The following is a 130,049-nucleotide window of genomic DNA, read 5'->3' as shown; positions in this document are numbered from 1 at the left end:
AGGTATCCATAAAGTTCATCAATTTAAAGATGGATTTTTTACATAAAACTTTCTATGTACTACAGCTTTAGATACGCCACGCCTCCCACGTGGTTTAACTTTCGATGCACCCTGTACTTTGAGAACCAGCCATACTTTCAACCTGGCCCACTTACTCCTAATCCATCTAAGCAGGATGGTTAATCTAATCCGCTTCAGCATGATAGTTAATCTAATCAATCTAAGGATAGTAGTTAATCTAATCCATCTAATCGTGATAGTTAATCTAATCCAACCAAGCACGATAGTTAATCTAATCCATCTAAGTATGCTAGTTAATCTAATCCAAGCCATTTTATACCCTTTAACCTCAATAATTGACCATTCCAACATCGCCCCAAAAATTAGTACTGCATAACACCAAAATATGGTCTGAAGACTACCATCTAAAGCAATCTTATTAACGGGACCTATCTTTTCTCTCTTTTGTATCATATTATGAACCATTCGTGTGATATTTTCTCTCTTTTGAGTCACCCCATGTGTCCACATCTCTAATAATGTTACAATCCCGGCATCATTTAGCTTACGAAATATTTCATGTATGCTCGATTTATATTGTAATCCAATACTCCATCCTGAATCATCTCTAAGAATTGATTCATTCGACTTAAAGAATTTGATCCATGGATAATATTTCTCAAAATATTTCATTTCCCATAGAATATCTTGATCCTTGCTAATCAATACGGTCCTCCCACATTGCACTAGGTCGTACTCTATGTCAATTGCACCCCGAATAACTTGTTTCCCTGGAAATAGATCCGCAATGGTGTAATGTGGAATATGTAAAGGATCCAACAAGTCTATAAGAGATATTTTCTTCCTCATTGTCTCATTAATCTTTCCATAAATATTGATCTGGCTTAATGCAACCGTGATTGTCTGTAAATTATTTTTCTTAATTATCTCATAGAAGTCATTGCTAACTAAGCTGTCGATGGATGTACCATACCCAATTGAATATGGAAATAGAATAAAATCATTATCCTCATCAAAGCTACGGATACTGGAATTCTTAATTCTGCCCAACATTACGCTCACATCCATAGAAACGTTTCTCATAAATATAAAGGTTGGAAAAGTTGGGTCCAGCTCCTTAGTTCTGTACGATATTAATACCCCGTTATGGTCTTCAATGTTATTATAATAATTGGATGTGTTATTAAATCTGGCTACGTAACATTTAATATCATTCCAGGTACACCCTGCCATAGATAATTGTTCAAACCGCGTAACCGATTTGTCCTCCAAAGGGGCAGAAATTGATTTGATATTGACTCCTACATAACTATTTGTTAATACAATTAGTAGCAACATCCAGACCCCAAATAAAACACGGAATTTCAGATTTCCCACTAGCTGACGTGGCAAATTGGTCGGTTTCTCAAAAACGGTTGAAACCATGAGAAACGGGGAAAATAAAGCTGCACTCAAATAACTCCAACCAAGATTAAACCTCAAAATTGTAGCGATAAGCAATACAACCGTGCCAAATATTAGTACGAAGACGATCCATACCTTGGGCTGGAATGATTTCAGTAAGATTGCAAATGAAAACTCGTTTCGAGAATAGCACGTCATGAATGCATATCCCTGAGTAAGTGTGGCAATGAATAATTTTGGATAATTAAGGCCCTTACGAGATCCATCAAGGAATATATAATCTGTCCACGTCTTTTTCCCATTACCTCGATTTCGTCTTCCCAGACCTTTGCTGTCATAGATGACGGCCTCTCCGTATGTAAAATTCCCGAGGCACATTAAACTAAAGAACAATGTGGCTCTACCTGTCATTTTCTTTTCCCTTATCAAATGAAATGGACCCTTGGCATAATTCAAGCATGATTCTTTTTTCCCATAAAAACCGTCAAGATTAAAGTAACCCTTTCTATCGGAATAAAGAGCTAAGTCGGTTGGCTCAACGAGTAGTTGAACGAAATTGAGATGACTGCGTAAAAGTAGAATTGTATTTTCTTCACGTACCCGTAACACCCTGCTTCGCTCACACTCTATACAAATTGTAAGCCACACCAATTCATATTTCTCCTGCTGTGTTTTACTTTTAAATGTACTTAGAATGATACAATATTGAAATGGACTATTGCTTTCTGGAATATATGTGTCGAGCAAGAAATTAAAATCTATTTGTATTCGGATAAATAGAATGTTTCCGAGGTTAATCCTACTACTGGATTTATCAGCTGACCACCATGATGAAACATTTCCCCCACATATGAAGTGGTCCAAGGTGCCAATTTGAAAGTCGCTAAGAAACCTAAGATGATGCCTTTTTCGGGTTGAATCCAAATCAAAGTCTGTCCTTCGTGTGATGACGATTGCGATGATACATAGGATCCGAGACTTTTGGGGTTGGCTTAGAAATCCTTTACCATATTTGACTAATGGGTACTTGAAGGCTGTACGTCGACTTGACGATGTATTCAATCGAGGGGGATGAACGATGTAGTACCCGTTCTTGGCTTCAATTTGTGGAGAAAAGTGCTCCACGTGAAGGCTGTAGTGCATCAGAATAAGGTGACAGTCCTCATCCAAGTGTTGCAGGAGGATTGTGGTATTTAAATTAAATTCTGAAGTGCAGAATATAGAATCCAGATGAGATAAGAAGATTAAAATTAATGGTGTTTTAAGCATTTTCTGAAATTTGTATTTACTTTTCTGCTCAATAATTGCGTAGTGAGACGCTCAACTGTTATTGCTACGATATTTTATATATTGTTAGACAAAAGTTTAAAATATTCCAGGTTAATCAATACATCGATCTGCCCTACAATCATTACTTAGATTTTAAGAAAACTCTAAATAAAATAAGCCACTAACAAACTGATATAAAAATGTAGCGGAAGTAGATACTGCATCTTACTGCGAGTTAGTTTTTACATGGACGTTTGGTCTTAAAACTTTAAACCTCCTGCATTTGCGTAAATCACGATACCAAAATCGGGGTGATTTAGGAGTTAGATTGATCGCAATTTTTTGACATCCAATCAATCCAACTCCGATCCTACCCATCCACAAACTTTCAAATCCAATCCATCCAAACCCGATTCGCCTTAAACGTTCAGATCGGATCCAATCCAATTAACCGCAAATTATATACTCTCCATTCGCACACAGTTGAACTTTTACAGAAATCGAGAATTCTGAGAAAGTACGGCACTGTCAGTCTCAAGGTCCCCTCTCAGCATGATTTGAGGGAATTTGGGACTGAGAGTGCCGTAGTTTCTCAGAATTCTCGATTTCTATAAAAGTTCAACTGTGTGCGAATGGAGAGTAGATTCGATCTATCCAAATTTAGTTGGGGCGGACCCAACATAAACGATCCAAAAAAATAAACATCGCGCTCGCCTTGCTGGTTTATTTTGTAAAAAAGTAATGTTTCCTTTTTTTACACCCATAGCTTATAACAGCGTCTAAAAAACAAACCATAATGTTCGAGATAAATATCTATGGGTATCACTTGTAATAATACTGTGCTTAAACGTTAAGTGTCGTGATCTTTCTTTTGAAAACGAAAGGTTAAAAGATCACAGGGTGGTTTAAATGTTAGGTTACTATGGAAAATTTTTCAATAGGAAAAATTTGCAAATCTCAATTAGTTACCGAAATTGTGTCTCTGAAATTCAATATTTTAGGAATTTTGTCATCAGAGTCCCATAAGTTTTGGAAAAATTAATGAAAATCTCAATCCCAAATCCCAAGATTGCTTGACAATTTGTCATAATTCATGTAATCATTACTAAAGTTGTCAAGCAATCTTCCCCAAATCCGTAACTAATGGAAATTTACGAATTTTTCCAATTGAAAAATTGTCCATTGTAACCTACATTTAAACCACCCTGTACATACGAGCAGACACACATACGGACAGACAATTGGTCTCCATAAAGTAGCTTGGGCTCGTTAATAAAATATCCTTTCTCTGTGAGGGATTGAATAAATAAATTATGTAAGCTAGCGTGACTTACATCCGCACTACGCGACAGACAATTCTTGCTTACACATCGTGTTTGTATGTATGTTTAGTACATACAGCAAATGAATAAATAATAGAATTCGATAACGCTAACGGTGTCGCTCCTATTTTCGTAAGACCATAACCATATATGGTCATGGTCAAAACTACATATTGATAACTATTTGTGTAGATTTACATAGAGGGTGTTCCGGAAGTAATGCAACTTTGGTAAAATGCATATATCCATGGATATCAATTTGCCCCAAATTCGAAATAGGGTGAATATTGTAGTCCACACATTTATCTAGTAGAATCCGAAAACCGGAAGTCGATATCTCTTACCGTTCCAAAATGAGGTAAAAAACCAGCGAGCAACTAGCAAAAGCTCTCTGCCACTACCTCGAAAAACTAGTTACGCGCTCCTAGAAATTGAGCTGTAGCTACTTTAAAAATCAACTAATTCAAAAATCGAAAATTTGCCATATACTACTGAGCTACAAAAAACTGCTATTCACAGAAAAATATCTCGTCGGCCCATTCGTGTGGCAGCCCCCAAAGTGGCAAGACTCGTACAAATATAAATTTACAATACCGGAGCGAAATTCGCCTAAGTATTTGAAGTTGTGACCTAACACCATACACTATTATGAAGCTTAGAAGTTGGACATCAAATCCTAGAAGGTTCTATTAGCTAATAAATACAGTGAAGAGTAAAATAAAAGTAGCAAGCAAGATGGCAGAAAAAGCACTTAACCTGAAGTAATCAAAATTAATCAAAATTGGCCGTCCTGCACAACACGAGTTACTGCGTAGATTATCAAAATGCTTCTATTTTCACATAGTACAACTCTCCTGCTTTCAAGAAAACCATATATGCAAAACTGGAAAATAAATCTACGCCAAAGTATCCCGTTCCGCTTATAAACGGATCAAATGCAATTAACATGGGAGAGGTGAACAACGTTCCCAAATTTGCCAAACACAAGACCTGTTGAGCAATTTTAGTGTTTATCCAAGAAAGAATATTGTAATCGAGGAATTTCAGTCAAAAATTTAAACATATTTCACCACGTGTGGTCAAAAATCTCAAAAAAAGTAACCAAAAACAGTGGCGAAGCACTAATGGGGAGTGCGCGACAAAAGCTTCTACAAATTGGGAGGAAGCAGATGTATGGACCATTCAAAGCAAAAAGTAATTTGCTTTAACCTTTGTCCCTTTCTGACCAAAATTTCGCCTAAATAAATTGATTGGTTTAGTTTTTATGTGCATTAGACCAAAGTTGCGTTACTTCCGGAACACCCTCTAAATAATTAAATACGTATATGTTTCAGGATTTTTCATAGCGCAAAGTTTAAACGAAATTATGCATCATGGAATCCGTAGTCTGCACAAATCACGACAAAAATTCACGGTAAAAATGAAATCCAATTCTACCTAGAGGGAACACTATGAGTAATAATAAATTGCCATGGTATGAAATGTCGGTAGTATTTTTTTTACCACAGCGTTGAGATTGGCTCAGCTCCCAATTTCAAATGCAAATCCGGCTCTGCTGGCGGATTTGCATATGTATGTATGTCTATGCAACCCATAGGGGATAAATTATTACGTAAGTGGTAGAATTTCTCATAATAGTGGCATCATAAAATCAGTAATAGTGTAACACTTGCCTCCACCAGACATATGGATACAAAGGATACAAATCTATTCTGTTTAGATCATTACGATATTTCAAAAATTTTCAGGCGTCGTTTACATCCAGCTAGATGAAAACCATTAAAGAATTAGAATCTTTTGTCAACGCTCTCGCAATTATGAACTAGATAATTAGAATATCAGGTATATGTAAAAATAGCAAACTTTGCACAAAGAAAACATTCAAAATCTGTTCAGTTCTTTAAAGGGAGACTTGTCGAGAAACCACTTATTTTAATAGAATGAAGCTCCGACTTTTCAAAGTGGTTTTACATATTTGGCCTAGGTACTACATATTCAATTAATTAACAATTAATTCTCCCAAAATTCTCTAAACTATTTGAGTGTTTCGTTCGGGTTGATGTATACATATTTAGCTCGTATTAGGAATTTGCATTTCTAACATTTCGTACACCTGCAAGAAATAATGCCGATAAAAGCAATTAGATTTATCGGAATACATGATTACATACTTTGATGCAGATATATTTACTCCGAGCTTTCGTTACAATACTTGTATCATCCTTTATGGAAAATTTTAGAAATCCTAAATGGATTTCTAAATAGTTTGTTCACTTTCAGAATTTTTTTCTCCCCAATTTTGATGGTTTAATTTAATGATTATTTTTCATCGTAAAAATATGTATAAATATGTAGACAAAACGAAATATCTTCTAGTTTTTAAACAACTAATTTTAAAAGTATAATTATAAAATATTAGATTAAAATGAATCGTGAAAAGGTAATTTCTCGCGGAAGGCTACATATTCTCATTTTTATAAATCATTGATTACAGGTAACAATGCTTCCACAAAAGTTATACCAATGTTTCCATTAGTGTTTTATTTTAATTTTTTTTTACTGGTAACAAATTTTCGTACCTAGTGACCGCGGAGGGACATCTGGTGGTGGTGACATTAACATTTTGCATAAGTGTATATTTCGTATGAGAGTGATTTCTGTTTAAAAAAGTTACGCAATTTGGCCCTTATGCAAAACTAAATTAGGCAAAGATTTATCTGGCCTAAATTTAGAAAATTTACTGAACCTCGTCAAGATTTTCCATACCTTTCTCGCAACTGTAGGATAGGGGAGTGAGGGGATTATGATAGGGAAATCAAGTCACCGTTGAGACAGTCCCCACGCCTCCGCGGCCACTTTTTGTACGTAACATTGAATATGAACATATGTAGGAAGTATTAAAGGTTAGCATATTTATATGTATGTATTTGTATGTACATTGATAACCTTGAATATCCACAAATTTAAACGTGACATATAGATACATAATTTCCAGTAAAGCTTATCGGTTTAATTTGCATATTATTATATTCATAAATCTTCTCAATTTAGAGAGATATAAACCTGTCCATACATGCTTAAGTTTACAAAGTTTCTGCAATTACAAAACGTCCCATTGTCCCAACAGTATTTAACTGAACAAAGGTTTCCTCAGCTCTTGAACGTTTACCCACTTGACGACGACAAAATCAATAAAGATTGACCATAACCGACTTAATTTGTATAGCAAATCGCACGTATATAATCCTAAATTTTAGACGAATCGAGTGCAAGATAAATATTTGGATCGGTTAATGCAGATATTTTTAAACAGATCGTTGGCAGGTGGTGTTTTGTAGATACCAAAAATTGACAGAAATTTCATAAATTTAAATACATAACCAGACTGTTTTGGTTGTTGGTTGTCATTCAGAAGTAGAAAACATTCTCAAATTTTAGGAATTATGTCAATTTCTGACAATTTATCGACCTGTAACAACCCAACGAGCCATAGCCCATTTACGACTCTGAGGTTTATGTGGGTTATCATGGTCTTATCGAAAATATGCATTATAGTCGGCATCGTATCCTACACGATGGCACGGAGGCGAGTGGAGCAAAGGTAACCCAAATCTTGGCAAGGTTCAAGAAAGTTATTAAAATTAGATCCTTGTGCACTTTGCATAATGCACCTTTGCATAATGACCATATTGCATAATTTTTATTGAATAAAAAGCCTTCTCATATCAAATCTACTTATGTATACACAGTTGGACCTTGCATAGTTGACAATTATGTATAATGGCATTTAATAAATACTAATTAAGTAAACAAGTAGTAGGTAGGTTTATTCAAGATTGATATAGCGCAAGCTTTTACAATCATCATCGTTCATTCATTACATACAAACATTCAAAAATAAATATGTATGTAGCAGTATGGGTGTAGAGGAAAAACCGGAGATGGTTTCGGAAAACCTCTACATGTATTGGGAAGTTGGCCCAATACACCATTCGGCCCAATACTACTGGACACCAGGCAGGATAATGCATGGCAGGGATACATAGGCGGATTCCGTGGGGTTTTGGTGATATCCAAATGAGGGTGGTGCCTGCATGCGGAAGTAGACAGTTGAAGGTTGTTGGGCGGGGGCTGTCCACGGACCGCAGGATCTTGCCCACGTCCCCCATGGAAGCCGTAGCCGGGGCCGACGACACCCCCACTTGCCCCTTCACCCATCACAACACAATCAGGTCATGGGACCCCCGTAGACCTGACTATGCCGCTCTCCGTCATGCACGACCCCCCCCACTTTTCAAACAACCACTCCCCACGGTCACCACCCCGATATGCCAAACAAAAACCTACCTGGGGGAGTCCCTCCAAGGCGTAGATCCTTCTGTGCACTGGGTCCTGCGAATCCATCTTCGCCTGATGGCTCAGCTTGTCGTTGCTGGGACGGGTGTGGCAGGGGGTGTCACTAGGCACGCAGGTGGGGGGTGTGAGTGGACGAGGCTCACGTGGCGAAAAGCCTTCAGGACACACTTTACTTGCCCTGGCACACCCGCGACCCAGATGGAAGAGGATCCAGATGCAGAGCGAGAGAGAGATACGTGGTGCACGGAGGAAGCCAAAGAGGAGACTCCAAATACTAATTAAGTATGTAGCAGAAATTATGTAAAGTGACGTAAGGTTCATAAAGGTATTTAAATGGAGAAGTTGTTCACTAAGGAAACTCATGTGCAACTTTGTAAAGTAAAATATGCAAAATAATAATTGTACAGATTTTTACTAAACGTAGCGACTCCCTTGATCTGACCAAGTGAAAAAATAGCATTTAGAAATGTGCATAAAAGTTTGGAAATTTATAGAATTGACAGAATTTTTACAAGTTACGAAATGATTCTCAAGAATTGATTTCATAAACATATTTAATTGAGAACCCCTAAGAAAAATATCAATACACAATGATTTCCTTACTAAAATGAAAATTTTTTTCAAATTTGATATTTAGCTGGAGTCGATCTGCGGAAGAAACCAGTCGGAGAAAAAGAAGGATGAGAATGAGACGCACAAATCATCCTTAAATTAAACACATATCTTACATAAGTCGTAAATAATTAAGTTCATTCGCTAAATCATACCTGTTTAAATTTTATTCCTTCAACCAAAATTCATTCACTTCGAAAATCAATTTGAATTATTCCTTCATTCATTCATTCGTCCCATGTATTTAACATAGGGCAAAAAATGAATGAATAAAAAACCCACTCGTTCATTTTTAAATGTTGAATTATTCATTCACTCAATGAATTATTCATTCACTCAATGAATTATTCATTCATTCTTCATTTCATAGTAATTTAATGAACGTGAACAGGTATGCCTTAAATGTTTAGTCGCAAACTGCATATCCATGAGCAACATATGTGTACAATGCATTTCGCATTATGAAATTTATGGACGGCCCCTCGGAATTCCTTTCGTACTAAATTCCACCCGGATTGGTATTGCCTTATTTCCGAATGATAAATCATTCATTACCAGTGGTAATTTAATTATCACAACATCACTTCACCGTATTTCTGCATAGTTTTTAACGTGCCGATAGACATATTTACATATACTATGTAAATGTGCTCCTGCCAGTAATATGTAGCTTTGTACGGGTTTAAGGGTAAAAGGTGTACAAATTAAAACTAAAAATCCACACATACCACATAAGTAACTACCCGATCAAATCTTCATACATGATTGCTAACTCATGAAATCTTGTCATGAGGTTAAACACGTGTCGACACACTGGCATAGTTATATACCAACGACATGCAATTTTTAAAATGGGTAGACCAATTGACCCGACTTGTAACCCGTTCACATCAAAACTGCCCTGTTTTAGGTAAGTGAGAATATTCCAACCTGCATAAATTAACCTCACCCAGAAACTGCACGGCCTGATTAAACTTGCTCTGAAAAATGGTGGACCTCGGGACGGACGAAGAAACCAGTTTAGAGCTCAAACACTCTTAGAAATGCAGTTTTAAATACATACATATTTACACTTTGGAAATGTCTTATAATCAGCCAGCTATTCCATTCTCTGTTTTAAACTTGCATTATTCTGAATTAGTTTATGATGATTTTTACCGGCGGAGATACTACCACAGTAATAATTTATCACTGAAGGGCAACAAATGCATACATCTACATAAGCTAAATCCTGCTCTGTCTCTAATGAAGGTAATAAAAATATTACCGCCTCCGGACGCAATTTCTCGCCCTCTGAACACAACTTGGCACTATATTGTTACCACATGGTAAAATACCTCTGCTGGTAATAATCGTTTGTATCACAAAATTATTTAGAAATGTATCCACCTAGTTTTAAAATTATACGAGACAGTATAGCTTTTCTACCGGCATGGTAAAAAACATAAAAATATCGATTAATGTATCGCTACAGGGTACTAATTATCGGTTCCACTTTGGTAGAGCCTGTATGAATTATACCGATTGATATAATTCTGCTACTGAATTTTTAAGAGTGTATGCGTACGTGCTACGACAGTTTAAAAGTACAGGCTTCACGTACTTTTCGATAATTGTTATTTTCGTCTCCTGCCGTCGAGTCGTTTACTTCAAATTTAAAAATAGATAGATATTTACAAATTATTCACTGGAATGTCACAATTAAAAACAGTAAGAAAATGTTTAACTGGTACATCAATTCATTTTTCCAAAAATTTGTAATTAGAGAATTATTTTATTTACTTGCCAAATTTTTACATAGGTCATTCTGCTAACCTGCATCTCACCAAATTTTGTACACCCATTTCTACTAGAAAATTACAAAAATCTTCTCGTCACAAAAGAAAATGTGGAAGAAGTAATCAAAATTTTTCTTTAAACTTATTGACACATCATCAAATTAAATCAACACATTTTTGAGCATTTCTCCCTCAAGGAATTTATTTTTAAAATTTTGGACGGCAAATTTGTAGTTGAATAATAAAATTGCTTTGTGTTTTTGACGCCAATTTGTATGTATTCCTATTTTTCTGACGGGTCCTTAAAAAACTTGAGATCTTCTCCATCAAAAAGGGTCAAAATCTAGGTTTACATTTTTTTAAATGGCAACAACCTTTTCTATAGATTAATGTTCAAAAAACATATAATTTTACAAATTACAAAAATTTTACAAATTTGAGAAATTTGTAGAGAAGGCCGCTGGGAATTAAAAAAATGCACCCCAAATTTTAACGCTTTTTGACTGAGGAGATATAAAGTTTAGGAAACCGTCAGAAAAATTGGAACTCGTCGGACCCGGTTGAAAAATTCACCGTTATTCCATTAATAAGTATACTGACTACAAATTCGTCGTCCAGAACTTTAAAATAATTTCCTAGAGGGAGAAATGATTTAAATGGTTGATTTTTGTGATCGATTCTTGTGTAAATGGTTTCTTAAACAGTAAAACTGTTTCTTTAATCCCAATTTCCGGAAGCAGAAAAAACCACAACCAGTACAAGAAATATCACCTTTAAATCTTACCTCTGTATTTGGAGGATCCACCCGGAAGTCAAGGCAAATGCCATTTATCGTTTATGGCGGATGGTAATTTACATGTTACATACTTCCCTTCAAAATTCGCCTCACAAAAAAAATGTGGCTGATATGTAAATCCTACTATGTATCTAAATAATTTGGGGACAAATCGTCACTAGCAGAGGTGCAATAGTGTTTTATTTTTTGGTAATGATTTGCCACCAACGGGAAATAATCACGTACCAAACACACGTGACGTCGTTGTATAAAAATTCAATATTTTCATGTAAAAAGTTGTATATTCAGAGAATTTTTTTAAGTCACGAGAAATATGTATATTAGGTCAGAGTTTTTGCCTTATTTCCCATTGGGGACAAAACGTCGCAGTAATCATTACCTAAAAATATAGGACACTTTAAGTACCTCCACAGGGGACGATTTGTTGCACAACTACTGATGTTTAGAGTGTAGTGTTTCTCCTGGTGAGTCATTGATTAATTTACAAGTGACCCATCTCTTTTACAGCTCACCATACGCCGGTGTAGGTCATGGCGAGCGAGGTAAGCTCATTATTACCATGCCGGCAGGATGGGAACGTGCATATACTACTTTGTCAGAGAGAAACAATTTCTTATGCCACCCACCCACCCTCCTCTTCCTACTTATACTTCCCCAGGGAAAATGAGATTCTAAAGGAAGAACTGTAGTAACTTGGGCGGTGAAGCCGCATTGAGAGACACGAGAGCCGGTAATATTCGTCTAATTTTATTTTGTCCAGCCTCTTTTTCCACCACCGTCACCACTTTGCTTCAGTTTTATCAATTTCCATCCCAGCCAGACAGGTCAGGCGTGTTAATAAATTAAATGGAAAATAATTTTGGCATTCTAATAAAGAATATTAACAATGCGATGGTGTGAAGTGTAACCCTCCGAACTGGCTGAAATTTTGAAATTAGGTGGTCCGAGTCAATACAACTAACGTTTCTTCAGCCAGTTTGTGCGATGGTTAGAGTTACTCAAAATATTTGAGGTCAAAGTTGAAAAAACGGCCGACTTTTTTCAGGCTGAGTGAGAAAACTCCACTTCTATTCTCTTCCGCTCGCTTTGATTTTCACTCCGAAAAATAACTCATTTCAACATTTTAAATTTCATTTATTATAGAAAAATGTTAATTATTCATTGCACATGTGACCATATGATTATTTTCATAAAAATCCACAAAACAATACGATAAACTGCACCAGCTGCATCTGATGAATGTTGGATTGCCACAATTCAGGGTGCAACTAATATTTTTTTCTCTAAAACAAACTTCGCTTACATTTTTAAACCCGGGCTTTTCGTCATCACCCCATAATCCGCTGGAGTACCAACAATATCGAATCATTGGAACAAACACAGGAGCACTTAAAATATAATGAGCCAAAGAGTTTAATTTTAAAGCACCGTTACGCGAATTTAATTTAGACGCTTCTCCTGTTTCGTTTAAAGCTTCATAAAAGTAAAATTTTTAAAAAGTCGGCCGTTTTTTCAACTTTGACCTCAAATATTTTGAGTAACTCTAACCATCGCACAAACTGGCTGAAGAAACGTTAGTTGTATTGACTTGGACCACCTAATTTCAAAATTTCAGCCAATTCGGAGGGTTACACTTCACACCATCGCATTGTTAATATTCTTTATTAGAATGCCAAAATTATTTTCCATTTAATTTATTAACACGCCTGACCTGTCTGGCTGGGATGGAAATTGATAAAACTGAGCTTCCGGATTTTTATGTTTTGTTTTAGCACACCTTGGATATTTACAACAGGTTATTTTCAGTGTCCTTGGTGGTGGTGACCCCCACGGCTGGGTCACTTCATTTGAAGGCAGGGACACGTGGAGGCTGGAAAATATTAACCCAATGTATTTAATGTCTTAATTCAAAAAAAAATTGCTCAAGTAATGTTTACAGTACGTGTGCAGGTGTATTATATAATTTAATGTGCAAATAGATATGTGTACTTACCATGTACTGCCGAGGGGTACACTGTTTAATTGCAAGTAACTTTTTTAAATAATTAATTGAAGAAATTTAAGCTGGCTAAAAATCGACCGGACTGGAACTGTATTTTTCTTTGCCACGCAAAGGAAACCATGTGGTGGTGATTGAATTGCATCAGCTTTTTCTCATGCTGAAACTGCACACAGTTATTTGGCCGATCTGTTATAGCCGCCCATTTGCAGGAAGAACAAAATAATATTAAGCTCCGCTGGTTGGCTGCTGAGCTCTTCCATAAGCTTCACTCAAATACATTGCATGAGTCGTTCCTCTTCCCCTAGTTTATTTCATATTCCATGATACTTCCCCCTTTTCCTACTAACAAGGGAAGGTCCCCGACTGCTTATCGAGTTAAGCATTCTCATTATATACATTTAATGCCCTATCTAATACTAGTGACCCAATCTAATAAAATTTTCGTGTAAAAATCACTTTTGGTCATGATATGACGATTTTTGTAACGCATGAAATCACACTTTTCCATGCAACTCGTCTCCGCCACTAGGCTACCGACCGCTCGCCTTCTTAACCCTTTACACCATTTCTCTCCATCTTACAACTAGATTATTTATATTTTAAATTGCATAATTGCTACATACTTACCTTCAAAATTTTTTTTGGCAATATTAATTTTGACGATTAATGTGATTATGATTTTCAATGAAGCGTATTAAATCCAGCTCACTGACATGAAACATGGAAAGTCGGGCACTATTAAATCTATGAATAACAAAATCTTCAATCTCCTTAAATTTATTTGCAACAGTGTTCTTTTTATTTACATATTCACGCATTCTTAAAATTGTAGAGTGATATAAAACTTTTGTATAACGCCGTTTCGTCTGGTCTAGCTTACGTTTCTTTGCCTTGTCATAAAATGATAAAATGTTCACCATTTCCTGATAAGTGAACTTAACGTTGTCAATGACGCATTCCTGCCACTCTGTGGAACTTACTGGGAAAGTTCTTCGGAATTTTCTTCATCCTTACTAATCTCGTTGTCACTATTTTCGTCAACACTTAAAGTTTCACTAATATTGTTGGATACGTCTGTAAATGTTGATTTCTTCACCTTCAAAATCGTACTCTAGGCATGTGGTAGTTTCCAAATCCACTAATTTGTCACTGACCATATCGTCAATTATATGGATAACCTTTTTAGCAATCTCCATTTTATTTGGGAAGTCCACCGCGTCACCACATTCCCCATACCTGTCTTTTGCTAACCGAAGCACTGTCTCACAAATGCTAATTATTTTTGCCATTATTGTTCAATTGCCAAAATTATTAACAATAAATCCCCTATTTATTAAACAACATTATTTCTAAAAGCAAATTAAATATTGCAATTCATATTAATGACAAGCGAGCACGAGTCAGCTGGAAACCGCTCTCAGCCGGCTGAGTGATGGTGACGAGTTGCATGGGTAAAGTGTGATTTCATGCGTCACAAAAATCATCATATCATGACCAAAAGTGATTTTTACACGAAAATTTTAGTAGATTGGGTCACTAGTATTAGATAGTGCATTAATTGTATATAGTGAGAACCCTTAACTCGATAAGCAGTCGGGGACCTTCCCTTGTAAGCTGAATACAAGTTAAGACAGACGACCCGAAGCAATGTACCCACCGTTTTGATAACGTAATATATGGACGTTCCCTAATTACTCCGGGCTGAAATTTGATTTAATACAAGTTTCCCATATATGAATCAGAGGTCAACGCCGCTGCCGCCGTGAAAATCCATTCGCGCGCCGGCTCAAATAAGCCCTATTCTAAAGGCCTATTCTTCCACCGATTTACACATATGTATTTCATTATGATGTAATTTTTTAAACGTATTGAAATCTAAGTTATTTAACGTACTGAGCGGTTTTTAGAAATTAATTATTTTTAATTTCAAAATTTAAATACTAGTTTTTGAAATTTTGACCTAGACAAGAAATAAGTATGGCATTGTTCCGATTATTACCATGTTTCAGATGCTTTCTACTTGCATGCCAAGCAATGTATATTTTCGCGCCCCCGCCGACTAAACCGCCGGCGTTGACCTCTGACACGAATTATTGAATTATTCAGTTCAAAAATCTCTAAATTTCTTTGAAAAACTCTAATCCAATGGCCAAATTTTCCTGAAAAACTGTTCTTCAATTTTCCTCAGCCGGGTCCGGAATTGACAGCGGCACGTTGCACTTCACCATAGTTTTGGAGAACTTGTCCCGCTGTAACGGAGATGGTGAATGCACCTCCGTGTGTAAAAATCAGGCCAAGAATCCGGCCGCCATCGTGAACGCGAGGTGCGTCAAGTTCGTCGGAAATTTTAACAGGTTTTGCTGCTGTTATACAAGTAATACGAATGCCTGTTGCAAATATGGCAGTTCCGGATTGGACTGTAATTACTGATTTTAGGAAACTTTTTATTTTTTATTTTATTTTTTATGTTTTCGAAATATGTATCTGCACCCTCCCTACTTGAAATCTGTTTCCTAAATAAATAAATTATCTTGATTTATGTATACATATTTTTAAGCTCTATGAATGGGAACGTCCATATATTATGTCGTCAAGAAGTTCCCGGATTGTCATGCTAAGCTTATCTGGAGTAAGATAAGCCACCCAAAACGACCCCATTTTTTGATTACGTAATATATTAACGTTCCCATATTAAATTCGAAGCAAATTCCACCATTTCCTAATATCTGACAGGTTTTCTACATTTCTTGCATTTAATTACATACACATTTCACTCGAAGGAACAATGCAAGAAATTTTCATCACCTGTGTTACAGCTCACCTTTTGAGCCACACTCTAGAAAATCCGGTCACGATTATAAAAGACCGTCCATAAATTACGTAACGCAAAAATCGAGATTTTCTTCACCCACCTCCCCCATTTACCATGTGTCCCATATGCACAATATCATAGCAGCCTTAGAACACCGTTTTCCCTCGCACGTCACATAATTTATGAATGGCCCCTTGATTTTATGCATCACTAAAAACAGTTCATCCTATCCTGGATAAATCATAAATCAACTAAAATTACGGATACTGGGTCAGAAGGGAAATGTGAGGAATCATGAAAGCCGTGGAGTTTTTGGCATGTACTTATTTTTTGCATGTACAAAGACACGCGAGCATGCCACGTGTCGCGGGAGATAAATCAGCTGAATTCTCACACATTTATAAAATTCCAAAATACTACAATTAACACAAACAAATAATGATAAAAACAAAATTGTTGCAAATTTGTTTTAAATCAAGTTGTAAAATATTAAATCTCTTAATTGTTTAATTAGCTACCAAGTTTTTTGCAAAGTTAGGATTTTAAAGAATTTAATGTTTAAATTTTAAACATTGTGATTACAAATTTAATAATTGATTTCAAATTGGTAACCATGCCAACCCCACGGCCGGTTTGTCTATTTTGTCGAACTGGTGATTGTAATTCCTCCTCCTCGTTGGATTTATTTCCTAAATTTTTAACTTATCTCGCCACGATTAATATTCCTGTGGAAAATTCCGAAAATTTCTGCCGTGAAAATTTCCATTGTTGTCAGAAATGTGGCTCCCTTTTGGAAATGATTGCCCACCACGTGCACCAACTGGGACAAAATTTGCTCACCATTTATCGCGTAACGTTGCAAAATTTAAACCAAAATTGTGACGACGACGACGAAATTCTGGAAAATTGGAGGACGCAAAGTGTTTCTCGTGAGAATAAATAAAGTAAATTTTCAACTATTTAAATTAACTAAAAGAACTACCAAATTTTTTCAGAATTCAATACTTCCATCTCTTTGGGAAAAGATTTTCTAAAAAATCTTAACCAGGAAGGACAGATTTTACGTGAGTTTTTCATTTATTTATTTATTTACTTATTAATTACTACATCCCCTAATGTTTACCTTCTCATTTATCTATGTACTTCAACTTAAACTAATTCGTAACTTAAAATTCCTAAAAATAACCAAAGATTTACATACTTATTTACTCTTAGCCGAAATTGAGTCGGATTCGGAAACAGAAATGGACCAGGCACCTTTCAAAATTGAAATAGACAGCGACGAATTCGACATGGAAATAAAACCTGAAATTGATCAAGATCAGGATCCTCTAAGTTATTATGAAGATAACCATTCGCCCCCCGAGGAGGACGACGATATTCCCCCAGAAGAAGATGACGAATCCTATTTAAACGACATTCTCGAACTCGCCGACGACGCCGACGAGCCTCCAGTTCCATCCAAACGGGGGAAAAAGGTAGGAAAAAAATTATGTGCAAATTTTAAATTAAAATTTTCCGTACTGCCGATTCATCACAAATTGTACGAAATTTTCAAATGACACGATCCCCCAATGGGCACGTTTGGCAAGGATATTTGCATCCAAGGAGGAGAAATGGCCAAGTTAAATCTACCCTTTCCAAATTTTTTGCTGCGCCTTGTCTCCTCTTCGGATGCGAATATCTGTGTCAAACGTGATCCTGTTATTTTTAATTACATATTTTTTAATTTATTAACTGTTTTAACTGTTCTCTTCACAAATTTAGGGTTCATCTCGCAAGCGGAAAAGTATCATAAAACCAGAAGTCAAGTTGCCCGACAAGTCTTCAATCCCAGGAAAACCAACCGGTTTAAAAACTACCAATTTTTTAAATCATATTTCTGATTTTAAACCGAATTTGTTCTAATAATTCTTCCAATTTTTTTAAACTCAGCTCCACTCTCTGCTTATGTGGCCCTATTTTTATCCCACGACAAACGCACCTGTGCCCCCTGTGACGTCTCCTTTCCCACCCAGACTGCCCTTAAGGACCACATTTCCGCCGTGCACCTCAACGGGGCGCGACGAGTCTGCGCCGTTTGCATGCTCGGATTTCTAGAAGGTCGAAATTACCAGTACCACATTCGAAAATGTAACGCGACCCCGGCCCGCGCAACGTCGGAAATACTGATCGCCGACGTGAAGGGGATCATTTTAGGGGCAATATTACCGAAATCGTGGGTCAAGATGGGAATAAAGTCTTTCAGTGTGGGGGTTGCAATGTGAAACGGACGACCAGGAGCGATCTCGCGGTCCACATTCGCGTCAGGCATACGGGTACGTATTTATGTAAATACAGTGGAATTATTTGTGCGTGTCACCTCATTTGCATAAATCTCAGTTTGCCCGTTTTCCGCGATAAGCGGTTTCCATGCCGAATAAAGTCTGGTTGATTGGTCAAAATATGCAAATAAGGTACCAGAACTGGAACAATCCAGAAATTAGGGATTGGTAATCCGGATTGGGATTAGTCAATCCCTAATCCAAGCTTTGAAAGTAATCCACAACCCCGAAACTAAAGGTTTAATGCCACCTTAATTACTGTTTTAGACGAGCCCTTCAAGTGCAACAATATCCAGTGTGGATACGCCTTCGCGTCGCAGGCCGATTTGGACGACCACATCCGCAAGTACGCCCATCAGACCAGGCACGCTTGTGACTTCTGCACAAGCGTGCTGTATTCATCCAGCGCGTTGAACGACCACGTGCTCAAGGTTCATGAAAAGGTTACCCGCTACACGTGCGCGCGCTGCGAGAAGGGGTTTTACCGACGGTGCGAGGCAACCCGGCATGAGAAGCGTTGTCGAAGGGGGATAAAGGAAGGGGAAAATCATAACGGGTTAACGTGAAGTTTCAAAAACTAAACCCCAAGAATTTTACTTTATCTAAAACATTAGTCGGGGACAAACAAATATTTTATTTAAACAAATTATTTTTTTATACTTCTCAAGTTTTGTCAATGAGGATGAAAAGTGGAAAACATTTTTTATTAAGATATTCAAATAAAAAACATGTATATTTAAAAAAATCGAAGCTCAAAATTTTGCATGAAACCAGAAGAAAAATAAACATTATCGTCACAAATATACAACAATACATCAAAATTTCTGCCACCTACAAAAAGAACATTGTCACAATTTGTGTATCAAAATCAAAATGCGCAACAACGTATTAACATTTTGTACCAAACTCCACAAAATATATGCAAATTCAAAAATAATCGTCACAGTGGTGTATCAAATTGAATACAAATGTATGCAACTGGGTAAAATCTTTTCTCTTTTTTATCAAAATTCAGAATATTCATCCCAACTTTGGAATTGATTACGAAATCCTGACAAGATTTAGATAGCAAAATTATGTTTGTACCTCGAGCATAAACCAAACAAACAAAGAAGTGACTCTTCTCATTTGCATATTTAGGTATAATCACCAGTCTCAAACCAAAGATGATACTGACGAGTTTGCTTGCTCTTGAACTGTTCACTAAATACACATCTTATCACGTCCTCCCTAAAGTTTGGACTTGAATCGCGTGATGGCTTATCCAACAAACTATTTCAGAAAGGAGGTCTCCCCACGTATGCTCACAGATTTGGACCAAACTAGCGTCAATCGATCACAAATTTAATGAATATGAAATTTGCGGAAGAGATGATATGTAGCTGATGATATGTACGTTTGGTCGAGATACATATTTGCATCTTAAGAGAAGAAAATGTGAAGTAAATTTGTAAAGAGTAAAATTCCAACAGATGGGTTTTTCAACGTATGCTTTCCGAAGAGGAGGCAACCTGCAGCTCATTTTCTCCTCTTTGGATGCAAATATCTCCATTGGGGATCCTGTTTTTTGTGCCCATTTCATATCAACTCAATTTGTGTACTATTGACATTAATTTGCTCCTTGAAATTAGAAAGTCCTACGAAAATTGAGTTGATTGCGTAGTTTTGAATGAGTGAAAGCGCTACTTCCACCGTTCTGCGGGCACCTTTTAGTGGGTGTGGCGGGCGCAAATGTGGCCATGGAATCAAACCACTTCAGGGTTCTTGTTCATTCAAGGGACATTACATCATATCCAAAGGGCATCGAGATCAGTAGATTGATAGTACACAAAACCATAGATGCGCGTTTGAGCTAGACACTGACACTTTGTCCACTGACACTCGGACAAAATCAGTGACACTGACACTGTGTCCACTGACACTCGGCCACAGTGGCTGACACTGACACTGGACGGCACCGAGTGTCCGCCACTGAGTGTCCGCGCATCTATGCACAAAACTCCACTCCTTAGTTTGAAATTGGCAAACGACATTATCTGCCAATGCACAGGTTTGGTGGAGATATTTGCTTGCAAAGATGGAAAAATGCGCAGTAGATTGGGAAATTTTCAAGGCTTTTGGCACGTTTTCCCCTCTTAGATGCAAATATTTTTGCCAAACCTAAGCATTGGCAGATATGTAGTGCCAGTTAGAAAATTTCAACCTAATTATATTTGTGGGTGATTGACACCAGTTTTGTCCAAATCGGAGAGCATTCGCTGGGACAGCTCCGTTGTAAGTAGTCAACTTTAACCACCCTTTTATTTATAACGATTCGAGGCAACCATGGCATTATATATGCATCCCAAGACATAACTTGTCCATTGATTACGAAATCCTGACAAGATTGGGATTGCAAAATTATATTTGTACCTCAAACATAAACCAAATAAACCGTCGTAAACGGATATAATTAAACAGCTACAGACTCATTTCACCCAACCACTCCCACGACAAAGCGGGAAAGCTCAATTTCACTGTAGTTCATCTATATATTAAATTTTTGTAAAAATCTCATTTTCCCCGACCACGCCCCTGGGTGCGAGGGGGTGTGACAAAATTCGGGAGTACTTAATTTCTCTCTATTTCACCCATAGCTTTAATTTCAGTAAAAATCTCATTTTGCCCCGCCCACACCCCTTGGCACAAAGGGGGGTGGTCCACTTGCCCCCAAAAGTTGATCTGATCCTCCCCCTGGGGTGATATCAATGATGTCCAAAACCAATTTCGATTCGTTCGTCTGTTATCCTGCTCACAGACGGACGGACAGACAGACAGACGGACAAAGTCTTCGCACAGAGTGCCTGAATCTACTTAATGAACAAAGAAGTGGTACTGTTCTCAATGAGAACGTCTCATTTACATATTTAGGTATAATCACCAGTCTTAAGTCAAAGATGATGACGAGTTTCCCTGCTCTTGAACCATTACCTACCCAAATCCAATCCATCTTATCACGTTTGCTCTAAATTTTAGACCTGAATTGCGTGCTGGCTTACACAACAATGGAGGTCTTCCAGCGTATGCTTTCCGATTTTAAGCAAATTATTCCCAATCGACAGGGTTTCGATTGGTAAAAACCAAATTGACCAGGGCAGCGGGAAAAAGTGGGAAAAAGGCATTTTTACCACCCACCCAAAATGGGTGGGAAATGGGAAACATGGAAGAAATTGGAAAAACTCTGGTTTTGGGGCAATCCGAAACAACTTCTTTAAAACTTAAAATTTTCAAAATTTGAATTCATATTCGTATTCTCCATCAAATTCCGAGAAAATTAGTTGGTAATACGGTTCAATTCGAACAATCTCTAAAATTAACATGATCAAAAGTGCCCGTATTACATATCAAAATTTTCAGAAATTCGTGGAGATCACGAATATGAAGTCCAATTCCGGAAATATTGATTATTAAAGAAGTAGCTTTCCCCATAACTAAATACATGGGCAGCCATATTTCCCATTTTGGACGGTAAAAACCGTTTTTCCCGGTTTTTACCACTTTTTCCCACCTGCCGTGGTAAAAAATCGTTTTTTACGGGTAAAACGAAACCCTGCCAATCGATCACGAATTTTCTAATCGATCACGAATTTTAAAACGACACGGTCTCCCTCTGGGCACGTTTCGCAGAGATATTTCGAAAAGCAGAAAACGAGTAGCAAATTCGGAAAATGTAAAGTGTGTGAATTATTTGGAAGCGTTTTGTCCTCTTCAGATGCAAATATCTGGGCGATACTGTCTTATTTTTCGCAAATTTCATATCAATTCAATTTGTGTACGATTGACACTAATTTGCTCAAAATCTTGGGGCACACGCTAGGAGACCTTAATTTTGATTTGGCTTATAAATCTTATCCTTAGTCGCAGAATGATGTCTCTGCCTCCTTGCTCTTGAACTATTCACCACACATTATAGGGAACGTGCATATATTACGTCATCCTTTTGTTTGGAATGGTGGTTTAAGTCGTCCTATCTTTCCCATGTTAAAATTCCCTATCCTCCAATGTTTAGGTTGAGTGGGTAGGTGCTGAAATCGAGAATTTTTGGTGCCGTAATATATGGATGGTCTCATATTTAAAAAACATTATTGCCGTAAACTTTGGACTTGAATCGCGTGATCGGTTACTCTCCCAGCGTGTGCTGTCCCATGTTTAGCAAATTAATGTAAATCGATCGCAAATTTAATAAGCACGAAATTTGCGAAAGACACGATCTCCATTGGCCACGTTTTGCCGAGATATTTGCATCCGAAGAGGAGAAAATGTCCTGCAAACTTGCGTTTTCTCCTCTTCGGAAGTAAATATTTCGGCCAAATGGGCGCCCATTGTGAGATTTGGTTCTTTCGCAAACTTGTTTCTCTTCTTTAAATTTGCGATCGATTTCCATTAATTTGCGCAAAATCCGAGAGCATACGCGGGAAGACCTCTGTTATGATGTGACAAATATTATGCTTAGACATGTTATCACAGAATTATGTCTCTCTCTCTCTGCCTCTATAATCAATCTTAAAGGGTGGCCCAAATGTATCTCCCGAGGAATTTTTTCGCAAAAGTTTAAGGTAAAATCGGCTGTAATTTCTGAACCAGCAAATGTTTTATTTTGAAAATTTTACCATACGTAGTCCAATATGGAAGGTCGATCGTGACTATCATAGAATTCAGATAAAAATTTCGGTTGCGGAGCAATAAAAAATAAATCAAAATTTGGAGAAATTGTGACATAGCGGGCACAGTGGGCCAGATTTAAAAAATTGTGGCCAAAAATATATAGAAGCCGAATTTGAAGAAACTAGAACTAGATTTTGGTGTGCAACAATAACCTAAGGCATATATTATATGAGGAAATTTTTAATAGTCACATGCCACACCCCCAGTGGGTGTGGCCCTCTGCGACTTTTCGATTTCAACGAAACCATGTCATGTGACATATCATTTTTCTCAGCTCAACGAGGGGACCTCGACAGAATCATTATAATTTTGACACCACACCCCCAGTGGGTGTGGCTCTAAGCAAATTGTCGATTTTAACGAAACCATGTAGTGTGATATGTCATTCTTTTCAGCTTGATTAGAGGTATCGACGGAATACCTAAAATTTAGAAAACCACACCCCCAATGGGTGTGGTTCCCAGAAAATTGTCGATTTTAATAAAACCATGCCATGTGTTATATCATTCTTATCAGCTCAACAAGGATGTTTCGACGGAATACTAAAAATCAGCGACTTTTCAATTTTGACTAAACCACGTAATGTCATGTAATAAATCATTTCTCTTAACTAAACGAGGGGATTTCGACAAAATAATTTGAATTGCATTACGTAAATTAAGAAAAACCCACTTTCAAACTTTGTAATTTTTTACAATTTCTTGCTGCATTTTTCAAAATTTTGAAATGGCATACAAAGCCTTAAACTTTTACAAATGTATTTTTCTAATCTTTTTTTGTAATTTTTGGGAAAAAATGGTTTTGTTCTTTCATTTTTGATATAGCGTTAAAATTATATAACATAAAAGTTTTTGACAAATTTTAATTTGGGCTGAAAATGCCCTCTAAACCCCTACAACCGAAAACGCGAGCCTTCATGGAAACGCAAAAATACGGGTAGTGCTATTTCGGTGTGGGAGAAATTTAAAATCGGAGAAAACAACTTTAACTCGCTGAATTCCGCACCCACTGGGGGCGTGGTTTCAAAATTCTAATTATTCTGTGGATATCTACTCGTATAGCTGAGAAAATTGATATATCACATGATATTGTTCTCGTTAAAATTGAGAATTTTCTTAGAGCCACACCCACTGGGGGTGTGGTGACAAAATTTTAATCATTCCATCGAGATCCCCTCATCGAGCTGAGAAAAATGACATATCACATGGTTTCGTTAAAATCTAAAAGTTGCCGAGGACCACACCCACTGGGGGTATGGTTTCTAAACTTTAATGAATCTGTTGAGATTCCCTCGCCGAGCTGAGAAAAATGATATATAACATGAAATGGTTCCTTTAAAATCGAAAAGTCGTCGAGGGCCACACCCACTGGGGGCCTGGCATGTGACGATTTGAACATTGCTAGTAGTGGCCAGGCTGTCGAGGTATTTTTTCGACATGCACGTCGATTTTTATTGTTTGAAATTTTGCGGTATTCGTTAATTTGATTCTACAAGTTGCTTGACCTTGTGACCTTAATTTGGAGGGGGTGTGGTCGAATTAAAAAAAGCTGAAAATATGTTTCGCCCATTGACCTAGGGTTTCCAAAACAGTCGCCACTTTGAAAATCGGTCAACAATTGGAAAAGTAATCCGAATTTCAACTTTCAATGTTGTTAAGCATGACAAGATCGGCCATCAAGCCTTTCAGCAAGAAATGTCTTTCATTTTGATTCCCCTACCAGAGGGTGTGGTTTTCACACCCAAAATACGTTCCTGCTACCACCTCAGTTTGCTGAGAAAGTCCAATGAGTGAGTATACTTAAAGCATACTTGAGTAAAGGCAATTCAACTTAAATTTGATTTTTTTTAACTTTAATGACTAAAAGTGGGTGTGGTAGGAATAAAGCTTGATGGTCGCAGACGGTCGCAGCAATTAGTATTCCACAAAAGTTTCATTTGATTTGATTCATGCATTCATTTTCTGCAGGTCAAAATAAACTGACACTTTCAATAAGGGGACAGTTAATATTACGTCATCAATTTAGTGGGTGGGTAGTTTAGGTCTTTTTATCTTTTCCATGTTAAAATTTCCTAACCCTTATATTTTCGTTGAGTGGGTGGATGCTAAAATATAAAACTTTTGATGACATAATGTATGGATGGTCCCAAAGACCCTTGTTTATGTTTAGCAGTGATCAAATCACACACCTTAAAGGGTTAATACTAAAAAACTGATGTTCCCCATGCAATCCGTGGGATTTAAAAGTTTGCGTTTTTTTCAGCGTGGCCTATACTACACCTGCGAGCACATTCCCACGGAAGGGGATCGGTGTGACCCCTCAGGATATGCATACGGCACTTGCCCATGTGCCCCAGGTACAGATTGTCCTCCCCCTCGTAATGGATTACTATTTGACCTTTCCCGTCGGTGCCAACGTGTTTAGAATTTGATTTATTTTATTACACATTTTATTGAAATCTTTAACTACTTAAAGATGATTTTAATAAATTGATTGTGACCTACATATAGTGGAATTTATTTGTGCCAGGCACCTCACCTAATTTGCATATTTTTAAGCATTCGCCAAAGCCATCCCGCATTGCCGAACATGGGCATTGCAAGATTTATGCAAATGATGTGACCTTCCTGAGTTAGAGGATAGTATATACATATGTAATCGTTATATTTTCTATTAATAATAATTATGCGGCTAATCATATACGTAATATTACAGGTTTATGTACACGCTAAATAAAAATAAGTAAAATGTACTCATCGTTAAAATTAAACTGCAAAATTTGTCCAACGGGAGGATAAATTTTGCACCATGTTTGGAAATTTTCGCTTTTCGTTATTTCATCCTCTTTTGTTGCTCAATGTTGAATAAATTTTATTTATTTTTACTTAAAGTGTAAATATGTAAAAAAAAATAGTTTATTTATGCATCATGTTATACGCACATTTCGTAGATAACTAAGCAATTTATATAATTTTGGTTTAACTCCTTTCGTACTACTGATTTTTTTAACAAAATTTCCCTTCGGTACGATGATTTAATAATTAACAACCAATTAAAGTTTTAACCACTTTTCAATATTTTTTTTTTTAAAAACAGGATAAATCCATTTTTTAATATTAGTCCGTATATGGAAAATTCCAAAATTTGGGAAGAAAAATATCGAGAAAATCCACTTTTTACCATCGAGTTTTCCACAAAATATGTACATACATATCAAAGAACAACTCTTTGGTTATGGAAATTTTAGTGTAAGTAAATATACATGTGTATATATATCGTCATCAACAAAAAATAAAATATGGACATTTTCTTTAAGCAAATGTTTATACTGCGCTGTGTATGTAAAATAAAATACTATAAAAAACAAGTCAGCCAATCTGAAAAAAAAATTTTGATTTTTTAGACCTAATAAATCCATAAAGCTTTTAGTATTTAGTATTTCCAAAATATACATATTGATATTTCATACTTCAAAAATAATCAAAGTATTTTAAAGATACAAATGTATACATATTTACATTTTGGGCTCGGGTGTATATTAGTATTTTGCATCTGGAAGAAATTAATTTTGATAATTCCCTATAAGAATTATGAAAATTATGAAATTTTTGTGTTCATGAAAAAATTCATGCCAAACATGCATTTTCATGAACAAAGAAGAGCAAGCATGCCACGTGCCGCGGGACATAAATTTCTCTCTCCCAAAATAATAAAAACAACAAACCGACACAAAAATACTTGTTTAAACAAGTATTTATTATGATAAATATAAAAATATAAAATATAAAAGGAGTAATAAATAATGACAAGGTTAAAAAAACGAAAATTGTTCCAAATTTCATTCCGACAAGTGATCTCTCTCACCCAAAAGTGTTTAATTATTAAGAAAGTTGCCAAGTTTTAGTAAAGTTACATATGTAAATTAAAAACTGATACAAAATTCAAAAATAATAACCATGTCAACCCCTCGACGACTGGTTTGTCTATTTTGTCGAACTGGTTGTAATTCCTCTTCTTCCGACTTATTTCCTCAATTTTTAACTTATCTCGCCACGATTAATATTCCCGTGGAAAAAAACTTGCTGGATGAAAATTTCTGCCGAGAAAATTTCCATTGTTGTCAGAAATGTGGCTCCCTTTTGGAAACAATTGCCCACCACGTGCACCAACTGGGACAAGATTTGCTTACAATTTATCGCGTAACGTTGCAAAATATTAATCAAAGTTCGGACGATAATGACGATATTTTCGAAATTTGGAGGAGGCAAAGCGTTTCTCGTGAGAATTAGTTAATTAATTACGAAGTAATTATTTAAATTTTAAAAACGTACTATACTTTTTTCAGAATTTAATACTTCCATCTCCTTGTGGAAAGATTTAATCGTACAAGATAACCACGAAACAGGATACAATATTTTACGTAAGTTTTGCAATTTCTTCACAATTTAATTCTTTATCAAGTACTTACTTGCATATTAGATAATTTAAAAGATACAGATTTACTTACGTACAGTAAAAATAGTATAATTTGCATTTTAATTTAGCCGAAATTGCAGAAAATTTAGAGCAGGAAACACCTTTCAAATTTGAACAAGATTGCGATGACAATGTCGACCTAGAGATAAAGATTGAACCCGACCAAGAAATCCGAGATACGGTGGGGATTTCGCAAAATCTGGATTGTCCAGGTGACCCCCGCGATGACGCTATTCCCCCAGAGGAAGAGGATAAATCGTACTTAAATGATATTCTCGAACTCGCCGAGGACGCCGATGATCCTCTAGTTCCGTCTCCATGCAAACGGGAAAAGAAGGTATGTAGGGGGCGTCCATAAATTACGTAGTGCAAAATCGCGATAGACCCACCTTTAACATAGGCACGATATCATTTGAGCCTTACACCCACCCCCTCTCGCGTTACGTAATTTATTGACGGTCTTGTCGAAAATTTAATGGCAATTCTGTATTCCAAATGTTTAGTAACAATGGAACCTTTTTTACAAGCTACGCCGCGATTGGGCAGCGGTTTATGTTAATAAATCCAGCCAAAAATTAGGAGTCCCGTGGAATAAACGCGGGAGAAACTTTACGCAAAAATTTAACTTTGCCGCAGATATTTTTATTCAAAGGGAGCATTCAACGGCAAGATAAGTGTCATGTGACTTGTAATTTTTGGCTGAATTTTTTAATATAGCTCGTTAAACAATTTCGATGTAGCTTGAAAAAAGGTTCCATTGTACTGGGCCGTACATAAATTACGTAAAGAAAAAGTCGCGATTTTCTAGACCCCTCCGCCTCTAACATCATGTTAGTAACATGTGTAACATTGGCAATTGGAGCCTTAGACCCCCTCCCCTCTGGCGTTACGTAATTTATGAACGGTCCCTAACAGTTCTCTTCACAAATTCAGGCCTCATCCCATATACGCCAAAGCTCCTCCTCCAAAAGACTGGAAACCTTTAAAATAATAAAGTTGGAGGACAATGCCGATTCGATCCCAGAAGAACAACCCGGTTTGACAAACAACTATTATTTTTATCATTAATTCATACATTTCACGTCAGTCTTCGTAAACCGCATAAACTTCACCTTTGAAAACCGATGGGTTTTATAATAATTTGTAACTCCGTACGTTTTTTGTAATTTCGTAGGCAAAAGTTTTTTTTAATGCTCCCAAGTTTAGTAAAAAGTTCGTAAGTTAACACGGTTACAAAGGCTGGCATGAAGTGCCTCATTGTAAAATCCGGAAACAAATTTTTACAAAATTTGCATTTTAAATTGTGTGTACCAGTTTATAGAACTATTATTTTACAATATTTCCGAATTTTACAAAAAGGGAAAATCCATATATTATATTACGTCATCATTTTAAAGGGTGAGTGGTTTTGAACTTCATATCTTTCCCATATTCAAATTACCTATCCCTTACTGTGCAAATACTTGGGTGGGTGGGTGATATATAAATCGCGAATTTTTGATGACGTAATATATGAATGGCCCCAAAGTTCTAGTTAAATTTCCACATTAACTTATCCTGAAATTTTCCCATTTTTGTGCAAAACCTAGCTCTGACCTCGATTTATGCCCGAGACGATGGGCGTCAGACTAAAAAGTGCGACTTGTGCGACCTCACTTTCCGCTTGGAGTCCTCCCTCGCCGACCGCAAGGCCGCGGTTCACCACAACGGGGCCCGCCACGTCTGCACCGTCTGCAAGCTGGGGTTTCTGGAAATACATAATTACAAGTATCACGCGCGAAAGTGCGACAAACCGCGCACGACCTCGAGTTCTGCGGAGATCGAGATTGCCGACGAGCTTGGGACCATTTTGGGCGTCGCGGTAAACCAAATCGTGGATCAAGATGGCAACGAAATGTTCCAGTGTGGTCGTTGCAACGCGAAACGATTCACAAGGGCCCATTTGATTACTCACGTGCGCGTAAAGCATACAGGTACACGATCCACGGTGGTGCAATTTCGGGGCGGTATGGACAAAGGAAGGGTGTGCAATCCCGGGCAGGGTTTTGGGGTAGAAAATTTCAGCAATTTCTAAACACAGGGCGGTTTGAATGTTATGCTGCAATTGATAATTTGTCAATGCGAAAAATTCGTAAATCTACAATAGTTACTGAAACTTTGTCTCTGAAATTCGATATTTTAAGAATTTTCTCATACATAAGTGTTCAATCAGTTTTACAATAACCATAAAAATGTCAATCCAAAATAAGGCAACTAATGTGCAATGGAAATTTTTCTTTTGAAAAAATTTTCGATTGAAGCGTGACATTTAAAAAACCGTGTACTTAGCAAAAATCGGGACGAATTCAACCAGCACTCTTTAATACTAAATCTCAAACTTTAAGAGCGGTTACTGCTCAAATGGGTCATTATTTTAGTATAAATTTGCATATTCCTCTTTCCCAATATTTTAGACGAGTCCTTCAAATGCAAAAATCCCAGTTGTGGATACGCCTTCGCCTCGCAGGCCGAGCTGGACGACCACATCCTGGCGAAAGGCCACCAGACGAGGCACGCGTGCTCGTTGTGCGCAGTCATGACATCCACAGCGGGGCTTTTGAAAGCCCACGTGCTCTCGGTGCACCAAAATGTTGTTCGCTTCACCTGCTTGCGCTGTGAGCACGGGTTTTATTCCCGTCATAACTGGACGACCCATGAGGCCCGTTGTCAAGCCGAGGTTAGGAAGAAGAGGAAACCGAGATAGAAATCAAATGTTCACGGTGGATTAAAATCCACAGAGATGGAAGTTCATGTAGAGGGATTTACTCGGAAAAGACTTTGATTTTGACAAAATTTTGAAGTTCAAAATAACTGAATTGTTAAAAAAAAACTTTTTACCAAGAAAAAATTTTTGTCAAGCGTGCATAGAAAGAAAACTCTTCTTCGCTAGTAAAAAAGGTACAAAGTTTTCAACTTTGACCTCACATGCTTTGGAAAATTTTAAGCATAACGTAAATTTTCACAAGAAACTGGGTGTTACACTTTACATCATCGCATTGTTAATAACGAATTCAGCATCAACATTTACTGCTCAAAAGGGGTACACTATTTTTTAAAGTGTGTTTGGTATTAGCGGACATTATCGGTCAAACATATTAATCTTATTTTTTTAAATTAGGATTTAACTGTTTTTCTTAATTTGTCATATTTAATTTAAAAAATACATTCCCTCAAATTTAATTTAAAATCTCGATAAAATCGCTAACTTTGGTCTCAAATGTACATTTTGTATTTTACTTTGTATTTTCGACGATTCAAGAAAAATTGTATTTTTACAATTTTTTATTTAAGGCTTGGTTTGAGTATTTTTATTTTCAAAATTAAGTGTCTATTTTTCCAACCTCTGTTGATTACAGGGAAAATTCTATCTATTAAGTTGCCTGGAATCTCAAAGTATTATTAGTATTATTAATCATTATGTATTAGTATTATACTTGTAGTTTTAATATCTAAACGCAGAACCATATCGAATATCAATATCCTCCAACTTGTCCACCTCGCTCTCGTCGATGTGTACAATACATCTAAACTGATCTATGCGATACCTGTCACAAAGTAACATCCAATACAACTGCCCATCCATGAAAGCCATACATGTGTCCATATATTTCTTCAAGTCTTCAAGAGATGGATGGCAATTATACTTCATGTACAATTGGGGACGATACTTTTGAAAATCGAGGCAAATAGTGTTCGCATCATCTTCCACGGACTTGAAGCATTTAGCAAAATCACCGCCATATTCACCATTAAGAGACCGGATGCATATGGCGTTAAACCGTTCTCCAACAAGAAGCTCCTTTCTCACTGAGTAGAGATCATTTGCAAATATGACATGATCAGATATCATTTTCCTCATCTTTATGAAGAGTGAATCGTCACGAATATCTTTGGGAACTTTGACCTAAAAATCAAAAATAATTTTAGCAAAAGAAAATAAATTTCCACCATTTGAAAATTATGATACTCATAAATGATTTACTGACTTTGTGAAGATAGGTGACCATCTCGATGCATGTGTCCCGCCAGAAAATTGACGAATGTCGAGATACTCCTCGATTGTGATTTTCGTCCCGGTGAAGCTTTTCCTTTTCAGGTGAGCTTCTGCTGTGAGGCTAGTCGTTACACCTGATAGCAACTAATTAAATTTTCAACCAGTTTCAAATTTTTGAGGTTTTTATTAATAAACGCGAAAAATCCTCATTTTAACATTAGTCCATATACGGAAAATTCCAAAATTTAAGGGCAAAATATCGAAAAAGACAGTTTTTATACAGCAACTTTTCCACTAAATAAACTCTTAAAAACCCGGTAATAAAATATTAATATCGTGTATTACCGCTGGTGTGGTAATATTACGTATTACTATCAGCGGTAGCCGTTATGTCTCAATTCCTCCACCACCGCTGTAAGGCAGGATTTATATAGTGTCGTGCCGGCATTAGGTAGTAAAGATTGTGTTGCTGCCATGCGGTAATAGTGCGGCTACCAGCACGGTAGAGTCATAGATGGTAATAAAATTTCTTAGAGCCTACCAATGAAATGCTCCTCGTTTATAGAAATTTTGGTATCAAGGTAATTTATTCAATAGACACAATTGTGTATTTCGTCGTCTAAAGGTTAATCTACCGGTTTTTTCGAGTTCTATCAAAATTGTATACTCCTCCACAGTTACCAAAACACTTTTAAAACGTAGTCCCAGAAATTAAGGCAATTTTTGCAGGTACTGTCCCCCTATGCCGGGAGTATTATAAACAATCGCCGAGTTACATTAACCTAACTGCACAAGGTGTTCCAAATATTTAATACCAGTTTGTTTAATTATGACGTACAAATCGTTCAATTTCCCAAATTCCAGACACAAAATTGAAATTCTTGCGTCAAAATGAGGTAAACTGGTATTAAATATTTCGACAACCTTTGGCGGTTCGGCTAATGTAATTCGGCGATTGACTACAAGACTCCCAGCAAGTGGGACAGTGGTCAAATCGCACACCTTTATTAACGGATTAATGATTTAAAAAAAACTGGAATGCACCATGAAATCATAAGGACTAAAAATTTGTGTTTTTTTAGTTTCTACTCAAGACTTGCAGCAAGATGCGCTTGGAAGGGGAGCGCTGTGTCACCGTCTTAACAAATACAATTCTAAGCACTTGTCCGTGTGCTCCAGGTTTGGAGTGTGTCAACCCATCACGTGGGTTAGGCCGCTGTCAAAATGTAACTACCACAACTGCTTGACTCGATTGGATTAATTACACAATTGTTGAACCTTTAACTAGTTAAAAACATGATTTTAATAAATTGATTGTTGAGTTTTACGTATGTACATATTTCCAGAATCGCTACATTTTTCTATTCATAATTAGTTGGTTATTTTTTACCAACTATGCAACTCATAAATATGTACATACCTGATCTAATATTTTTGCGTATACCGGACATTAACGACTGGTTATAGCATGCTCTTGCCCGCTCTATCAGTCAATTCAGTCTCTCGCTCAATATTTCTCCGTATGTTTACAACATGCATAATTTTTTGCACAGCTTTTTTACCTTGTCATTCTTATACCGAGATTAAACGTGCACTCAAAAATGTGAAATTTGTTGAATTACAACTAGTGATAGTTGCGCAACAAGGGAACAAGGCCCTTTAAAGGATTGATATGTTACTTTTATTTATATTAATGAATTAATCTCGAGAGAAACAAAATTTTGATGGAAATTGATATTCGGCATTTAATAATCCAATTCCCGGGTGAAAAATTTAGGGGATTTTATGCATAAATTTTGCTGGATTCTAAATAAATATGTATGGAATTGGCTGTATTTTATGCAAACAAATTTATCCTGAAACAATTTGTGCACAAAATATGCAGAATTATGCATAATTGCGCAAAACCTTTCTGCAGAATATACCTTTCAGAAGTTTTATGCAGAATCGTTCATACTTTTTCTCCACAAACCATTGTTCCGGGCAGTTGTGTCGAATTATGTCAAATTCGACATAATTCTTCGACATAATTCTAACGTTCGTCGCATTTCCCAGGGCGACAAAGCTTACTTCATTTTTCTCTTTGTCATATTTTGTATCAAATTTGCGAAATGTTTTCCTCAAAATCGAGCAAATCGTATAAAGTCAAATCTTTTCTGCAACCAAAATCACTTCCTCCTCCGGATGTTCCGTCTAATTTTTTTACAATTTCTTCGAGGTGGCCGGAATTTTTGCAGAAATGTGGGAAAATACGAATCACATCACGACTCCATTTGGAGCAGTGAATTCGCAATGTCGAGTGTTTTGCAAAATGAAACCAATTATGTATTAAAATATAAAAAATTCAGAAATGTACATATCAAAATCTTGTATCATAATGCAAAAAAATAAACAAAACTTAATATAACTTTTGCACACGAGTCGCAAATTGTGTCCATTAATTCTTCCTCCACAAAAGTGGCATTTACTGATACGAAGGAACCACGCAGTTGCATACATTGCTTGAAGGGAACATCCATATATTACGTGGTACAAAAACGACAATTCGTAAACCAGGCACCCATCTTATGCCTAACATACGCGACCCAAATCCACCCACCCACTTTTTCGGTGACGTAATATGTTGACATTCCCTGCATATTTAAGTAAATCATCTTAACCATACAGAATGGATGGAGTTTGTACACCAAAACCTAACCAAGAAATAGTACTCCTTCCATTTACGTTGGTATGTAGGTATAATCACAAGTCACAAGGGGATCGTCCATATGTTACGGCATCAAAAAAGGTGGACTTTGGGTCGCCTATCTTACCCGTGTTAAGTTTAACATCATTTGGCTGATATTGAACTGGGGTGTGGGTCGGGTGATATAAAAATTGGCGTTGTTTTGATACCGTAATATATGGACATTCCCAAGTCTAAAGACGACGATCATGACGCGTTTGATTGATCCCACGCGTTGAACTCTTTACACCGTGTGCATATTTTTGCACTCGGTTTGCAAATTTGGACCGATCTTTAGACTAAAATCGCGTGATGGCTGATCCAACCAGACCAGCCAACAATGGGCACGCCAGGATTGTTTCGTCCGGATTGTTTTGCAACGTATAATTTGAATATCAAAATTATGCGTAGATTTTACTTCAACATTTTGCCTGCGTGTGCGAAAACCACCGAATTTTAACCTTCAAATAAATAATGACGCACCCAAAAAAGCGGAATCGATGCATACAGACTTTCATAATTCCGGAAAGGTGGAAAAAAGAAATGTTCTTTCTCGTTCATCTTCAAAAAGACACGGGATCATTTAATGAACCACTATCAGATAGTGGTTCATTGGGGACTAAATATTTGTCGAGTGGAATGAAGTAATAATTTTGAGGGTCAAAACCCTCAAAATCTCCCCCCATACCCAGGTTGGAGAGAAATATTTGGGTTTGAAGCGTAGAAAATGGCCATAGATAAATTTTGAAATTTTGAAATTTCCAAATTTACTCTTTATTAGGGCGCAAATATTGCAGCCAAACCTATTTATCTAGCAAACTGTACCTGTGGGGCCGTCCATAAATTACGTAACGCAACAATCACGATTTTCTAAACGCTCCCCCCTCTTTCGTTAAGTAATCTTTGTGCGACCCATTTAGAAAATTTCAAACCGATTAAATTTGGGTATCGAAATTTGATATCGAAACACTATTTTTGTCACAATATTCCGGCATATGAACCTTGGCACACCTCCATTCTTACAATTAGTGGATTTCGTTGAATTGTACACACAAGTAAAAATCTGGAAGCAACAGGCCTCACGGTGACACTGTAAGTTGTTGTGATAAATGCGAGTGAGCCATGTTGAAATGGAATAATACGCCTCGAGTGGGGGTCGCCCATAAATTGTGCACACTAAAGAATCCTGATTTTTCACGTCATACTCACGGTATCCATGTAACCGACCCATACAATTATTCGCCTTTCCGAAGTACCCACATAATTTATTGATCACCCCTAATGTTGCAATAAATTATAGAAGATATTAAATTACGAGATCAAGTCATTGAACTCTCGTTAAGAGCCAATCTCCATAAAATCGTTAAATTTGGTTTCAAATGCTCAGTGTTCTGCAGACGGTCGGGAAGCAAATACTTAAATTATTTCAATCAGGCGATAAATCCAAAACTTGTAACTTTTATAAAAATTTTGAACATTATTAAAAACAATGTTTCCAATTTCTAAATTAAAATCACTTCTAAAAAATTTACATTCAATAAACTACCCTAAACCTACAGTTGGGTCTGGATTTTTTTAGGATAGTTTGCTTAATTTATAATTTTTAGAAGTGAATTTCCTTTCGAAAAGGGAGCATTATTTTTACACTCTAAATAATTTGGAGACAAAAATCGTCACCCGCAAAGTAGCTTGAGCATTGCTATTATCTTAATGCTAAATTGTTTAAATAAGAGTATTGTTTTTTTAAGAGTGACGTTACTTGTAACTTTTCTACTTACTTATTTCCCGTCGGTGACGAAGCGTCAGTTTAATTATTACCAAGAAATAGAGCACTTTGGTAGCTCCGCGGGGGACGATTTTTTGTCTCCAAATTATTTAGAGTGTAAGAGTGCATATTTAGATCCGAGAAATTAAAATCCAGCCAAATCGTTTCGAGATGAAGACGATAATTGCCTTGGTTTCCGTGGTTTTGGTGCTCATTGTGCCGGGAATGTCGCAGATCTGCTCTAACGATTCAGACTGCTAACCTGAGCAATGCTGCCAGACTAGATCCGTAGAAATGGTAATATTTCCTGACTTCTAAGAAATGACAAATTATTTGTTCCTACATATACTTAATTAAATTCGTAAATAAATTTCACATAAATCTAAAACTTTAAATGTATCTAAAATCTTAATACTTGATTTTCAAACGTTCGTAAATATCGTCCAATCTTCTCAGTGGCGGGGCTAGTAGTGGGCACAAGTGGGCCCGTGCCCACGTGAAATTTTGTGCCCCTTTACACTAGATATTATTGAACTTTTTTCAAACCATAATGAGATAATCGTGGTGGACAAAAAAAGTAAACCTTGTTGGTCTTCGCTCACACGCTGCATTTACTTATCTGAGAATGCTGATCTGGAAGATTAGAACTATTTGATAAGATTTTATATAAATATTTTCCGTCTCAATCACTTTAATAATTTCATTTCAAACATTTGTAGGACGTCGTATTTGAAAAAATTTTACAAGTTTTGCAATGCATACAAAACTTCAAAATTTTGTTACAATTTTTAAAATATTTAAATTGTTAGAAATTTAAAACCAAATCAAAAATTCTAAAATTATGATTTTCAAGATCAGCCTAAGAATAATTGGAATGTAAATTTTTGAAAATTTACTGAGGTCTACCCAGTATCTACTATATGTATTAGCAAGGGATCTGAAAAATGGAATCTGCCTAACTGGTCCTCGCGTTCAGTATACCACTGTTTTTTCGAATCTTCTAGACGAAGGATTCATTAATATTTCTGAGTAACACTCATGCTAGTCGTGGTGGGGTGGCGCGAAATTTTACAAATTTGAATGTTTTATTTTTCAGACGACAACAACTTTTGAAATTCTAAACGGATTTTCAACATTTTTAAACGTATCGAAATCATGGTAAGGAATTGAACTTTCGCATGTCAAATTTCTCAAACAAGGGACTTTATAATTTTTTTGAAAAATTTCGTACTTCTCATATAAGAGAAGATTTTGGACGTTTTCTTAAAATATTGAATTTTGTGGTAATTTTAAGCCCAAGATTTTTTAAATCGCACGAAAACGGTGAAAGTTATGGAGATCTGAAATTACAGAGGGTGGTCCAAGAAGCTGTATAAATATTCCATAATTTTCCTAGCCAGCAGGCGGAACTTTATGGGTTTGAAACTTGCTGGATGTGATGGTCCTTGTTAGTATCTTTAAGAATATATCGCTTTTTATCCGATAAAAAAACTTCCAGGGACTTTTCTGTGGTGTTTTTCTTGCACTCATTATTTTAAGCGTTCCAAAGTACGTGAAAATTTGTAAATCCTCCAATGTAAAATTTATCATTCCACGACGAAACATCCGAAATAATCCAATCGATCAACGTCTGATGACCACCCAGGTATGTCTTGAGTTTTTATGACTGCAGAACCAAAATTATCGTCGTCCGTTTTTGCGTACTGGTGAGATTTCTCCGCAATAAGCGAAAAAAAGTTTGCTTTCTCTCAATGCGTCGACCAACGGAAGACATTTTTGCCATAATATCTCCCAAATCAATTTTGATTACTCTCTGTATAGTTGATTTATACTAATCCAACAGCTAGACCCTGCAGCATTAAAATTCGGGATCTACGTAGTGGGTTAAGTTGGCCGACCGAATTTTTAGCTTTTTCGGGCGTTCAGCAATGGGTAGTTTCTAAGTGGTGAGAATTATGTTACACTCTTGGATTGACCTGGAACATGTCTACTAGGCATAATTCTATAAATTAATTGCCAATTCGTTCGATGACAACATGACTTCAGCTCTTTTTGTAACGCTTCCCGTGGGAAATCGACTGGAAAAGCCTTTCACTCGTACCTATCCTTCCCCTGATCACCGTGAGGGTACTTTTCAAATTAGGTCTACAAAAAAATTCACAACACTATTTTCTGAGTTGCTCTCCACGATTTGGGCTTCAAATTGGAATTTTATTATCCCGGCTTTGAAATGGGGTGGTTTAAACTTTTATACAGCTTCTTGGACCACCCTGTATTAGAAAATCAAGATGTTTGAGTCTGGTGCCTCTCCACTGCCCCGAACATGAGTTTTGCACGGAAATATTAACGAATCCTACTACTTTTTGTAATCTGGCCGAACATTAGTCGAGCCTTTACTGAACCGTACCCGCACCAGGGCCGCCAGGGAATTCGTTCGGAATTTTCAAAAACTCCTGTTTTCGGACTATTTATCCGTTTCCGTCGGGACCCAAATTCAGATTTGAATTATTTATTGTTACTACTTCCTTGATACTTGAACAAATTTGGTAGATGTCAGAAAGTTACATTATCATATTCAATTGTAATCTCTGCTTTTTAGAGGGTTTCAATACTTTCGAAAATTTTCTGTCCATTTCGGCAATTTCTGGGAGTATTTTTGGGTTGATGGAATGAAACAATGTGACATTTAAACAAATTTAATAATTTAAAAAATGTAAAAATTTAATACTGATCGAACCTCAAAAGTTCCACGAACACCAAGTCCTCGTCAGTTAAAAAATCTGCTTCCAAAAACTTTAAGACTTCATGTCAGCTCGAAATTTTTTAAATTAAAAAAGCTTTAATTTTTTAAGACTTAAGCCTTGGAAAAATGGATTTTTAAAAATTATGTCCTCAGTGACACTCTGAGCTAATATGCTATTTTTGAAATCGGATTAAAACAAGAAAATTAACAGCATTTTGAAAAAAATTCACTTGGCTGAAAAATTTAGTTAACAACTCCGCCATTGGCGAAAATATTTACGTGCATTTAAGAAGCTGCAAAAAATTGGTCCGCCTACTTCTAAGCGTGAAATAATCTAAATTAGTCAAAATCGGGAATAAACATCTAACACCTTCTCATTTTGAGAAGAACGTACAATAATTGGCGCGTATATTTATACGAACATCTAAATAATTTTGACATTAATATTTACCTGTTCTTGGGAAAATTAGTTTTGAATTTGAAATTAAAAATCGTACCATTAAATAATTTGCATACTGTAATTCTTCAGAACTTTTTTTTCTTGTGCCCACGTCTGAAAATATCCTAGCCCCGCCACTGAATCTTCTCTCCACGAGGTAAAAACTATCACAATTATCCTATGCCGACAAAATGTTAAATTTGAACACTTTTCTTATCGAAAACTTGAAAATTTCCCATTGATAAATTCTTAATAAATACGACCAATTTTAAAACAAAATTTCTTTTAACTACGATGTAAATTTCATAATTACACCTGATAGCAAACAATTCAAATTGTGGACCAATTTTTCAGTTTTTTTGAGGAAATACTAGAAAAAATCCACTTTTTAACATTGGTCTTCATAGGGAAAATTCCAAAATCTGGGAAGAGAAATATCGAACAAATCCATCCAGTTTTCCACAAAACACCGAAGAAAAACTCGTTGTTCATAGAAATTTTGGTGTCAATGTATTTTATTCAGTACACACATTTGTGCACACTCTAAATAAACCGGTATTAAAGTTACTACCAGGCGGAATATTTATGTGACTCTATCACAATGGTAATTTATTTATTATTGAGTGGTAGACATTTTGTTACCAAACCGGTAATAACCCCGGTCGCGAAATTTGAAAATATTACCAGTTGGTAACTAATTTTCTACCACTCGATAATAAATTAATTGCCATGCGGTAGAGTCAAATAGATACTCCGCCTGGTAATAACTTAGTTACCGAGTTTCTTAGAGTGTATTTCATCCTCAACAGAAAATAATATTCTGCCCAAATGGGCGTACTTGGTCGTTGAAAGGTTAACCTTTCGGTTTGATGAGAATTCTACTACTACATACATTATGAAAATAATTATTAATTCTATTATGAAATAAAAATTACCACGACAAATTTATAATGCATGTGGTTCTAAAAATTAGTGCAATTTCTTTTAGATATTTGAGTCATAAAAAATTACAACTTGACGGGTTAATGATAAAAAACTGAACTGCGTCATGCAATCCGAGGGAATTCAAAGTTTGTGTTTTTTTAGATTGAAGTCAAGAGTTGCGCGAATATCCCCATGGCAGACGGGCCGTGTGTCCGATTTGGTGTTAGGAAAACTTGCCCCTGTCCTCTAGGTCAAACTTGTTTCCGGAAACCAAATGAACCATCCAAATGTCAATCCGACGGAACGGTTTAATGAAGGTATGCATAGCTGTGCTCCCTCACATGTACATGTAACATATATTTATGAATACTAACGAAAAAACGAATAAATGAATGAATATTTTGACCATCGCTGCAATAAATTTGTAACCTCTGCAAGGATCATGAAAATCATAAAGTTTTTGTGTTCATGAGAAAAATGCATGGCAAACACATTTTCATGAGCGAGCACGTGGCGCTTGTTTTTGACATTTGTCCGACTAGCTTGCCTTTGTGCCCCAGGTGAGCTGGGGATATGCACACGTTAGTATCCCAAGTACCGCAACGCTAATGGTTTAACTGCACAATTGTTCTACCTTTAACTAATTAAAAATATGACTTTAATAAACTGATTTGATACATGTGCTTTCTGAACCTCTACATTTTCCATGAATAATTACTACGTGATTATTAACAATTGCACAACTCGTACATATTTATAATTCAATAATTTTGCATAGACATGAAATTAGCGAGTCACCAGAATAATGGCGAAATGACTCCTAAGTAAGGGTGATATGCCACTTAAGTAATGGTTAAAAACCTGTTAAACAACGTACAAGTTGCCTTAAAACGTCTCCAAAAAATACTTTTGCGGCCTCAAATGTACACATACGTATGTACATATGTACATATGTAAGCCCATAAGTTTGTCCTGAATTGTTTTATTAAAAGTAGTCGTTACTTATTCTGCATAATTATATAAATTACTCACAAGACATTATTTCATTTATATATATGTGTGTACGAGACATTAACTTGGTAATTATTTAGGAGACATGTCACCACTATTTCAGATTTGGGGGAATTTTATTCCTTTCATATTAAAATTAATTTCATGTTTGACAAATCATTCACGATTTATTCCATCGTACAAAGAAGACTTAAAGTTTAAGCTCACTTCAAACTTAATTATTGACTATTTACAAAACGTACAAACATATGTATCTATTCGTTACATGCAGAACTGATACATATTTACATTAAAGATTAACATATACAGTCAATGGAAAAAGTATTGGCAACCCCCACGCCAGCTAAATAAAATTGGCTATAACCATGGAATGCATCATACAATTGGCATGAAAATTTGTACCCATTTAGCAAATATAATGTAGTTTTCGATTATAATCATGATTTATTAATTAAAATTAGATAAACACAGTTTTTAAATAATTTGTTGGAAAATTTGCAAAATTTACCCGCAAGAAGTATTGGCGACCCTTAACTTAAAAAATCATAAATCAAAGAAACGCCAATTTTATTATGACAAACTGCTTCTAGTATTACGTAGCACCTCCCCTCGACACAATACGAGCACAAATACGCCGTGGAATTGATTCAACAAGTTTCTTTACAACGCTTTTCTATATGGCTGCCCACACTTCCTTCGAACTTTTGACAAGCTCGTTTTTCGAAGAGTGGTTTCCCACCAGTCCCTCTTTTCTCAATCCGGACAATCAGAATCACATCGGGAGACTGTGCAATCAACGAAAGAAGCTTAACCTTTTCGATCTCCAAAACCTTGCATCGTTAAATTGGCTACATGTTTGGGGTCACTGAATTTTCGGAATATAAAATTCCTTCATAGGTCAGATTTTTATCAAATAATTTCAAATTATCGTTTAGACTGATTATTTGGACCTCATTGGTCATGATTCCATCGATAATGACCAGCTACCTACGCCACGACCTAGTCATTTAACCCCAAACCATAATCGCTCCTCTTCTGTGTTTAGCTGTCATAGGAACATATTCGTTTTTCTGAGCCTATTATGGCATCCGCCAGACTTGAACCATTCAATTGGCTCCGAATAAGTAAAATATGCTTATGTCAGACCAGCAGAACCTTTTTTATTCATTGGAAGTCTATTCAGGGTGGTATTTAGTCCATTCGAATTTATTGAGTTGGTTCGTTTTGGGGACCCTCGCGTCAGTCGGGCTTCTGGACCCTGAAACCCCATGGCATGATTTTTGATTGATCACAATATTGCATGATATGTTGACGCCACAGTTGGTTCTCAAATTCAACATGGTTTTTGGGGTTAAAATCTTCCGATCTCGAGTGATAATTTGCTTGATTCATCAGTGGCTCGTGGGCGTAGGTGACTTTTTTCTTCCGCACCATGGAAAAGTAGAAACTGAGATTGTCATTTTATATTTCTTGGCTACGTTTTCAATAGTAAATATGGAGAAGTATGTTTTCTCTTTGAATTTTCGATAAGAAAGCTTTTTTGTGAAAGAGACATGATTATTTCTCGCGGCGCCAATACAGCTCGTTTGGTGTCGCCATTTTGCCTCCAGACAACATAACTGTAGACTTAAAATGTAGCTAACATCATATTTCCTCACCAAATTAACTTACCGTAATGAAATGTGGTAGCTGATTAAGAAAATTGTTTTGCGTAATTAATTTGGCCACATGTTGCCAATACTTTTTGCGGGTAAATTTTGCAAATTTTGCAACAAATTATTTAAAAACTGTGTTTATCTAATTTTAATCAATAAAACATGACTATAATCGAAAACTACATTATATTTGCTAAAGGCCTACAAATTTTCATGCCAATTGTATAATGCATTCCAACGTTACAGCCAATTTTATTTAGCTGGCGTGGGGGTTGCCAATACTTTTTCCATTGACTGTATGTAATTAGTATTCACCAATTCTATAAAGATAAGAAAATACCTAAGGATAAGTTGTCTAAGTGTACATGGTGGAGAGGGCAGATTTGTATTTCTCCCGCCCGTCCAAATATGAGCAAAAGGCGTTCGTCGCATTTTTCAGGGCGACACTAATTTCATCCTTTACCTCTCCTTATACTGATTTTAGATCAAATTGGGCACAAATTTGGGAAATTTCCCCCTTAAAATCGAGCAAATCGTACAAAGTCAAATTTTTTCTGGCACTAAACTCGTCTCCTCCTTCATTTAGGCCGCCTAATTTTGCCATAATTTTTTCAAACGCGGTGGTCGGAATCTTTCCAGAAATGTGGGAAAATGCGAGTCGTATCTCGGTTGCATTTGGGCCAGTGAATTCGTAATGCCGAGTGTTTTTCAGGCCTTAAAACATGAGACAAATTTTGTATTAAAAAATGCATAAAAAAGTATAAAAAATGTGTGTCAAAATAATAAAAATTAAGTAAAATTTTGCCGCAAAGAAATATAATTTTTGCTTAAAATACAAAAGACACATCAACATTTTGCTAGCAACTGCAAACTAACTGAATTTTTGTATCAAAATGCATCAAATGAATCTAAATTCAAAAATAATTATCAAAGCTTTGCATCAAAAGAGCAAAATTATGCAATTGCACCGTACACGAAAAAAATGTATCAATATTTTGTATCAATATTTGTAAAATGAGTAAAAAATTTACCACAAAATATACAAATCTTTGTATCAAAATGTAAAAAGTCACCAATATTTTTTAAGCAAAACGCACAATTTTTTGTGAAAGTGTATAAAAATGTACAAAATGTAAAATTTTGCACCAAAATTTCAAAATTTGACAGCGTGCTGTTCACTCACCTCTGAACAGCCCTTGAACCCTGTCACTCATCTGGTCCGGCGAACCGGTAGCTGTCCCGAGCAGGAGGACTTTTTCTCCTCGCAGGATTTCAAAACTGTCCAAAATCTGGTCGTGTTCCTTCATTTCCGAAAACTTGCCAATCCTCCCGTTCAACAACTGATCGATCCCGGGAACGTATAAAACTCCGAGTTTATCCTCACCCGGGTTAAGGATCTGAGTAAACGTGGCGGAAATGCGGCGTTCTACAACTTCCAACCCTACACCAAGAGGAGGAATTTCGAACTTGGCGGCGACCACGGAACTAAATCCGGGCGAGGAAAGGAGGGCGGGAATTAACAAATGGTCGATCACTTTGAGCTGCAAATTTTGAAAACAAAAAATCCATATTTTGTTACAAAATTTGTAATAGACTGTCTGACGCCGCACTTAAGCTGGGCAAGTTTATAAAAAATCTAATTTTCTTTCAAAATATTTGTAAAGTTTTGCTAATGTTAATAAATTTATAGAGTTTATGGATTTTGCAAGGTTACAAAGGATTGCGTGAATATGCAAATTATTTACCAACCTGTTTCGCATCATTCCCCCAAATCAGGAAACTATTCAGAGCCCCGCTAGATTTTGACTCCATATCCAAACTCCCGCTCACTTCCGGTCTAATAAAATACGCTAATCTCTTCGTAATTTCGTCCACTTTTCCTTTCAGTGCGGCCGCGGCCCCCGCGGGAATCGGTTTGTCCGTAATGACCGCATTTCCAAAATAATTCGTCCCATTTGGTGGGACCGATTTCAGTGCGCCGTACCAATCTTGCTTTTGCACGATTAAACCATCAAAGTCAACTGGCGGGATATTATTGTCTGGGGCATTTTGAGAATGTCTCCGCATCGCAAAGGTGAACGCTTGGCGGCAAACTTGTTCCAAATCAGCGCCCGTGTATCCGCCAGTCATGTGTGCGATTTCATCTGCAAAGTTGTCTTCCATTTTCGATTTTGCGTCCCACGTGGCCGTGTGAATTTGCAAGATTGCCTTTCGCCCGGCAAACTTTGGTGCTTGGAATTCGACACATTTGTCGAATCGACCTGGACGGCGGGGTCGAGACTGGTGAGACGATTGGTCGCCGCGATGACGAAAACTTCTCCCCGGGGAAGGTTATCCATCAGACCGAGGATTGTGGTCACCACGCCGGTGTAGAATTTAGAAGCTGAAACGACAGAAATTTTTAAAAATTCATAAAATAACCGTATAACTAAATAATTCTCAATCGGAATCGAAATTCTAAGAATTCGACATATGAAATTTTAAACACTTTGCAAAACTCTTACTTAAGAAGTAAGATTCTTTTAGCAAATTTAAGTAATTCGTAAAATTTGGAATGTTTTTTAGCCAAATTATTTCCCAAAATTGCAAATTGAAACTATTTAACTCGGATTCTCGGATACCGGAAATATATTTTCTCTCATAAACTTTACGTATTTTACGTAAGTCTATTTCGAAAATTTATGCACGCCAAAATTCTGTATCTTTAAATTTTCTAAACTTGCGAAATCCTTACACCCGTCATTAGGCTAAAAATATTCTAGAGTATGCGAAATCATAAACTGTAGAAGTTTTCTTAGTCACATTTTGCAAATTCCTTCACGGTTAAAAAGGAGCTTCGTAAATTTACTCAATATATGCTAAATTTTCTTGAGTATATATGCAAAACCAAATCACATAAACCTTCCGGAGATTCAAACTTTCCAAAAATATTGTTGTATCAAATTTGACAAAAATTTCCAACAACTCACCGCTTTCATCCCGCACCCTACAAATCCCATCGATCTCATCCATAAAAATTATCGCCGGCTTTTTCGCCTCCGCATTGGCAAAAATCGCTCTCAACTTGGCCTCCGTTTCCCCCACGTATTTCGAATAACACTCCGTCCCCTTATGATAAAAGAAGGCAAACTTCCCTTTCCCGTCATCTAGCCGACTCAACTCCGCCGCTAAAGTTTTCCCCAGCAACGTTTTCCCCGTTCCTGCGGGACCATGAAAAATAATCCCCCGCACAGGCTCTACCTGCCACCCGAGTTGTCTCAACTTGTCCCTATTCCTTAGCGGGGTGATTATATTCCCCCGCAAAATTTGAATTTGTCCCGCCAACCCGCCATTTTTTTTAAAACTTAGATCCTCCTCCACCTTAAATTCGTCCCATTTTTCATTTTGCGGCTGCGCTTCTGGTGCCGATGCCGCTGCCACTGCCGCCTTAGTCGCCTCTGTTGGTTTGACGTGCGCCTTAATTCCCGCCTCCCACTGGGGCAAACTAGGAAATTTGGGCGGGGGCGGGGGACACGTGCAACAATCACAGGCATGTTTCCCCGCACTATTCATCGATTCTTGCATAATCGTGTGGTACATTTCCTGACAAAGGGTCGTCAAGTCGAAATGTTTTATCGGATCGGGGTAACTGCCCAGGATTTCGGAAACTTTGGCTAAGATTTCATCCCGGGAATTAGTTTCTTCGGAAATTTTCCATTTTTCCGTTTCCGTCTTGAGAAAGGCAAGAACCCCTGAAGTTAGAACGGCTGTCGCGACGTGGTACCCTTTTGAGAAGCGGGGGGGGACCGTTCAGCCGATTGAAGGGGGCGGGCGGCGTGGCGTCCACGGTGGCGAAGACGAAGACTTCCCCAGCGACGAGGGCGTCCATGTAATAGCAAATTTTCGCCACGATTTCGTCACGTCGTGCTAGATAAAAATTTATAAAAAATTATATAATTGCAAAACATGAACGTTATACTGTTTAATTTTTCGGTTCTTTTACTGCCCGCCTGCAATGCTTGCAGTCACGTGATGGCGAAGCAAACCAGACATGTCTTGTTTTCACCCGAAAAGTTTTGGATCTTAAAATGATTCCAAAATGATTTGCATATATTATCATGAATTTTAGTGTGCAAAAAAACTTGTGACAAAAAAAAATTCTTTGTAGTTGTAAAAACTGGCAACATGATGGATGCCGTCTTATGGGGAGATCATTATGTAGCATACATACATCACGTTAGAACCCACGTTTTACAAGTACCAGGAATTTTTTTGTCACAAGTTTTTTGGCACACTAAAATTCATGATAATATATGCAAATAATTTTGGAATCATTTTAAGACCCAAAAATTTTCGGATGAAAACACGACATGTCTGGTTTGCTTCGCCATCACGTGACTGCAAGCATTGCAGGCGGGCAGTAAAAGAACCGAAAAATTAAACAGTACCTACTATCTGTCCACGGTAAGTTGAACCCGGAGATATGGGAGACTAAACTCAGTTCAACGTTAATAAGCATGGGCCGGGATTTAGTCTTCCATATCTCCGGGTTCAACTTGCCGTGGACAGACTATATGCTCTGTTTTGAGTTAAGAGGCCGAAAATTTCAATTTGTTTCATCAAAGTACCCAATTTCTATGGCATGTTTAAAAAAATAATTAAAAAATACCAAAATATTTAGCTTCAGGTACCCTCTTAAATAAAATAATGTTGTCCCTTTGAAAAGTAAATGCATTTTTAATTCTAAATTAAGTAAAATAAATCCATAGTAAAATTTGCTCAGGATTTTGAGTAGTTTACTTAATTTACAATTCTGAGTGGATTTATTTTTCAAAAGTGTGACATTCTCCTTAAGGGTGTAACATATTTAAAATTTAGCAAAATTTTAAAATTTAAAATTTAGCAAAATTTTAAAATTTGAAATTTAGCGTTTGCAAAATTTTGCAAACGCTATGCAAAATAACGCAGCGCGATATGTACACACATATGTACATAATATCACTCTGCTAATTCGATTATAGTTAATACACCAATTAAATAATTGGATACTTTATGCTGCATATGCACAAAGCATACTAAAATTTAACACTTTTTCGGAATTTCAAAAAATTTAAAAACTTACTGCTATGTGGTGTCCCAAACTTGTCCAACTCTGGGAAAAATATTATCGACGGTTTAAACTTTTCCGCTGCTGCGAACACCTCATCCACGAAGAAAGTCTCGGTCCCTTCACAGCTCGTGTACGCGTCGATATGCGTCGTTCGAAAAATTCTGACCCGTTCCACCCCCAATTCTTCGCCCAGGTCGGTCGAGAATTCTTTAATGGTTTCCAGGGCACGCTCATTTATTCCAGTGCCGAAGAAATACATTCCTTTCGGGGGGAAAATGTTGGCGGATTTGTACAAGTCGGGAAACCTGATGGGATTTAGAAACGTTTTGCGGAGGTAGTCGATTCGGTCGTTAAAATCGGGGTCGTGAAAGCCATCGCGACGAGGTGATGCATCGATTTCGTGATCTTTGATAAATTCGGCGTCGTCATTTTTGTCATCTCTTCTGCTGGGGACGATACCTGTTCACATTCATTCATTTGCAAATGAATATTAAATAAATATAATACAGAATTAATATATTATTCATTCATTTGCAAATGTATATTAATTAAATATAATACAGAATTAATAAATTATTCATTCATTATTCAGCAAATTCATGAACAATGAGTGAATAATTATTTTTAAAATTTTGTAATCAGTGGGTATTGAATAAATATTTATTCGTTCATTTCATACATATTCACGAAAAATGAACGAATAAATAATAAATAGTAGTTTTTTAAAATTTTGAATAAATTTGAATTAAATGAATGAAGAATTAATGAATAATTGCATCCAATTTTAAATTAAATGAGGATTAGTTAAAAAATGTTTTTTGAACAGAACGAACCCTCAATTTCTTCCACAATTCCGCAACATTTTCGACACGAATCTGTCGGAATTTGAATTTCAAGATTGGCTTTCTTCGTTGGGGGAGCGCTTTCACCTCCAATTTCCAAATCCTCCTCACAACATTTTCTCTTTACGCCGCAATTCTCACAACATTTTTCACACACCCAAGTTGCCACGTAACTTCGCACATTTTTTACAAATTGATGAAAATACGACGTCATGTTTATTTCTTTGGTGAAATTTGTTCTGTTCAAATTTTTTATAAGTCTAAATATAATCTGTAAGATAATTTTCTGGAAAGAATGAACCACAAATTTGTACAAATTCTGGTCTATGTAAATAAGTAGCTCACTTTTCTGCGTGTGTCCTTAACTGGATGAAATTCACGAATGGGCCAGATAATAAGCTAAACTCGAATGTGTAAAGGATCTATTTTTGGGGGACCCTTACTGAAAAAGAAAATGGGATGAATGGCAGTCGCACATTTAGGATTAGTCAAAAGGGGTTAAATATCTACATAAATAGGTTAATCCTGGACACTGGTGCCTTTTTTATTGCCTCCTAATACTTTTGGCTCATTCAACGGAAACAAAATTGCAATAGAATTACTTAATTTGGGCTTTATTTTGTGACACACTACTCGCTATAAAATCCAAATTTAGTTTGAACAATGGTTCCATTGTTAGTGAGGAGGATTCGAAGAACAAACGCAGTTGGGTTTAGTTAAGTGGATACCCTTTAAAAAACCTCTCCAGAAATATATAGGACAAAATTGCCCTATTTTTACTCATAAGCATTCCATATAATCAATCAGGTATTGATTTCCCAATAGTAAAGTTTCTAGATGCATAACTGGTATTAAAATATTACTGGGTCCCTATAAATTTGCTACTGATGCGGTAAAACCTTAACACCGAGCTTTGTAAGTATTTATTACTACAATGTACATACATATTTACATATTTACATATTAATATGTATATATTAATAGTAATTACTTATTAATACCAGTTTGGCAGAGTCAAACGGATATTTACATACTTACATGATTACAGTTTTTCTAGATTTCTTCGAGTGTGAGAAAGGGTATTTAGACTGTCTTAGGCTGTTTATATTATTAGTATCATGTTAATATTTTATTATCTTTGGTAATGATATTACACCTGACTGCATTATACAACCTAAATCATTTTCTTCACAGGGAGACATCTGCCAGGCCATGCCGAAGGAGGGCGAAATTTGTAACCCCAGCGGTTACTTTTGCCCTTGTGTTGAAGGGTTAACTTGCGTCCAGACTGGACGATCCAGTCAGGAATAATTGGGCTCCACCGCTGTCAACGTGGTCCATAGTTCAATAAATATGACTCGATGGGATTAATTAAACATTTGTTGAAATCTTTTACCACATGAAAACACGATGTTAATAAATTGATTATTGTGTTACATATAAATCTTATGTATGTCCCAATCGGCTAAGTTTTCTGATAATGATAAGGTTTTATTAACAATTAATCAACTGGGATAGGGACATAATCTAATAATTTTCCAGGGAGATTGAAAAAAAACATTTCTCGAATAATGCTGAAATGCCTCCTAAATAATGGTGTAAAACCTTCTAATCAATGTACATGCTTACATGCTAAACGTCTCCAAGTATTATTTATGCGGTCTCATATGTAAATCCATCCATTCCATAAGTACATGGTGCTAATTTGCTTGGAAAAATAGTCATAATTTATTCCACATAATTATAATTATTCACAAGACGTTTTTTTTCATTTAGAGGGGTCGCCCCGGGAAGTGGTGATGTGAAATTTGTACTTAAAAACGGTCAAAAAATGATTCCAAGAATGCCATAAACTAATTCTTTAAAAAAAACTTAGGTGAGGCTTGCTTAAAAGGGGAAAACAAGATGTTATCATCGTGTAGTAACATAATATGCTAAATCAATGTTCATCTCATGATTTATAATTTTCGGTAAACAGAACAGCAAAGTATATGCGTTTGGGACCATTAGCTTCGCCGTGGGCCGTCATTAATTGAATACAAATATGCCATCTTACATAAATATTAAAATTTTGCTATAATTAAACTGTTAATTTGTGATTAAGAAATCTTTGAATATATTTCCAGAATAGGTCTACATTTTAAAAATTCATGTTCTGCTATTGCATGTAATATTGTATACTAGCCTATAAGCCCGTCCTAAAGACGGGCCACATGAAACTTTTTAACGCTGCTAATGAATTGTTTGGTCTTGCAAAGGAATGTTGTCGAGTTGCTAAGGAATTTTCTTGACGTTGATAGGGAAATTTTTTATGTTGCCAAGGAAATTTTTTATTGTTGCTAAGGAAATTTATTTATGTTGCTAGGGAACTTTTTTTATGAAGCTAGGAAATTTTTTTTATGTTGCTAAGGATATTTTTTAACGTTGCTAAGGAAATTCTTTTCCGTTGCTAAGGAAATTTTTGTAACGTAGCTAAGGAATTTTTTTATGTTGCTAAGAAAATTTGTTTATGTTGCTAAGAAATTTTTTTAACGTTGCTAAGGAAATTTTTTTATCTTGCTAAGGAATTTTTTTACGTTGCTAAGGAACTTTTTTAACGTTGCTAAGGAAATTTTTTTATGTTGCTAAGGAAATTTTTTTAACGTTGCTAAGGAAATTTTTTTATGTTGCTAATGAAATTTTTTTAACGTTGCTAAGGAAATTTTTTTATGTTGCTAAGGAAATTTTTTTATGTTGCTAGGGAATTTTTTTTATGTTGCTAAGGATATTTTTTAACGTTGCTAAGGAAATTTGTTGACGTTGCTAATGAACTTTTTTAACGTTGCTATGGAAATTTTTTATATTGCTAAGGAAATTTTTTTACGTTGCTAAGGAACGTTTTTAACGTTGCTAAGGAAATTTTTTTATATTGCTAAGGAAATTTTTTTACGTTGCTAAGGAACTTTTTTAACGTTGCTAAGGAAATTTTTTTATGTTGCTAGGGAATTTTTTTACGTTGCTAAGGAACTTTTTTAACGTTGCTAAGGAATTTTTTTTATGTTGCTAAGGAAATTTTTTTACGTTGCTAAGGAACTTTTTTAACGTTCCTAAGGAAATTTTTATAATCATAATTATAATCATAATCATAATTATAATCATAATCATAATCATAATTATAATCATAATCATAATCATACCCATAATCATAATCATAATCATAATCATAATCATAATCATAATCATAATCATAATCATAATTATAATGGTAATCATAATCATAATCATAATCATAATCATAATCATAATCATAATCATAATGGAAATCATAATCACAATTATAATCATAATCATAATAATGATCATAATTATAATCATAATCATAATCATAATCATAATGGTAATCATAATCATAATTCGTTTCTGTTCCCTGATTGGTGGAGCAGGAAAGTCAACAGCCAATCAGAATGCAGGAAAGTCACTGAAAATTTCACGGGACGGACTTTTCGAAATTATAATATAGATTAGAAATTAACCTATACGTTTGGTAAATATGATCAGAAATCGATTATGGATAACAAAATTAACCAAAAAGTTATGTATTGTTCCATTCGACGTATTTGCCGCATGTGTGTAACAAATTCTCTGAACACTAATATATCTACTCTAATAAAGTGTTAGTATGATCCCTGGGTCCCTGGGTCCGTCTTCGCAATGCAAATTGCCCCATACAGTAGACAAAGAAGGAAGCGGAGCAACCACTGCATGCATGCACTGCACTGCATGAATAAATGAATACATGAACATGTACACCCCACATACATACATCACTCATCAATAGTGGTTATCATGATAAGTGATCGTGATAAACACTATTAATTAATTATTTTAATTTGAGAAACTCTACCCACAGCGAGTGGCATGTCAATTCGAATGTATTTTTGACGCTGAATCCAACGCCGTCAATGGTTTTGACCTGCGAGGCCCCCGTGACCTCGCCGTGACCGTGGTGTCCAAATCTGGCTTATTCGTGATGTCGCATATCAATTCGAATATATTTTTGACGCTGAATCCGAATCCGTGAATAGCTTGGCGTTAATTGTAGAAGTTAACGGGGTTTATGGAACTTAACGGGAGCGTGAAGCGTGGGAATTTGAATAGTTAGCTATGCAGTTACTCCCACACGACGGGAATTTAAGTAATTAGCTATTCAACTACTTCCACAGGGGGGAATCAAATTTTACTGTGACCAGGTTAATTAAAATGCAGTATGACTTGGGCAAACCCTCAGTCTGATGTATGTATGTAGTATGACAAAGTCTCCACTGGGAATTATTTAAAATATAGTATGACGGATTTTTCGCTTTGGGCACACCCCCCACTGGAACTCTAGAACCCGGCCTTGGCCGGGCTATACGCTAGTTTTAAAATATTTTAATTCACAAAAGGGCCCACGGCGAGGCAAATGGTCCTAAACGCATATACTTTGCTGTTCTGTTTACCGAAAATTATAAATCATGAGATGAACATTGATTTAGCATATTATGTTACTACACGATGATAACATCTTGTTTTCCCCTTTTAAGCAAGCCTCACCTAAGTTTTTTTTAAAGAATTAGTTTATTTTTTGTTTTTCAGTCTCTTCAAGTTGTCATCAATAATAGATACCAAATTAAATCCTCATAAGCCCGGATGCGTTGCATATGAAATTAATCCCCCAGTGGGTGTGGATAGGGGCATACCAAATTAAATTCCCCCATCACCCGTGAACTCATAGTCAACAAATGCACTTACATCATTATGTATGTGTACACACTGTTACAAATCTCTACTAGAATTCTAAGTGGTTGATACTGCTTGCAATTAGTATTAAAATTATGCGGGTAAGAATTTACTACCGATATAGTAAAGCTTTAATATCGACCTATTACCGCACAGTAGTACTAATCAATACCAGTTTGGTAGTCAATTTTTATACTGGATTTCTGAAAGTGCATACATACAGGTTTACATACAGATCTTACATGCTTCTAGTGTGCTTGTTGCTAATAGAAACGTCACGTTTCAAACGTGGATTTATCATAAGTAATAAAGAACCATTATAATTAACGTATGTACTGCAACTGGTTGCAGATGCCACCAAGAAAAGTTTTTCATTTCTTATCCGATTTCGCACGGGTTTACTTTAAATGACGCGTTATAGATTTCTGCACATGAAAATCAGGGTCTCGCACTATCATTGCATGGTAAAAGTGAATTTGCCAGTCGTTTGAAAGTTTAAAATCGATTTTAAATGCGTTAAAATAAGATTGTCATGGCTCTCTTATTGACGGGCATCATCTTCTCAGCAAGGTCTGCACGATTGCCTTTTACACCATTTTGATACGATTAGCCGTTTCGTCACAATCTTTGGCAGAATATTTGGAGGGGGGGTCTGTTTGCATACTAAGGCTTCGCCGTAACCATGCATTTTTTCATGTGATCATGGCTATGCTAGCATGGCTATGCCTCACCTAAGAAAAAATGATAAAAAAATATTCGAAATATAACTATCGTGAGATATCCGCAAACAGAGACGACTTAAGTCCATTGTCCATCTTGTATTTAACTATTTTTATCACGCCCGCCATTAATGCTTTTCCAAAAGATTTTGAAACTTCATTGTTGGTTTTCACAGGCTGGAACTTAATCTTTTTTAAAGTATCGCATGTTTCACAAACCTTGTAGTATTTCTTCTTGGATAAAGTCCAAATTCTGATTTTGGGGTGAAGATGATGGGCGTTTCAGAGATTTTCGTCTTCCAACCCCAAACTGACATTTCTGTCAAGTTCTTCCTTCGCATATATTGCATGGTGGATGATCGCAAAGGTCGGGCCAAAAAATTACTTTTTATGTTTTTGATACGCCTTGATGAAAGGAATCAGACGGCCTATCGCACATTTCTGAAAATAATCCTGTACGTCCACACAGCCCATTTGAACTTAAGGGTCCCAAAAATGTCCAAATTGGACCAAACCCGACCAAATCTGGAATTTCCGACAAACAAATATTGCAGCTCTCATTTGCATATTTAGGTATAATCATAAGTCTTAAATCAAAGATGTTGACGAGTTTGTTTACTCTTGAACTATTGACTACACATATTTATTACCACATTCGCACTAAACTTTGGACTTGAATCGCGTGATGGCTTATCCAACAAACAACTCATCAATGGAAGTCTCCCAGCGTAGGCTCTCCGATTTTGAACAAATTAACGCGAATCGATCACAAATTTAATTAGGATGAAGTTTAGGAAGTTTGAAAAATGGCGTTTGGCGAAGATATTTGCATTTTAAGAGCAATAATTGCGCCATAAAGTTAACAAAATTTGCATTTTATTGCGCGTTTTCTCTTCTTCGGATGCAGATACATATCTTTGCCACGTGCCCACTAGGTGTGTTTCGCAAGTTGTATACCAATTAAATTTGTGCTCGATTGGCACTAATTTCCTAAAAATTCGGAGAGCATACGCTGGGAGACCTCCTTGTTATTTGGCAAATCTCACCCTTAATCGCAGAATAATGTCCTTACAATCATATATCAATAAGCTAAGCATAAATGACATCACTTTGGTTTAGGGAACACCCATAAATTTCGTCATCAAAAAGGTGGGCGGGTGGTTTTAGGTCCCATATGTATTTTACTCGTGTTAAGCTTATCGTGAGTATGAAGGGGTTGGTCGATAGTCTAAGCATATTTTTTTATTACATAATGTGTGCACGTTCCCTAGCTTAAATTAAGAGCGAATCTCTATAAAATAGATAACCTTGCTCGCAATTACTTTCAGTGTTCTGTTCAGAGTCTCGGGACACAAATAAATAGGTAATTTCAATTAGAAAATAAATCCCAAAATTGTAACATTTCCAAAATATCGGAAACATACATATGCACACACTTAAAAATAATGTTACTCTTTTAAAAAATAACTGCAACGTAAATTCTAAATTATGTAAACTATCCTACATAAATCCAGAGCAACGTTGACTTGATAAAGAGTAAAGTTTATTTACACTGGATTTAGTAAAGGGTGTTGATTCAATTCGTCCCGATGATGAATTTTTGGGATCGAACAATATTAAAGCATAATTTGCAGACAAGTAAATATTTTTCTTGGAAACTTTATCATGCGTATGGTTCAGATAAGTGATTAATCATAATATTTACCAGAAGAACCCAAGTTTTCACCGGTTTTGAGTTACAAGTTGTCAAATATTTAGAAAAAATCGGGACAAATTAAATCAACACCGTTTATACCTTAATTTAGGATTCAAAGTGCTTTTACTTTTGAAAATAGTAACATTATTTTTAAGAGTGTAACCTGCTAACAGATCATTCCAAGAAAAAATTTCCAATCAAGCCGAGATGAGGACAATAATTGCCCTGGTCACCGTGGCCTTCTTTCTCATTGTGCAGGGATCGGCCGAGAGCTGCAATTCTGATGCAGACTGTCCGAGTGGGTGCTGTGTCATGTCCTTCGAGGATCCTCTCGTGAGAATTTTAATATTTATCGCTTTTAGTAACGCCAAATCATTTAGATTGTTTTTAAATTCCATTGCTGACCCACATAATTACTGATACATTAATTCATTGATCACGGGCTAATTTGCATTATCTTAAATTTATGTATGCAGATATTTTATTTACTTTATTTTCAAAATTTGATAAATTTCTTCCAACTAATATTAAAGACAACTTCGCTCAATCAAATTATGTATTCACTGAATCAATTTATGAATTAAATGTGTACGTATACATATTTACACTCTAAATAAGGATGTGTAAAATTTATTCAAGCAGGAGTACATAAAATAGAGTATGACACAAAAATGGGTTCAAATTTTTTCCACGTTGGATAAAATTTATGTCGTCCGCTATTTATTTTGAATAAATTTTGTATACTTTAGTTTAGTGATTTTTTAATTTATGTATTTTAATATGGTAAAGCTACTGCTTATTTTATGTTGGAATAAGAATTAGTAGTATAGAACTGAACTAAATATGGTTTGGTTTTTTAGGCTTTTTTTAGTGCAGAATTTATGGCTGCTGTGTCAGCCGCTTTGTTTTTACAACCCGATCGAGTTATGGTCCTTGTGTTGAAATTAGACCCACTTTTGTAAAAGAAACTCATACATACATAAATACCATACAAACCATAAATGTTTGCAACTTTTCTGAGCAGAAGGAACTGAAGGAGTGCGTGGAATTGTCACCGGAAGGTCGCCTTTGTTCCGACAGACGAGACCCACTAAACTGGTTTTGCCCCTGTGCTGCAGGTCTCAATTGTGTCAAGCAGCCAGGACTTTTTGACGGCCACAGGTGCACCCGGCCATAGCATTGACAATATGTATGACTGGATTTAGTACATAATTGTGAAATCGAATAAGCAAAAACATGAGTTTTATAAATATATTGGTGAGTGCTAAATATGTGGGGACGTTCGTAAACTTTGCAACGCAAGTTTTGACTTTGGTCCAAATTTTTTTACCAACCTGTATCTCATATTTAGGCACGATAACATTACCACTGCGTTATGATGTTTACGAACGTCCCTTATTTTGAATCGTACCTCTTGAAACATATTTTTTGGCTAAAAATGCTGCGACCCAGAAAATGTTATTTAGTAATAAGTGACTCATTAAAGGTTCTAAAATAAATAATTATATTTTATTTACTCAGTTTTTCTTCAATTTATTTCAAGTTCACCTTATTTACTCGATTTAAGCATAACACGCAGAATAATTAATGAATACAATTATTAATTCATCCTTCACGAATATCTGTATGAAGAGTTATGAAGAGAATACATATTCAGTCGTCCAAAAATTTTGAAAAAACATATTCACTCATTATTTACATTTATTATTTGTAAGAATGTATTGAATAGCGATTGAAATTAATCTGAAAAGGATTAGTTCGGAATTGAGAAATCATTAAATAGTAAGACATTAATGTTAATAAATAATTATTATCAAATAATTTTACGAAGATAAGAAGATATCTAAGTGTACATGGTGGAAAGAGCAGATTTGTATTTTTCTCGCCCATCTAAATATGAACAAAAGGCGTTCGTCGCATTGTTAAGGGCGACATAGAATTCTTCACTTTTCTCCTCTTGATCTGATTTGAGATCAAATTGGGCACTAATTTGGGTAATTTCCCCCTCAAAATCAAGCAAATCGTATAAAGTCAAATTTTTTCTAGCCTTAAACTTGTTTCCTCCTTCCGTAGAGCAGCCTAATTTTGTCATAATTTTTTCAAACGGCGTTGTCGGAATTTTTGCAGAAATCTGAGAAAATACGAGTCGTATCTCGGTCGCATTTGGAGCTGTGAATTCGTAAAGTCGAGTGTTCTACAGGCCTGAAAACGTGAAACAAATTTTGTATTAAAATGCACAAAAATTCGTCAAAATTGTGTATCAAAATAATAAAAAATCGATCATAACTTTGTGGCAAAAAATGTCATAATTTTTGTTAAAAATATACAAAAAACATAAAAATTTTGTTACAAACTGCAAATATGTAGCTATAACAATTTTTGTATCAAAATGCACAACATTACCAAAATGAATCTAAATTAAAAAATACTTATCAAAACTCTATTAAAATGAGCAAAATTACGCAATTTCACCGTACATGGGAAAAATATATCAAAGTATTGTATCAAAATTTATAAAATGAATACAAATTTTGCCACAAAATGCACAAAACTTTGTACCAAAATATTACAAAAATGTACAAAATGTATCACACTTAGCACAAAATTTCAAACTTTAACAGCTTGAAGATCACTCACCTCTAAACAGGCCCTGGACCCTGTCACTCATCTGGTCCGGCGAACCGGTAGCTGTCCCGAGCAGGAGGACTTTTTCTCCTCGCAGGATTTCAAAACTGTCCAAAATCTGGTCGTGTTCCTTCATTTCCGAAAACTTGCCAATTCTTGTATTTAACAAGTGATCGATCCCGGGAACGTACAAAACTCCGAGCTTGTCCTCACCCGGGTTAAGGACTTGAGCAAACGTGGCAGAAATTCGGCGTTCTACGACCTCCGTGCCTACTCCGAGGGGAGGAATTTCGAACTTGGCGGCGACCACGGAACTAAATTCGGACGAAGAAAGGAGGGCGGGAATTAACAGATGCTCGATTACTTTAAGCTGAAAATAAATAAAAAAATCATAATTTATTCAGAAAATCATGGTAAAACTGGTAACCGGAAAATTAAAAATTATATTTTTTTGGTAATTAAAGCTATTCAAAAATATTTCAGAATTTTCATTTTTTATAGTGAGGCAATTCACGCAGTTATTCATAACTCGTTGAATCCATACGATTTGCACAATAATTTCATAACTAATTTTACAGAAATTTGGGGGCTAATTTTCCCTCAAGATTTTACATAATAAAGGTTTGTTAAATTTGGAAGAGTTTACAAAATTTACGAAGGTGCCAAAGGACTACGTGAATGTATATATGCAAATTTTTGACCAACCTGTTTCGCATCACTCCCCCAAATTAGGAAACTATTCAGCACCCCGCCAGATTTTGAATCCATATCCAAACTCCCGCTCTGCTCTGACTTGTTAAGAAAATACGCTAACCGTTTCGTAATTTCGTCCACTTTTCCCTTCAGCGCGGCTGCGGCCCCCGCGAGAATCGGTTTGTCGGTAATGACCGCATTTCCAAAATAATTCGTCCCGTTTGGCCGGACCGATTTCAGCGATCCGTACCAATCCTGCTTTTGCACGATTAAACCATCAAAATCAACTGGCGGGACATTCTCCTCTGGGGCATTTTGAGAATGCCTCCTCATCGCTAAGGTGAACGCTTGGCGGCAAACTTGTTCCAAATCGGCGCCCGTGTATCCGCCCGTCATTTGGGCAATTTCATCTGCAAAATTGTCCTCCATTTTGGATTTTGCGTCCCACGTGGCCGTGTGAATTTGCAAGATTGCTTTTCGCCCGGCAAATTTAGGTGCTTGGAATTCTACACATTTGTCGAATCGGCCGGGACGGCGGAGGGCGGGGTCGAGACTTGTAAGACGATTTGTCGCCGCGATGACGAAAACTTCCCCGCGGGGAAGGTTATCCATCAGACCGAGGATCGTGGTCACTACGCCGGTGTAGAATTTGGATGCTGGAAAAGGTCAAAAATTTACAAAAATTTTAAAACTATAAATGGAACATTATTTTCACGCTTTTGCAAAATTTCTACTTAAATACCAAAGTTATTTTTGCAAAATTTTCTCAAAATTGTGCATAGGTGGAAACTAATTTGGTTAATGAATCTGACTTTATAAACCTTGCGGAATTTACGTAATCACCTTGTACAGATTCGGCCAGACCAAAAAAATTAATACATCGCGATACTAAATACTCAGAAATACGCGATGGTAGAAACTTGAAATTTTATCTTAACTTTTTGCAAATTCCGTTCCGCCAAATTTATTTTAGCTTAAATTTGTGAAATGTACGCTAAATAGTCGCGAGTATGCCAAATCAGACAAAAATCCTGAAATCCCATCTTTTTAAAAATTTTGTACCTAAAATGGGTCCTATCAAGTTTGACAAAAATTTTCACAAACTCACCGCTTTCATCCCGCACCCTACAAATCCCATCGATCTCATCCATAAAAATTATCGCCGGCTTTTTCGCCTCTGCATTGGCAAAAATCGCTCTCAACTTGGCCTCCGTTTCCCCCACGTATTTCGAATAACACTCCGTCCCCTTATGATAAAAGAAGGCAAACTTCCCTTTCCCGTCATCTAGCCGACTCAACTCCGCCGCTAAAGTTTTCCCCAGCAACGTTTTCCCCGTTCCTGCGGGACCATGAAAAATAATCCCCCGCACAGGCTCCACCTGCCACCCGAGTTGTCTCAACTTGTCCCTATTCCTTAGCGGGGTGATTATATTCCCCCGCAAAATTTGAATTTGTCCCGCCAACCCGCCATTTTTTTTAAACTTAGATCCTCCTCCACCTTAAATTCGTCCCATTTTTCAGTTTGCGGCTGCGCTGCTGGTGCCGCCACTGCTGCAACTGCCTTAGTCGCCTCTGTTGGCTTGATGTGCGCCTTAATTCCCGCCTCCCACTGGGGCAAAGAGGGAAATTTGGGCGGGGGCGGGGGACACGTGCAACAATCACAGGCATGTTTCCCCGCACTATTTAGCGCTTCTTGCATTATCGTGTGATACATTTCCTGACAAAGTGTAGTTAAGTCGAAATGTTTTATGGGATCGGGGTAACTGGACAGGATTTCGGAAACTTTGGCTAAAATTTCATCCCGGGAATTATTTTCTTCGGAAATTTTCCATTTTTCCGTTTCCGTCTTGAGAAAGGCAAGAACCCCTGAAGTTAGAACGGCTGTCGCGACGTGGTACCCTGTTGAGAAGCGGGGGGGACCGTTCAGCCGATTGAAGGGGGCGGGCGGCGTGGCGTCCACGGTGGCGAAGACGAAGACTTCCCCAGCGACGAGGGCGTCCATGTAATAGCAAATTTTCGCCACGATTTCGTCACGTCGAGCTAAATCAAAATAAATAAAAAATTAAAATTTCAGTTTTTTTATCACCGTACATACTAGGGGCCATCCATATATTACGTCATCAGAAATTTTCCATTCTAGCACCCACTCAGTCAACGTATAAGTAAGGGATATGGAATTTTAACATCGGGAGATAGGAAGACCTAAACCACCCACCCACTAAAATGATGACGTAATATATGGACATTCCCTACTTTCTATGACTTGTAAGCTTCTTCTGAAAAAAAGTGTAATTAAACAATGCAAAAATGTTTAGTTTCAGATACACTCTTAAAATGATGCTGTCCCTTTGAAAAGTAAATGCATTTTTAATTCTAAATTAAGTAAAGTAAATCAATATAATATCAATAGTAAAATTTATTCAGGATTTACATTGAATAATTTACTTAATTTAGAATTCAGAGTGGATTTAATTTTCAAAAGTGTGACATTATTTTTCAGGGTGTAATCTACTTAAAATTTAGCAAAATTTTTAAAATTTATAATGTAGCAAAATTTTGAAATTTAAAATTTAGGAAAATTTAGCAAACGCTATGCAAAATAACGCAGCGAGATATGTACGTATGCACGCATCTCTCTGCTAATTCGATTATAGTGAATACAGTGTATTCAATACACTAATTAAATAACTGGCTAATTTATGCTACAAACCTTCAAAGCATTTCTATGGAAATTTAACACTTTTTTCGGTATTTTTAAAAAATTTTAAAACTTACTGCTATGCGGTGTCCCAAACTTGTCCAACTCTGGGAAAAAGATTATCGACGGTGTGAACTTTACCGCTGCTTCGAACACCTTATCCACGAAGGAAGTCTCGGCCCCCTCACAATTCCTGTACGCGTCGACATGCGTAGTTCTAAAAATTGGGACCCGTTCGACCCCCAATTCTTCGCTAAGGTCGGTCGAGAATTCTTTAATGGTTTCCAGGGCCCGTTCATTTATTCCAGTGCCGAAGAAATACATTCCTTTCGGAGGAAAAATATTGGCGGATTTGTACAAGGCGGGAAACCTGATGGGATTTAGAAACGTCTTGCGGAGGTAGTCGATTCGGTCGTTAAACTCGGGGTCATGAAGGCCATCGCGACAAGGTGATGCATCGATTTCGTGGCTTTTGACAAATTCGGCGTCGTCATTTTCGTCATCTTCTGTGTTGGGGACCGTACCTGTTCACATTCATTCATTTGAAAAAATATATAAAATAAATATAATACAGAATTATAAATTATTCATTCATTATTCAGCAAATTGATGAACAATGAGTGAATAATTATTTTTAAAATTTGGTAATAAGTGCGTACTGAATAAATATTAATTTAATACAGACTTAATCAATTATTCATTCATTATTCAGCAAATTGATGAACAATGAGTTAATAATTGTTTTTAAAATTTTGTAATTAGTGCGTACTGAATAAATATTAATTTAATACAGACTTAATCAATTATTCATTCATTATTCAGCAAATTGATGAACAATGAGTTAATAATTGTTTTTAAAATTTTGTAATTAGTGCGTACTGAATAAATATTTATTCATTCATTTCATACAAACATATTCATGATTGAAGAATGAAATAATAAAGTAATAAATAGTAGTTTTTCTAAGGTGAGGTAAAAAAAACTATAGTTACAGTTACACCTTAGTATGCATTCACCCCCCCCCCTTCGAAAACTTTGACCGCGTCCTACAGCCAAGGGGGTGCGTTTTAGAGAAAAAAATAAAGAGACCAAAAAATCAATTACGGACATAATCTAGTGCTATCTTTAGGGATTTTTCGATATGACCTCCCAGAAAAAAATTTTGATGGTGATGAATGGTTGCGTTTCGCAGTTTATGTATGAAGGAGACTACCTACATACATAGCTGGGTATCTAAATTTATGAAAGATCGCCCCCACTTTACTATAAGCGGAAACAAGAATTGGGTCGATTGGTTGAGAAACCAGTGACTTTTCCTTATAACGAAAATTTCCGGATGGTTGCTATATAGTAACTATATAGTTACACCCTCGCTATGGAGTAATTTATAGTCTTAGCCCACACCCGGGCTTATGGGACCGTCATGTCCGTCCGTGAACACGATAGACTTGCAATTTTACCATATGCATATTGGACAAAGTTAGGAAATATGTTCGAAGGTGGGCGAAATCAGTCAAATGGTTGACCCGTGGGGGTCATCTAACAATGAGGAGGTGTGAGGTGGTTATCGCCGATAACCACCGGACTAATTTTAAATTGTTCACGCTCAAAAATAAGCCCACCCATATTTTTTCGTTTTCCTGAATGGGCATGTTTACACCCTTAGCGGAATTTTCAAAAAAAATTTCAGCCAAAATTCGGATTTTTAAAAACGCTGTAACTTTTCGAATTTTAACCCGATTTCAAAAATTGAATACAATTTGTGTTCAGAATTACTTCCCTAAAAATATAAAATTTCATTTTCAAAAATTTTTTAATTTTCAAAAAATTATCGTTTTTCTCATTTCTAAAAACTCAGAAATGGCATGAAAATATTAAATTTAAAAAATTTTTGAAAATGAATTTTTATATTTTCAGGGATATAATTCTGAACACAAATTGGGTTTAATTTTTTAAATCGGGCTAAAATTCGAAAATTTACAGCGTTTTTAAAAATCCGAATTTTGGCTGAAATTTTTTTTGAAAATTCCTCCACGGGCATAAACATCCCCATTCAGCAAAATGAAAAAATACGGGTCCACTTATTTTTGAGCGTGAACAATTTAAAATTAGTACGGTGGATATCGGCGATAACCACGTCACACCATCGCATTGTAAGTGGGTGGGGTGCTATGCACCAGATTTCAAAATTGTCATAGAAAGCTGAAATTTGGCATGCAGATTGTTAGTGGCTCTTAATGGAAGAATATGAATTAAGATTGGAAAAATTTTCATCTGGAGGGACACTCTGGGGCCACCCATACTGATTTCTCAACATCATCAAATCGAGTTGTAATTTCGTACAGCGGTTTCTAGTCGTAACTAATTGAAGAATATGAACTGGAATTGGGAAAATATTTATGTGGAGAGACCCTTTTGAAGTCGCTAATTGTCCCCAATGGTTATAAATAGGTTTAAGTTTACACATTAGTCGAAACGCAAATTTAAGTGGGTTAGGCATATCGAAACTTGGCACCTTTCAACTGACATTTTTAAAACGTGTGCTCTAAATTTGAACGAATTACGCAAGCCTAACGGGGTAAATGCAATTGCGTGCAATAATGATTATGTTCTATGTTTGCTTCTAAAATTTAAAGGCATAAAAAAGAATTAAATAAAATATAGCTTGAAAAAGTAAAAATTTCTAAGGTGGGGAAGTGCACTTAAAAGTATTAAACAAGTTCCCTCCGCCACGCAGATAATTTTACTTCGCCTGGGCTGTCTACTGCATGCAAAATATCTGTTGTAAATAAAAATCGGTTGTAAATAAGTTGCTAAAAGAGTCACTCAACAAATCTAAAAACAATGTTTGTTAAAACAAACGTATAGTATACATTACAAAATTGTAATGTATACTATAGGTTTAAAATATGTCGATTTATCAATACGCAATACGACTTATCAACGAGCACGATATCGACCTAGTTATACAAATAATTAATGAATATTTTGGGACGGATGAACCTTATCTAATAATTACCACCAATTTTCATAATTGCTAATACCCTTACCACCCTGCAGTGGATATTAACCAATTCAAAAGTTAACTGTGGACCAAGAAATTAATTCTAATCCCTATTTTCTTACGTGACGAAACATTATTGTCGATATTTTGCATGCAATAGACAGCCCAGGCGAAGTAAAATTATCTGCGTGGCGGAGGGAACTTGTTTAATACTTTTAACTGCACTTCCTCACCTTAGAAATTTTTACTTTTTCAAGCTATATTTTATTGGTTTTAAATTTGGCATAAATTTGAAGTAAATGAATGAATAATGAATGAATACTTGCATCCAATTTTAAATGAATGAGGATAAGTTAAAAAAATGTTTTTCGAACAGAACGAACCCTCAATTTCTGCCACATTTCCGCAACATTGACACGAATCGGTGTGAATTTGAATTTCAAGATTGGCTTTCTTCGTCGGGGGAGCGCTTTCACCCTCAATTTTCATATCCTCCTCACAACATTTTCTCTTAACGCTACAATTCTCACATTTTTCGCACACCCAAGTTGCCACGTAACTTCGCACATTTTTTACAAATTGGTGAAAATACGAAGCCATATTTACTTCTTTGGTGAAATAATTCGTTCTGTTCAATTTTTAAAGTAGGATAATTTTCTGGAGGGGATGAACAATAAATTCGTACAAATTCTGGTTTATGTGAGTAGCTCACTTTTCTGCGTGTGTACTTAACTGGATGAAATTCAGGAATGGGTTAGATAATCTGAATTCGAACGTTTAAAGGATCCATATTTGGGTGACCCTTCCTAAAAAAAGAAAACGGAATGAATGTCAACCCTACATTTATGTAGGATTAGTCAAAAAGGGTTAAATATCTAAATAAATATGTAGATTAATCCTAGACACTGGAACGTTTTTTATTGCCTCCTAATACATTTGTTGAAATGGTCATTCAACGGAAATATTTACAATTGCCATAGAATTCCAAATTTTGGACTTGATTTTCTGACATATACAACTCGCTAGAAAACCCTAATTTAGTTTGAACAATAGTTCCATTGTTCGTTGGGTAGACCCCAAGTACAAATGCAGTTGGGTTTATTAACTTGGGTTTCAGGGTATCCAGTGGACTAATAGTCCAGTGGATACCCTTTAAAAAAGCTCCCCAGATATAAGTAGGGTAAAATTACCCGATTTTTAGACATATTTACATAAACATCTGGTAGTATTGATTTCTCAATAGTAAAGTTTCTATACATACTGGTATTAAAATTGTACTGGTCCCTACAAATTTGCTACTGATGTGTTGAAACCTTAACACCGAACAAATAGTAAGTATTTATTACTACAATGTACACATTTACACATGTACATATTACTTATAAATACCAGTTTATTATAGTCCAACGGATATTTACATACATACATGATTATAGTTTTTGTAGATTTCTTAGAGTATGAGAAAGGGTACATATTTAGGGTATTTAGGCTGCTTTACTTTTTTACCCAGTTTAAATGTGACAACCAATAATCCATATCGTCGCACTCATTCTAAAAAGACGTAAGTGCAGTCAATGTTTAACTTTAAAAAGACGTAACTGCACTCGATGTTTAATTTTAAAAAGACGTAAGTGCAGTCGATGTTTAATTTTAAAAAGACGTAAGTGCACAAAAAAAACTAGTAAAAAGACGTAAGTGCACTTTTAAAATTATAAATAGTAATTACTTGTTCAAAATTGTCGTGTCAATTGAAATTTGAGTTTATTGGCCCCCCGTTGGCTGGTAACAAAAGAAGATTTAAAAATTAAAAACCACACCCTCCGGGGGTGTGGTTCTTGGCGCCAAACATAAGGTGAATCAAATCCTGACTTTTATTTCTTTTCTCACCGCCATGAGGCAATTACCAAAGATTATTAAAAATTTAAAAACCACACCCTTAGTGGGTGTGGTTCTCGGCGCCTATTTTGCTCTAAATAAAACATGGCATGCAATATATCATTTTTGTCAGCCCGACAATCGATATTCGACGGTACACACAAAATTTTAAAACAAAACTTTCAGGGGGAGTGGTTCTTAAATTCAAAATTGAATTTTGACTTGATTACGCCCCCAAAGTTTCCAAAATTGAACTTTGACTTTGTTACACCTCCAAAGTTTCTAAAATTCAATTTTGGAAAATTTTGGAGTGTTGCCAAGTCGAAATTCAATTTTGGAAACTTTGGGGGTGTAACCAAGTCAAAATTCAATTTTGGAAACTTTGGGGGTGTAACTAAGTAGAACTTTAATTTTGGAGGTGTAACAAAGTCAAAGTTCAATTTTGGAAACTTTGGGGGCGTAATCAAGTCAAAATTCAATTTTGAATTTAAGAACCACTCCCCCTGAAAGTTTTGTTTTAAAATTTTGTGTGTACCGTCGAATATCGATTGTCGGGCTGACAAAAATGATATATTGCATGCTATGTTTTATTTAGAGCAAAATAGGCGCCTAGAACCACACCCACTAAGGGTGTGGTTTTTAAATTTTTAATAATCTTTGGTAATTGCCTCATGGCGGTGAGAAAAGAAATAAAAGTCAGGATTTGATTCACCTTATGTTTGGCGCCAAGAACCACACCCCCGGAGGGTGTGGTTTTTAAATTTTAAATCTTCTTTCGTTACCAGCCAACGGGGGGCCAATAAACTCAAATTTCAATTGACACGACAATTTTGAACAAGTAATTACTATTTATAATTTTAAAAGTGCACTTACGTCTTTTTAAAATTAAACATTGACTGCACTTACGTCTTTTTAGAATGAGTGCGACGATATGTACCCTTTTGTGTTTTGCCTTCTGAGAAGAGATTAAAAAAACAATCTATAAATAGCTACGTACAGTGGGTTCTCAAAAGTATTGGTGGTCCATTTTCCGCTCGGTACCATGTACTATATGTTTGCCAAGGGATAGCCATAGATTAATTCTTCAAGCGCTTTTTGAGGCCAAACTAATTGCCTAGAAAATACTTCAAGCAGAATTTGAAAATTTGTCCCCGTTCGGGGGAAATTGAGAAAAGAGTGCAAAAAAATCATGAAAAATTGTTGCAAAAGTATTGGTGGTGCCATATTTTTTTTAATCAGCAGGCCACGCACATCTGAATTCTTAGTCTCATCATTCGACTTTTTTATACCACTATGGTAGAAATCTATTAAAAACGTTCGAAATAGGTGAGTTGAGCATCGCTGAGCAAAAATTTATCACTAGCATCCATGAACGATGTCCTGGACCTCAAAACTATGACCTTCTGACCTCACTTAAGCTTGGGAAAACTCAGAATGTCTTTAAACGGTACAAGACAACTGGTACGGTGATCAGCAAAGCAAGAAAATACCGTCCAAGGGCCACCGCATCACACATAGGCAGAAAAATGACCCATTATGGTAACGACAACCGTATGGCTTGGGTCTCAGTGGTCACAAAAAAAATCCAGATAATACTGGATGACAAAATTTAATAGTTGACTCACAAGGGACACTCACGACCTGTCGTTTGAGTCCAGGGTACCCACTATGTTTTTTAGAATCTACTAGGACCCCAGATGAAGGATTCATTCATATTTCCGTGTAAAACTCATATTTGGCGCCAAGGCGTGGCGCCAAACTTAAAAATTTGCATTTTCGACCAATTTCAAACCCCCATAACTTTTGCAGTTTATGTCGGATTTTCAAAATTTTATGCTTAAAATGATCACAAAAGTCGACATTTTTGAGAAAAAAATAAAAATAAAAAATTTCTAATTTTTGAGATATTTTTAGCATTTTTTCGACGAACCTCCATTTGAAAGAAAATTACGAAATTTTGCGAAAAGTTAAAAACTATAATTTTGGGAAAAATTGCATGGAATACGAAAGTTGAACTCCTTGTCATGATTTTTGCCAAAAATTTTTAAAATCCGTCCAGGATTTCAAAAGTTATGGCGGCTTCAAAAATAAAAACATTCAAATTCAGCGAATTTGGCGCCACGGCACGACGCCAAATATGAGTTTTACACGGAAATATGAATGAATCCTTCATCTTGGGTCCCAGTAGATTCTAAAAAACATAGTGGGTACCCTGGACTCAAACGACAGGTCGTGAGTGTCCCTTTTCAGTGTGGGAGGCTACGTGAAACAAATTTTGATTGAAGGAAGCCGATATATCAATTTATGCATAGGAAGAAGAATGTATTTAAAATATATCAATGGTCAAAAAATCACGCACCATGAGCGAATATGATTACGACAAGATCCTGGTATCCGATAAAGGCAAATTCTATTTTTTGGAATCAGTGGACATTGGAATCATCAGAAACAATCAGTTAAACAACATAGAATCGACTGCTCGAAAGTAAATGGTGATATTGATAGAGATAATCCGTTATGTTTTGCTCCCTAGCCTGTTCGGAATTTAATATCATCTATATCGGGACCAGATTCAGTGATTGGGTGGGGTGCATGCCGTCAAATAAAGTGGGGAACCTTAGTTTCTTTATTACCGCATCGAATCTTTACAATGTGTAATTCGTTACTTATTTTTGTGACATCTGAGACCCTTGCAAGACGATTGTCGTTACCGTTATAGGTCATTTTTCTACCTAGGTGTTGTTCTGCGGCTCTTGGACGGTATTTTCTTGTATTGCTGATCACTGTACCAGTTGTCTTGTACCGTTTAAAGACATTCTGAGTTTTCCCAAGCTTAAGTGAGGTCAGAAGGTCATAATTTTGAGGTCCAGGACATCTTTCATGCATGCTGGTGATAAATTTTTCTCAGCGATGCTTAACTCACCTATTTCGATCGTTTTTAATAGATTTCTACCATAGTGGTATAAAAAAGTCTAATACGAATGATGAGACTAAGAATTCAGATGTGCGTGGTCTGCAGATTTAAAAAAATATGGCACCACCAATACTTTTGCAACAATTTTTTATGATTTTTTGGCACTCTTTTCTCAATTTCCCCCGAACGGGGACAGATTTTCAAATTCTGCTTGAAGTATTTTCTAGGCAATTAGTTTGGCCTTAAAAAATGCTTGAAGAATTAATCTAGGGCTGTCCCTTGGCAAAAATATAGTACATGGTACCGAGCGGAAAATGGACCACCAATACTTTTGAGAACCCACTGTACATACATACATCCTTAAGGATTAGTTTTAAAAATCTGATGAGCACATAACTCAACAGATTTTGAAATATTTATGCGCAAAGTCAAAACACAAAATTAACTAATAAATGCATAGGACTACAGATATGAACTCATAGGAAGAACTACATACATTGCTTGTAAATCTACCAAATTGCAAAAATAAGACAATGAAAACGTACGATTTGTTTTCATTCTTAATGCCCGTAGCTTTCTGTCCTAATAAAGTATGAATTCTTAACTCCAAGAAATACTCAATAATCGCAATTAAATTCCGAACGATTCATGTCCTTCTTTATTTATAGCACTCTTTGTGAAATTCTTGCACATTTATGCACTTCGCTATTTTCATGAATACTGATAAAACTCACGGCAATTAGTGAATACATAATTTAAATTACCTACGTATTTCGTTATTTGCGAAATTTGCGAATTTTGAATTTAGAATGTGGAATTTTCTCCTCAAGGCAACATGTCTATATTTACATCGCTTTCTGCAGTATTCTTCTAATCTTAAGAAAATTACATATATTTGTAATTGTGGAAGTGATTAGTAATTTTGATACTTACAATGGAACCTTTTTTCAAGCTACACCGGGATCGACTAGCGAGCTATGTCAAAAAATCAAGCCAAAAATTAGGAGTCACGTGACAATCATCTTTCCGTTGAATGGCCCCTTTGAAGAAAAATATTAAAGGTCAAAGTTCACACGAGCGCCTTGGTTTTCGCCCCGTGGAGGAAAACGCAAGAGAAAATTTGCTCAAAACTTGAACTTAACCGCCAATATTTTTCTTCAAAGGGGCCATTCAACGGAAAGATAAGTGTCATGTGACTCCTAATTTTTGGCTTGATTTGTTGACATAACTCGCTAATCGATCCCGGTGTAGCTTGAAAAAAGGTTCCATTGTTAATCAAAAAATATTCCCAGAAAGGAACGTTTAAATGATTTTTTCAAGTCACATTCACCGTTGTCCGAGTAGCCAATTACTTATATACATACATACACCTACATTTTCAATGGTTTAGCTTAAGCACGGAACCCAGAGTCTTGACACAATTTACTTATTGATGAAACTATTAGACGTCAGAATGTAGGGTTAAACAATCACGTTAAAAATACATACATCAAATCAACCATTTCCTCCAGTCCACATTATCCCGAAATAATTTATACCACAAAACCTTCCGCGTCCACCTTGATGCACAACGAGCTAGATAATTACCCCCATCGAATTAACGATTGTTTAAGGAGAGTTTAGATGCATATACAAAAAAAGTGTGTGACTACATTACTATTTTCTTAGGTTGATACTTGTCCATAGACACTCTTAAAAATAATGCTACACTCCTTAAAATCTACATAGATTCCAAATTACCCATGTATGTACACTAGGTATGCGAACTCCGGAATAACTTTAACTTGATAAAGAGTACAATATTTTAATTTGGATTTTGCATAACTTATTAGAATTCAGAGTGCATTTATGTATGTACACTCAAAATAAGGCAGCAATGCATCATTACCATGCCGAATGACTGTGTGTCTCTACCACGTCGGTTACGATTTGTCGTAGAAATGATTATTATAAATAAGTTAAAAGAAATTCAAATTCATCACCAAATTTTAAGAAGTGAATACCATTATGTATTAAATTTGAATTTCCCTGAACTTATTATTACCATTTCTACGACAAATCGTAACCGACGTGGTAGAGACACATAGTGATTCAGCATGGTAATGATTCATTACTACCTTATTTTGAGTGTATGTATGTATGCGTGTACTTTTCAAAATGGGGAACATTATTTTTAAGAGTGTACAAGACTTGTCAGTACTACTTTGGTACATATACCGCTTTGTACATGTACATAATTTCATTAACGGATTTCTAAGGGTGGACATGTTTGGTTGGGTTGGTTAAGCACTCTTAAAAATAATGTTCCTCTTTTGAAAAACCAAATATTTACACACACCCGGAATTCGGTATTAAGCAAGCTTTTCTAAATCCAGCATAAACTTTACTTTGAATTTCCTATATTTACATACATACATACATAGTTACCTAACTTACATACTTTATAATTCAGACTGCATTTACTTTTCGAAAGGGAAACACAATTTTAAGAGTGTATCTGTATTTAGGAAGGTCTAGATGCCTGCATAGCATCAAATAGCAAATATTTATGGCTAATGAGCCAAAGAAAGTTCTTGAAAGGTGTAATTACCTGCATTAATTAGTTCACCTTGCAGTTGAAAAGCAGTATAATCACCTTCGCGTTAAAGATTAAATATCCGTTTTGGCAGTAAATACTAAAAATTTTAGGTGAGATTACCCTCAAGTTGGATATACACGTTTAAAGGTCAAGCTTTCCTGTCCAGTCGGTGTCCAAGATGTTTCGCGACGGGAAATCCGATTCGGGGAAACCGACCCGATTTGAGGCGCAAGTCGTCTCCTTTGGGGATGCGCATAATCTACAAGGTATGTAATTTGGTATTCATAATTTACATATTTCAAAATTTTCAGTTTCATTTAAACCTTAATTAAACACTGATAGAAATCGAAATTGATTTTTTGATATTTAATTTCGTACATGTTGGTACACAATTTTGCGTACAAATTAGGTTAGAAAATTATTACTTGAAAATTTGCCACAAATATGTATTGTAAAATTTTGACATCAAAATACAGCTATTACCACATGGTATTATCAGTGAATATATGGCATCAATACCACACTCTTAAAAATATAGTTAACCTTTTATAAAATATATCGAATGTGTATTCTAAATTAAGTAGGCTAATCAATAGAAACGTTAGCTTGATAAAGATGAAAGTTTTCTCTAAATTTTGCATAGTTTACTTACGTTAGAATTTAGAGTGCATTTATTTTTCCGAAGAACATTATTTTTAATAGTGCAGTTTTGTAATCCGATTTTAATACCACATACAGAAGGGTGTACGGACGTACATACATCAATGATGTGGGGTACAATATTATAGCTAAATAAATATTTATTTAAGTCTCACGTTCTTCATATTTTTCATTTCCACAGTGGACCGACTATTCACCTTAAATGATAAGTTTAAGGATAAGGACGTCGACTCGGCGCCGTTCGAAAACCAGGCGGCGCAATATTGGAAAATCTTCTTTGATTTTTCCTACTACACGCTGCTCACCCCGTTCCGCTATTCATGGGACAGGAACACTGGACTCTATAAAATGAAGAAGAAACGAAGGCAGATTGTGAGTATCACTTTTTATTTTAATAATTGCCGTCTCTAAATTTTCTAAAGTTACAAACTTTTCAAAAATTTTACAAATGTGCACACAAAATTTCACCGAAAGCAAATTTTAATTTACAAATGTTTGATCTCTTGTAAAACTTGTTAGATTTTAATGAAGCGATTCCGGTGTTGGTTTGTAAACTCCATAAAGTTACGAACCATTACTACTTCAAATTTTACACACATTTCGACGCAAAATTTGCTCAAAAATTTTGTAATCTTGTTCAATTAAAGGGCGTATTTTGTAAAAATTTGTTCTATAATTTAACAAAACATCAGAATTTACAAGTTACCGAGTGAATTGACGCATTCTTACGTACCCACGATTTTAGGCATGCTACATCAGTAGTAAATCAAAAAATACGTTTCTGATTTTAGAAATCTTGGTAAAATTGTCCATTTTCTAGTAATTTAGCCGATCGCTTATTAAATAATTCTGACCAATCCATAAATTCCTAATTGTGTCACCCTCTGTTAAAAGTTTGGTACATAAAAACTTTCTTCCAAACTGGTTAAATTAGCAGTTTAAATTCTGACTAACAAATTTTTTTAACCATAACATTAATAATGTCAGTTATTACCACGTCTTCAGAGTCATATGTTCTCCGATCATAATGATTTATTACCAGTTTTCTAAATAAGTTCACCCTCTGTTAATTCCCAGTTCCTACAGCGAGCCCTTTACGCCTGCACGACAGTGTACTTCATCTGCCGGGTGTTGAAAATGTCCAAAATGGACCCGATTCAGAATCCCGATCTGTATTTCCAAGTGGCGTACTACTTTTTCGATACGACCTTCCTGGCCGTCCTCTTTATCTGGTTTGGCTTCCAGGCGCACAAGGTCACCGACGTGTTTCACGACCTTCAAGTCAACAACCACAAGTACTACCGGAATTACAGGAATTCTCGAAAGGTAAGACAAATTTATGAAACCTGTTCAAAAAAATTTTCTTCATTCAAAACTCGATCATCCTATTTCTGGGTTAAGGGTCCATTGTATGCGGATTTTGAATTTAAGTTTTTGCGTCGCAACTTTCCCTTTTTCCAGGTATTCAAATGGTAATTTGAAACATGTTCATCTCTTATAAAATTGTAATTTTAGTGCATATATCTACATAAAAATCGATAATTTTTAGGTTTGCAAAATTAAGCTATATTTCTGTTTTGTTTCTTGTACTAAACAAAATATTTAATTTTTTCCCATCATTTTTTATCCATTTTCAATTAAATATGCTTTAAACCAAAATTATAACCTGAAAACTTTTCAAAACTAAAATTATCGGTTTTTGGATGCCACAAAATCTTCGTTTTTATGAAAAAACGCTTGTACATGAATATGTTTCTAAATCGCCACTTAAATACATGGACAAAGACAAAAAATTAAATTCAAAACCCGCAACCAACCTTAATGAAATGCAACTTTCTTCTTAAGGCTCGTCGAATTTCGGCCATCATCTGCATCGGCTGTTTGGGAACTTTGGTCCTCCAAATTCTGGAAACTTTTCTGGACCACGGATGGAGCTGGTATGGTTTTTGGGATTACTGGATGGAGGACGCGGCCTGGGCGCTGGGCGTGCGACCCATCACCGACCTCTGCCCCATCTGCTTCGGGCTGCTCGCCATCACGGGCAGTTTGCTGGAAAAGCTGTTCAACGCCTTTTCCGACGTCCTCTTCACCATGACGGTCCTCATGTTCAGCAATCTGGTCGACAGCTTCGCGGCAGACATGCGCCGGACCACGCTGAGCAGTCCGAATCCGCTGGATCCAAATGAGGTCAGTGGGGCGTCTCGTTTTTATATTTTTTGTACGTAATTTACTGCACCAAATTGAGAGAAATATCTACGAGGTGGAAGAAATTAGGATAATGCGAGGTGCAGGAAATGCTAGAATTAAGGTTGCGGAAAGTGCAAGAAATGGTGGGAATGTACGAAATGCAAGAAATTTTGAGTATGGAAGGTGCAAGAAATGCAAGAAATTGTGGGAATAGTGGGAATGCAAGAATTGGTGCAAGGTGCAAGAAATGCATCGTACCACATTTACATAATTGTAGCAATTCTACACTTGATTACCAAATAATTTTTTCAGTTCTTAAATTCATGCATTTCTTAAATTACCGAACAAAATTAACAGTTTCTTGCAGTAATTTCTTTCCGCATCCGGATTTCAACATGTGAAACATTATCAATATTACCGTTTACATAGAAAAGATTACATTAATTTTTTGTACTTATTAATTCCCAGGTTTTGGAGCACTACTGGTGGCTCAAGGCCATCACGAATAAAATTAACTACGCGATGGCTCTAATCAATGGCGCTTTTATCGCGGGAAATCTGCCCTTTTATGCGACCAACGTGTTTGAAGTGGGGAACGGAGACGCTAACATCTTCATGCGGATGCGCTACACGTTTTACTGCAGTTACTGGTATCCGTCCCTCTGCATTGCGGCTGCGGCGAATCAACGGGTGAGTTTTGCACACTAATCCATCACAATTTATTAGCGTAGCATGAGAGCTATTTAATTCCTTTTACTGTCATTGCGGATTTATTCTGCTTATTAAGGGGTAAAAGCATTTTATAAGATCTTTATGTCCGTCCGTCCGTCTCTCCGTCCCTTGGTCCGATAACTTTTGAACGAAAAGACTTAATTTTGAAGTTAAACTCCTAACGTCAAAGGCTAAGACGAATTCGAAGATGGACACTATAGGTCACACCCTTCAAGGTCAAAAGGTCATGAAATGCCATTTAAATGTCAAACTTCTTTGAACTGAAAGTTAACCCTGAATTCAATGGTGACTTCTATTTTGACCTTATAGGTCACAAAAGGTCACAGAATGGTCATTAACAGTTAAATTTAATACATTTGTCAGAATTGTTGAAAACACATTAGGCATTTAAATTTTAACTGATTTTGAACGCCAAACACAATATGGTGTTGAGGTTGACGGATGAGATACTACTTTCACCTATTGGTTACATTCGTTGTAACGGTTTATTTACTCGTGTTATTGCTATTATATGTGTTATTGGGGTTATACGTATGTATGATCACTTTTCTAACTTTCCACGTGTTCTCTGCCCGCAGTTTCGATTCGTTCGATCGTGGATTTGTAAGGAGGAAAACTATTCTCGCATTCCTGACAAGAAACTTCGCGTCTTTCTGCACGAGGTCAACTATCAAACCGTGGGAATTGGTTCGTTCGGAATAATCACCGTGACCTGGTCAACCGTTGGATCGGTGGGTTCTAAACATTTTTTACGATAGATATTGTTAACCTATTTCGGAGTCCGAAATAGACACGGGGTGAAGCGAGACCAAAGCTACTTCTTTATGTACCGTTTACTTATTTTATTAATGGCCATACTAAATATTTCGTCACTCATTACCTTAGATCCTCAGCATAATCGTGTCGTACGCCATGATGAAGTCTCAACTCGCCGCTGTCGCCCCGGTCGAGGGAGACTCTGCTGCCAACGCGACCAGCCTAATGCAAAATTTGACGAGAAGCTTGTGGTGATCTGGTGACCAATTGGATGACAAATTTATCCCCTAAAAAGGGAAATCTGCCAGCGTACGTTTTCCGATTTTGACAAAAACTAGCACGAATCTACTGCAAATTAAGTTAAATTACATCACGTGATCTCCAAATGGGAAGATATTTGCATCCGAAGAGGAGAAAATTCACAGCAATTTTTTCTATACTGATGAATTTGTCCATCCACGTTTTCTCCTCCACGGATACAAATATCTTCGATGAACGTAAGCAATGGGGGATCGTGAGATTTTTAAATTTCATCCTATTGTTTGTCCATTATTATTAGTCGCAAAAGCAGGATAATTTTTATTTGGCCATATATTACTTAAATAATTTCATCATTGCCAACAATAGCGAAACCGTTACAAAATAAAAAGACCAGGATGATATAAAAATTTGTGTTCACGAAAATTTATTTTACCTGTCAGGTAACCTCTCAGAATTTTTAATAATAATCGATAAACAGTAATCCAATTTGGGAGAGATTGATGCTTTTTTCGTTGAAATTTGAGAGCACGCATTGGGAAGCCTCCATCCTTAGTTTTACGATCGTATTGCCATACGTACGTAGAAATAATTATGAGAATGTATTGCTAGAAATTATATTTATTTAATATAAATAAAATAACAGGATTTACGACTTTGATAATTTTCGGGCTTCTAAAAAAATCGAGAGGTGATGGGAAGGTGAAAATATATTTCGTTTCTTAAATTAAGGTTTATGTATGTAAATTAAAATTTAAGTAAGACTAGTAAAACTAATGAAAATATGTTAACAAATAAATTCTCCTGTCACAAGAAAATAAAACGGGTAAAAAACCATGGGTGTATTTATTTACTCTTCATTTTTTCCCTGGATGTTACAAATTTTCAATCATAACTATGATTGAACACACATATGTGGAAGTATGTATTATTGAAAATTTGACCACCGACGCGTCGTGGGTCAAGTAATATTTACAGCTATAATGATATTTATTGCGTAACATTATTGTCAATCATTACATATGCCGACTTGGAAGTTTTGCGTACGTGACCACCGTTTGTCTATAACTTCCCTCTCAAACAATTTAACGGTGTCACTCGATCACACTCAAGTATTGTATTCTATTCTCAAATGTCACTTATTTTCCTGTTGTATCTAACAAATTGAATAATGTTAATCCAGAATGTTTTAAAACTTATGTAGATACATAGATAAGCAATCCTGTCATCAAGACTTTTACATCGGGTAGAAATAAAGGAATTTAAAATGTCCATTATATTGAAATATTTTTGAATCTCTGGTTTGCTAAGTAAATTTTCTAGTTTCCTCTTAATTTCGACATGTCAACCTACAAGTATTTCCTCATATCTCTGCATTTATCAAGTTCTATGGAATTTAGCAATATAAAGTCGCACATTTTTAACTCAGTTCACGATATGTTTTCCCATTGTACCTTGACCTTAATATTCACCACAACTTCACCCGTCAAAATCATTACCTTACACCCTTTGCTGATATATAAGTCAAATTTTGACTCCTTAGAATACCCAGGAGACGTAAAGCTACGGCATGCACGCGGCGAATGCAGCCCCACAAGTTTTGTTGGACGTATGTTTTCAACGATGTCAAAGCTAATCGTGGTTTTAAAATTCCTCCCTTATTTCAAGATTTATTTGAGATTCCACTATTTTCTCGAATAAAATCTTCTTACGATATACAAATAATTTGGATAACCTCTTCCATCAAGGTGCGTCATGATATAGAAGTAATCCACAGGTATTTGTTTTCATGGCCGATTAATCTCCTGGGAAGTTATGATTTTTATCTGGTCACTGAAGTTTTACAATTTTACCATTTAAATCAATATTACCGACCAACAAACGAAGGTTCAATGTCGTCCCAGATTTTCCAGACACTGTTGCCTCTCTGTTTAACAAGTTTTATTGGACTTATAGCAAATGGTTGCATCTCGACTATTTGGGGAACTACACGTATACAAAGGCATTCATCGATATGCAAAACACGTATTTCTTAAAACCCCCTGATTGGATTAAGATTTCAAATAAATCTGAATCATTTCAAGACTTTATCGCGTATACAATCCTCTCTGAAACCCTGTTCAATGTAACACCCCCGTTAAAAGTGTATAACAAAGATGTCTACCAATATTTTGGCCTGGATCGAAAACAATATTACATCACTAGTCACCAAATTATCCTGGTCGGCAGTAAGTCGTACTCTTTCTTATCTTGTTATGGGATTAAGAAAGAGAATTCTTACCAAGTTTTTACCGATCCGTTTCATACATACGTTTGGCTCTCTATTATTACAATTGTACTTGTATTTACGTTGATTACTACTGTGCCGAAGCATCGTTCGGTAGATATGGACATAGTCATCCTTACTTTTTCCGTCCTTCTGGAAATTTCTTTGACAGAACGTATCAAGAAAGGTTTTCCATCTAAAATTATCCGACACCTTTTTTGGGTATGGATCTTCTCCAGTATTGTGTTAACGTCGTACTATAAAGACATCTTCACCACGGAAGTTATCCTCCCGTTCAAGCCAAGTCTGACTTGGGACCACATTTACGACCTTTTTGACCAAAAAGGATTTCAGTTTTACTTTCCGGTACCAGCCCACGTGGAAACTTATTTTGAATCGTATTCTAACGGGACACCATTCAGATCTATTTATGATTTAGAATCGTATATTGATATCAAACTTGCGGCTTCTTATGGTGGTAACCTTCCTCGGTTGTTGGGATATAAACGATTAGCCGAAGCACTCCTCGCCAGCGAGGGGGACCTTGGAATGAAAAGGATCTGGAAGGGTTTGCATTATAAATGGCCGTTCGATATATACTCGAATTTATCTAATTGTGGAAGATCTGTGTATTTGGATGAACGTGAAAATATTAGAGATATAATCCCATTCTTAAATGATAACAAAGACGGAACCGTATTTATGTCAGGGGCGGATAAGGATTTTCTACTGGAGTGGAATACAATCGAAATTGATCCTACTCCTAGAGGGAATTTTGTCTTAAAAAGGGTCAAATTTCTGCTAACGTCGGGAATTTATCATTGGTGGGAGGCCTGGTTTGCTAAGACTAGGCCGAAAAAGTTATTTCCTTATTATGCAAATTGGACGAAACCGAAATTAGGAGCGTTAGAGAGACTGGATTTTGTTTCCAAGTTTACTACAATTTTGCGGATTTGGGTGATATGTTGTGGAATTTGTGGGGTAGTGGGGATTATAGAAATTGGGATGAATTATTGCGCCTTGTGTATTATGGAAAAGGTGTTAAATATTTTTGGAGTGATGAGAAACCTTGTACTCGAATTTATTTAGACTATTCTGTATTAAGTTGATGTACATACATAAATCATTCATAAAATAAAATTGATTTAAATTAAAATTTAATCTGAAAACAAAAATTCGTAATTTGTTCCACAAGTATTTAACCTCATTAGTACATAAACTGAAAATAAATATTAACCGTCAATTGTGATAAATACATACGGATTAATCTACGTACGCAATACACACATAAATAAGAATAGTTAGAAATTTTTTATATCTTTGTTTCGCAAATTGCGAAATAATACCTACATAAAATGGGTACATGCACAGCACGGTTTCTTCGCGTCTCTGGAGCGCATACGCTTCACAATGTGTGATAACACCATATCTGAAACGGGCATTCTCGTGATTTTTCTCTTAAAGAATATTGAAAAATAAGCCTTTGTTGCCTTTTACTATTTTCGCGAAAAGTGACCTATCTGAAATGTGTGTAAATATGAGATTAATATTTAATTAACCACTTCAACCCTAGGAGACGAGTTTTTTCATACCTTTCACCCCTAGTAACCGCGAATTTTTACCTCCCTTGACCCCGAAATTTTTATCTACTGCATGACGTTAATTCCTGGGCCATGAATTAAAAAATGGTGTCCCCACCGGAATTATTCTGGACACTTTTTTGTGAAAATTGGTATGAATAACCTTTCAAGAAGGTATTTTGAGTTGTAGTTTGCATTTTTGAGTTGTGGCGAACCACCAATGTTTATAGCCGAAAATAGCCAACACGCCGAATTTTAAAAATGATTGTAATTGCATGAAAAGTTAAACAACCATGGAGTAATACTTGCATAATAGTACGTAAACTCGCAAATATTGATTATAGCGCATAAAGCGCCTTAGGAGCCGATTTTGGGCGGGAAAACCAAAAATCCTTACAATGACTTTAAATAGACAGCAATGACAATGAATAATTATCCCGTGAGAGGAAATTGCTCGAACATAGACTATGGCGCATCTGGTGAATAGAAATCAATTTTAAGCGGAAAAATTAAATTCTACTAATTCCTGGCAATCTCTCAATTTTTAATTTTCCCGCCCAAAAGATATTTCAGCGGCACCCGGTACGTAATCATTAATTTTGACGTAGTTTACCCTACCGGCAAGATTATTTGTGGTATATAATTAAATCCATGCAATGATGCAATTCATCAAACTTTTAGTTTTCTCGCCCAAAACGCCCATTTGTGCTACATGCGAGCAAAACAATTTCTCTAATCTTATCGTAAAGCGTTGTTGAAATAAATCGGTGTCGAAATTTCCTTGCAAAAAACAGTTTTCACAACTCGGCGTCTTGGCTAGATATAGCCACTAGGCTATTAATTTATTTTGCATCCATTTCTAATATTATTTCCTAAGAGACAATTTATCTTCCCGTCTAAAGGGCGGGTTGTTGACTCATAACTCTTGCTTTGCTTTGCTTGGAGAGGCAATGACCTAATTTTTTTCCGGATACGACACATAGTCGTAGGCCGGTGTGAACGGAAAATACGCTACATAGTCGTATCCGTTGTCAAGGGTCAATACGACACATCGTCGTATTCCGGTGCCAAGGGAACTTACGCCACATGGTCGTATTCGGTGTAAAGGTCAAATACGCCACATAGTCGTTATAGGGGCGAAGTGGTTAAGTGCATATTTATTCCAATGTCTATGCAAACTCATAATCTTATAATCAAAAACAGAATTAAATTTCCTGAATTAAATTTGCATAATTTTAATTTATAACTTGCAAGTTGCTGCCCTTGGTGAATGATTTGAATCCATTATTTTGCATGATATCCCACATTGTCGCCAATACATATGCTTATGCATATACACATAATCTTATTTGCTACACACACGCGATTGGTAAATCTGATAATTAATTTAACCCTTTCCTAGGTACACTCGGAAGGAGAAGTGTCTATAATTTCCTGTCAGAAATTCAGAAAAATCATATATATGTTGTCAACCTTAATAAATCCTACACTCTACGAAACCCGGTCACTAAGTTATTACCAGGCGGAGTGTCTGTATGACTCGTACTTGAGTGGTAGAAAATTAGTTACCAACTCGTAACATTTTCTAATTTCGCGACCGGGGTTATTATCGGTTTGGTAACAAAATACCTACCACTCAATAATAAATAAATTACCATCCAGTAGACTCGCATAGATGCTCCGCCTGGTAATAACTTCGTTACCGGGTTTCTTAGAGTATAATTCTCCTCCATCCCTACAATTCTAATGTCCCCAAATGTCCCCCCAACTTCCGCTGCCATTGACCTTACCACAAACCAATTTTTTTAGCATTATAAATTTCCCATGTAGGCTGACCTTGTCTAGGTTTCCATACCTGATATGCAATTTTCTTCATTAAAATTTACATCAAACGAGGCATAATTTTTTTGCAAGTGCTGAACGACTTATCGAATATCACACATTTTCTCCATACATATTTCCTTCCATCTTATTCCACGCGATTGGCTAATACAATCATTAATTTAGCCCTTTCCTTTCATAAGCGAGGTATAAGTACCTATAATTTGCAATCTAATTACGATACCCGGGTCACCTGCACCTGCATTTCTTATACCTTTGATCATACCTAATTACTTGTTCGCGCCAATGTCTGCTCAATAAATGAAATAGACGTCATCCCAGCAAACCAATCAAGTTAATAATAAAAACATCAATAATTGACCTCCCGAAACAATTTATTCACCAGATAATTACCCCAATCAAGGTGACCATGGATCAAGTAGAGCCTAAATAAGCAAATGGATCGTTCCATTACCTGATTTACATATTTTACTTGGTTGGTTTTTTTCCAACTTCAGTACAAAAAAGACCTTGATACGCCACGTCTGGAAAAAGTAATTTGGCCCGACAAATACGAAAATATTTACGCATCTTGAAAGAAAACGAAGGTCGTGACACCTAACAAAATTACTTGATTTGCTTCCCATACAATTAAAAAAGAAGCAATAATCATACAGATTAAACTTCCTTCCGTTCATATATCCACGTTGCGAAACCACATAGTGAAAAGTTTAGGGGAAATTAGTCTCCTAAAGTGCGGTATATATAGCAAAACCTTCAAATTTTATTGTCTAGTCGGGAAAAATGTTGAGAGAAAGTAAAATCACTAAATTTGAGGAGAAAGTTGTTGACTTTAAGAATTTCGGAAAGTTATAAATTCGTATCGTCATCCAAGAAGAAAAACAAAAATATCATAAAAACTTGTACCTCTAACTTTAAGTTTTACTTAAAAATAACAACACTTTTAGTGTGCTGTTGTCATGGGTACCGTGGTCACGTGCTGTATCCAGATTTTTGATATGCTGCAAGTTCACGATAAAAGATTTGATTACCTTTAATTTATTGTTATTTTGTGAATGCTTGAAATGTGGTTGAGATGATAGTGATAGGAGTCAACTGATTCCATCTGATTACCAATCATAATCGATAAAACTTGTAAGAAATAAAAAAAAGTTAAGGAATAAAAATAAGGGAAAATAAAAAATAAAAATAAAACTGACAACAAAAAAGATGAATAAATTTGTCTTAAAAAATATGAAATAAAAAAGTCAACAAAAAAAGCTCAATAAATTCATCGTTAAAAATAAAAATCTTCAGAAAAAATCTGACCCTTGTAAATTCCTCCTTGATTTTTCCAAAATGGGCTGCCATAACTCAAAAGATCGCGTTCATCCAGCTAACAAAAGTACCCCCAAGATTCCACCCACCGATTGGGGCACTTTAGATCAACACGACCTCAAAAAATTCGAAAAATTCGACCTCCTCGAAACCGATACCGGATGCGGTCGTGGAAACCACTGGCTCATGTCGCTCGGTGAAGGATTAGTCATCCACGTAATCTTCAGCACGGAGAAAATGCGCGGGATTATTCGGATCGAAAGTGTCGAGAAAGCAGCGAGACACGCAAAGAAACTCAGGGTCAACAACCTCACTGAAACCGCGAAGGAAAAAGGTTACACGGTTCTCTCCGAGGATAAGATTTGGGCCCTAATTCAGCAAGACTTCGAAGATTGTGACAAGATCACGGAGGAAATTATCCAAGGTTTTGTCAAATTTAATTGGAAAAAGGAGAATTGTGAGCATTACTCGACAAAGTGGAGGTACGGGGAAGGATTCAGTTTACAGGTAGGAATTTCCTCTTTCTTTCTTTTTATGCACTCTTAAAAATATTGTGACCCTTAAGAAACGTAAAAGCTTTCATCGTTGTAAGTAAATTACGCACTTTAAGAATTCCGGTGATAAATTAGACGATTCGTGGCAGAGGTCGACGCCGCCGATCTCGCGCCGCCATACGCCGATGATTTTTCCGCGCCGCCGCCGCCGAAAAATTCGATTTCCTATTCCTTTAACGTTGCGACGCCGCGCCGCCGACGCCGCCGAAAAATTACCAAAAACTGGCGCCGCCACCGCCGAAAATTTGTCGGCGTCGACCTCTGATTCGTGGTGATCGTGATTTAGAAGTCAGGGTGCATTTACTTTTCAAAGGGGTCAAAATTTTTTAAGTGTGATTCAATGATGACCTAAAAAATATTTTTTACTCTAGGCGACGGGTTTGGACAGCTTTCCTGCCGGAGGCATTTTATCTGCCAGTATGGATTTGGCATATGACAACGAACTATTTGCAAAACTAGTTTTGAACGAAAATATGTGCCATCGGAAATACGAAAGGGAAGAGGACAATTCGTCGAAGAAGCTTCCGTCGAACGGGAAAGTTATCGAAGTCAAATCGTCGAAGACCCTTCCATCCAACGGACCACTCGTCAAAATCAACCCGACGAAGATACTTCCGCCGATCGGAAAAGTCATCGAGGTCAACCCGGCCAAGACGCTTTCGCCGAACGGACAAGTCGTCGACATCAAACCATTGATGGTGCCTCCATCGAGCGCAAAAGTGGTCGAGACCCACTTGTCGATCAAACCAATCGTCGTGACAAGTGATCGAATTTGACGAAATAATATTAACTGATAAGAATAAGTAGTTATGCTACAGTTATGCATTTATGTAACAAATATTTAACAAATTACATGTAAAACGAGGGTTTTATTTATATTGTACGCTGCTTGTATTACAAACTTTGAATTGAATTTCAAACACTTCTACATAGTGCACATATTTTAAGAAATTTGAACACCACATTGTCTCCACTACCGAATGGTGGTCAAACCCCACCGCTCGGAGATCTTTAGCACTGCCCTCCTTGACCTCAGGGAAATCGCCGACCCCTAGTTCAATGCTTTGCAGGAGCACATTACTACCAGTACGGTAAAAACCACCAGAGCCGACAGAATTTCTTCTGTCACAGGAATTCTTGTAGTTGTCTGATAATTATAAGGGTTCTTTTAATTTCTCATTTAGTCATTTTCAGCTTCATGTTTAAACTTAAAATTATATTGATTCGCTCTTAGGATTTACATAATCCGTACAAAACATAGTACGTATGTATATGTACATAAATACAACCAAACAATTTAATGAATAACTACATATAAATATGTAAAATTCCAATATTTGGTTAGGGAAAAGAATAAATTGATATTTTTTTAATTCAGCTCGTTTTTCATAAAAAGGTGCATAATTGTGATTTGACAGTCCTAAACTAACAACTTAGCACCGAGCTCCATCCTAGAATTGCGGCCTTTCTGCTGTAATTTAATATACTTGAAAAAAGCTATTACCAATTGCCACTGGATTCATTTTTGGTCAGTTTTTGAATTTAAAAATCGCAAGAGTAAATAAGCAAACTTTCATTTTATTTGAGAATTCATGTGTGTGTACATCATTCTGAACATACACGTTTTCTATTTTTTGAAATCGTTCTAAAGAATAGAGCGTTTTGATAAGCCAGTGTTATTGATTTTGAAAACTTAATCCATGCTGTAAAATTTGAAAATTACAAAAGTGAAAAAAAACATCCTGCTAGTTTATATCGCTGAACAATCAAGTTAAACTTAATTCTGCTGACATCGCCCAGAGATGCAGCATTGTCGCATTGCCCTTGATTGAAACCATAAAATGCGACGTAAAAGAACTTCAGTCAACTGTTGCAGATGCAGGAAATTAACTTGTAAATGGTAAAGCTAAGTCACAATCCAATCATTTCTACCTCCATCCGAACGTTATCATGTGCTTGAGCTCATTCAAAATTAATTGCTCCGCTCAAACTAGCATTTCCCTTTAACACTCTTGCATATCTATACATCTAATGAATACCATATTACTAAAATACCGGGTAGGAAATATTTAAAAAAACAATTACATAGGTTACGCACATAACACTGCAAGATCAATATTTGTTCCTCTCGTACATTCTCATAATTCCATTCCGCAATGCAATTTAACCAACCTAATTAATGGGTTTTTAAGGCAAAACATATTTATGTTTCGACCACACATGTTACAATTTACTTGAAAATTATAAACCTTGTTGGTCTGCCTGAATGAGGACACCACATAGCGAAATCCAGCACAGATTAGATACCTTCTGGTGATACAACTGTGGTACATATTTACTACTTCTAAACAAAATTACCCTCTCTAAACGTGACTAGTGTGAGATGTACAAACATTTCTATTGACGTATGTATGCATGCATGCAAAAAATAACAATGTCTTCATATGCAAATAATGTACACGTAAATATAGCAAAAACTATTTCCGAATGCTGCTTATACACTTTGCAGCACATGTGTTACTGCACGTATGCAGTACAAACTTTACATATCGACTGTCTCCGTGTATTTGTGTGACAATCACCATGATTGTAAAATGGGCAACAAAAAGCTTTAACAGAGATGCAATTTTTATTAGTTGAGCTTAACTCGATCCCACAGTACGATACATACTTTCCATTCGCACACAGTAAAATTTTTACAAAAATTGAGACTTCTGAGAAACTACGGCAGTGACAGTCTCAAATTCTCTCAAATTATGCTCACGGGGTAGCTTGAGACTGAAAGTACCGTAGTTTCTCAGAAATCTCAGTTTCTGTAAAAGTTCTTCGGTGTGCGAATGGAGAGTACTTTGTTTATCTTACGACTTTTTTATCGATACCTTACACATGTACAAATAGCTTTCTTACATACTGTAATATAACTGATTTGGGTAAACCACAGTAACTTTTCGAGATTTTAATTTTTTTGTCAAAATGACCCCCGCAATGTGTTGCTGTGCATGCTGCTCTGTCGGTCAGGGAACACTTGCCATTGGAATTTTCAACATTGTAAGCCATTAAATGTTAATAATAATATTTAAAATTTGTCGTCACGTATTGCAGAGTTGTATGTATTTATGCCAACCATTTAAAAATTACGCAACTATTTACATACCAAATAGTTGTTATTCGTAAATTTTTAATTTGTTAACACTCTCCCGACAGGGTACATTTTTCAAAGTTGAAGTAAAAAAAACTGGATATTTGCAGAGTCGAGTATTCACTACGAGTTCACACAGTTAGACGTAAACATAGAAAAAAACGGAGTTCGCAAATGTTTTTCCTGAGCCAATTTAGTTCGCGATATTTATCCCGAAGTTGTACCAATTGCAATGAATACCCGAAAGGAAATCTGGTGACAAATTTGTTACCATATGTATTTCTACTCCGAATTACAGGTAGTCGGTATTCTGTTCCAGGGCCCGTTTAAGGGCCAGGCAGCCTAGGCACCTGCCTAGGGCGCCAAATTGTAGGGGCGCCATGAGGCGCCCCGCTGTACACTAGATAAAAAGGACATTTGCGAAAATTGATAAATGATTGTCTTATATTCGTAAACATACAATGCCGAGTGGAAAAAATTTTGTGAAACGGTCTCCGGACTATTTGATAAACCATTAAGCTTTATTTTCTTGTCTCACATAGTTTTCGAGAAACAAATATTGTCTTCTACTGGCAGGCCCCGAAATTTGGTAGAGGACAATTTCTCAGAACGCCAAGTCTGAGGGCGCCGCGAGGCGCCCAAAAGTAATTGTTTATACAAATTTCGCACAAACGATTCTTGTATTCAGAAACAAATGATTCAATGTTAATTAAACCCGTCCAAATTTAAAAAACTGCAAAAGAAGTTTTAAAAGTTCGCAGAATTGCATATCTTATCCCAAATGAAATTCGGAGCACACATACAGTAAATCAACTAATCGTTACTGTGCTCGTGAGGAGGGTTAGGCGGCCTCACAGTTGCCCAAGGAGCTGAGGCGCCGCTGATATAATATTAGCGTGAGGCGCCGTTGATTAAATATGATCGTGAGGCGAGAATTTTAAATTGCGTTCCGGGCAAAACCTCGAGTTCTCATGAACCTGAACTTTTCGAACCTTAGCATGAGTTCAAAATGCGAAAACATGAGTTTATAAACAGGCCCCGCAATTGCGAAGGGCATCCAGAATACAGAACGCCAAAATCTGAGGGCGCCGCGAAGCATCCAAAGGTTTACATACATACATATATACGAACATTTATTTTAGTCTTCGAAACATTAGAGACTCAATTTATTGTTAGTGCAATTGTTACAATTCCCATTTTTGACATAACTAAATCTTGTTTTCTCAATATTCGGAAGCGTTTAAAAATTTTGGAGTTAGCCGGTTACCAAAGATATATTTACTATATATTAGCATATTTTAATATATTAACTGGTCGACTAAAATTAACAAAAAATTATTACAAAATTAACATGACGAAAAAGTACCCTGAGCAATATTGAAGTGGTCGCATGCCCCACCCCCAGTGGGTGTTGCCCTCGGCGCCTTTTCTGATCTTTACAAAACATGGGTTGTGACATATCATTTTTCTCAGCTCGACCGGGGGATGTGGACTGAATAATTAAAATTGATAGACCACACCCCCAGTGGGCGTGGCCATCAGCGACTTTTCGCTTTTAACGAAATCAGGTCATGTGATATATCATTTTTCTCAGCACGACGAGGGGATCACCATTGAAAACTTCAAATTTAGGGGCCACACTTCCAAGTGGGGGTGGTCGCCTGCGACTTTTCGACTTCTACCTGACTATGTGATGCGATGTAATTTTCCTCTTCTCGAGGAGGGGATCTCGATTTAGTACTTAGGATTTAAACACCACACCCTTAGTAGGCGTGGCCCACCAGACGGAATAAACGACATATTTAAATATTACATTCTGGTGGGTCTAATTCAAAATGAAGAAGTTAATGGAAACATACGTTCGACCGAAAAATCATCATACCAGAATTTTGAAAACACGCCTACGAAATTAATTAACTCACTCTGACTATTTGGATCAACGTACCGTAAAACCTCTATTTATAGCCGGGGCTAAAATCCAGAACTGAGGGTCACGGACCCGGCTAAAATTAGAGACCGGCTATATGTAATTAGAGACCGGCTATAATTAGAGACCCGGCTAAATTTTGTTGCTCCAAAAATTTTAGATGTTACAAAATCAAATATAATTCATGTTGACTCAATTTGAGTTTTCTAATTTAGCAAGATAAGCCGCAAGTAACCCATTCACTTTTAATCTACATCTTGAAACGAAGTTTAGCAGGTTCTTTAAATTGTCTGTCATGATTATATCCATTATTAACCTGAAATTAATAGGAAAAAATTAGTAGTTCAACTTATTCGTTGATTGGCATAATGTGCAACATTTTTCTTTAATGGACTATGAAGAAAGACACAGCGGACAAGACAGGTCATAATTAGAGACCCGGCCATAATTGGGGACCCGGCTATAATTAGAGACCCGGCTAAAATTTTGAAATCTTGGTGTCTAGACCCGGCTATATTTGGAGACCGGCTATAATTAGAAGAGGGCTATAAATAGAGGTTTTACGGTAATTTGCTTGTCCGTAAGATTATTTTACTAAAATTGGTAACCGCATTGATAAGTACTGCCTAATTTTCCAATTATAATCATTATTACAAATTCTGATAAGCTTAATTTGCCCAGTTGAATGGACTTGATAATTCAAATGTCACAAATTTTACAGGCCTCAGGAATTGAAGTTAGATGATGGGCTTAGCTTATTAAGACCCTTGGCGTATTAGACACTCCCGTAGAAGCCTTACCTACAAAAGCCAGATAGTGCATAGAATTTGGTTCGGACAACAAAAGCTGAAAATGCAGCTCGTCTCAAACAGAAAATTCAGTCATCAGGTTACAAGAAGTGAAAGGCTTGCAAACACAATTTCCTTTGTACGAGTCAGCCCCTCATTTTCAGGGATTCGATTGGTAAAAACCAAATTGACCAGGGCAGCGGGAAAAAGTGGGAAAAAGGCATTTTTACCACCCACCCAAAATGGGTGGGAAACGGGAAAAATGGAAGAAATGGGAAAAACTCTGGTTTTGGGGCAATCCGAAACAACTTCTTTTAAACTTAAGATTTTCAAAATTTGACTTTATATTCGTATTATCCATCAAATTCTGAGAAAATTAGTTGGTAATACGGTCCAATTCGAACAATCTCTAAAATTAACATGTGCATATTGCATTCATATGGGAAAACTGGAAAAATAATTATAACGGATCAAAATTGCTCGTATTACATTAAAAATTCTCAGAAATTCGTGGAGATCACGAATATGAAGTCCAATTCCGGAAATATTGATTATTAAGGAAGTTAGCTTTCCATAACTAAATACATGGACAGCCATATTTCCCACTTTGGACGGTAAAAACCGTTTTTCACGGTTTTTACCACTTTTTCCCACCTGCCGTGGTAAAAAATCGTTTTTGACGGGAAAAACGAAACCCTGCTCATTTTATTGAATTTCTAAATTTATTATGCTTCAAAATTTCCGTATTCATGTGGCAATTAAAATTTCAAATGTAATTTGAGGTATAATTCTTAGCTTATGCAGTGCCCATCAACTGTCTCATTTTTCACCATTTCCTTCCTATGTAATTGTATGTAATTATATGTAATTATATACTGCCATGCTATTTACATATTTGACACCTGAACTTCGTTCGCAATTTTTTTTAGTAAATTCGCTGACATCCATGTGAAACGTTATGGCACCTTTCCCTGACATACTCCTTAGCTGAAACACTGAAGGAAGTTGAAAATTTTGGTCAAGAAGAATGACATGTCGCATGCCTGGGTTAACTTCGACTAAAACAAATGTTGATGGCCACACCCCCTGGGGGGTGTGGTTTTTGAATTTCGTGTTTTGCATCCTAATCGCCTTATGTAGACAAGAAGAATGACATGTCGCATGCCTGGGTTTACTTAGACTAAAAAAATTGTCAATTGCCACACCCCCTGGGGGTGTGCCAGGTTGCCACTAAGCATTGAGTCAGATAGCCTATACTTTACTTTATATTTGTACGGAAGGAATTATTTTTATGACGTGAAGTGCGGGCTATGTATATTTTTGGCCACAATTTGTAAAACCTGGCCCATAGTGCAACCCTTTTCGAGCGTTTTTTGAGAACTTCGTATAAGAACTTGGATTCACATTTCCAATATCATGCATATTATATTTTCAAAAAGTTTGATGACTCCCTAAAAAAATATTGCAAAAACACATTAAAGTCTCAGAGAAAGCTCCAGACGTCGGTTTTGCCAGAAAGCTCGGGTTTTCTGTACAAGGCTTTTGTGTTTAAGCATGATATGAAAATGAATCTCTTTCTTCGAAAGTACAGGTATCAAATATTAAATTAATTTTCTCAAATGTGGTCTTTCATGTGAGGATTATTTTGTTGAGTTTATTACCTAAATTCTTTAAAAGCCCAATGAAACGTTACGAGTAGTTTTGGAAAATGATTTGTAGTATTTTGAATACATGATTGACGCGTAATTCATGTATGTGATAAAAATGAACGAAATGCAATCAATCGAAAAGGGAGCGATGTTAAGAGAAGTTTGGCTTTTCGATTTTTCAGTCATTGCAAATTTAATCCCATTTTAATCCCATTCTAATCCCACTTTAGGATTAAAGTTGACATAGGGGGATTTGGGATTAGTGATTAAGGATTAAAATTCTAGAACTTGGGATTAGAGATTGAGATTGAGGATTAATTAATCCCCAGTCCTAATCTGAATCCCTAATCCTTAATCCGGGATTGACCAGTCTCTGCTGGCTAGTTACATTAGTCACGTTAGTTGGTTTTATTTCATTGAACTGTAGAATCATAAAATTTTCACAAAATCGGAGCGAGTGTTACACTTCAAACCATCGCATTGTGAGTGAAATTCTGGTGATGCTTTGTTTCATCTCTTGGTTCTTTCACATGTTGCACCATTTACATAGAAAGTTATGCTTCCGCGAGATTTATCATTAATGATAAATCTCGCGGTGAAAGTGAAAGTGCTAATTAGCACTTTCAGTACGAATATACATAGGTTTTCTCAACAATAAAATAATTATTGAGCGTATTAATTTTTGGACTATACATATGTAAAGTGCTACAGAAATGTGTTGCATATAATAGCAGATGTTTAACAGGATTTTTCTAATGTGGGAAAGTTAGGGGCGCAAGAAAAATTTTGCCTAGGGCGCATATATACCCAGCCCGGGCCCTGTTCTGTTCATAATTTATCACTCAATCCTGCTCAGCTACATGGTCACGTATCCGGATCAAATTGAGGACCCTGCCTTCCAAGAAAATAGTACATACACAGTTCTTGTCGCTAATTTTCAATTTTTTATGCTTTGGTTATTTTTTATGTTAATTTCTTAAACGAGAAATTATTTTACTATATTTCGTCTTACAATGGAGGTCTCCCAACGTATGCTCACAGATTTGGAGGAAAATAGCGTCAATCGATCACAAATATAATTAGTATGAAATTTGCAAATGGAACTATCCGCCAATGCGCAGGTTTGACCGAGATATTTGCATCCAAAGCGGGAAAAATGCACAGAAAATTTGGAAAAAATTGCAGCCTTGGGGGTGTGTTTTCTACTCTTTTTATGCAAATATCTCCTCTAAACTTGCGCATTGGCAGATAGTTTCATTTGCAAATTTCACCCTAATTAAATTTGTGATCGATTGACGCTAGTTTAGGCCAAATTTAGGAGGCCTCCATTATGAGTTATTAGCATTATTAAGATTAATGTTGTATCAATTTTACAATGTGTTAAAGGGCTTCGTTACATCTGTCTCGCTAGTGGTCACATCTTCTTGTCCGCAGTTCTAGTCATTTTTGCATCTCTCCTAGTGCACGGATACACCCGGGTAAGTAATTCCTTAAAAATATTGGAACCCTTTCGAAAAGTAGATGCACTCATTTGGCCGGTATTTTCATGGTAAATGCTAGAAAATTAAAACGAATTTAATTAATTAATTGAAAATGACTGATTTTTCCCTCTTTTCATAATTCAACCTACATTGGGCAAACGAAGAAGTGCAATCCGATTAAGTTAAATGAAATCAGTTTAAAAAAATGAATGAATGTGAACGAAAATCATCAGTAAAAAATCTGGATGAGTGACTTTTGAATGATTTTTTTTGAATGAGTATTAAGAAAACTACATCAAATCCAGCGCAAACTTTATTTCTTTAATCAAATTAACTCTGCTCTAAATTTTGTTCAGTTTCTTGAATTTACATGGAATACAGAGTGCATTTACTTTTCAGAAGGGTTAGATTATTTTTAAGTGTGGTAGATAACAATAAATTATTTTTTACAGCGCAATTACCGCTACCTTCTGCCCTGGCTGTTCTGCAATTATGTTTCCCTTGTCCTAATCGTTGTCTGGATTGTGTTAATTTGCGCAATTTACGCCATCGCGTTGGAGCTACAGTTGGTCCTTTTTATACTCGTCGTGTGTTCGGTATTATTAGGAATTGAGACGTATTGTGTCTTTGTCGTGAAAGCATTCGAGGATGAGCTACGAGCCGGAGAGCCAAGTCGCACTAGTCTGTGAGAATATTATTTAAGACAATGTTCTTCCCAGAGGTTTCACTTTGTACATATGTATCAATTTCTTTAGATATATCCATACATATTTAAATTTTGTTTTCAAATAAATTTTTATGGAATTGCTGTCATTTATTTCTACATACATTCATACACAAATATGTATGTATATCCCGGAAAATTACAATGAAATAAAGTTGGATAAAAGAACAGATTAGTCATCATGAGAATTATTTATTTATATATAATTTTATTTTTTCATAATTCATATTTTTCGCAATTCATATTTCTATAAAAAGTAATCATGGCTTAAAATTAACTCCACACGTATATCTTACACCCTTTACTTTCGGATTTGTAGTACATACTTTAGAGGTTCATTACAACATTCTAATAATAGAGAAGCGAAGTGTATGTATGCTGGTTTTTTTTAGAAAATAACTATTTAAATTGATAGAATTCCCAGCAAATCAAAAATAAAATACAAGTTCCTTTATGTTGGTATTTGAACAACTTACATATCCAATTTACATATAACTATTATTCGCATTTTAAAAAGTTTGCATGAAATACTGAGCTTGTTCGCGATAACGTATTTTATTGTTAATAAGTAACATTTTTAGCACCATGTATGTATTTATGCAGTAATTTTTCCATGTTCTGGACCAAATTTTCGATGGCAGTAAATATGTGGCACACTTGTTAGATAATTAATTATTTTAATTGTTAATAATGTCATGTTATCAAACATTTCTAATTTTGAAAACCCCGACAATCCTTGGGAATTGCTCAAATTTGCTACCCCAAAACCGTCCAATACCCCAAAAATCCGGGGTAGCATACCCTGCTCTCGCTTGCGTAAAAAGCCTTGAATTCTTTGAAGTGTGACGAGATTCATAAAACATTCGTGTACCAAAATATGTAAATATTTACATACATATGCTGAATTTGTCTCGCGAAAAAAAAAATTCTCATATCGCCACCAAGTTTTATGCAGGTAGGATTTTACTCAGAATAACGAAGGAGATAAAAATAGTATGTATCATTCATCACAAATACATAAACTTGAATATTTACATTACAATGGACAAAAATCCCTTTATTCAACAATAAAAATTATATCATTCTGATGTTAACTACATAGTAGCACCTACTCGTCACGACATGTTATCCTGCACGTATGAATCTCGTAACATGATTGTTTGACAGAATCAGTCAAAAGTCTTAGTCACGTCGGCATGGAAATGATTGTCACATTGACTGGAAGACTATAGACAACAAAACGGCTTTGTGGCTACTAATTTTGGATCAGTTTATGTTAAACCGAGCTATCCGAAACACGCAAATATTTCCTCTTAACTTTATACAAATCTAATCACAATATTTATAGACATTAATTTCATACTACGATATCTCTGACACGGAATTGTTGGTGTATTGGAGGACAAAATGTCGACGGATACGTGTTGCTGTGGATGCTATACAGTCGGACAGGGAACGCTGGCCATCGGAATTTTCAACATTGTAAGAGTTACTAAATGTGTAAATTAAGTATCATAACGTGAAGTCGAAAACAATTAATTTATTTGTAAATGTCGAAGATAAATGTGATTTAGTAAGAAGAATTTGTGAGATTAATTCCCATTAGGTACCACACTTTGCTTCTGAAATTCTCAGAATTTAAGAATTTAGGCATTATTTTTTTCTATCAGTTTTGATAGTAGGAATCAAAATCTCAATTCCAAATCCTCGTAATCCCTAATATCCGCATTTATAATTCCTCGCTAATTACGAACGATACCTCAGTATGAAAGTAAAATTTTAACTTTTCACCAAAAGTCATGTCAAGTTGCCCCATTTGGGAGGGGGTAGAATTATAAATGCCGCATAATATTCATTCACGGTTTGTTAATTTATGTATTTACAATGTAATACTTTGGTAAAATAATGTATTTGTTACTTTGCGGGAGAATCTTCAAAATATGAAGCTTACCAGTTTTATCCACCATCTTTCTAATTAATTACATAATAATTCTTTCCAGGTGGGAGGCATCCTTTTCATAATTTTCAACTCGTTGGCCGTAAACTTAATGGTAATTCATCCCGATCAGATTACGGACCCCGCATTCCAACAAAATCGTATGCATTCTTAACAATATTTATTAATACTTTCTGACACTATGCATTTTCGCCTCTTGGTAGCTCAAAAACAGTGTGTCCAGAGCAAAAAGACAGGCAGTGCCTTTTTGCCCACAAAATCAGATGCCTTTTTGGTCTTTTGCCCTTTTCTTAATTGGGGCGAGATGACACCCAAACCCTTAGATAAAATTAAAGTGAAAGTTATTCATTGCGTGTTTATACATTCATACATATCTACAAATATGCATTTAAACCCAAAATTTGAAAAGGCAAACGGGCATTTAAAAAGGCAGGAAGGCATGAAGAAATAACAAAAAGTCTGCCTTTTTGCACACACTGCTCAAAACCAGCTAGAGTGAGGCCATCCATATATTACGTCATCAAAATTGTTTTTCGGTAGGGAATTTTAACATTGGAAAGTTAGTAGAATCTAATCCACCCACTCACTAAAATGATGACATATGTAATATACGCAAGTTCGCAGAATAATTCCACCCGCATAATTACAGATATTTGGCATAATTATTTGTCCCTTCCTAAATTGCAGCCAGTCGCTACATCACGTTGGGTTACGTCCATATATCATTTTCCGCAATATACATCATGCTTGCGTGCATTCTGGTGCACGGGTGCCGCAAAGTAAGTCAGGTTTTACATCATGTTTTTGTAAATCCGCAACCAATTTTGAACATTTCTGTTTTTATTTTTTTAGCGCAATCACCGTTTCATACTGCCCTGGTTGTACTGGAATTACGTCTCCCTTCTCCTCATCGCGGTCGGGATGGCGGCCTTTTTTATAAGCCTGGCCATCTCTGGGGAAATTGGGGGTGGCCTTATTCTCCTCGGAGTTTACGCTGTTGCGTTTGGAATTCAGATGTATCTTGTATTCGTGGTGAAACGATTCGTCGACGAGTTAGTGGTGGAGGATGTCTGCACGGCGAGAGTGTGAAGCTTGTGAAAAGGTTGGAAAACATTTGGGTGTATGTGACTGTTTATCCTCACAAATCTGGATATCGGAAAGAACTTCAATTTAATCTGAATTTAACATAGTTTTTTTTAATTATTTAAGAACTTGTCTAGCTTTGTAGAGGATTTAGAATAACTTAATAAAATATAGAAAACTAATTAGCACTGAAAATTTGGAGGATTTCGTTTTATAAAGTATTTCACATTATTGCCATGTGTAACGGGTGTGATACATATTTCGCGATATAAACGTGATTTATTATATACGCTAAAATCATATTTCAGCAACTTTCATAGTTCCTAACATTATGTCAACTTGTAAAAACGCGGCCGTTATTCGCTGTTATCTAACATGTGATATTTCCCATTGTCACAATGTGATTCTTCTACCTAAGACGCTGTAACATAATCGGTAGCGTATGATCTGTACAAGCGGGACGTTCATAATCGTTTCAACCCATTTTAAAAAATCCACCTATTTCAAATCTTTCTGTCAAAAAAACGACGCCGGTATTTTTGTTATGCCACTTATGATCGTCCTCTCTCTATTTACATATGTGTAGTCATCTTATCTACATAAGTATTAGCAAAAATTATTCACAATTCTTTACGTAGGCTCAAGCTTGGGCTGACTACTAGGTTGTATTGAAGTGGATAACATAATTTCGAAATTTCAACAAAATCGGAGGGTTACACTTCACACCATAGTCGAAGGTGTGTCAAACAGAATCAGTGTACGCAGAGCAAATCGGCATGCAGTGCTTTTTTCAGCCTAATTGCATTTGGCATGTAAAAATGTGTGCCTTTTTGCCTACTTACTAAAATCAGACCAAACTGAAACTACTTCGTCTAAATTCGATTTTGTATGAAATATGTACAGTAACATTGTATTATTCTCCATTAAATTTTGATCATTTTCAATGAAAATATTTCAAACCCAGTCCATATTTTATTCAAATTTCATGGAAAACAGGAATTATTTTTACAAATTAATTTACCCTGCAGGAGAACAAATTTATACATCCAGATATCGAGAAAACTGGATTCCCCCTTTACTCAATCGTCCAAAAATTCCACGCCCCATTTGATCCCGACCCTGAAGGGTACAGGGGGCGAGATGTACACCTCCCCTTTTCCACCCATTGGTCATTCACTCGAAATCCTGACCCTTCGCATCCAATAAAGATGGAGGCGTGTTTGTAACTTCCAGAATTGTAGGTTGCCCCATCTCCAAAAAAAGTAGCAATCGCGGTTCCACTAGGTATATTGTGACAATTGCCCATAACCCGAACGCCCCGCCGCCACGAGGTTGTCTGCCTGTTTCGCATGCCGGGACATTTTTCCTTGATAACTGCCACACATTGGAGACCGTCCACCCCACGTCCACCGGGCTCCCGTCACAGTAATCACAAGATATCTGCAAATTTAATAAATAAATTATGTAGATTTTTTTTACAATTTTTGACATTTTTTGTTGGTTACTTACGTAAGCCTCGCAAAGTTGGGAAGCCACTGTCACCACCAACAAATAGGTGGATAGATTGATAACATACTTGCTCATGGTGTCAATCGTTTGGGTGTCGAAAATTCCAGAATAATTCTGCAAATATAAATTTCCTATTTAAGGTATACACTCAATGTAACAAGTACAGGCAACCCCCATATATGTAAGCTAAATATATTTTACTATAACTTTGGAGTGCATTATCAAATTAGCATGAAACTTTGTACGCATTTGACAAATCTAATGTAGTATCCGATTATAGTAATGTTTTATTCAATAAAATTAGATAAACACAGTTTTTGAATAATTTTTTGAGAAATTTGCAAAATTTACCCGCAAAAAGTATTGGCACCCTTGAACTTTAAAAATCATAACGCAAAGAAACGCCAATTTTAATACGACAAACCGCTTCTAGCATTACATAGTAACTCCTCTCGATACTATAGGAGCAGAAACACCCCTTGGAATTGACTCCAGAACAAAGTGTGCAAGGGCAAAAAGGCATGCCGTGCCTAAAATGCCTTTTTGCCTATTAGGCACGTGAATTTTGACCATGCCCGATTGCCCAAAATGCCGTTTTGCCTTTTTGGTAAAATTGGGGCAATGTGATAATACGATCCCATGATTTGCTAGTTGTAATCTTGTAATGTTTCAGAGTTCACAGGATTTGTTGACACGTGAATAATAAATTATGGTTATCTATCCGATTTGGATGACCGTCGACACCACTAAAAAAATTATGCACATCTTGAGGTGCATAAATATTTATAAATGCCCTTAATTATCACGACTGCATAATGTTGTTAAGTAGTTGTGTAGAAGTGTATAGTTGGTAACGTTTTAGAAAAACCTAAATTTATAGCCAATTACACTTTTGTCACACTTTCTTGTCCATAGTTGTATAAATAAACAAGGCCCCAAAAAATGGGAAATCTTAGTGAGTCAGCGCAATCACAGTTAATAAATAAAATTAGATTGAATAATTTTTTCATCACCGCTCTCGGTATCATTTTTCCTGGAAGAATTAATTAATCATTTAGAATAATAGCCCCCCTCAAAGGGTCTGGAGATTTCATCAGAATAGGAATTAATGGGATATCCAAATTTATATATCGAAATTGTAGATTTTCAACTCTTTCAAAATTTAAAATTCGCAGTTCACAATTATATTTCATATCGATTAATTTAGCCAACTTCTCGTTCAATAGTAAAAACGTCATCTTGTAATCTCAATTAATTTAATGAATGCAAGAGTTCATGCGTATGCAAAACTAAATTTACAGTGGACCAGGTAAAAATTATCCCGAGAGCGGTGATGCAAAAGTTATTCAATCTAATTTTATTTATTAACTGTGATTGCGCTGACTCACTAAGATTTCCCATTTTTTGGGGCCTTGTTTATTTAAAACTTGTAATTGGTTGTCAAAGACATTATTTTTACTGCACAACCGCCGTTACTATCGGCACCCTGAATATTTTTATTAAATTTTTGATTTTCAAACTTGAATAACGCCGTTATTTCTCAACCGATTTAGGTCATTTTGCGCTTAAAATGTCCGGTATGACTTTGACTAAAATATTTTCAATAAGCGAGCATGCTGAGATACACCACTTATGAATCATAAAAATAAATATGTTTTCAGGGGAAAATTTTTGCAAATTTTGGCACATAACTTGGGTAGAAATCAAAAATTCGCCAAGTCGACTAGCACATCTTTTCTAAATTACCTAACAATGATCTGTGCAAAATTTCATCAAAATCGGTTGAGAAATGGCCGAGAAATCTATTTATTTCACTTTTTTTGGGTGGGGTAAATGCATACTTAGAAAATTTTTTTCGTTGTCAGGTATTTGCCTCACTAAGAAAAATGGTTCGGGCGATACCCAATAGAAACATAAGGAAAAAGGCAAAAAGGCATCAAACGGGCAAAAAGGCAATTCGGCATTGAAACGGGCAAAACGGCATGAATTTTTTCCCAAAAAGGCGCCTTTTTGCACACTCTGCTCCAGAAGTTTCTTTCTGACGCTTTTTGATCTGGCTGCTCACTCTTGTTTCGAAATTTTGGCAAGCTCGTTTTCCGACGAGTGGTTTTCCACTAGTATTTTCTTAACCCGGACGATCAGTTTCACATCGGAAGACTGTGCAGCCAACAAAAGAAGCTTAACTTTTTCGGTCTCCAAATATGTGCGTCGTTAATGTGGATGCATGTTTTGGGGTCATTGCATTTTTGGAACATGAAATTCCTTCCAATTTCTGGGTTTTGTCAAATGTTTTCAAATTATCTTTTAGAATGATTACTTAGACCTACGTGGTCATGAGTTCATCGATAATGACCAGGTAACTACGCTACGATCTGGTCATTTAAGCCCAAACCATAAACGATCCTCCTATGTGCTTAACTGTCGTATGCACATGTTCGTGTTTCTGAGCCTTTTACGGCATCCGCTAGACTTGAACCATTGAATTAGCTCCGAATAAGTAAAATTTGTCTATGTCAAACCACCAGACGCTTGTCTATTCATTGGAAGTCTATTTAGGGCTGTATTTAGCCCATTCCAATTTATAGAGTTGGTTCGCTTTGGGGACCCTCGCGTCAGTCGGGCTTCTGGACCCTGAAACCTCATCGCATGATTTTTGGTTGATCACCATATTGAATGTGTTCAGATTCCTAATATGTAGGAATATGAATGTATTTGGAGTTGGAATGTGTAGATTGCATTGTTTTGTCAGTCTGCATTTAAGATGCAGATTTAGCGCAATTTACATAGGTATTTCAGTAGAAACATGTAAATCAATGTATATGCGGAAGTGATGGCAGGTATGTTACGCTGCATCGCTTTCACATCTTGCAAACTCATCTTATGTAGATTGAGTTGTCCAGTTTTGCAGTTTTCTAAACAGGTAAAATGGTAGTAAGTTATGTATGCATGTATTTGTTCCAATGTTGAACAAACAACGGTATTTATGTAACTTACATAACTTGCATAACTTGCAAATAGATTTATTTTTAGTTGGAAAATGGAATGTATTAGTTAGCATACACGGGTGCTTTTCCGTCCGCTCTGCAGTATAAAGCTAGCCACGGACCAGAGCCCGCGTAACGCCCATTTAATAATTTTGTAACACAGGGTTGTTCTGCACAAGAGTGAATCGCAAGTCTCACATTGCCTCAAATGAGAAATTGAGATTGCAAAATTATTAGTATCAAATTACCCATAGGAATTGTATCAGTTTGCCCATAAGAAATAGTTGTATCACAATACCCCATATTAACCATTAATAATAGAAATAGTATCATGCAAGTCTGTATGTGCTTATGAAGTAAACCAGAAATAAACCAGTTACTATTAATTTAAAATTAACCCATTGAAGTTGTCTACGAATTATTTACACAACCATAGAGCTTTATGCTAGAATTTGGTGCATAGTATTTCAAGTTGCGCTACACTTCAACATACACACACTCATAATTAACTAACGTGAATTTACAACTCACGCACCTCTAAGGAATTTACTTACGATTAAAAACAGAATGATATGATGACCCCACAGTTGGTTTTCAAATTCAACATGGTTTTGGGAGCTGAAATCTTCCGCTCTCGAGTGATTTTATGCTTGATTAATCTGTAGATTTTGGGCTTAGGTGATTTTTTCTGCCGGATCATGGGAAACCAGTAACTAAAAATGTCACTTCATGTTCTTTGGCTACGTTTCGAATAGTAAATATGGCGGAGCATGTTTTCTGCCTGAGTTTTCGATATCCAAGCTTGTTTGAGAAGGAGGAAAGATTATTTCTCGCTCCTCCGAAAATAGCTCGTTTGGTGTCGCTATTTTGGCTCTAGACAATACCAATCTGGACTTACGAAGCAGATATATTATATTATTATATCGTTATATTTTGTGATCTGATTAACTTGTGACAAAAGGCAGAGGTTTATCGTTATAAAAATTTCGCACAAATAATTAAGACATAGGTTGCCAATACTTTTTGCAGGTTCCAACCAGACGCGCTCATATCAAAATCATAATAACGTTATGGTTATTTAATTTCAGTCGGGAACATGATTATAATTGATGACTATATTGGATTTGCTAAATGTGTACAAAGTTTCATGCTAATTTGATAATGCATGCCAAAGTTATAGGCAATTTTAAGTAGCTTGCGTGGGGGTTGCCTATACTTGTTACATTGACTGTAGCTGTGAAAACTTTTTGAAACTGACTCCTTGCTTGATACGTCGCACGCTATTTACACTGATCCGAAGGAATATTTAGATTGGAGTTGAATGTCTAGGATCACGTATTTGGAGGAGGGACAATACATCGAATTAGTTATGTAAATTTTGAAATGTGTAAACAAAATTGTTATTGAAAATTTATGTAATCTGCACAAATAATTGAGAAGTGAGCATTACTCTGCTGTTAGGAATATTTTAGTTCTGCCAATTTCTAAACTTTCGTACGTGACAAACTATTTCTGCATGGTTTTGTTTATTCTTTATTACCATGCAGATGTTTCCACTGAAAATTGTGCAGCATTGATAATTATAATTTTGTGAAATAAAAAAAATGACACATTTTTATTGGTGGCTAATTTTATATTTATAACTTATATATTTACTAGTGAAATATAAATATTTCAGATATTCTTCCACAAGTTAGGAGAAAATTCGGGAAAATATGTTGAACGAATTTTGCAAGTCTGTCGAAATTTTACTTTCATCTCGTAAAATTTAAAAAAAATATGGACGGACTGTATACATACATAAAATAGCGTGTGAGATATATCTTATAATATTGCGAGTATATACTTGAGTTATATCTTCTAATATAAGACAAGATAAGATAAGATCTATTCAATCCTTATAAAGGCCGCTTCGGGCCCATGAAGGTACAGTAATTAGTTAGTGTTTTTTTGATAATAAAGAGTTCCAGTATATTACGCGCGTTTGAATTGGAATTATGTTTAGTAATTGAAAATTGAAGTAAAATAAATTAATGAATGTTGAAAAGTAGAGATATTGCACGTGGTATGGCTGTTTGGGGAATAGTTTTTGGCGTATGTGTGAATGTCAATTGTGTGAGATTTATTCTCTATTATGTACAAGTGTCAATACCTTGTTGTTGCTTATAGCTGTTTCAAAAAATCCCAAAAATAAATAAAATGTGTAATTGTCACGCTAGAATTATTTAAAAGCCCAGATGCTTCTTTTGACACGTATGTTGAACGTCATACTCAATATAATATAAAAGTAAATCGGCCCGGAACGTGAGTAATTTCAGGCAATTTATTGTCCGAAAAACCTGCAACAGATGTTGACATTGTTATCGGGCGAGAGAAAAGAATCTTATTACACTACTCGTGCCGTATTTCACGTACAATCTAGTATAAAAATCGGGTAATTTTACCCCATTTTATTAAAAGTTTTATCACTAAACCATCTCGCTTGCGTACACTAGTTTTTCTTTTTTAATTTCACTTATTTTTCGAATTGTATCATGTACCCGAAAATTTTTGCGGCATTTATATTCTCCCTGGCAACTGTGGATATCTGTCAGGGTAAATTAGTTTGCGCTTTAAATCATGTAAAAACCTGGTTAATCAATACAAGTCTTGCATTTATAAGGGAGCGTTCTGTTTCGAGCCACCAGCAATGATACGGTAAATTCTTCGGGAAAAATTGTAGGAGGAACGGACGCAAAGCCGCACGAATATCCGTATCAAATCTCTCTCCAGGATCAGGGCTGGCACATTTGTGGCGGCACGATTCTCAGCGATGTAAAAATCGCAACGGCGGTAATTACATTGAAAAATATATAATATGCACTCTTAAAAATCCGGTAATAAATTCTTAATACCGCGTATTACGCCTGTGTGGTAAGATTAGGTGTCAATGGATGGTATGTATGGTAACATTCTATTACCATTCATTTCTTCCACCAAGTGGTAGCAAAGACTACCAGCCTGGTTAAGTTGGGTGGCAAGGCAGTCTCATGTTAAAATTGGGTTGTTACTGTGCAGTAATAGTATATAATTTATATAATTTACCGGCACGGTTGAGTAATATGTTGAGTAATACATGTTTACCGCGTGGTAATAAAATTTTTTAGAGTGTAGCAATAAATCCGCACCTCGTAACGGTCCCTTTTTAACTACAAAATTGTTGAAATAATGTCCAAATTACCAAATTCTTTGACGTAGTTGGTTCAAGTAGAGAAATTTGAATTTGAACGAAAATATAGCTAATTTAACTACAAATTGTAGTCATTCTCTGATTTATGAAAGATCTGCTACATACTAACTTTAGGCACATTGCTGTGAAGACTATTTAACGACATGGAGCGACCTTCGCGTCGTGGCGGGCGCACACGTGGCGGCAAATGCTAGTGAACCCAATCAACAAAGGAGATCCGTTAATCGTCCCCGAATTTATTAAGGATACGATCCGTGAGATTAATTTTTTAAACGTTATTTAAGCAAACAAACAATTTTGATTACTGATTAATGGTGATAAAATGAATTTAATGGAAATTATTGTCACCGCTTGGTAACAATTTGTTGTAGTATTGCTAAGTCAGGTAGTTATTACCAAGGAGTCATTACCGGGCTGCAGATTGTTACCTAATTGGAGAGTTTTTACTACCACTTTGTTACTACACTCTTAAAAAGATGAATAAACACGGTATTACTATGTGACTCTACCCTGACCTGGTACTAAATTACTACTTCGTGGTACACAGTTTAATGCCTATAAGTATTAAACTTAATACTATACAGGTTTATTTTATTACCAGATCCATACCCATGGGTATTGTCACATAGATAGTAATACGCGGGGTGTAGAATTTAATACCCAGTTTCTTAGAGTATATAAATTCGTTGCTATGGCTGTTTACTAACATAAAATTGTATCCCCACAGATATTACAAAACTAATGATGCATGCATTTTAACGGTTACGGAACCCCTCGAACTGAACTTCGCGGTCAAAGCAATGCCCCTCTGCGAGGTGGAGCCTGCGCCTGGCACCGTTTGTACGGCGACTGGATGGGGGCGCACAAACCCTGACAATGATAGGTGGAAAGGTCCCCTTCAAAAACTGGATATGACCATAGTTTCCCGCCAGGTTTGCGAAAGATCGTACGGACCTCTAGATGAAGATGTTATCTGCGCGGGAGGAGTTTTTGGCCAAGACGTTTGTAAGTATTTAGAGTAGGCGGTTTATTTAAGTTTTATTACCAGTTTATTACCGGTCGTGGTTTATTACCGTTCGGTTTCTTACCGGTCGTAATTATCAATCCATGGTAGTAAATATCTTACGGCCGGATGATCCTTTTGTCTACTAAATTGTTGCCGAACAGTAAAAAAAATATATTACCGCTGTTTTAAAAAAATATGACCATGCAGTCTATAAAAAATTATTTCCACGGTTTTACGGACCAAATATTTGTTACGTTCAACAATTTCTCTAAAATTTAAGCTCAAGCCAAAATTAATTTACAAGTTGGGGGATAAAAATTTAAATAGGGAATAAACATTTCAAAAAATACCGCTTCTTTTTCTTGCCAGGCTTCGGCGATTCCGGTGGTCCCCTAGTTTGTGAGACTGGTTCTTCAAAATGTCTCGCGGGTGTGACTTCTTACGGAAGTAGTTTGGGCTGCGCGTTGGGAATACCTGCCGGATTTACGAATGTCGCCTGGTTCTACAAATTCTTCACGAATGACGGATAATTCACACATGTCGTGTTAATAAACATTCTTAAAACTATAAATAATAAATAAAGTTATGGAGATTATGTAGTTTTTTGCTGAAAAGGTTCACACAAATTTTAACATGGTGACGTGGGACCTTGAAACCCAGTACCAATTTTACACACACTATGTTCCAAAGGCTCATACAAGTGATCATTCAAGGGTGCATATCATACAGAAAATACTATATAAATGTTTCTCATGTAAATAGTAAATTAGATTCTCCTACCTACATACCTATGTATGTACATACTAAGGAGGGGAGGTTATGTATTATCAACTCATGGATGATCTCAATATCCTTGGGATATGTTATAGTGTCCCATGTTCATAAATATTGTATTCATATTAGGATTATATTTATTTCACCACCTAAGGAAATGAATAATGCACCAACTGCATACTTAATTATGACAGTCTTTCCTCACTCCAAAAACTATAAACTAAATTTGTTTCACATTTTCCTTATTAGTGAAAACTGGGTACCCGCACAGGTATTTAAGTAAATATGGTTTACTTTATGGCACTAAATAAAATGAATACTTTCCTCGTGACGATTTTAAATGCGACGACATCCTTTAGTCTTTGAGCTGTATGTACCATAACTGCTGAATAAGTAGGTGACAAATGACCATTAATTGCATCATTAATTGACATATGTATACATTAATTGCATTTACAATTTTCTGCATAGTTCACACATTATCGGCTGATGCGAACAATTAGATAAATGGAAAGATATGAAGTTAATGAAGCTGACGCACGGATGCAATTTTTTTTGAGTAATTATTAGCTCTGAAATTGGTTAAATTCAGGATTCATTGGTCTATAAAAGAGAATAATTTTACAACCCGAATTAGACACCAGACACGATTTACATGGGAGTTTAAGGGCTTCAAGTTATCAACGATAAATACGCAAATAAGTTTCCTATATAACTTTTGGCCAATATATTTATCACCTATTTCATTTTAAATCTACAGTTATAAACTATTAATTGCCCTCAAATATGGGATATTGGAAAATCTATTATGGATTTCCGAACCCGATTTTCATTTGGCATTTTTTTTAAATTTGTACTAAACTACAACTTGCAGCAAAGTTTATAAAGTTTATTAAACGTGTTTTTACTCATCAGGAACGTCTCATAAGACAACGACCTTCCTGGTATTATCTAGCTTAAGACTCGTGAGACCTGAGCTACTTACAAGGGCTACGTGTTAGTAGGCCTCCTTTTAAACCGGTTGACACCTATCCCACACGGGTGTTACATACATATGTTACATGTGTTGCTATATATGTACATACGTCTGAAGCAACGGCGTTGACCAGAAATATTTATGTCAATTATTTAGCAGAGAATCAAAAAATTATTTACGGAAAATAAATTCCATTTGAGCATATTTTTCATTGGGATACATACATCCCAGTTTATGTGGAATTAGATAATTAAGTAAATTTACTTATCTTAATGCAGCTTATTAAAGTTATGTAACTAAATGATGTAATGCATATATTTTCACAGTTCACCGTCCTACATACACCACAATGGCGCCACGACAAGGAGAAAAAACTGTGTCCGACAATGTTGGCATGACCCGGATAAAATTCGCTCTACCCGTCGACCCTTCCTCGGCCCCGATTCCGGTTCAATTTGACCAAGTGACCCCAGCCCTTGTCATGGAATCAATTCCCGATACGGCTACAATTCTAGCGACACAGCTCTTCCGGGACGTTGCCGCCTTCCTGGGGCGATACTTTGCTTCCCAGGAGACGAAATACTTGGAAAAGATTGCCCTCAATGGCGCCACGTATACAAAATCGGTCTATTACTTTGCCTCGAGTTACGAGAATGAGCTCGCCTTTGCCATGCTGCACACGTGGTGGTGGCTTCTGGACGATTTCGTTGACACGTGCGGCCTCAAGGGGACCACAGAAAAAATGGAGATGCTCGATATTCTTGACAAATTCATTGGGACTGGGGGAAATCCAGAGGTATTAAAAATGGGCACATGTTTCTACCATGTAAAAAAATTAGATAATATCAACGGCCAAGATTTATGGCACACTCTAAGAATTCCAGTGGTGAATGCACGTGATTCTACCGGCTCTGGAGATCGTGATTATTTCCATCCCGTAAAGTAATTAGTACATATTTATGGTTTGATTTTTAAAGTAGGGGCGTTTTTAATAAACCAATCCTAAGACCGGCAGGGCTCTCATTTTAAAAATCAAACCATAGCCTCTGGTCGATGATGACCCGGTGAAATAATTTCGTATCCTGGATTTCAAGCAGGAATGATTCAATTTTCTAAAACTAATTCAAATCTTATTAAACATATTTCGTGCTAGGAAACCATCAAAACTAATTCAGACCCATGGCTTCGCGCTATGTTGGAAAGTTATGCAGAATGGGATGCCACCATGGGTGGAATTGTACCAGACTATTTTTCGTTTAAAGATCGTTTTACAAAAGGATTGAAGGTATATTTACAGTCGAGCGAGTGGGGTTTAATCGACTCAACTTTGACCGGGTATTCGTTCGAGATGTTTTCGCACTGGAGAAACATATCCTGCGGGGCTATTGGCTCGAATGAATTGATGATGTTGTTAGAAGATGGAAACCCTCCGAAGTATATGCTCGACCATGTGATGGTCAAGGTGAGATGGGAACTTTTGGTTTGGTTAATACATAATTTGCCCTTATTAGAAATGAGTTTCTTGTAGAAATTGAAAGTAAATCTTACATAATCTATGTCAATCTACCAGCGCAGATTATCACCAAATCGGCATCACTTGATCATAAATTTAATTAGTAGTAAATTTTCAGAAGACACGACTTCCCAATAATTGCATCTGAAGAGGTGAATAAACGCTGAAGGCTTGACAAAGTTTATGCTTTTCTCATTTATTCCGTTGTTTCTCCTCTGCTGTAGAGATGTGTTCAGTCGGGGTAGTCGGGGACATCTGGTCTGAACTTAAGGAGATTTTGCCTCCTTTAGTATTTATGAATTTGAACCTAGCGTTTGTGAAACTGACATTTTATAAAATTTCAAAACAGAAACCCTGAAGCTTTAAGAATTCAAATGTCCACAAGTGGAGTGTCCTTAAATATTATTATCCCGAATACTTTTTGTCCATATTCCAAATATTTGTCTATATTTTTTATCCACGTTTTATTTGTCTGCATTTTTTTTCCATGTTTTATGTGTCTATATCTATATTATAATTTCGAAAAGTCCGTCCCGTGAAATTTTCCGTGACATTCCTGTATTCTGATTGGCCGCGGGCTTCCTGGCTCCGCAAATCACAGCACGGATACGATTTTGCTTGTGATTTCGGTTATGATTACGGTTATGATTTGGGTTATGATTCGGGTTATGATTTTTGTCATGGGTAACCAAAAAAAATTCTTAGCAAATTTAAAAAATTGCTTGGCAACGTCAAACAATTTCCTTAGCAACGTTAAAAAAAATCCTCAGCAACGTTAAAAAATTCGTTAGCAACGTCAAAAAAATTTACTTAACAACGTTAAAAAATAGAAACGTTAAAAAATTTCTTACCAACGTTAAAAAATTCCTTACCAACGTTAAAAAATTTCCTAAGCAACGTTAAAAAAATTCCTTAAAAACATTTAAAAAATTCCTCGGCAACGTTAAAAAAATTCCTTGGCAACGTTGAAAAAAGTCCGATGTAAGCTGGCAACCAACCTGAATGAAGGAATGTACTGGAAAGTTTAAGGGAACAGCCTTTTCGATGTTTTAATATATTTAGATGTTGTTTTGCTCTCAAATTGTAAGTTTGTTATAATTAGTTCATTCCCGCAGTGATATGGTGCTTTCATCGAATGATTTTGTTGTGTTGATTTAAAACTTGATGTGGACCGTCTTTAAGACGGGCTTATAGGCTAGTTTTTCCATATTTTACTTGACTATATTTTTGTCCATGTTTTATTTATCTATATCTTGGTCCATATTCTGTCATCTGTATGTCATTAGTAAGCCATGGATCCTAATATGTAAATGAGCACTTTGAAATTTCAGACCCTGTTTTACACGTCCTCCACACTGGGCGCCGTGCGCAACGATATCGTCGGTGTAGTTAAGGACTTAGCGAAAAACGAAACTGGAGGCACGGTCATGCACAAAATCCTCGTCGAAGAGAAATCGCCAGATGCCGCCGTCCAAGAAATTATTTCCCTTCATGAGAAAGTTATTCGAGATTATGTTCAGTTGAGAAAAGCCATTTTGAACCTCTTCAAAAATTGTGGGCAAGACGATTTCAAGAAACTGGAAAATTGTTTCGAGTTATTGGAGCGGTACGAGTATGGGGCGACCATTTTTTACTTTGCCTCACCGAGATATCTGCTCGATGGAAAGTTTGAGTTGGAACACATTACCACAAATTGATACATCACATTAATTCGTAATAAATGAAAAATGTTAAATGTTTTCAGCAAAATATGTTTGCAAAATATACACATGCAAGTACGTATGTATGTGGCTCATCCTCAGCAAGGCTAAGAATCCATTGTGTTTGAGAGGCTAAAAAGTATGTTGTTAAATGCCTGGCTTAAAATATGAATATTAGTTTTACTTTCCTTGTCACAAGGAAATGAGAGATATGAATATGTATCTGTAATTTCGATCTGGGCAAACCTAACCCACGTAATCATCCCAATTATGTCTCGCGGACGGAGGGAATTTTGTTACAAATTATTAGCTCACCCTGTGTAGCACGGGGCTATTGAATTCCTCTTGTCCGTCCGTCCGTCTGTATTATTAATCCTAACCATATTAACCCTAATTAGTATCACATTTGGTATACAATAATCTATGTCAAAATTATCTAACAATTTTTCCCGCTTTTTTCCCACCCATAGCGCATAATATATTAAAATTACGTGTTAGTTTGTCTATTTGTATGGGGCACAACAATTGGAACAATTGATGCGAAAACCACAGAGTAACTGGCAGTAACAATTAAGCAATCTTGACAATGAGATGGAATTGAAACTTACTTGTCGTCAGGCATACATAGGCGACACTGTCAAAAAAATGTTTTCACGTATTTCACGTATTTATAGGTATTGATACAAATGCTGTTATAAATTTCGGCGATTTTTGTCAAAAATGTGTATATATTTTATTAGAAAAACCTCAGAAATTCAGAATACCTAAATGCATAATTCCGATCATCAAAGAGATACGATTCAAAAGCAAGTGGATATGTTTTACTTGGTCACTTTGAAATGAAAAAGTTTTTTTTAGATCTTCTATAGTCAAATACATTAAATTTGCAGCAATTTAAAACGGCTTAACAAAATGATTTTTATATGTACATACATGTACCGCAGATTTGATTAAACGTTTTACATAAATATGTATTTCTGGGTTTTTAAGAAGATATTTATCCGCACTCTGCAAAGGACGTCTTCCCCTCCCTAGTTAAAACAATTAACGACCGTGGTCCACATACATATGTATACCCAATAAGAATTGAATGTTTGATTCACATGATATTAATGATGCAATTGTGGGATTTGTGTGATTGTGATATTTTGTCGCAATTATTGATTTCAGTTACGTTGAATTCACATGAGATTTGTGATTGTGAAATATTAAGAAAAAGAACTGTTGAATCAACGTGTTAGTAGTGCTGAGTCAGTATCATAAAAATTCGTGGCAAAGTGGACGTGAATTTTATGTGGGAATCACATCCAAAATCTCACATGGAATTTCGAGTTTTGCTGCGGAGAATAAACGTGATTTTAATGTGAATCTGATGTGAAAGGGCGCCACCGCTACCACGTTGTCTCATGCTCTTTCCAGCCATTTTCTTTTTAGTATTAGAGTGGCAACAGACTGTGAAGTATAGTAAGCAATGGCTCCCAATAAATTACCAGAAATTCGTCCATCTTACTTTGTAGTTGTGGAGTTTCCGAACGATAAGCCTGTCTCTGTAGAAGCTATTCCACGCACCTGGTTAATTAGTGAAACAGAGTGCTGGTGGCCAGAAGCGTTAAAAATTAATCAATTGAAAAAGAAAATTGGTGATAAGTTTTCGAAACCTGAACCGGAGTGGAAAAAGTGTCCATGCAGAATTTTAGGAGAAAAAGGTGAGTTTTCGTTCATTTTCACGTTTATACAATGTACATTTATTACTAAATAAATTGTATCCATATTAGTTAAAGGTCGATTTTCCCATGTTTCACAGATGATTACCATGAAGCGCAAAAGGCCGCAAAAATTGCAGAAGATCGCTCCGATGTAGAAAACAGTAGGACAGAAGTTAAGCGCTCATCACGAAAACCAGTGCACTACAGCAGTTCTGACGGTGACGGTGAAGATTCTGACAATGATTGCGGGAGAAAATTTGGCGAATTAAACCAGGAAAATATCCCATCGACCTTTGTAAACAATACAGAACAATCAAGTACTATGTAGAAATTTAGATTAATTTCCATTCCACTGTATCTATTTAATTGTGAATAATTCAATTAGAATGACTTTGCTTTCACAGGTCTGGAAAATGAAGTGGTGGCTACTACCGAGACAAATCAAAGCCCAATATTTCTGACTTTGAACAATTCAACTGGACTTTATGAGTTGGATACCAGCCAAGGCGAAAATTATATTGGAACGTCTGAACCTGTTGTTATCGAAGATCATCTTTCAAGTTTCGCTACACCTCGACAAGCAACATCGTGCGAGACACCGAGCACAAAAAACAAATCTAATTCAGGTAAATATTTACTCAGATCAAATGAAACATAGTTTCCTGGTGAGAATTTTGTCAATTTCCCCATGTTAAATTCCATTTTGTTTTGTTATTTAGATTCGTTTCAAAAAGTAGTGCTCAGATATTTAGCTGAAATTAGAAGCACTCAGAAGGAGCTGATCAAGCGGGTTGCTAATTTGGAAAATCTAGTAGAAAATCTTCCTCATTCATCGGGATTAACCACTGGCCGACCAAATGAGGTGAATTTCGACACGCTTCCAATGTTTCCCCTCGAAAATGAGCAACAATTGACACAGTTAGAAAATCAATTGGAAATAGAAGAGGAACGAAATAACTTGGTTAGTTTGCTTTAATTAGTTCGTATTTGAAGGATTAATTAATTATATTCAAATAATTATAAATAATTGAACTTGTTTCCCCAGGTCACTTATCTATCCTTAATTGGGGGAGACGATGTGAAAGATACTGCTAAGGATATTATGAAAAGGATCGTTCATCACAGTCTTGCTTTGAAAATTACATTTACTGGGAAAGGGGACAAAACAGCATTCAATATTCATTCAAAATTGAACGAGTGTATTCTATGTGAGTTTGATAACTTTATTTACAACTGTAATACAAAAAATCTTATTGTGATGATTCAATAAATTATTTTTTTAGTTGCTGTCCGCCGCAACAGAAAGGGATCTTGTAAAACTGCCACGGAGAAAGAAATAAGAGAAGTTATCATGGACTTTTTTAGATACACTCGACCGGCTAAAGATTCCCAGCGAAATTAAAATTATACAGATTTTGCAACAATAGTTTGTTAGTAAGAAGTAGTAAATTAGTAGGTACTATTATTAATTGTAAAAATGTCATCTTCTAGAACAAAACGTAGGAAAGTGCAGCAAGATTATCAGAGTATGGTAGATGAAGTGCATAATTTAAACACTAATTTAGAAACTAATTCAGGTTCGATTCAGGTGCCAATTTTAGAAAATAGTTATAGTCCTCCTCCATCATTTGCTGCATCAATGGCTAATGATTTACAGTTAAATGACGAATCAATTTTGATTACTTCTAATAATAACCCAATGTTGCAAAATAGTTTAAGTGAGTGGGCGGTTAAGCACAATGTAACAGCCCGAGCCGTTGACGATCTATTGTTAATTTTAAAAAATGAAAATTTAGATTTACCCAAATGCTCCAAAACCCTCTTGAAAACCCCCTGTACTAAATCTTACGAGTTTCAGAATATTCCTGGTGGGATTTATTATCATTTTGGCCTTGTCAAAAAGTAGAATTCTATCAATCCAAGAACTTAATATGCAGTACCGATACAATTAAACTTATCATAGGCGTGGATGGTTTACCCATTAGCAAAAGCAGTAAAAAACAGTTCTGGCCAATTTTAGGTAGCAGCAAAGAGGTTAATTCAAATAAGCCTTTTATGATTGGATTATATTTCAGCGAGGTTTCAAAACCCACATGCTTTATTAAGTTTTTAAATCCGCTTGTGTTAGAATTTAAAGAACTATTGGCTCACGGAGTGTTTATTTGCGGTAAATTTTATAAAATTGAAATTCAAGGTATTATTGCAGACGCCCCTGCTCGTAATTCTTTAAAGTTTACGGTGCCTTTTAACGCGTATCATGTTTGTGAGCGTTGTGTAGGAAAAGGAAGTTGGTTGGGGCGAGTTATTTTCCCGTCGCTTAATTCACCACTCCGATCGGATGAACAATTTATTTCCCAATCAGACCATCTTCACCATACTGGTGTGTCCCCACTAGTTCAATTAAATATTGGATTAGTAACAATGGTTGTCCTTGACTACATGCACTTGATATGCCTAGGTGTAGTTAAAAAATTGCTAAAATATTGGAGAAAGGGACCTTTACGGTTTAGATTAGGCCGAAAAGAGGTTGAAATCATATCTGAAAAATTAGTTGGGCTAAGGAAGTATGTTCCAAAAGAATTCAATAGAAAACCTCGCACTTTAATAGAATTAGACTTTTGGAAAGGCACCGAGTTTCGATCGTTTCTGTTATACTATGGTCCTGTTGTTTTGAAAAGCATTTTATCTCCTTCAAAATATAATCATTTTTTACTTCTTAGCGTAAGTACACGGATTCTGTTGTCTGATAATCGAAATTGGTATAACAATGGTAGAAATATGCTGAAAGAATTTGTTAAAAATATTAATTCATTATATTCTCCCGAGTGTTTAGTATACAACGTACACTCCCTGATTCATGTTGCTGATGATGCTGATATTTATGGCTCGCTAGATTCTATCAGTGCTTTTAAGTTTGAAAATTATATGCAAACTCTTAAAAAAATGATTAAATCCAAGAAACATGAACTTTCTCAAGTTGTGCGCAGAGTTCATGAGTATGAAAACTCGTCATTTGTAAATTCCCCAGTGTCCAGAAAAATTGAATTGAAAACTGATAGTTCTAACTCAACTTTTCTAACTAGCAATGGTGACATAGTTCGTGTCGTACAAATTAGCCTTGATCAAGTAGGAGTAAAGATTTTCAAGAACAAAAAAGAGTTTTTTGAGTATCCTTGCAAAAGTAGCTTACTTAGCATATACGTAGTTTGTCAGCTTTGTAAAACTATGCATACTTTTCCACGGTCATCACTTAAACTTAAATTGATGTTATTACCTTTGACCAGTGACCTATTTGCATGTATGCCTCTTTGTGGTCACGATCTTAGCAATAATTAGAATTAAGATTATTTATGTACAATAATAGTTTAAGTATGTTAACCTACATTTAGTAAAACGTAATTCAATTTGTAAAATGAAATGAATATAAATAATGCAAATAAATGAATGTGTATGAAATGTTAAATCTGTGTAGTTTTACTGTGAATTAAAACGTCATTACAACGCCAAATTAACACCAAGCGAGTGTGAAATGCATGCGCGAAAAGCGTGAATTTACGCACACAAATCACTTCATTTTAACGTTAAATACACGTTCAAAGCTTGTTTATTTCACATTGCAACACGTTGATACAACGCTCGCTTTTTTTACTCAATCACGTTGCCAGCACGTTAAAAAAGTGGCCAAATTCACTGTTATCTCACATTGTGCGGATCACGTGAATGTCACAAACAAATTCTTATTGGGTATACATACATCCAAATCTGAATATAGGTAATTGCACCAATTATGTATGTAGTCCGTAATATTAATCTGTGGGAAGCAAAACTCGTAAGGGAACGTCCATGCATAACGTCATCAAAAAGGTGCGTGGGTGTTTTTAGTCTCTTATTTACCTTACTTGTGCTTAGATTAACGTGTTAATAATAAGGAAGAGGTTGGTAAGTGGTCAAAAAATTTGCATTTTTGATGACCTTATATATCTATGCACGTTCCCTAAATAGAATTGTCCCGCCTTGAATTTGCACGTACGTTTACCTGTATCTGTAAAACGGTGAAATTCCGTAGAAAACTAGATTTGTGACTTTGTAGCTTAAGGAAATAGATAATACGGCAATTACATAATTATTACTCTCTTTCCTCTTTCCAAACGCTATAGACTGAAGAACTAATAACTACTGATAATTAAGGTGTAACATGTTCCCTACCAGTGAGAAATGGATGCATATTTTGAACGTAACTTGCTTTATGGATGTTTTTTTATCTCGTGACGCAGGCGTTACGATATCCGCGAGTTTTTGAGCCGAATAGGTATTTACTTGATTTAAGTGTCATTAATTATATACCTACATACAAATGAACAATATATCATTGCACACGTTATTCGATAAAAAAAGATCGATTGGAATAAAGAGATGTACATATGTACATATGTACATAGCTAACAAGGGTATAATTAATTTTACTGGGAGCATAAATATGCACAAGTGCTTGAATTGTGTAAATCCAGGTTTCGTGGGAGATATTTATAAACTGTATAAAAGAAAGTTTTCGGGCAGAATGCCACTAGTTACGAGTGAACGAGCTTTAAGTTATCAGCGATAAAAATAGGTAAGTAAATGAGCGTCCATACTTTTGCATAACATATTTATTATGGTTCGTGTATTACAATTAGACCCTTTTTGATATTATGTATTTCTTGCACACAATCGGGTCTAATTATAAAATACTAACCATTGGTAATTCCATTTTCAATGGTACTAACAATGCGTGGACATAAAATGGTGTTCTCCGATTTCGATCGGTCTAATTAAAAAATTTTCATCCACAGAAAAAAACACCAGTATTTTTGCGGCATCTTCAATGCGCGTTCTCTCGCCTGTTTCGGAATTTCATAGTAAACATTCAACCAAAATCACGTCTTTTAAAACGTTATAAATTTACGAATTCCACTCCGAGTTCAAAAATTAAACATCTTTGTTAAGAACGTCTAATTTAAAAACTTTGTCATAATTTTAAAAAAAATGCACCTTTCAAAAAGTGAATTATGAAAAATTAGTTGTTTTCTGCATTGTTCAAAATTCAGAAATAGATGTTTTGAGGGATTAAGATCAATATGTTTCGAAATTTGTAAAGTTGGGATCAAATTCGGAAGAAGAAACAGACGAAAAAAGCTCATTCAAGAAAACTTTATGCCTACGCATTGCTGGTTCCTTAGAGTGAACTAAATACTGTAAAAAACTCAAACAAATAGTTGAGGGAGATCCATAAATTATGTCACGCAAAAATCACGATTTTCTGAACCCCCCCTCCACTTCTCGCGTGACATAATTTATGGACCATCCCTTCCCGGGTTCAAATAGTAGCCGTGTGTCTTTTCATAATTTTATGGATAGTAACCTTGCCCAAATATATAGTAGTCGGGTACCAGCCACTTACATATGATTAAAATAGTACTTCCCGGATATGTATTTAATACATATTTGACTTTTTATAGTATTCCACCTACTTATCGGTGCAGGGCCCAAAATGACGCCACAGAAGGTAGAAGAAAATGTGACCCCTCATTTCGGGATAACCCGCTTAAAAAGTGATCTGCATTATGACCCTGCTTCGACCCCCATTTCAATCCACTTTGACCAAGTGACCCCCGCAAATGTCTTGCAATCATTTCCAGAAGCTAGCACGATCCGAGAGAATAACCTTTTCAGGGACGTGGAGGCCTTTATTGGGCGACACTTTGGTTCCCAGGATGTCGTAAAGGAGACGAATTACTGTGACAAGATTACCCTGAATGGTGCCACGTATACAAAATTGGCCTACCACTTTGCCTCCAGCTATGAGAAACAGGTCTGCTTTGCTATGGTGCACACGTGGTGGTGGGTTCTGGATGATTTGATTTACACGTGTGCCCTTAAGTCGACCATGGGAAAAATGGAAATTATTGACACTATTGAAAAATTTATAGAGACTGGTGGAAATCAAGAGGTACATAGGTTAGAAACCGGTATAAAGTTACATAAACGCTAAGACCTAGGAAATTGGGTTGGTATTGTTTGTTTTGTTTTAGTTTTTGTTTATGGTTGTTTTACCATAAAGAAAAAAACAAAAACATTTTAATAAAAGAAACGTGACAGAACAAATTTGTTATAGCAACACAAAAGATAACGAAAATTTGAAAACAGTTTTGTTTGTTTTGTGTATAAAATGCAGAGAGTGATACAGATTTAGGTAAATCAGATTTGTAAAATACGTTTTCCATTATTGCCGAAAACAGAACAATTACGACAAAAATAAGAAACAGTTTCATACAACAATATCGTTTTGGTGCGTAACAAAACAAAGCAAAAATTAGCAATGCCAGACCTTATGAAAATATATAATTCAGGAATTTTAAGCCGGAATTATATAATTTAAAAAAACAACCTCAACTTCATTATATTTTTTGTTAGGAAACACTCCAAGCTTGCTCAGACCCTTTACTTCGCTCTATCTTGGCTAGCCATGCGGAGTTTGATGCCAAATTGGGTGGGATTGTGTCGGATTACTCGAAAGTTAAGCATCGTTTTACCAAAGGATTAAGGCTATATTTACAATCTAATGCGTGGGCTTTAATGGACTCAAATCTGGCGGGCTACTCATTCGATTCGTTTCTGCACTGGAGAAATATTTCGTGCGGGGCTACTGGCTCGAATGAATTGCTGATGCTGCTGGAAAATGGAAACCCTCCGAAGTATATGCTCGACCACGTGATTGTCAAGGTGAAATTGAGATCTTGTTTTGTCGCTTTATCACATGAGAAAGTGCTCGTCATGTCCAGGGTACCCATTATGTTTGTTTAGAATCTATTTATTAACACCTCAGATGAAGGATGCATTCATATATATTTCCGTGTAGAATTCATACTCGACGCGGTGGCGTGGCCAAATTGGAATGATTTAAATAATTATTAAAATTGCCATAACGTTTGGAATCCTTAAAGGATTTATAAAATTGTTAATTAAAACCACCCACGAGAAAGAGTTCACCCCGACTTCCCCGACTACCCGCAAAATCCAGGTAAAACCCCTGGGTAGGGGTTTTCAATAGTAAAACTCCGAGGTTTTCCTCACCCCATTTGTAGCCTAGAAGTTTAAGCAAGTTCTCTGAGCAAAGATAAGATTACAAATATGTTGTTTTTTACGATCTCCCTGGTAAGTACGTTAGTAAATACATAATTTTTTCTAACTTTTAGACCCTACTTGACACGACCACCACACTGTTCGCCATCCGCAACGATATCGTCGGAGTGAGGCGGGATTTAGCGCGAAACGACACTGGCGGCACGGTCATGTATAAAATCCGCGTTGAGGGGAAATCACCGGATGTCGCGGTACAAGAAATGCTTTCCCTTCATGACAAAGTTACTCGGGATTATATCCAGTTGAGAAAAACCGTTTTGACCATGTTCAAAAATTCTGGGCAAGATGATTTTTACAAATTGCGAAATTATATCGAGTTATTAGAGAGGTACGGGTATGCAGTGACCTTCTTCTACTTCACCACGCCGCGGTATGTGCTCGACGGGAAGTTTGAGTTGGAACAAATAAAATGAATTGTGCTTTTAAAAATTATGTTACCCTTTGTATCGATTTGGAAATAATTAACCACGTTGGAAAATCTTCGCACTGTTGGACACGTGACCAGATTGACAGAAAAGTAAAGTATATAATTATTTGCATGTTGTTGTTTATTATAGCAATTTCCAACATTTTTCAACATTTTTACAAAACTTTTCGTAAAATGTTAAATTTTCCATTTTCATGAATAAATGTATTCATGTTGGCAACACATCTATATAATCATCAAAGAAACATGAAATATGTCAGTTTCTCGACAACATTTCCATTAAAAAAATAAAAAAGCTAAACCCTGCCTTGGGGTTATGGACCAATACAACCGGCTAAGGGCATGTAAATAGACTAGGCTACATAAGTTAATAAATTTGGTGTGCATTAATATTGGCCGCGTTTTATCGTACAATAAAATTTTATGTATTTCCCTTCCTCTAAGGATGTGTAAACGATAGATATGGAAATGGGCCAAGTAAATCAAGTAATTACCCATTGTACCCTATTCTGAACAATGGCAGGATACATACATACGTAAACACTTGCGTCCGTATTCCTTAACCCGACCGACATAAGTACGGTGGCCCAACACTAGCGAAAGTTTAACTTGCATACATAAAACTTTGCCAGCTCGACGGCTTTTCAACCCGAGACTTGCACTTCAGTTCTGGTTGGACGTCGGACTTTCTCTATGTAGCTTTCTGATCTTTCCGGTTAATCAATTAAAATTTATACACGAATGAAAGCGGGTACACCGACACCCATTATAGTTTGAAGTGATTTCACAATTATATAAGTATGCTTATCAAAAATTACAATTAGCTGTTAATTTGTTACAAATTTATTCAAAGTCTTTTGATATGGGTTAGTCCTTTCATATCAGCATTATGCAGTTTATCATCTTAATAAGTCTCACTGCAGTTTGGTCGGCCACAAGAAAATCTGGTGCTAAAGGGGATTCATGTAACATTACTTCCTGCGAAACCCAGGTTGTTGCCATGTTGGTGGTACCACCGATGGATATTTCCATGTGGTAATCAAGCTGTCACCGAGCGGTGGCGTTCATCATTCCTGTGGTTACAGTCAGCGGCCGGTGATACAATTTCTTAAAGCGTACATTCTGTAATAATTCATTTGATCTCCGTGAAATCAAAGGATGGGCCATGTCACCAGGTGGTTGATTGGGATTCAATATTGCACATATTTTTAGCGGATGTGAATACTATAAAATTCTGCAGTTCGATTCGAACCATAGCGACGATTGGTTTGCATAAAGGAACCAAATTGAGACCTACCACGAAACGATGAGGGCATATTTTTTGCAATTATTGTCACCCTCTTGGCTGCAGATATTTCTGGAAAGCAACCACCAGAGACGGGAACGATCCGGATCCGATTTGAAATACAGTAATTAAATAACCAATTAATTTTTCGGTCTGCTTTAAATTCAGAAAGCTTACTAGGGAAACTTCTGAAGTGTGGGTCGAATCCAGGGTTCCCACATGCATACACCAAAATGAGAATAAGATACCACTGATGAAGTAAATTGAATGAATTTACGTTCAAAAATCAGATTTCGTCCAAGTTGTGACGATGCTGGTGGCGAGCGTGGGGAGAAAAGGTTCGGGAAACCACACGGTTTTTCCAGGGTTTTGGGTTTTTGTGGGTTTTCCTAAATTATGGGGCTTGTTGAACAAAATTCCTAAAATTACAAATTAAAGTGAAACTAATTCAATATTCGAATTCAGCATAAAATTTTCAGTTTTCCTGGACTTTGATTTTCAAATGTCAAATCTAACAGTTAAATCAGCCATGACTAAAATCAAGAATCATAATCATACTTGGAAATTCAAGTGGCACATACAAATCCTCAAAATTTCATATTGAACCTGAAAATTTCATTTTCATTGATCAAGTTGTAGTTTCAACCTGTCCTAAATCTTATCAAAACCCAGGGAAAACCAAAAAACCAGAAGAAGCCGCAAACCCCCCATTCAGCATAAGGTTCATGCAGAGATTTTATACCCCAAAAACCCACAAAAACCCCGTATCCTGGTCAACGACTCCATCTCTTGATTCTCACTCGTCCTCTTCGTCTCACTGTCCCACAATTATCGTAACAACTAGACAAAAACTACTGATTTTTGCACGCAAATTCCTTCGCTTTACTTTATATGTAAGTCGCATATTTGTACGCTAATTTTGGTATGTGAGAACCCATAAGTTGCCCATGTTACTAAAAATAAATCATTAATTGTTTCTCTTCCAACATAAATATTTCTTTGTTGCATTTGTTTTAGTGATGGCCCGGAAACTGATACGTTAAGCGACCCATGTAATTTTATCCAGATTTTGATGGTCACAATTTGTTATTTTGTGCGGCATTTATACTCCGAAAGACACGTTAATGCATATATTCTTCTTAGCTTTCTAATCTTTATTAGCTCACCCTGCATAGCACGGGAGCTATTGAATTCCTCTTGTCCGTCCGTCCGTCCGTCCGTTGACGAGTTTTTTGCATCAATTGATGCTGATTAAAAATCCCCTTGTCCATTATAGACTTGTTTGGTCCCACCATTGGTATAGAACAATCCGAGCGCAAATGGTGCAAGTTAATTCAGCAAATAGATCGAGATAGGACTATAATTTTGGAATAAGTAGCACCGTTAGTACCGAGCAATTGGTTATTAAAAATGATGCGTAACAATTGGGCCATCTATTTCCCCCCAAAAATCATGTCAGAATTCTGTTCAATTTGTTCGATTGTCCTGCACCATTAATGCAAAATTATTTGAAAATTCTATTCTAATCTATTTGCTCCATTATTCTGCACCATTGACGCTAAAATATATAAATTTTATACTTGCGGTTATTCAGCACATTTGGTCTAAAGTTAAATGAAAGTAATTCCGACATTTTATATATTTTCCCGTTTGTATTGCACCATCGGTGCAAGAATGTATAAGAGTCATGATCTATTTTGTCGGCTTATTTTGCACCTTCAGTGCTAACTTCTGTCTAAATAATTATGACAGGGTGAACTACTTCTAACGTTACTACGGTTTATTTATCAATGAACCTGTATTTTTTTAAATATTTGTAAATGGTCCTGCTTCAAAAGAACGCATGTGTGTTTTTCATAACAGCCAAATACTAATTTACAACTTCTATGTGCATTAAGAAATTATGCCATGCTTATTAGCTCACCCTGCGTAGCATGAGAGCTATTGAATTCCTCTTGTCCGTCTGTCCGTCCGTGTGTTCACGAGTTTTTTGCATCAATTGATGCTAATTAAAAATCCCCTTGACCATTATTGAATAAGTTTGGCGCACCATTGGTATTGAACAAACCGAATCGAATTTTTTAGTAAATAAATAGCACCGTTGATATCTAACAATCGGTAACACAAAATGATGCGAAATAATTGGGGGATGGGATGGATAACGCACCAATAATGCATACTACTCGGCGGAGGATATTAGACAATTTTGACATAAATTTTTCAAAATTATCGTTGATCGTTGGTAGGATAATCTGCATCAGTGATGCACAATATATGGATTTTCCTCGATGCATAAAAATTATTGATCTACTTTGTTCAGCTTCATGTTGGTCAGAACCGCACTCCCTATGAGCGCGGTTTTTATATTTCGAATAATCTGTCGGGATTGGATGGATGAAAACGATATATTGCTTAACATTTTTCATTTAGTTAAATACAGGCGCCGATAACCACACCCCGGGAATGTTCGGTTTTTAAATTTTCTACAAATTACTAGACCCATCGGGACAAAATATTGGCATTTCAGCTTATAATACGATTTTAAACAAGAAATATTCACGCTTTGTAATTTCAGAATTGCACTTAGGACAATTTAGAAATTTTTGTGCAGTTACGTCATTTTAAAATTAACGATCGACTGCACTTCGGTCTTTTCAGAATTACTACGACGATATGCCATATAAAACGTAAATCGACTCGGAATTAAATTAATACAATGACTGACTTTTAGATCTTTACGTTCGGGTGCAAGTTGCCCGTAAAGGGAGCGGAGAACATGGATGCTCCCGAACCACGGGATACGTGGAGGACTCGTACAATCCCGTTTTTCACGAAGTTTACACCTACCACTACGCATTCGGCGAGGTGAGCCTTACAAAACGACAATCGTCCACAAGAAAACAGATTTTTGATCATTTCTCACCTATGGGAATTTATTATAAATTTCTGATTAGTTCCATCTTTTTTTAACTCTAGCACTTAGACTTTACCGTGTGGGAGAAGGAACCTGCCCTGATGCCGGACAAGGTTGGTGTCTTAATATACGGATGCTTGTACTCAATTGCCAAGATTAACTAAGAATAGAATCTTTATTAAAGCTACATCGGGATTTTCTAGCGAGTTATGTCCAAAAATTTAGCCAAAAAATTAGGAATAACATGAGCTTATCTTTCCGTTGAATGGCCAGTTTGGGCAAAAATATTGGCGGGAAAGTTTACTTTTTGCGTAAAATTTAAATAAATTCAATGTTCGAGTTCGTTTTTCCTCTACGAGGCGAAAATCAATGCGGGCGCGTAACTTTGCCTCCCAATATTTTTCCTCAAAGGGGCCTTTTGACAAGCGCCATGTGAGTCCTAATTTTTGGCTGGATTTTTTGGCATACGTCGCTAAAAAAATCCGGGTGTAGCTTGCAATTAGTGTTGCCGGTGAGGTGAGCTAAACTCACCTCAACTCACGTGAGCTGAGTTATGAGGTGAGCTGAGCTTGCCTTAAATGAGCTGAGGTGAGTTGAGCTCATGAGATAAACAAGCTGAGGTGAGTTAAGGTGAGCTGAACTCACAAGCCAGCTCATTTAGCCAGAATCAGGTTTCCCATGCATGGGGACGAGAATAAATGCGCGATTCCGTTCCTTTCACATTCACAACCTCATGCCAGGCTTATTACGTCGCATGTTTTCTCCTGTCGAATTAATTACCAAAATTTTATATCCAATTAAGACCTCAATCTTGTAAAGATTCCTATTGTCGAATTGTTTATAAAAATCAACCTTAATATAAATGTGATTGTTAACCAGGCAAATAAAGGTCGTTAATAGTTATATAATCCATGGTCAGAGTGTCAATAATTGTGCATGTCGCAAGTTTCTACTTTTTTGGTACTAAATTAATACTATTAATGAAATCTTGCCATTCGTAGGTGTTTTTTAAGTTTTTAAATAGGTCACAAGGCGTTAAAGTTCACGATTAGGTTGTAGATAATCAGACAATGACAATTTTTCTATGTTCAAGTGATAATTGGAAGAAAACAATTAAAAACTACGAACAGATAATTGTATAATGGTGTGTGGTCTTTTATGAAAATAATGCAATTATAGTTCAATGAAAATCCAACTTTCAAATTTGTACACGTTGAATCTGTATATATTTAAATACGTATTTACTCTTTATCCACGGCAAGTTGAAGGAGATATGGAAGACTAAATCCCGGCCCATGCTTATTAACGTTGAACAGAGTTTAGTCTCGCATATCTCCGGGTTCAACTTGTCGTGGATAAAGAGTATCTGCGTGCGTAGAATGACAAATGAGCTCAACTCACCTCAGCTCACCTCAACTCATTTAAAGTGAGGTGAGCTCAGCTTGCCTAAAAACTCACCTCGCCTCAGCTTGTGGCAACACTACTTGCAATAGGTTCTCTTGTAGGTACTAATATTTTCAACAAAAATATTTAGGAAATTGGCACTGCATTCGTCGATACACGCGGATTGGTCTATTCCAACCACAATAGCGTAGGGACCTAAAAAAAATAATATGGAAAATAAGCACGGAGTTTTTACCAGTCTGCACGTCTATGTGGAAACAAACGCTACCGACCCCATTTTCAAGGCGTACAAGGGCAAGGAAATCATTCTTAGTGCGTCCTGCAAGTGAGGAAATGTAATGACACAAAGACTTATCAGCTTTTAAGATTAACAGGATAAATAATAAACGTATCAAACTTGTTCCTTCATCCTTGTCCGTTATTCCTTCATTCCGAATTGGACACATTGTGTATACCCAATTACGCAATATCAACTTATGTATGTACAGAACATTTTTATTCATAATTACATACTCATTGAAAAATTTCATTAATTTGTTTTTATAATTATAAACGAACAACATTGGGATAAGCGGCCGTACATACATACATATATTACGTACTGAAAAAATCGTAATCTTCTAGAACCACCTTTTACATTTGTGACACATAGGCACAATATCTCTGGAGCATAAGACCATTAGCCCCCGCAGATAACGACAAAAAGGACCCGCAGCTTTTCTTCTTCATCTCACCTATTTAATTTTTTACTCGTCTTTACATACGTATCTTTAAATTTAAATATCAAAGTACTTATGTATACACTACATACATAAATAAAAATGTAAACTTACTTTCTTATTAAAAAATTAATTTTCATATGCTTAAATTCCAAAACATAATGAATCCGTACAAACTATCGTGAATTCGAACAAAATGACCTAATGGCGAATACAAAATAGTTTTTTTTTCAATGAGTGCGGCAAATTTTCGACACAAATTTTATGATTTTACAAATTTTAAAATTTTAAAATTAAATTAATTTTTTAGCTTCTTTAATGGAATGAATTTTTTCATCTTGCTGAGAGTCGCATATATACATATACGCATTTTTTTACACACAGCGAATGAGAAAAATCATACAACTTTAAAAAAATACACTTTTACAGTTTTATCATTTTAGAGATTTGAATATAATTTTATAATTTAACAAATTTGCAGTTTTGTAGTTTTGCAAATTTTACGATTTTACAATTTTATAATTTTACAATATTACCTGTATATTTGTAATTTTGCAATGTTATCTGCACATTTGTAATTTTTTAATTTTATAACTTCACAAATTTTACGAGTTATCCACCCCACAAAAACTTCCTACGTACCTACGCGATGCTTATCAAGCCCAGAAATCCATTGCATTAAAGAAGTCAAAAAACTACTTAATTTATTAATTCATGACTTGTAATAAATGCGATTAATTAATTTTACTTTCCTTGTCAGAAAGAATGATGTATTGGTGCTTTCGATCTGGACAAATCTAGCGTACATAAATATTAACATATTTATCTCAATTTTCCCAGGCAGGGTGCAATTTGTTGGAAATTATAAGAACGTGTGAACAAGTTTTTACCCACCATTCCCAAGAAATCGAGGCCAGTTTCCATGCTAACGAGGAGGAAAAGTACCTTCTTTCCTTCTTTGTACGACTCCTGTGTAGGCAGATTTTGCGATACTTTTTGTGATACATTTTTTGCATAACTCTGCGAATACTTCTCCGATTATAAACTAAAGGAAAAGTTGGTTTTCCTTGCTTTACAAAGAAACCCAGTGAAGCTAAACCTGTTCATGCAGGCAATGGTACAGTTTACAAACAAAATATGAGGCCTTTTTTGTAAAAGCCGTTCATAAATTATGTACCTAATAACTTTCATTGAAACCAGTGGGGTAACCATATTTTGGGGGCCCCATGTCAAATGACACAAACGTTTAATAAACACTAAGCTATATATTTATGACAGGCTTTGTCAAGATTTTAGAATTGCAGATCAGTTTCCTAGCCCCAGAATTTTATATCTTATTTGCATATGTACATAAATATACATATATCGAATTAAAAAAAATGGTCGTAATTTTTAAAATTGTTCATGCAAATAATAGATACATAAGCGTAATTTTTAACTAATTAAAAAATGGTTAATTCTGAAATGTATGTACTGAATTTTTTAACTAACAAAATCTTTAACTAATTGTTACTGTCTATTGTTTATTTTGGTTTATTTGGGTTTGTTTTATTTAAGGTTTGGTTTTTAGGACATAAACAAAGCAAACCGAAACAGGATTGTACAGAATAAGTAAATAAAACAAAAACCATAACCAACAAAATAAAAAAAATGTTTGTTTTGTTTTTAATTATTTTGTGTAGATACAAAATCTTAACATTTGGGGCCCACACGGTGAGACAAAAATTTGCCAATATTAAATTTTTTAATTTGCTCAATGATCATATTTTACGGTTTTTTGAAGCACAATCTTAACGGTAAATGTTTTTTTCCAAATATAGTTTTATTCTAGAATAATATAAGTAATTACTTTGTACACTTGTAACTTGCAAAACCAATTTTTTTCGGAACATGTTTTAAATTTTACTTCGGTTTGTTTAATCTGAATAAACTAAACAAAACACGTAACTCAAGAAATAACGGGTGTGATTGTTTTGTTTCGGTTTGCGGAAAGAAATAAAATAAAACACAAATGTCGAAACATTGCGGCCCTAACACAATTGTTTCGTCACATAATTTATGAACGTCCCCTTATGCAAAGCAGATGTAAGTTTGTGCCATTAAGCAGCTTTAGTAACCTCCCAACAAAAATTATGGCGGGTAGCAGAGTGTAGTCGGATCGATGTTTTTTTAAAATCCAATCCGATCCGACTTGGTCGGATACTAAAAAAAATTAATCCGAACCTGTCGGAATCGGATTGGATTAATCCGACTAAATCCGAAATCCTACTGCTCTTTATAGAGTAGTCGGACTGATGTTTTTTGAAATCCGATCCGATCCGATCCGACTTGGACGGGTCATAAAAATCCGATCCGATCCGACTTTATTGGGTAAAAAAAATCCAATCCAATCCGACCCTGTCGGATTCGGATTGGATCGGATTCAGTCGGATATCCTACTACTCTCTGGTGGGTAGGCAGTTCTGAAATTAATGTAGGTAAATCCCAGCATCGTGGGAGCGATGTATTTATGAAACGTATAAAAGGCAGCTGTCAGTTCGAATGTGACCTGACATAAGTCGTATGGAGCTTTAAGCAATCAGCGATAAATACGTAAGTGTTTCGAGATTTATTAAAGGGTTTTAATTTAATTTGTCCCAATTTATTTTCAAAAAATTGTAAAAACACTAGGAGCAATTTTCTTATCAGAGATACATAAAAGGCTAATTCGTGAAAAAATATATTTCTGTGATGCACATATGTTCTTCCATATTTTACCAGTTCTTGCAGAAATATAGATATTTTTTACAAAAACTTCAGAAATTCACTGCATAAATATGCACATAATTCCGATCATCACACACATGACACCACAGCACTTGGTAACTGTGTTGTTAGTTTGCAACTTTAAAACTTAAGATTTTTTTTTGCATTTTTGCAATCAAATACATAAATTAAATTTATAGCAAACAATTTAAAAAAATCTTTTTTTATTTATGTAAATATATTTTTGCTATTTGATTAAACATTTTACATAAATATTTCCGGGTTTTTAAGAACATATGCATTTAGCCGGACTCTGATAACTTGTCAGAGTTGATGGGGAAACTAAAGTGTTTGACAAATCGTCGTACTAATTCATAAAAGGCCTAAGTGCAGTCGATCCTTAATTCAGAAAGGACC

The 130,049-nt window shown here is 36.0% G+C and overlaps 10 protein-coding genes and 2 long non-coding RNA genes across 19 annotated transcripts; 9 read left to right on the top strand and 3 right to left on the bottom strand.

Annotated features, from left to right (window-relative positions):
• Positions 1 to 16,635: 16,635 nt before the first annotated feature.
• On the top strand, positions 16,636 to 19,436 carry LOC110860293. The gene is made up of 6 exons (XM_035860310.1): positions 16,636 to 17,301; positions 17,368 to 17,436; positions 17,588 to 17,850; positions 18,140 to 18,221; positions 18,308 to 18,690; positions 18,964 to 19,436. Exons 1-5 carry the CDS (start codon positions 16,986 to 16,988, stop codon positions 18,637 to 18,639), a joined length of 1,062 nt encoding a protein of 353 aa, XP_035716203.1. The 5' UTR covers positions 16,636 to 16,985; the 3' UTR covers positions 18,640 to 18,690; positions 18,964 to 19,436.
• Positions 19,437 to 23,141: 3,705 nt separating this feature from the next.
• Positions 23,142 to 25,909, top strand: LOC118439158. Its single transcript, XR_004837259.1, has 2 exons — positions 23,142 to 23,291; positions 25,663 to 25,909. It is a non-coding gene; the product is annotated as an uncharacterized LOC118439158 (long non-coding RNA).
• Positions 25,910 to 27,114: 1,205 nt separating this feature from the next.
• LOC118439174 (RE1-silencing transcription factor-like) lies at positions 27,115 to 33,257 on the top strand. Of its 5 annotated transcripts, none has more exons than XR_004837268.1 (7): positions 27,115 to 27,678; positions 27,746 to 27,820; positions 27,945 to 28,213; positions 28,810 to 28,912; positions 29,466 to 29,849; positions 30,330 to 30,813; positions 32,992 to 33,091. XR_004837268.1 is itself a non-coding variant. In XM_035860263.1 (7 exons), exons 1-7 carry the CDS (start codon positions 27,357 to 27,359, stop codon positions 33,154 to 33,156), a joined length of 1,569 nt encoding a protein of 522 aa, XP_035716156.1. In that variant the 5' UTR covers positions 27,115 to 27,356; the 3' UTR covers positions 33,157 to 33,257. The 5 variants fall into 5 exon arrangements, 4 of the variants coding, with proteins under 4 accessions (XP_035716156.1, XP_035716155.1, XP_035716158.1 ...); XM_035860263.1 differs by having other exon boundaries at positions 27,957 to 28,213; positions 30,330 to 30,592; positions 32,992 to 33,257; XM_035860262.1 differs by having other exon boundaries at positions 30,330 to 30,592; positions 32,992 to 33,257.
• A 10,383-nt stretch (positions 33,258 to 43,640) lies between these two features.
• Positions 43,641 to 46,750, bottom strand: LOC118439137. The gene is made up of 5 exons (XM_035860186.1): positions 46,141 to 46,750; positions 45,433 to 45,554; positions 44,921 to 45,379; positions 44,355 to 44,712; positions 43,641 to 43,885 (listed from the first exon to the last, which is right to left on the bottom strand). The coding sequence occupies exons 1-5, from the start codon at positions 46,748 to 46,750 to the stop codon at positions 43,641 to 43,643; spliced, it is 1,794 nt and encodes a 597-aa protein (XP_035716079.1).
• A 4-nt stretch (positions 46,751 to 46,754) lies between these two features.
• On the bottom strand, positions 46,755 to 49,404 carry LOC118439190 (ATPase family AAA domain-containing protein 2-like). The gene is made up of 3 exons (XM_035860286.1): positions 49,094 to 49,404; positions 48,273 to 48,719; positions 46,755 to 47,077 (listed from the first exon to the last, which is right to left on the bottom strand). Exons 1-3 carry the CDS (start codon positions 49,314 to 49,316, stop codon positions 46,845 to 46,847), a joined length of 903 nt encoding a protein of 300 aa, XP_035716179.1. The 5' UTR covers positions 49,317 to 49,404; the 3' UTR covers positions 46,755 to 46,844.
• A 6,497-nt stretch (positions 49,405 to 55,901) lies between these two features.
• Positions 55,902 to 57,791, top strand: LOC110860366. Of its 2 annotated transcripts, none has more exons than XR_002548949.2 (3): positions 55,902 to 55,942; positions 56,449 to 56,608; positions 57,300 to 57,791. It is a non-coding gene; the product is annotated as an uncharacterized LOC110860366 (long non-coding RNA). The 2 variants fall into 2 exon arrangements; XR_002548950.2 differs by lacking the exon at positions 55,902 to 55,942 and adding an exon at positions 55,978 to 56,115.
• Positions 57,792 to 57,800: 9 nt separating this feature from the next.
• LOC118439136 (tat-binding homolog 7-like) lies at positions 57,801 to 70,056 on the bottom strand. Its single transcript, XM_035860185.1, has 7 exons — positions 69,960 to 70,056; positions 62,369 to 62,815; positions 61,256 to 61,633; positions 60,702 to 61,091; positions 59,606 to 60,249; positions 58,913 to 59,270; positions 57,801 to 58,477 (listed from the first exon to the last, which is right to left on the bottom strand). Exons 1-7 carry the CDS (start codon positions 70,054 to 70,056, stop codon positions 58,470 to 58,472), a joined length of 2,322 nt encoding a protein of 773 aa, XP_035716078.1. The 3' UTR covers positions 57,801 to 58,469.
• A 2,753-nt stretch (positions 70,057 to 72,809) lies between these two features.
• LOC118439199 lies at positions 72,810 to 78,540 on the top strand. The gene is made up of 7 exons (XM_035860307.1): positions 72,810 to 72,928; positions 73,504 to 73,694; positions 74,400 to 74,648; positions 75,168 to 75,509; positions 75,978 to 76,199; positions 76,820 to 76,972; positions 77,127 to 78,540. The coding sequence occupies exons 1-7, from the start codon at positions 72,841 to 72,843 to the stop codon at positions 77,250 to 77,252; spliced, it is 1,371 nt and encodes a 456-aa protein (XP_035716200.1). The 5' UTR covers positions 72,810 to 72,840; the 3' UTR covers positions 77,253 to 78,540.
• Positions 78,541 to 84,244: 5,704 nt separating this feature from the next.
• LOC118439177 lies at positions 84,245 to 86,154 on the top strand. Its single transcript, XM_035860269.1, has 2 exons — positions 84,245 to 84,767; positions 85,186 to 86,154. The coding sequence occupies exons 1-2, from the start codon at positions 84,282 to 84,284 to the stop codon at positions 85,588 to 85,590; spliced, it is 891 nt and encodes a 296-aa protein (XP_035716162.1). The 5' UTR covers positions 84,245 to 84,281; the 3' UTR covers positions 85,591 to 86,154.
• A 1,470-nt stretch (positions 86,155 to 87,624) lies between these two features.
• On the top strand, positions 87,625 to 94,682 carry LOC118439130. The gene is made up of 3 exons (XM_035860173.1): positions 87,625 to 87,862; positions 93,704 to 93,795; positions 94,251 to 94,682. Exons 1-3 carry the CDS (start codon positions 87,814 to 87,816, stop codon positions 94,485 to 94,487), a joined length of 378 nt encoding a protein of 125 aa, XP_035716066.1. The 5' UTR covers positions 87,625 to 87,813; the 3' UTR covers positions 94,488 to 94,682.
• Positions 94,683 to 96,530: 1,848 nt separating this feature from the next.
• On the top strand, positions 96,531 to 97,663 carry LOC118439194. Its single transcript, XM_035860292.1, has 3 exons — positions 96,531 to 96,619; positions 97,167 to 97,258; positions 97,332 to 97,663. Exons 1-3 carry the CDS (start codon positions 96,571 to 96,573, stop codon positions 97,566 to 97,568), a joined length of 378 nt encoding a protein of 125 aa, XP_035716185.1. The 5' UTR covers positions 96,531 to 96,570; the 3' UTR covers positions 97,569 to 97,663.
• Positions 97,664 to 104,561: 6,898 nt separating this feature from the next.
• LOC110860292 (chymotrypsinogen B) lies at positions 104,562 to 106,889 on the top strand. Of its 3 annotated transcripts, none has more exons than XM_035860256.1 (3): positions 104,562 to 104,887; positions 106,012 to 106,289; positions 106,660 to 106,889. In XM_035860256.1, the coding sequence occupies exons 2-3, from the start codon at positions 106,085 to 106,087 to the stop codon at positions 106,818 to 106,820; spliced, it is 366 nt and encodes a 121-aa protein (XP_035716149.1). In that variant the 5' UTR covers positions 104,562 to 104,887; positions 106,012 to 106,084; the 3' UTR covers positions 106,821 to 106,889. The 3 variants fall into 3 exon arrangements, with proteins under 3 accessions (XP_035716149.1, XP_035716150.1, XP_035716151.1); XM_035860257.1 differs by lacking the exon at positions 104,562 to 104,887 and adding an exon at positions 104,898 to 105,538; XM_035860258.1 differs by lacking the exon at positions 104,562 to 104,887 and having other exon boundaries at positions 105,545 to 106,289.
• The last annotated feature ends 23,160 nt before the right edge of the window (positions 106,890 to 130,049 follow it).

Source organism: Folsomia candida, unplaced genomic scaffold, assembly GCF_002217175.1.
Source record: "Folsomia candida strain VU population unplaced genomic scaffold, ASM221717v1 Fcan01_Sc031, whole genome shotgun sequence".
Taxonomy (NCBI): Eukaryota; Metazoa; Arthropoda; class Collembola; order Entomobryomorpha; family Isotomidae; genus Folsomia; species Folsomia candida.
The sequence above is the reverse complement of the archived record's forward strand: the minus strand, read 5'-3'. Positions and strand labels throughout refer to the sequence as shown.

Bases quoted from the DNA above. Each gene is read 5' to 3' on its own strand.
- LOC110860293 (XM_035860310.1), top strand. From the start codon at position 16,986: ATGCCAACCCCACGGCCGGTTTGTCTATTTTGTCGAACTGGTGATTGT. The intron at 17,302-17,367 runs GTGAGAATAAAT...AAATTTTTTCAG, and splicing joins GAGGACGCAAAGTGTTTCTC to AATTCAATACTTCCATCTCT. The intron at 17,437-17,587 runs GTGAGTTTTTCA...ATTTACTCTTAG, and splicing joins CCAGGAAGGACAGATTTTAC to CCGAAATTGAGTCGGATTCG.
- LOC118439174 (XM_035860262.1), top strand. From the start codon at position 27,357: ATGTCAACCCCTCGACGACTGGTTTGTCTATTTTGTCGAACTGGTTGT. The intron at 27,821-27,944 runs GTAAGTTTTGCA...ATTTTAATTTAG, and splicing joins AACAGGATACAATATTTTAC to CCGAAATTGCAGAAAATTTA. The intron at 30,593-32,991 runs GTTAGGAAGAAG...GTGTTTTTTTAG, and splicing joins AGGCCCGTTGTCAAGCCGAG to TTTCTACTCAAGACTTGCAG.
- LOC118439137 (XM_035860186.1), bottom strand. From the start codon at position 46,750: ATGTACCACACGATTATGCAAGAATCGATGAATAGTGCGGGGAAACAT. The intron at 45,380-45,432 runs GTCGATTCGACA...GCCGGGCGAAAG, and splicing joins GTCTCGACCCCGCCGTCCAG to GCAATCTTGCAAATTCACAC. The intron at 43,886-44,354 runs GTGAGTGAACAG...TCATGTTTTAAG, and splicing joins GGTTCAAGGGCTGTTCAGAG to GCCTGAAAAACACTCGGCAT.
- LOC118439190 (XM_035860286.1), bottom strand. From the start codon at position 49,316: ATGACGTCGTATTTTCATCAATTTGTAAAAAATGTGCGAAGTTACGTG. The intron at 48,720-49,093 runs GTTCGTTCTGTT...GAATGTGAACAG, and splicing joins AATTGTGGAAGAAATTGAGG to GTATCGTCCCCAGCAGAAGA. The intron at 47,078-48,272 runs GTAAGTTTTTAA...ATTTTTATCTAG, and splicing joins GTTTGGGACACCACATAGCA to CACGACGTGACGAAATCGTG.
- LOC118439136 (XM_035860185.1), bottom strand. From the start codon at position 70,056: ATGCATGAAAGATGTCCTGGACCTCAAAATTATGACCTTCTGACCTCA. The intron at 62,816-69,959 runs GTACAGTGATCA...GAATGTGAACAG, and splicing joins TAAACGGTACAAGACAACTG to GTACGGTCCCCAACACAGAA. The intron at 61,092-61,255 runs GTGATTGTTGCA...GACGAATTTAAG, and splicing joins TAGTGCGGGGAAACATGCCT to GTGGAGGAGGATCTAAGTTT.
- LOC118439199 (XM_035860307.1), top strand. From the start codon at position 72,841: ATGTTTCGCGACGGGAAATCCGATTCGGGGAAACCGACCCGATTTGAG. The intron at 76,200-76,819 runs GTGAGTTTTGCA...CTCTGCCCGCAG, and splicing joins CGGCTGCGGCGAATCAACGG to TTTCGATTCGTTCGATCGTG. The intron at 76,973-77,126 runs GTGGGTTCTAAA...TCATTACCTTAG, and splicing joins CCTGGTCAACCGTTGGATCG to ATCCTCAGCATAATCGTGTC.
- LOC118439177 (XM_035860269.1), top strand. From the start codon at position 84,282: ATGGGCTGCCATAACTCAAAAGATCGCGTTCATCCAGCTAACAAAAGT. The intron at 84,768-85,185 runs GTAGGAATTTCC...TTTTTACTCTAG, and splicing joins GGGAAGGATTCAGTTTACAG to GCGACGGGTTTGGACAGCTT.
- LOC118439130 (XM_035860173.1), top strand. From the start codon at position 87,814: ATGCTGCTCTGTCGGTCAGGGAACACTTGCCATTGGAATTTTCAACAT. The intron at 87,863-93,703 runs GTAAGCCATTAA...AATGTGTTAAAG, and splicing joins CCATTGGAATTTTCAACATT to GGCTTCGTTACATCTGTCTC. The intron at 93,796-94,250 runs GTAAGTAATTCC...TATTTTTTACAG, and splicing joins TAGTGCACGGATACACCCGG to CGCAATTACCGCTACCTTCT.
- LOC118439194 (XM_035860292.1), top strand. From the start codon at position 96,571: ATGGTAATTCATCCCGATCAGATTACGGACCCCGCATTCCAACAAAAT. The intron at 96,620-97,166 runs GTATGCATTCTT...CCTAAATTGCAG, and splicing joins CCCCGCATTCCAACAAAATC to CCAGTCGCTACATCACGTTG. The intron at 97,259-97,331 runs GTAAGTCAGGTT...TTATTTTTTTAG, and splicing joins TGGTGCACGGGTGCCGCAAA to CGCAATCACCGTTTCATACT.
- LOC110860292 (XM_035860256.1), top strand. From the start codon at position 106,085: ATGCCCCTCTGCGAGGTGGAGCCTGCGCCTGGCACCGTTTGTACGGCG. The intron at 106,290-106,659 runs GTAAGTATTTAG...TTTTCTTGCCAG, and splicing joins AGTTTTTGGCCAAGACGTTT to GCTTCGGCGATTCCGGTGGT.